Below are 144,179 nucleotides of genomic sequence, written 5' to 3' on the forward strand. Positions count from 1 at the left end.
AGGTAACCCGGGCAGGTTCCTCGAAAACACTATGAAACTCATGACAAAAACTCTGGACAGAAGCGGTGGCTGGATCAGCGCGGTCCCAGAGCGGTGTAGCCCAGGCCAGGGCCCTCCCAGAGAGCAGACTGAGGATGAAGGCTACCTTGGCTCGCTCAGACGGAAACTGGTCTGACAGTAGCTCAAGGTGAAGAGAGCACTGAGACAGGAACCCTCGGCATAGTCTAGGATCTCCATCGTATTTATCTGGTAGGGACAAATGGATTCTGGATCCAGTGGCAACTGCAAGTGGAGGAGATGCAGCAGGTGCAGACGGAGGTGCTGGCTGTTGCTGAGCAGGCAGGAGCTGTTGCATCATGGCGGTCAACTGGGCCAGCTGCTGACCTTGCTGGGCCACAATGGAGGTGAGGTCCACTAGACTTGGCAGGGGAACATCAGCGGGATCCATGGCCGGATCTTATTGTCACGTACCGGCAGGACAGGTAATGGATCCTCTGGACCGGAGAGGCGATAGAACGGGTTGTACTGGAGGACCGGTTCTAAGCAGTTACTGGTCTTCACCAGAGCCCACCGCAAAGCGGGATGGATTTGCTGCGGCGGTAACTACCAGGTCGTATCCCCCAGTAACAACTCGACCTCTCTGGCTAATAGCGTGGTACACAGGGAGCAGGCAAGAGCGTAGTCGGATGTAGCAGAGGTCAGGGCAGGCGGCAAGGGTTCACAGGCGAGTATACGGTAGCAACGGGTTCGGCAACGGGTAAGGCAACTATCACAGTAGGGAACGCTTTCTCTGAGGCACAAGGCACAAAGATCCGGCAAGGGCAGGAAGGGGCAGGTGCCTTTTGTTGGGAAGGACAGTGGGAGGTGAGGAACCAGCGCACCAATTACCGGTGCACTGGCCCTTTAAATTTACTGAAGTCGGCGTGCCCTAGAGAGCAGGGCCGCGCACGCCGAGATGCATAGGAGCCGAGAGCCGTGCGGAAAGAAAATAGGCCGAACAGGGGGGCTTCGCGTGAGCGGGGACCAGCCGCCACGCCAGCCGCATCTCTGCCACTGTGGGGCCCATGCTCCCGGTCAGTGCGTCTGACCGGGAGATGCTGGAACCCAGGAGCGGAGGGCAGAGGCAGCGGGCGCTCCGGTCCAGAGGTGAAGACCGGAGCACTCGCTGTGACAGTAGGTATGATAATCTTTTTTTATTTTCAACACTCCACCAACCATATGTAAAAATCTTAATGTCCCCAGACAATCTATTAATATGTAGCAGTAGGAACTCCATGTGCTATGATACAAACTTTACCCCCACAACTCTCAAATCAACCCTTAGTGAGGTATCCATTGGCAAACCTGACAATACTAAAGCAATGGAAAACAAATATAGTCAGATAGGTTGGAGTTACTGGATAGGAGATCAGGACAAATTGCAGGCAGACGGATGTGGTCAGGAACAAGTTGAATAAGTAACTGGGTAGACAGAAAGTAAAAGACTTTTGGATACACAGGATCCAAGGAATCTTATAAAAAGAAGGATCCTTAAAGGAGATCCTTAAAGGGATACTTAAAAAAAAACTCTACTTACCTTTTGTGTTCCCTTAGCCTCCATTATTGCAGCTTCACAATGATTCACTTCCTAATGCTGAGGTCAATATGTCACATTGCTGCTTAGCCAATCACTGGTCACAGCGGTTTCCCACCTTAGCCAGAATGACAATGTGACAAATTGGCCATAACCCCAGTCTCAGTTATTCTACACTTTTAAGTGTTGGGGGCCAATAAGCTACCTTAGTCAGTGATTGACTGAGCAGCAATGTGACGTATTAACCGCAGCACCAGGGAGTGGAGCATGGAGTGGAGAAATGGGGCTATAGTCAATTCATCTTTGTCACACAGCCAATCTCTGGCTGACATGGGACAACGCAGCGGCCAGTGATTGGCTATGCAGCAGAGGGACATTTTAACCCCAAGCACTAGGAAGTAGAAAGCGGCAGATAAAATGATAATGTGATAACTGAGGCTATGGGGGACTGAGGGAGGAAAGGTTAAAGTAGGTAGTGTTGCTCACGAATATTCGCAATTCGAATATTATTCGCGAATATCGCATATTCGCAATTACAAATATTTTTATTTTTTTATTTTTTTCACAGTACACATCACAGTGATCACCCCTCTCTGCTTCCAGCTTGTGTGGTGTAAAGAAGGCTGTAATACTACTGTGTGAGACTGGCGCGCGAAAATTCGCATATGCGAAAATTAGCATATGCTAATGTTCGCATATGCGAATTTTCGCATATGTTAATTTTGTATATGCTAATATTCTCATATGTTAATTTTCGCATGCGCGAAAATAAAACGAGAATATAACGAATATGCGAATATTCGCGAATATATGACGAATATTCGTCCATATATTCGCGAATATTCGCGAATTCGAATATGGCCTATGCCGCTCAACACTAAAAGTAGGCACCCTGGGCCTCAGACATGACATCACAGCACCGATCGGCCAATGACCGGCCACAGCAGTATCCCACCTCAGTGATGGTAAGCGGCACTGACAGTTACCCTGGCTGTAGATGCTACGATCTTTAGCTCCGGGGGTGTCACCGTCCAGAGACAGTGCACACTGATACTGGAAGCTAGGAGGCAGTGGAGTAAGGAAGTTAAGGGTTTTATTAGGCAGGCTGGGCATATAAGTAAAAAAATGTTTCACTGGAAAGCCCTATTAAAGAGAACCTCTCATGATCTTGTTACATTTTATAATCCTCCCAGTTCATTGCTCCCATCATGATAAACCACCTCCTGCCTTTATTTTTTTTATTATTTGTTAGTTTTCTACCTTGATATTGCTCTGTATTTTCTGCTCAGTCAGATTCACAGACTGGGAAGGGGCGTTCCCCAGCAGGCGTAACATCATCTAAAGCCATACAGGGGAGAACTTTCTCCCTCACTCCGCTACACACAGCCCAGAGAAGTTCAGTGTGAAATGAGCTATGATTGGCTAAGGCTGCACATACACCCCTGCACTCCAGACTGCATTTCCTGATTTTGGACTTCTGCCAGGCCAGCAGGAGTCCAAAGTGTGTGCAAGAGATAGGGGTGGAGGATGTGCTCTGGACAAGTAGGGAGACACCTAGTGGCAGCTTTTTTAAACACAAATAAAATATAGAAAACGTCATTTAAAAAAAAAAATAACTACATTAGAAAGATTGCTTTACTTACCATAAGGAGTGCAATAGCAAAAGTTAATTTTAATGACAGAGCCCATTTGAGAGGTTGGGAGCCAACATGCAGGCACTAGGTAGTACAGGAAGCACTGGAGCAGCACATTAATGTAGAGAAGAGCAGTTTTGCTGGAAAGAGATGCAGCGGATGCAGTGGAGGCACAGCAGTAAGCATGAACATAACCTTTGTATGCAAAACCTTCCAAACCAAAAAATGATGATGAAATACTACATACAGCTGCATGGAACAATGCCTAAAGTTAGTAATAAGTAGAATAAACAATACAGAGAATCACAGCTGAAAACCGGGAAGAGGAATGACATGGTGATATCCTCTTGATCCACACTGGATTTCCCTAAATGCTAACACACAACTTTGCCGAAGATAAAATGAATAGAATATAGTGGTCTCCAATAGTTGGCCCTCCAGATGTTTGCAACATCTGGAGGGCCAAAGTTTGGAGACCACTGTATTAGAGGTCTTATATATCAAAACAACAGCCCTCAATGCAATCTCAATGCAATGTCAAATGTGTAATCTTGTGCACTGGTTATTGTTGCGTTCTGTTGAACCCCTGATCAGGACAGAAGGAACCCCAAGGGTTTCTGGGAACCCTGGTTTGGAAACACCAAGTCTGGGAAGGGAACATCTGCAGAAGTTTAGCTAAAGAGTGAGAATGTGACCTCTCTCTGAAACTTTGCACGTGACCTTCTCTTTATGTATCGTCCCTCCAAAAGTCTTAATTCACATGACATAGATACACATTGTATTTTAAATAAAGGTAAAGCAACAGGCGTCATTGCCTGACATCATTGGCTGGCACATCATTCACCTCCCTGTGCTCCAGTGCATGACCTGCCTTTTCTTTCCAGGCCATGTTGTGTTTCTGTGAAAATCTGCCGAACCATATGACATCACCGGTTGGATCGGTGCCTGAGAAAACTGATGACCGGTGTGTTCAGTATTTAAGGAATTGTTGTCTGGCTGTGATGGTTTTCTGCCTTGAATACCAAGATTTGAAATTCTCGTTCTGTAAGGCTAGGTTCACATATATATATATATATATATATATATATATATATATATATATATATATATATATATAAAAAAAGACATGGTCGTGTGGTAGCCCTTGGAGGGTGTATGGTAGTGGTGGTATAGTATTGGTATATGAGGGGTTAATGTTAACCCTATAGTTCGTGATGCCAGGCTGAGGGCTGTTTTGCTGAGGTAATGCTCCAGCCTATCGCTGCCCTTCCCAGTAACGATAGGTGCATGAAATGACTGAAGGTCCACAAGGAGATTGAACTTGAACAACTTTGCTTAAGTGCTTGCGATACATCCAAGGCACAGTAACAGTCTCATACAAACAATCCTTATATTACTTAGTGACTGATAGTTGTTGCGGACCTTGCTATTTAGACAATGTCTGAATTTAGGGTAGATATTTGCAGATCCGTCCGGATTTAGGGGTTATATTAGGTCCGGTGATGCTGCAGAGTGTCTGGGAATTGATACACTCTATATTCTGGATTACTCAGCCGTTGCCGCAAAGGCTCGGGCCTAACTCACTGCGTTAGTTGCTGTATAGGTCTTTCCACGTCAGGAGTACAGGAGCAAGAGAGAGAAAAGATGGCCGCCGCTCCCTTATATGGGCAGAGGGCGGGGTGAATCCAATTGGTCCGAACATCTGTCATTCACCATTACAGATAGTAATGGGATTGCTTACATCACAGGGCCTCCAAAGGTCCTTAAGCTTAATACCATAGAGTTTACCTAGTCATGTGACCCGCAGGTCCTGCAACGCTATGGAACTGATAACTAACCGTCTATTTACATATATATTACTGTATTTACATTACCTTTACATAAATTACTGGTCTATGAGCTGGAATAGAGGCGACAAGGGGTAGACTACATCACAGGAATCACTACGTCCTAGGGACTCTGGCTATGGGGACCCACACATACATAGGTACCGTATAAGATGCGGTACCGGGACACCACAGTCGCATATCCACAACATGCACCTTGATCTAAGGCTTCTCAGCAACATATATTGAACTAACAGGTCATTAGTGTACTTTATGATCATGAAGTGCAAGCCCACCAGCCACGTCACGGCCACCTGTAAGTAGTGGGTCCCTAACATCCCTAACATGCACTGAGCAGCGACCATCACCATCCCAACACCAGTGCCCACAGGGGGAATGGACCACTGGCAGAGCAGCCCCAATGCCACTCAAACCAGTCCCTGGGCCACGCCTCCCCACAGAGTAGGCGCCAGGGCAGCAATGGATGACACACAGACTGGGAGGCTGCCAGAAAGGAATAGGGCCCTAATGCAGCTTCCTGCTGATTAATATAGGCAGGGAGCTGCATTAGGGCCCTATTCCTCCTGGCAACCTCCCAGTCTCATACTGGGAGCACAAGGTGAGTGAGATTTTTACATCTGTTCCCCTGGTGCAGTGCTTTGGCATCCGCTGCTGCCCCGGCCCTGTGTCTGTGGGGTGGTGCGGCCCAGGTCCTGGTTTGAGTGGCACTTGGGCTGCTCTGCCAGTTGGGTCGTTCCCCCTGTGTCACTGGTGTTGGGGCGGTGGTGGTCACCATTCACTGCTGCGCCATTTAATGTTAGGGATGCTAGGAACCCACTACTTACAGGTGGCGTGGCTAGTGGGCTTGCACTTCATGATCATAAAGTACACTAATGACCTGTTAGTTTAATAAATATTGCTGAGAAGCATTAGATTAAGGTGCATGTTGGGGATGTGCGACCATGTTTGTTTTTTCTCAAGTTTAGTTCACATATATCATGTTTGTTTATTCTCAAGTTGAGTTCACATATATATCATTTGAATGGGACAGTTCACAATCATCCAGCATCTCAATTTTGACACTGGATGGTTGGACAAACAATGGACATCGGATGCCATACAACTGATGACAACTTGTCATCAGTTGTGGCATCAGTTGCATCCAGATCTACCGGACCATGCCGGATGCCGGACATATGTGAACCCAACCTTACTCTTGGACTTCCTTGCAAAAATCTTTTATCTGTTCATAAAGCCTTTACACCTTCATTTTGCTACAGCATACGTTGATTTAAGTTGTCACATTATTATTTCTATTGCAACCATAGCTATGTTCCCGACCTTGTCCTCAGTAAGGGGGGTGGGATGTAAACAACAGATAGTGCAAGTGACACTGATGACCACGGTACTCACCTTGTCCCGTTCTGTGGTGGGGATATCCAGTAATTTTGGCCGATAACTCCAGCTCCGGGCACCCATCTTGGGGCACGGGCGGAGCTTGCTTACCTCACCGCGGCTGCTCCCTACTGGGTCCCGCTGCTAGAGAACAGCAGCGGGGACGTCACTAAGCTCACCATGACGTCACCGTGCCCCAACCAGAGCTGAAGCTTAATGGACAAGATTTCTGGAGATCCCAGCCACGGAACGGAAAAGGGGGAGAACCGTTGTCATCAATGTCATCTGGACTATCTTTCGGTACCGACAGGTTAGTGCAGGTAACACTGGTGACAGATTTCCTTTAAAGAAGGCCTGGAAGCCTGGCAGTTACAGTAATTGTAAGTCCAAACAAGTAGAGGATCAGGAGGCACTTTCAGATGAGTGCCTCCTGATCTTCTACTTGTTTGAATTCGGCTGGTTTAATATTTTCTACTAGGATTTGAGCACCCAAGTTGGGACACAGTGCTTTCTTCTACAAGTGAGTGAAGGGCTGTGCACCTGATGGCTGTGACTACGATCTATTTCTCTGTTATTTTTGTACAGTGATTGTATGTGGTTATGCACAACCTTATTAGATAAATACTCTGGGTGAGGCACATTCTCCTGCTCTCTTCAACTCCAGTTTACATGCAGTGTCCCACTATGTACCCTGCTGGGCCTGTTGGTTGTGGTCTAGATCTATGCCTTGTTTCAAATGTTTTTGTACTTTTGTATTGCCTTTATAATGTTTTTCACAATGTTAAGTTACAATTTCATTTATACTACTTTTGGATGAGAGTATTGGGAAAAGACCTTGTTCTGCCTGTCTGCAGGGAGAGGAAGCCCATAATCCAGGTTCACTGAGGCTACTTCATTGTGAGGAACCTGTATAAAATTATACAACATGTCTGTTGGGTGAAGTTTAACACATGCCCCACAGCTTACCTAAAAACTCTCCAGGGCTTTAGGCTTGACCTAGGAAGCGAGTGGCTGACCTTCTTCAGAGACCTGAACCCCACATTTTGGCGCAAAGTAAGTAAAGACTTCTTGGGATTCACTAGGAACCAATCAGTTGTATTGTACTCCTCATAAAGACTTGGGACTAGAGATACACTACAGGCTAGAGCATAGTCTAAAGCTGGTGGGACTATCTTTTTTCCAACTTTAGAAAGGGTAACCCCTGCTCTAGCCATATTGTTTGAATGTGCTCTGAAGAGACTGTGCCTGAATTTCTTTGGAAGAGGTATTTAACAGTGTTAAGACTGTTCTGTTCTTTACAATATCTCAATATTTGTTCCTGCACCACAACAAGTTGCATAACGTATACAATTAAGCCAGACAATCAAGGTGTGCCCCGGAGGGTAACCATTACCACCTGCACCACTTGCGCAGCTCCAACTTCACTGTGTCAGTCCACAGATCATGGGACAAGCCTGTGGGAGCCATTGTGCTATTGTGACCATAACTGGGACAGTGTAGAAACACAGGTCCTAGCCAGCCCGCAGATGTTCTACCCCTCAGCAATCTCTCAGTTTTTTCTAGGTTGCCACACACACTTGTTCTGGGTACTTTTAGGCCTTTGACCAGACCAGCAGAGAACTAGCCCTCAATTTACACGTCCACTGATGCCGGCGGCTATGGTTTCTATCCCTTAGCAACTCAGCTTTCTGGCACCCATACTCTATAGTCTTTGTTAGACTCTCTAAGACTCCCACCATGCACTTTCTTATTCTTGTTATTATTCCCTTGGATCTACAAGTCCCAATGATAACATTCACCAGGCCTTACCATGATTGCTTTTCTGGATCTCAACTGACTCAGCTTAGTTTTTCCGTCACTCCCACCGGCTCATTCTTTGGTGGCTGGCATTGGCCTAGACCATCATTCTCTCTCACAGCAGATATTCCTATCTGTCATGTGCCTCTCTAATCATAAGCATTCAGTTTACATATCATCCGCTCCACCTAGACAAGTTGTAGCACAATGTCTCAGCATCACAAACCTTAGTGTCAAATAACCACAGAGCCCTCAGTAAAAGCCATTGTTGAAGGACACCTCCTGAACAATGTCATCCAGAACCATGGTCTCTAGTATCAGAAACTTATACAGAATTTATAATCAATGCTAATAAAATGAGTCACCAGTGATTGCCCAACAATCAAGGCAGGTGCCTGGACTCTATGGGGTGCACTTACAGAGTACAATACCGCACAATACCATGATACCTGATGAATGTCACATTCTTACACATTACTGTCTTACACCTCCACTCTTAAATTACCTTGTCCTTGCGCATAACACTAATGGGAAACTATTTAAAGGGGCACTCCCGTGGAAAACTTTATGTGTTAAATCAACTGGTGCAGAAAGTTAAACAGATTTGTAAATTACTTCTATAAAAAAATTGTAATTCTTTCAGTACTTTTCAGGGGCTGTATACTACAGAGGAAATGCTTTTCTTTTTGGATTTCTCTGATGTCACGACTACAGTGCTCTCTGTTGACCTCTGCTGTCCATTTTAGGAACTGTCCAGAGCAGAGCACCAGTTGATTAAAAAAAAAAAAAAGTTTTCCACTAAAGTATCCCTTTGAGGACAGTTAGCTAGGAATACATACTTTCAAAAGTTAAAGGGGTACTCTGCCCCTAGACATCTTATACCCTATCAAAAGGATAGTGGATAAGATGTCTTATTGCAGGGGTCCCGCTGCTGGTGGTCTTGGCTGCGGCACCCCAGTCATCCGATGTAGATGACTGGCGATGCGGGGTGGGGGTTCGTGAGGTTATGGTCACACCCTGCTCATGACATCACGGCCACACCCCCTAAATGCAAGTCTGTGAGTGGTGGCGTGATGGCAGTCACGCCCCCCCCTCCCATAGACTTTCATTGAGGGGGTGTGGCCGTGACATCACGAGCAGCACATGGCTGGGACATCACCAGCCTCTGACGCTGCACACGACGCTCTAAATGAATGCCGGGTGCAGCAGGGAGATCGCGGGGGTCCCCAGCAGCAGGACCCCCGCGATCAGACATCTTATCCCCCATCCTTTGGATAAGGGATAAGATGTCTAGAGGCGGAGTACCTCTTTAAGGATGTGTGGGTTAAGCAGGAAATTCAGTAGACAATGTGGGTTGGTGTTACCTGATCGAATTTCCAAGGTTAGAGGATCCAATTGAATGAATGGCTGGAAAAGAGGTGACTTTTCTTTTCTCATTTTTCATCTCACTTTTTCAAGCACATGGTTGGATTTTTCTCGCACCGCAGGAGGTCTCCTCACCTGAAATAATGACATCTCCTGACAAAACTCTTCTGCCCAAGAGTATATCTTCAGGGGGGCATTGACTCTATCCTCATTTACTGTCTTCAACTTAAAATTGTTCCCTTTCAAAATGCTTGCCCATGTTCTTTATATCATTGCTGAATTGGTGACCATGAAAGGAGGAATAAAGCTTAAAAACCTAACCTATAAATTTTGAAGACCTCGGCCCTGGCCCTCTGTATACTTATTTTCTAATCTACAGATATAAACCTTCTGCTATCTCTTTATATCCAGTCTTTATAACCTCCTCACACTCTTGGATTAAGGAGTTCTCTATTTCCTTTCTCCAATCACGTTTCTCTCATCCCTATCTGTTGTTTCATTTAAAAGGGTATTATGAAGCTTTAGTTTTCTACTTAGCTGTGCTTAGGGTGGCATGAAAGAGAAATGAAACCTGTGCCCACCTGCCCCCGCACCCCCATGGTACTATACAGGCAGTGCCGGTCCCTATAACGGAGCATTTTATGCTTTGCTCTAAACACAGAAGAAATGCTCATCTTACTACTTGAATACATGTATAGAAAGGGAACAGAAAAAGGCGCTCTCTAAGTGTAGATGTTTCCCAAATAATAGTCAGATACTGTAGATAAAGTGGTTCGTGGTATCAGGTAAATGTTGAGATTTTCCACTCACCTTTCAGTGTTGTGCTGCAGACACAACACTGTAATGCGCATGTATGATTGTGGATACTCAGAAGGAATCCTTGTAGCAGTCTTGCGTCCTTGTCCCGGTCATCAAAAGATGGCGGTCTGGCAGATCAAGGTTTGGAGAGGTATGCGAGGGGCTGGTGAGGATCGCAGTCCAGCGCTGCAGGCTGATCAGCTGATCAGCTTGCTACTGGTCATACTGGTGACCGGCTCACACAGTGATTGGCTGAGCGGACATTTTCCCTGTTGTTGACGGTCATTTTCAAGGATCACCCGCACAGTGGAAGTTCATGTCCCGGTGGAGGAAGCTACAGGACCTTGACAGAACCCTAGCTACCAGGATCAATCTTCAAGTCTCTCAAGTCAGTATCAATTCATTGGTGAAAGCACCACAAGTCCCAGCAAGGCAACAGGGCTCCCAAGAGGTTACACTGCATCCTCTCACTCTGCACCATGCTATCTGTGTAATACCATCTGCACCAGCTCAGTAAAGACAGTTATCCGTAACTTGACATCGGTGTGTTCCTTTACTCCCCGTGTCTGGCCCAGGAGAAGCTGTCTCCAACCTCTGACCGTGTATAGGATAACGGTGCCCTGGTGTCACAAAGTGATCCAGTATTTTAGTTCACCACCCGTGGTTACACAAGTACATCTAAGTACAGAAAAACGTATCCACTATTCGCTGGATAGGGGATAAGTATTAGATTGCGGAGGGGCCGAGCGCTGTGGCCCCTGAGATCTCCTGTAAGGAGCCCCGGCTCTCCCACAGAGTGGCACGTCACAACCCACGCCTGACATGGGGGCTGCCATTCCCCCTCCATATATCTCTATGGGAGAGCTGTTTGGCTATCTTTGGCTTTCCCATAAATATATATGGAGGGGATGTGGCGGGAGAGCCAGGGCTCCATACAGGAAATTGCGGGGAGCCACAGTGCTCAGACCCCCCCGCAATCTAAAACTTATCCCCTATCCCTATACTTATCGGCATGGGACTTCTTTAAAGCCTCTGTAGCATAGTCATATAAAAAATAAAGATTTTTAATTGCATCGTATATCAGAATTTTTTTAATAGAAAGCAATAAAAAAAATTCTCATCAAAACAAAAATGGTACTGATAAAAATGACAGATTATGGCACAAATAATGAGCCCTCATACATCCCTGTATATGGAAAAATAAAAAAGTTATAGGGGTCAAAATAGGACAATTTGATGCATACCAATTTTGTTAAATAAAGTTTGCAATTTTTTTAAAGTAGTACAATAATAGAAAAATTATATAAGCTGGGTATCCTTTTGATCGCATTCACCTACAGAATAAAGATAATGGATTATGCTTACCATAAGGTGCACTGTGTAAAAACCAAACCCTGCAAAATTTGCAAACTTGTAGCTTTGCTTTTCCAGTACATTTTATGTTAAAATTAAAAAGGTATCATCACAAAATACAATTGGTCTCACAAAAAAAGCCCTGATATGGGTCTGTAGGTGGAAAAATAAAAAACGTTTTGGATTTTAAAAGGAGAGGAGGAAAAAACAAAAACACAAAAATGAAAATTTCCTTAAAGGGGTACTCTGGCGCTTAGACATCTTATCCCCTATCCAAAGGATAGGGGATAAGGTGCCTGATTGCGGGGGTCCCGCCGCTGGGGACCCCCGTGATCTTGCACACCGCACCCCGTTAAAATCAGTCCTCGGAGCGTGTACGCTCTGGGTCCGATTACTGTTGATCACGGGGCCGGAGCATTGTGACGTCAAAATGCTCCGGCCCCGTGATCGATAGTAATATGACCCAGAGCGAACGCGCTCCAGGGTCTGATTTTAATGGGGTGCGGCGTGCAAGATCACGGGGGTCCCCAGCGGCGGGACCCCCGCAATCAGGCATCTTATCCCCTATCCTTTGGATAGGGGATAAGATGTCTAAGCGCCGGAGTACCCCTTTAAGGGGTTAAGTACCCTTTAGCAATGCCTAAAGGTAGGATTCATTCATCGAAATATGTTTTTTCTCCAAGCTGCCACCGCTATGTCATAGATTAACATACACTGGCCACTTTATTAGTTACACCTGTTCAGTTGCTTGCTAACACAAATAGCTCATCAGCCAATCACATGGCAGAAACTCAATGCATTTAGGCAAGTAGATGTGGTCAAGACAATTTGCTCACATTCAAACTGCGCATCAGAATGGGGAACATTGAAAGCATGGATCCGTCCTGCCTTGTATCAGTGGTTCAGTCTGGTGGTGTAATGGTGGAGCAGGGGAATTTTTTTTTTTTTTGGACCCCTTAGTACCAATTGAGCATCATTTAAATGTGACAGCCTACTTGAGTATTGTTACTGACCATGTCCATCCCTTTATGACCACAGTGGACCCATCTTCTGATGATAATTCAAGCAGGATAATGCACCATGTCACATGACATCATCTCATACAAGACAATGAGGTCACTGGACTCCAATGGCCTCCGCAGTCACCAGATGTCATCCAATAGATCACCGCTGGGATTCTCATCATGGATGTCCAGCTACTGCGTGATATCATCATGTCAATATGGAGGAACTGTGTGATGTCATCATGCTCATATGGAGGAACTGTGTGATGTCATCATGTCCATATGGAGGAACTGTGTGATGTCATCATGTCCATATGGAGGAACTGTGTGATGTCATCATGTTCATATGGAGGAACTCTATGAGGTCATCATGTCCATATGGAGGAACTGTGCAATGTCATCATGTCCATATGGAGGAACTGTGTGATGTCATCATGTCCATATGGAGGAACTGTGTAATGTCATCATGTCCATATGGAGGAACTGTGTGATGTCATCATGTCAATTTGGAGGAACTGTGTGATGTCATCATGTTCATATGGAGGAACTGTGTGATGTCATCATGTTCATATGGAGGAACTGTATTATGTCATCATGTCGATATGGAGGAACTGTGTGATGTCATCATGTCCATATGGAGGACCTGTGTGATGTCATCATGTCCATATAGAGGAACTGTGTGATGTCATCATGTCCATATAGAGGAACTGTGTGATGTCATTATGTCCATATAGAGGAACTGTGTGATGTCATCATGTCCATATGGAGGAACTGTGTGTTGTCATCATGTCCATATGGAGAACCTGTGTGATGTCCTCATGTCTATATGGAGGAACTGTATTATGTCATCATGTCCATATGGAGGAACTGTGTGATGTCATCATGTCCATATGGAGGAACTGTGTGATGTCATCATGTCCTTATAGAGGAACAGTATTATGTCATCATGTGAATATGGAGGAACTGTGTGATGTCATCATGTCCATATGAAGAAACTGTGTGATGTCATCATGTCCATATGGAGGAACTCTGTGATGTCATCATGTCCATATGGAGGACCTGTGTGATGTCCTCATGTCAATTTGGAGGACCTGTGTGATGTCATCATGTCAATTTGTAGGAACTGTGTGATGACATCATGTTCATATGGAGGAACTGTGTAATGTCATCATGCCCATATGGAGGAACTGTGTGATGTCATCATGTCAATATGGAGGAACTGTGTGATGTCATCGTGTCCATATGAAGGAACTGTGTGATGTCATCATGTTCATATGGAGGAACTGTATTATGTCATCATGTCGATATGGAGGAACTGTGTGATGTTATCATGTTCATATGGAGGAATTGTGTGATGTCATCATGTCCATATGGAGGCACTGTGTGATGTCATCATGTCCATATGGAGGAACTCTGTGATGTCATCATGTCCATATGGAGGACCTGTGTGATGTCCTCATGTCTATATGGACGAACTGTGTGATGTCATCATGTCCATATGGAGGAACTGTATTATGTCATCATGTCCATATGGAGGAACTGTGTGATGTCATCATGTCCATATGGAGGAACTGTGTGATGTCATCATGTCCTTATAGAGGAACTGTATTATGTCATCATGTCCACATGTAGGAACTGTGTGATGTCATCATGTCCATATGGAGGAACTGTGTGATGTCATCATGTCCATATGGAGGAACTGTGTGATGTCATCATGTCCATATAGAGGAACTGTATGAGGTCATCATGTCCATATGGAGGAACCGTGTGATGTCATCATGTCCATATGGAGGAACTGTGTGATGTCATCATGTCCATATGGAGGAACTGTGTGATGTCATCATGTCCATATAAATAATCCGTGTGATGTCATCATGTCCTTATAGAGGAACTGTGTGATGTCATCATGTCCACATGGAGGAACTGTGTGATGTCATCATGTCCATATAGAGGAACTGTATGAGGTCATCATGTCCATATGGAGGAACTGTGTGATGTCATCATGTCCATATAGAGGAACTGTGTGATGTCATCATGTCCATATGGAGGAACTGTGTGATGTCATCATGTTCATATGGAGGAACTGTGTGATGTCATCATGTCCATATGGAGGAACCATGTGATGTCATCATGTCCATATAGAGGAACTGTGTGATGTCATCATGTCCATATGGAGGAACTGTGTGATATCATCATGTCCATATAGAGGAACTGTGTGATGTCATCATGTCCATATAGAGGAACCGTGTGATGTCATCATGTCCATATGGAGGAACTGTGTGATGTCATCATGTCCATATAAATAATCCGTGTGATGTCATCATGTCCATATTGAGGAACTGTGTGATGTCATCATGTCCATATAGAGGAACTGTGTGATGTCATCATGTCCATATGGAGGAACTGTGTGATGTCATCATGTCCATATGGTGGAAAAATTCTGAGGAATGTTTCCAGCACTTTGCAGAATATGGCACAAAGAATGAAGGAAAAAGGGGGTCCAACCTGGTACTAGCACGTTGTACCTAATAAAGTGGCCAATGGGTGTATAATTAATTTACATTCATATTTGTCCCAAACTTCTTCTTCTGCTGCCTCCAGTAGCGCTTACGACGGGAGATCCAATTCAGCCGCAGCTCGTGTTGCAGCAGCCAGGCACAGTGAATAGTGCGGGTCAGACCCTGCTCCAGTTTATAGGTCTTCAACCTGCGGACCTCCAGATGTTGCAAAACAACAACTCCCAGCATGCCCGGACAGCCAACGGCTGTCCGGGCATGCTGGGAGTTGTAGTTTTGCAAACATCCGGAGGTCCGCAGGTTGAAGACCACTGCCGTATGATATAGAAAACGTTACATGCATGCGCACAATCGATGTTACAAGTGTGATTATACAACGCCACATCCTATTACACTTCTCCCTTTATAATCAGTCAGATGGAAGGTCTTAGCGGGGACATGTCACTGTACTGTATACTGTTTTGATAAAACAAATCTCTCTTTCTGCTCGGAGTGCGGCAGCTGACAGTAATTCTACCTCGCTATTTATTAAAGTGCCCTTCAGTCACCTGCGACATCCACACGTAACCACTGTGACCGGCTTTAAGTCATGTAGCCGGTACGAGGAGAGCAGTGGGCAGCTGGAAGCCGGGGAGAATTGTCTCTTGTCAGAGATGAATCAATCATCTCGAAAGATGTCAGCATCTGCCCAAACCATTTTATATTAGAATAAGTGGCAGATGGCGGTGTTTTTATATTTAATCAGTTCCACCAAATGCAGTTTCATCTCTTATAAAACGAAACCATCTGTAGTGTGTAGGTGTATGGATCTTACAAAGTGCCCACTATAGAAGCCTCTCTATTTATTTAGAAAGGTAACGCTTACACATTATTTATACATTTGTTGACAACCGCCAGGGATATCGTGAAGGTTACTGCCATTCCGCTTCCTGATATCTCCTATTATTATTATTATACTAAATATTCCTGACGCTATTATAAAGTGTTTTATTTTTTTTTTTTTTTTTTAACATAGTGTTTATAGATATAAGTGTCACCCGGCTTTTGCTGTTGTCGTTGATGTTGTTATTATTTCCAAATTTTCTTATTTAATTTTTTTATGTCATTTTTTTAAATCAATTTGGTATTCTTTTTTTTTTTATTTAATTTAATTATTATAATTTTTGAGATGAGCGAATTTACAGTAAATTCGATTTGTCACGAACTTCTTGGCTCGGCAGTTGATGGCTATTCCTGCATAAATTAGTTCAGCTTTCAGGCGCTCCCGTTGGCTGGAAAAGGTGGATACAGTCCTAGGAGACTCTTTCCTAGGACTGTATCCACCTTTTCCAGCCCACCGGAGCACCTGAAAGCTGAACTAATTTATGCAGGATAAGGCATCAACTGCCGAGCCGAGAAGTTCGTGACGAATCGAATTTACTGTAAATTCGCTCATCTCTAATTATAATTTTATATATATATATAGATATATATATATATATATATATATATATATATAACTGTTTATTTATGATTTTATCATTTAACATTTTCATAAAGACAATAACCATATACATAATAAAAAATAGAAAGAGTACAGGCAACTATAGGATTCTCATTTTCATTTTTTTTTTACATAAGTCTTAAAGGAATGATAGTACTCCTGATACATATGGCATGATGTTTTTGTTGCGAGCACATGTTGTTTCCATATTATTTGTGGGTGTGATGGAACAGGAATAATGAAATTCATGCTTGTCCCGGATTCACCCTTGACTGCATAAATGTAGTGGTATAAAAGTATGTTATTGGGAATATGTAATGCAAAATAGGGTAGAAAATACAAAATATAGTTATTAGGATAAAATAATAAAAGTAGGATACAAGTAAGCAGCAAATGGTAGGTTGAGGGGGGGGAGGTAGATTCGGTAAAATACAGTAATAGAAAAAATAGATCTAAATTAAATCGGGTAATAGAAAAATAGATAAAAATAGATCTAACTTTTAGTAAAAAAAAAAAAAATAGTGCCACACCTGTCCTCAGGTTGTGTGTGGTATTACTACTTAGCTACATTTATTTATTTATTTATTTTAATGAAATTGAATTGTAAAACCACACCCAACCTGAAGAAAAATGTGGTGCAGTTGTTTGGAAGGAATCAGTTTATACAGCTATATTACTGCTGTATATACAGCTCTCCAGTACAGACCTAAAATGGGGCTGATTTACCTTTGCCCGGGGTATACAATGGCAGCCTGTCAAATAAGGAAGTTGCTAACATATACCATGGAATACTCCTGACAAGCTCATTGGGAGATTTATCAAAACCTGTGCAAAGGAAAAGTTGCCCAGTTGCCCATAGCAACCAATCAGATCGCTTCCTTCATTTTGCAGAGGCCTTGTTAAAAATGAAAGAAGCGATCTGATTGGTTGCTATGGGAAACTGGGCAACATTTCCTCTGAACAGGTTTTGATAAATCTCCCCTATTCACTTTAACCAGTTAAGGATGCAGGGCATACAGGTACGCCCCCGTTCCCAAATCCTTAAGGTCTCAGGGCGTACCTGTACGCCCTGATCCCGCTAACAGGGTTCAAACCGTTCTCACGAGCCACATTGCTACGGGCAACCAGGACCCAGGGCTAATGCCAGGCACCGCCGATTGGGCCGATGCCCAGCATTAACCCTTTAGACGCCGTGATCAAAGTTGATATCAGCATCTAAACTGAAAGTAAAACTATCCCAGCAGCTTAGCGGAGCTGATAGGGACTATCGCGACAGAATCGTCCTCACCTGCCTCTTTGTCGTCTGATCGGCGATCTACTGCTTCATGCCTGCACAGCAGGCTGGAGCAGCAGAGTGCCTATAACACTGATCAATGCTATGCTATGGCATAGCATTGAACAGTGTATGCAATCAAAAGATTGCATGGTATAGCCTCCTAAGGGGACAAAAAAAAAAGTAAATAGTGGTAAAAAAAAAAAAAGAGAATAAATGTGAAAAAGCTCCCACTAATAAAAATGTAAATCACCCCCCCCCCCTTTTCCTATTTTATAAATAAAATAATGTAATAAAAATAAATAATCATATGTGGTACCACCGCATGCGTAAATGTACCAACTATTAAAATATAAGGTTAGTTAAACCGCACGGTCGTTGGCGTACACATAAAAAAATATCAAAGTCCAAAATTGTGAATTTTTGTTGACTTCATATACCATAAAAATATTAATAAAAACCGATCACAAACTTCCATCAAAACAAAAATGGTACCGATAAAAACTACAGACCATATACCGTATTTATCGGCGTATAACACGCACATTTTAGGCTAAAATTTTTAGCCTAAAGTCTACCTGCATGTTATACGCCGATAAGCCGATGCAGTTCAATGATTTAAATCAATGAACTGCAGCGGCTTTGCAGGTGCAGAGACCGCCAGCGCTGCCGGCTTCTCTGCCCCTTGCCTGTCCTGGGGTCTAGAGCCCTGCTGCCGGCCCTTCTCTCCCCCTGGCTATCGGCGCCGCTGCCTGTTCTCTCCCCCTGCCTATCGGTGGCGGCGCCGATAGCCAGGGGGAGAGAAGCGGCGCCGGCAATGGGGCAGCAGCGCCGACAGACAGGGGGAGAGAAGGGGCAGCGGCACCCATGGCCGGCACTCGTCACTGCGCAGCGCCGTGCAGTGCATAGCAACAACGCATGGGACGCACACCGGAGTCCTGAAGCAGCGAGGACCCGACCCCGGCAACAGGTAATTATGCAACCGGGGATGGGGGAGGCAACAGGGCAGTGGCGCCGGCAATGGGTGCCGCTGCCCCTTCTCTCCCCCTGGCTATCGGCGCCGCTGCCCCATTGCCGGCGCCGCTTCTCTCCCCCTGGCTATCGGCACCGGCAATGGGGCGCCGGCACCGATAGTCAGGGGGAGAGAACGGGCAGCGGCGCCGATAGCCAACGGGAGAGAAGCGGCGGCAGCAGGGCTCTAGACCCCAGGAAAGGCAGGGGGAGAGAAGCGGGCAGCGACGTCCTCTCTCCCCCTGCCTTTCCTGGGGGTGTATCGGGGTATACGCATGCACACACACGCACCCTCATTTTACCAAGGATATTTGGGTAAAAAACTTTTTTTACCAAAATATCCTTGGTAAAATGAGGGTGCGTGTTAAAGGCCGGTGCGTGGTATACCTCGATAAATACGGTAGTCCCATATGCAGAAAAATAAAAAAGTTATAAGAGTCAGAAGATGCCAATTTTAAACATACAAATTTTCGTGCATGTAGTTATAATTTTTTTTAAAGTACTAAAATAAATAAAACCTACATAAATTGGGTATCCCTGTAACTGTATAGACCTACAGAATAAAGATAATGTGTAATTTTTACCGAAAAGTGCACTGCGTAGAAACGGAATCCCGAAAAATTAGCAAAATGGCATTTTTTTTTATTTCACTCCACAAAATTTTTTTGGGGGGTTTTGTCGCAGATTATGCTATTTAACAAGTAATGTTATTACAAAGTACAATTGGTGACGCAAAAAACAAGCCCTTATATGGGTCTGTAGGTGCAAAATTAAACGCGGTATGATTTTTAGAAGATGAGGAGGAAAAAACGAAAGTGCAAAAACAAAGATTGTTTTGAGTCCGTAAAGGGGTATTCCAGGAAAAAACTTTTTTTTTATATCAACTGGCTCCAGAAAGTTAAACAGATTTGTAAATTGCTTCTATTAAAACATTTTCAATAATTATCAGCTGCTGAAGTTGAGTTGTTCTTTTCTGTCTGGCAACAGTGCTCTCTGCTGACCTCTCTGCTTGTCTCGGGAACTGCACAGAGTAGAAGAGGTTTGCTATGGGGATTTGCTTCTAAACTGGGCGGTTCCCGAGACAGGTGTCATCAGAGAGCACTTAGACAGAAAAGAACAACTCAACTTCAGCAGCTCATAAGTACTTTTTATAAAAGTAATTTACAATAATAATTTACAAATTGGCAGTGCTATATCTATTTTGTTTATTTCTAGCCATTAGGGCCCAATGGCAGAGAATTGCAACATATAATTAGTATTGCTCTGGTCAGTATGTTTTATGTATATGGCTTTTTCTTTTAAATCTATAATTGTATTTTAATAAATATTTCTACATTTTTTCAAACACACTGTTTCCAATAATTTTTCATTGTGTACCCAGCAGGGCAGTATTCTTGAGGTGTGGTTAATTTTGCATATATTATTTATTATTTCTGATCGGTGGGGATTGATCTTTTAGCCACATTAACCCTCTGATACTTGGTTGTGAGCTGCACACACTCCTTTTCTTGTGTCTAATTTACAAATCTGTATAACTTTCTGGAGCCAGTTGATATATATAAAAAAAAAAAAAAAGTTTTTTCCTGGATAACCCCTTTAAGGTGAAAATGGGCTGAGTCCTTAAGGTGTTAATAGACTAGTGACTATGTTTGGTCCATATTCTGAACATGTTAATTTTGCATGAACAAACATTCAGGGGGAATTTATCATTGTCTGTCTATATGAAGTTCTTTTACCCCCCATCTACCTGGGTAAGTGTTTCCCTAGGTAAGAGATTGTGCCAATTTTGAGCATTTGTGCCAAAATTCTGTAACAATTAAAAAAGAAAACCACAGTTAAGGAATCATCAACCACTGCAAAAAGTTAACCCCGCCCTATTAGATTGAAATTGTATTTAGATTTAGTCTAAATGATTTGTGCAAAAAATTTGAGACTTCTTCACCCATTGCATAAAAATTTGCAACAATTTACCACCATGGTAAAACCAATGATAACCCCCCCCATTGGTCTATTATGCTTTTGAGTCCTATAAAATGAACTATATATTTTTGGGAAAATGGACTACAAATACTAGTCGTTTAAGTTAATCTATTTTGCAAATATGTGTCAATACCAGAATTGACTTGTTGTGTCCATCCTTTGTTTTTATTGTTTGCAGCTTGTTGCCTAGGTTACTGACCACTGCTTCACTATTGAAGCAGATGGCCAAAGCAGCTGACATCATGCCCTCTCTATAGCAGCAAAGGGCCAGGTGGTCCCACAACTATATTGTGGCTCCATACAACCTTTTCGTTAATACAGAGCAGTAACAACACATCCATAGTCCTCTGTGGGCACCCGCTGCACCTCTATAGGATTCTAATTCCATATGATCCATTGAATGCCATATTACAGAGTTATTCTCTACTAGAAGTACTACATGGTGGCACAGAGGCGGGCCTACAGCTTTTAAAGGGGTACTCCGGTGGAAAACTTTTATTTATTTATTTTTTACCAACTGATGCCAGAAAGTTAAACAGATTTGTAAATATCTTCTATTAAAAAATCTTAATCCTTCCAGTACTTATTAGCTGCTGAATACTACAGGAAATCATTTTCTTTTTTGGAACACAGAGCTCTCTGCTGACATGACCACAGTGCTCACTGCTGACATATCTGTCCGTTTTAAGAACTGTCCAGAGTAGAAGAAATCCCCATTGAAAACATATGCTACTCTGGACAGTTCCTAAAATGGACAGAAATGTCAGCAGAGAGCACTGTGGTCATGATGTCAGCAGAGAGCTCTGTGTTCCAAAAATAAAAGAATTTCCTCTGTAGTATTCAGCAGCTAATAAGTACTGGAAGGATTAAGATTTTTTAATAGAAGAAATATACAAATCTGTTTAACTTTCTGGCACCAGTTGATAATAATAAAAAAAAAAGAGTTTTCCACAGGAGTACCCCTTTAAGAATGGAGCCGCGGAGAGTCCATGTGTCTCTGTATGGCTTTGATGTGCAGTCCTCTACCATATACATAAGGCCTTAAAGGGGTTATCCAGGAATCCGAATCGGATAATTTCTTTCAAAGACCGTTCCTTGTCTGTCACCAAGTTGGGTGTGGTTCTGCAGCTCAGTTCCATTGAAGTGAATGGAGCCAAGTTGTAATAGCACACCCAAAGTGGAGATAGACAGGGAGCGGTCTGTGAGAAAAAAAATGTAGCCTGTTTTTCATTTCCTGGATAACCCCTTTAACAATAAGTAGACATTGCATATTAAAGGACTTATGTGGCATATGACAATTCACCCCCTATCCAAAATATAGGGGATAAGTGTCTGATCTCCTGCACGGAGCCCAAGCTCTCACCATTAATGGAGCTGTGTCAACCACAGCACGGAGCTGTGGCCAACATGCCCCTCCCCATGCATCTCTATGGGAGAGCCGGAGGTACAGTGTTCGTGTATCTCTGGCTCTCCCATAGAGATACATGGAGGGGGAGTGTTGATCACCATTTTGTGCGGGGATCAACAGTCGCCTTGCACAAAGCGTTGATCGCTCTGTGCACGTGGAGAGCTGGGTGCTGGGCAGGAGATCCAAAGGATAGAGGATACGTGTGTGATCGTGGGGGTCCGACTGTAGGCACCCCTTATAGCCCCCCCCCCCCCCTCCCCCAACATCAGACCCTTATGCCCTATTCTTTGGATAGGGGATGAACTGTCATACACCCCAGTACTCCTTTAATCTAGAATGTACATCATATCCTATGTAAAAAAGGTTTCTCTGCTTTAAACAGTCTCCATTTGTTGGATGCATCACCTGACAGTACCTTGATCATAGACTGTCCCGATGGTTGGTGCCGTTGGTACACCACAATGATCAGCTTTAATCAGCAGGGAAGCGTTCAGCTTCCCTGCAGCGCCACCTTTAGGGACGTGAAACCTTACACTGTTCCTACTGAACTAATTAAGCTATCCATGTGATGTGAGAGAGTGAGAGATACTCTTTGAATTTTGTTATGGGATATTTTAAATTTATTATTATTTCTTAGTTTAAATATTTATTTAATTATTACTTTTTTTATTTTATTTTATTTTTTTTACTTTTTCTTAACTGTTAGGTTAATAAAGTAGTATTGGTGCATTTGATGTTCCTCACGTTCCTCATTTTTCTTTAAATTCATTTCCAGGGCTTAGTTGGTGCCAAATTGCCATACTATGGATAACAGAGAGGATACAGTTAAGAACTGACACGATATAGCGAGTTAAAGGTCAACAGCTGGCGGCGGTAACATATGTTTACTGGATCTTATTGTATTAGCTTTATAATCTATGTTTTGCCTGAATGCGTCTTCCTAAGGCTCCTATTTGTAAGGAATCATATTTGTGTCCCCCCGCTTGCTTAAAAGATAAACTTAGGCGTTACTTAGATGAACGCTGGCTACATAAGTCATTTTATATCTCCGAATTACTGTGGATCTTCTGTGCCTTCTGTAGAAAGCCATAACATAACAAGAGCCAATGTGCAGATAGATAAGGCCAGATCAGGTGAAGTGACTCGAGCAAGGAGGCCGAGGTTACTGCACCCGATGGTGTACACCAGGCAAGGGACACCTCTAAAATGCTAAATGAAAATGACTAGATATTTTCCACAGTAAAGGGCCCAAAATGCTATTGGGCCAATGGAAAGAGGGAAATGGGTGTTGTTAGTCTCATTTACTTTCTACTAGGTGGCAAGAGCCTCCCTTCGCCAAGGAAAACTGTGTTGTTAGCAAGCAAATGGGTAAAAAAATTACCCAAAATATTAAGGAAAGAATTGGTGGACTTTATACAGTGTTATAGGTAGGTGATGTGTGTCACATCCGCATGAATGCCAGGGTTTCCCAGCAGAACATAGTCCAGAGCTTCACACTGGGGGAGATTTATCAAAACCTGTGCAAAGGAAAAGTCAACCAGTTGCCCATAGCAACCAATCAGATCGCTTCTTTCATTTTGCAAAGGACTTGTTAAAAATGAAAGAAGCAAGCTGATTGGTTGCTATGGGCAACTGGACAACTTTCCCTCTAGACAGGTTTTGATAAATGTCCCCCACTGTCTCTGTCACCTTCTTCCCATAGTGCATCTTGGTGCCGTCTCTTTCCAGGTAAATGACGCATATACACCAGGCCATCCACGTGATGTAGGGTTGCCACCTGGCCGGTATTTTACTGGCGCTGCCGGTATTTTGGTCACCCTGCAGGTATTTTTATATTAAAATAATATAAGCAATGCAATGACCGGTATTTATCCAACCAATCCTCCAACTCCTGGAATGCTGCACTATAACCTATACATGTGTTTCCCAACCAGAGTGCCTCCAGCTGTTGTAAAACTGTTGTAGTTTTGCAACAGCTGAAGGCACCCCTGGTTGGGAAACACTGACCTATACTACTATTTAGTCCAACATGCTGGGAGTTGTAGTTTTCCTTTGGGGCAGCTGCTGAACCACAGGCTGTATCAGGGCATGCTGGGAGTTGTAGTTTTAGCATGGCCGGTATTTTTTTTTTGCAAGAAAGGTGTCAATGATGTGAATGAAAGCACGATCCATCAGACCAGACCATCATCTTCTTTTGCTCCATGCTCCAGTTCTGATGCTCATGTGCCCATTGTAGATGCTTTCAGGGGTGAAAAGGGGTCAGAAAAGGCTTGTTTACTGGTCTGCATGAAAAAAATGTATGCAACAGATTTTTTATTTAGAAAGATCCTTCTCGTATCTGCTTTTAGAAATTAGAAGGCATTCACTCCGATTTCTGATACAGATGTTCACAGGGACGGAGCACGATGTTCACGGGGACGGAGCATAGTGACGTCACGGGGACGGAGCATAGTGACAGCACGGGGACGGAGCATAGTGACGTCACGGGGACGGAGCATAGTGACATCACGGGGACGGAGCATAGTGACGTCACGGGGACGGAGCATAGTGACAGCACGGGGACGGAGCATAGTGACGTCACGGGGACGGAGCATAGTGACATCACGGGGACGGAGCATAGTGACGTCACGGGGACTGAGCATAGTGACGTCACGGGGACGGAGCATAGTGACCTCACGGGGACGGAGCATAGTGACGTCACGGGGACGGAGCATAGTGACGTCACGGGGACGGAGCATAGTGACGTCACGGGGACGGAGCATAGTGACGTCACGGGGACGGAGCATAGTGACGTCACGGGGACGGAGCATAGTGATGTCTCGGCTCCGCCCCCGTGTGACGTCATGTTCCGCCCCCTCAATACAAGCCTATGGGAGGGGGTGTGACAGCTTACATTAAGGGGGCGGAGCGTGATGTCACACGGGGGCGGAGCCATGATGTCACTATGCTCCGTCCCCATGATCGCCAGTAATCCGACCCAGAGCAAGCACGCTCCAGGGGCTGATTCTAACGGGGTGCGGCGTGGAAGATCACGGGGGTCCCCAGCAGCGGGACCCCCGCGATCAGGCATCTTATCCCCTAAGACCACAAACTATATGTCACTCTTAGGTAAAACCATATGCATAGTTGTTCTATTACTTTATTTTAGCAATAATTTAAAGATGTAAAAAAAATAATCCCAAGATCTTCCATTTTTTACACTAGCCCTTGTGCTTCAAATTAGCATAATGGCACTTCTTATTTCGTAAAGATCACTTGTCAGCAGTTATCATCAGTTGTCGCCAGACAAACTAAGACCCTATGAGATGGGCTGAAGCGCTGTGTAGTGCTAATCTTGTAGGTAAGCACTTGTATACAGAGCCTATTATACGGCTAGACTATCCTGCAGAGAGGGCCTTATGAACAATCGCTGGATCTTTTGTACAGCCGTTTGCTTCATTTGTTCCTCCGCTCTACATGCCCTATTATACTGGGAAATTTTTTGCGGATAATGAATGACAATTAAGAGGGAAAAACTACAGTGGGGCAAAAAAGTATGTAGTCAGCCACCAATTGTGCAAGTTCCCCCCCTTAAAAAGATGAGAGAGGCCTGTAATTTTCATCATAGGTATACCTCAACTACGAGAGAAGTAATGAGAAAAAAAATCCATAACATCACAGTCTGATTTTTAACCCCTTAAGGACCAAGCCCATTTTGGCCTTAAGGACCAGACCAATTTTATTTTAGCATTTTTGTTTTTTCCTCCTCATCTTCTAAAAATCATAACTCTCTTATATTTCCATCCACAGACCCATATGAGGGCTTGTTTTTTGCTTCACTAATTGTACTTTGTAATGACATCACTTATTTTACCATAAAATGTACGGCGCAACCAAACAAATATTATTTATGCGGGAAAATTGAAAAGTAAAACGGCATTTTAGCAAATTTTGGAAGGTTTGTTTTCACGCTGTACACTTTCCGGTAAAAATTACATGTTTTATTTATTCTGTGGGTCAATATGATTAAAATGATACCCATGTTATATGCTTTTCTATAACTGCACTGCCTAAAAAAAATCTCAAACCATTTTAACAAAATTAGTATGTTTGAAATTGCCCTATTTTGACCACCTATAACTTTCTCATTTTTCTGTATATGGGGTGATATGAGGGCTCATTTTTTGCACCAAGATCTGTAGTTTTTATCAGTACCACTTTTGCTTAGGTTATACTTTTTATTCATTTTTTATTAATTTTTTTTTAATAAAATGTGACAAAAAAGCAGCAATTTTGGACTTTTTAAAAATGTTTTACGTTTACGCCGTTCACTGTACGGGATAATTAACAATATATTTTAATAGTACATACTTTTACGCATGCGGTGATACCAAATATGTGTATACATTTTTTTTTTACGCTTTTTTGGGGGTAAAATGGGGAAAAACAGACGTTTTACTTTTTATTGGGGAGTGGATTTTTCACATTGTTTTACTTTTTTATTTTAAATTTTTTTACTTTTTTTTAACACTTTTTATGTCCCCATAGGGGACTATTCATTGCAATCAGTTGATTGCTAATACTGTGCAGTGCTATGTATAGGTCACAGCACTGCTCAGTATTGTCAGTGATCTTCTGCTCTGGTCTGCTCGATCTCAGACCAGAGCAGAAGACCCCGGGAGACGGCCAGAGCCAGGTGAGGGGACCTCCGGCCGCCCTGCTGGATGATCGGATCCCCGCGGCAGCGCTGCGGGCGATCCGATCGTCCATTCAAACTACCGCAATGCCGCAGATGCCGTGATCTGTATTGATCACGGCATCGGAAGGGTTAATGGCGGACATCTGCGCAATTGCGGATGTCCGCCATTACCGGCGGGTGCTTGGCTGCTGATATCAGCCGGGGCCTGCCGGGCATGACGCAAGCACCGTCGGTGTGTAAATGTACATCATGGTGCGCTAAGTACCACATCACCATGACGTACATTTACGTCCATTGTCATTAAAGGGGTTAAAGAATTTATTTGAAAATTATGGTGGAGAATAAGTATTTGGTCACCTACAAACAAGCAAGATTTCTGGCTCTCACAGACCTGTAACTTCTTCTATAAGAGTCTCCTCTGTCCTCCACTCGTTCCCTGTATTAATGGCTCCTGTTTGAACTTGTTATCAGTATAAAAGACACCTGTCCGCAACCTCAAATAGTCACACTCAAAAAGATCAAAAAGCTGTTGAAGGACAATAGAAACAAAATTGTAGACCTGCACCAGGCTGGGAAGACTGAATTTGTAATAAGCAAGCAACTTGGTGTGAAGAAATCAACTGTGGGAGCAATTATTAGAAAATGGAAGACAAGACCACTGATAATCTCTCTCGATCTGGGGCTCCACTAAAGGTCACACCCCGTGGTGTCAAAATGATCACAAGAACGGTGATCAAAAATCCTGGAACCACACTGGGGACCTAGTGAATGACCTGCAGAGAGATGGAACCAAAGTAACAAAGGCTACCATCAGTAACACACTATCATGCAGGGACTCAAATCATGCACTGCCAGACGTGTCCCACTGCTTAAGCCAGTACATGTCCCAGCCCCTCTGAAGTTTGCTAGAGAGCATTTGGATGAACAGTATTGGGAGAATGTCATATGGTCAGATGAAACCAAAGTAGAACTTTTTGGTAAAAACTCAACACGTCATGTTTGGAGGAGAAAGAATGCTGAGTTGCATGCAAAGAACACCATACCTACTGTCAAGTGTGGGGGTGGAAACATCATGCTTTGGGGCTGTTTTTCTGCAAAGGGACCAGGAGGACTGATCCATGTAAAAGAAAGAATGAATGGGGCCATGTATCGTGAGATTTTGAGTGAAAGCCTTCCATCAGCAAGGGGATTGAAGATGAAACATGGCTGGGTCTTTCAGCATGACAATGATCCCAAACACACCGCCCGGGCAATGAAGGAGTGGCTTCGTAAGAAGCATTTCAAGGTCTTGGAGTGGCCTAGCCAGTCTCCAGATATCAACCTCATAGAAATAGAAAACCTTTGGAGGGAGTTGAAAGTCTGTGTTGCCCAGCAACAGCCCCAAAACATCACTGCTCTAGAAGAGATCTGCATGAAGGAATGGGCCAAAATACCAGCAACAGCAACAAACCTTGTGAAGACTTACAGAAAATGTTTGACCTCTATCATTGCCAACAAAGAGTATATAACAAAGTATTGAGATTAACTTTTGTTATTGACCAAATACTTATTTTCCACCATAATTTGCAAAGAAATTCTTTAAAAATCAGACAATGCGATTTTATGGATTTTTTTTCATTATGTCTCTCATAGTTGAGGTATACATATGATGAAAATTACAGGCCTCTCTCATCTTTTTAAGTGGGAGAACTTACACAATTGGTGGCTGACTAAATACTTTTTTGCCCCACTGTACATGATCAGCCTACGGAAGACAAAGACCAAATGGTCAACCTATGGGTGACCACCTACTCATTCGTCATCTGATCCCTGGCCCGATTACATGTGATATTGACCAATAATTGCTCTGTGTAATAGGGAACTTAATCCCAGTGTCCTTGCAATCTCCCTATGGAAACTATAAGAAAGTTCTCGAACCCAGAGAAACAAAGCTAAGCAAATCCAAAAACAGCTTGTAGTGATCACCGTGGTAAAAGGGCTTTCACTAGGTTATCCACCACTCCATGAGTTGGCTTTACGAAGACGGGCTGACCATTATTCCCCTGGGGCACACTCTATGCAGTTCCCGGATCAATGAATTAGCCCTTTTTGTTGCAGCTGATAAGTACGATGCAGAGGTAGGTGAAAAGCAACACATTTTTTTTTAGATGCACTGTACCCAAAGATACTGCCATATCGAGACAATGCACAGGGCGTGTTCGAAATCAGCCCCTGTTCTCAAAAATCCAGCAACACATGTCTTTACTAGAAAACTTTGAAAGTTCTTCTTGCATAGTAATGGAGACACAGAGTCACTTGTAATCAGGGCCACTGTCAGGGGGGCACAGCCAGTACTCCAGTAAGAGGCCCGGGCCCCCGCCGCACCCTCCTGCAGCACAGAAGCAGGGGGTCGCTGTTAACACAGCGGTCTCCTGCTTCCATGGCCGGTCCAGGACGCATTAAACTATAATCTTACAGAGGCACCTATAGTTCAGTGTGGGGCTCGACTAATTGACAGAGCAAAGAGCCTTTGGCTCCTCGCCCTGTCAATCACTCTTGTGGGCTGCCCACAATATGCAGGCGCCGACAAGAGGCCCGTGCATCCATCCTCTGCGCTCCGGCACATGAATGACAGCATCATCATGCGCCGGAGCACAAACCAGAGAAGAAGACAGAAGAGAAAAGGCCATGGACTGCACGGGAACCAGGTAAATATGTTTTTTTTTTTCTATTTTTACCTAAGGGGGCCACTCATTTCTACCTATTGGGGCTACTAATTACTACTTAAGGGGGCTACTGATAAGTACCTAAAGAGGCTACTGATAACTACCTAAGGGGCTACTGAGAACTACCTAAGGGGGCTACTGAGAACTTCCTAAGGGGGCTGCTGATTACTAACTAAGGGGAGTACTGATTCCTTTCTATTGGGGCTACTGATTCCTACCTAAGGAGGCTACTGATAACTACCTAAGGGGAGTACTGATTCCTACCTATTGGGACTACTGATTCCTACCTAAGGGGCTACTGATAACTACCTAAGGGGCTACTGAGAACTTCCTAAGGGGGCTGCTGATTGTTAACTAAGGGGAGTACTGATTCCTTTCTATTGGGGCTACTGATAACTACCTAAGGGGAGTACTGATTCCTACCTATTGGGACTACTGATTCCTACCTAAGGGGACTACTGATAACTACGTAAGGGAGCTACTGATTACTACCTAAGGGGCTACTACTATTAATACCTAAGGGGGCTGCTGGCTATTACTACCTAAGGGGGCTATTGCTATTACTGCCTAAATGGGCTACTGATTACTACCTAGCAGGGCTACTGCTATTACTACCTAAGGGGGTGCTGCTGGCTATTACTACCTAAGGGGGCTACTGATTACTACCCATGGGGGCTACTGATTACTACCTAAGGGGGCTGCTGGCTGTTACTAGCTAAGGGGGCTACTGATTACTACCTGAGGGGGCTACTGATTACTACCTAAGGGGGCTACTGCTATTACTACCTAAGGAGGCTGCTGGCTATTACTACATAAGGGGGTGCTGCTGGCTACTACTACCTAAGGGGGTGCTGCTGGCTATTACTACCTAAGGGAGCTGCTTCTATTACTACCTAAAAGGGGCTGCCACTACTATTACCTAAAGGGGACTGCTGCTAACACCTACATTAGTGGGGGCTGCTACAACTACCTAAAGGGGTGGCTTCTACTGTATATGTGGGCCTGCAACTATATACAGGGGTACCTACCTACAGGGATTAACCCCTACTTATAGGGGGCTGCTACTGCATACATGGAGTAACTATCTACAGGGGGGCAGCAATCTACACGGGGACCTACCTACAGGTGGAAACTCCATACTCTTGGCACCTGTGTAATGAGGGAAACTATGTAAAGGGACCTGTCTACTTTCTGGAGCGACCTGACTACCTAATGGGTGGGGGACGGACCTACCTACTCTTCCCCAACCCACTTATCTAGCCACTCTATTATTACTGTATGGAGCGTTATAGGTACAGGGAAACTGCATAGCCTAAGCTGTGTAAGGGGCCCCAAAATTTTTGATGGCAGCCCTGCTTGTAAAATAACAGATAGAACACTGGTTGGCATAGGGAAGTGCCCTGAAGTAAAGTGAGGTAGTATGCAGGGTTCCCAGAAACAGTTTATATGTCACTTTTGTCCCTTAAGTTAATTCATTATTCTACTGATTCTGATCTGAGGGGTGCACACAGGTTGGCTTATAGTGGCCATAAAGAAATAGTAGCACTAACTGATTTGCTTAGCATTGCTTTGGTGCAGGTGCTTTGATAATGCTGTAGCTTAGTAGCCACACAGTATCCAGGCTTAGCCTGAAACCATGAAAGGTCCTAGGAATGCTGTGTGGTCCCTGTGAATATAGTCAAAGAAAATTGTAGCCAGCTCACTGCTTGTGATGAATCAGTCTTAGGCACTCGTCACTTGTATCCGGAAGCCAGGAGGAAACCGAGCCGTTTCCAGCTCCCCGGAAAAATTGTAGAAAAAAGTTAAAATTCCAAGTTTATTTAATCCGTTTTAAAGCCAACTGAAAAAACACCCAGTGAGGATAAAAACCCCTGCGTCGACGCGTTTTGGACTAATCTGTCCTTAGTCAAACTATTCTCTCTGTATTTCCTTTTCTCTCTAAATCCCTTAGAATTGTCTAAGTATGATGCTCACATACCGTATTTTTCGCCCTATAGGACGCACCGGCATATAAGACGCACCCAGTTTTAAAGGTGCAAAATCTAGAAAAAAGATTCTGCACCCAACAGTGATCTTCAACCTGCGGACCTCCAGATGTTGCAAAACTACAACTCCAAGCATGCCCGGACAGCCGTTGGCTGTCCGGGCATGCTGGGAGTTGTAGCTTTGCAACATCTGGAGGTCCGCAGGTTGAAGACCACTGGATAGGAGGTAATACTCACGTGTCCCCGCCGCTCCGGACCCGTCACCACTGCCCTGGATGTCACTCCATCGCTGTCGCCGCGTTCCCCGGGGTGTCCCCGATGCTCCGGACTTCTTCTTCCCCGGGATCCACGCTCTCCATCGCCGTCATCACGTCACCGTCATCACGTCGCTACGTACGCCGCTCCTATTGGATGACGGGACGGTGTGCACGACGACATGATGACGTCGAAGGAGAGCGCCGCCATGCAGGGAATCCCGGCAGGGAGGCAGGTAAGGTCCCTCCCGGTGTCCTGTAAGCTGTTCGGGACGCCGCGGTCCCGAACAGCCCGACTGGGCCGGGTTAGTGTCACTTTCGCTTCAAACGCGGCAGTCAGCATTGATCGCCGCGTCTGAAGGGTTAATACAGAGCATCACCGCGATTGGTGATGTCCTGTATTAGCCGCGGGTCCCGGTCGTTGATGGGCGCAGGGACCGACCCGATAGGTGTGTATTCGCAGTATAAGACGCACCAACTTATCCCCCCCCCCCCCAGTTTTGGGTAAGAAAAGGTGCGTCTTATACGGTGAAAAATATGGTAAATAGAATCCTTCATTTGCAGAAGCTGATGTGCCGCAGAACTTACACTATAATCTGCACAGAGCATCACAAGCCAGCAATTTTTAAATAGATGATAACCATTGAAAACTCCACCTAAAAACAATCCTGGGTTGTCAATTAAGATAGCTGATCAAGAACAATGCATCATCTTTGAGATAGTGCCATGGCAACTGCCCCAAACTTACGAATCAGTCACATACCAGTCTGCCCACCTTGGTTATTGACTGGATTAGATAGATGGCAGAATCATTTATAGACACTACTTGCAGAATAAAATCTGGTCTCTTATCCTTTTTTTTTTTGCCTTTAATTTGATCTCCAATTGCCACACCGAGTTTCACAAAAAACAGTGTTTAAATGATACAAAGCCCCACAACAGCAGCAATGATGGCCTATACGTGAGTCCCAGAATCTCCTTCAACAAATAGGTACATACCTAAAAAAAACTCAGTATAATTCTGCAGCCCCCTCGGTGACCCTAACGTAGTCTACAACAGATTGTGGCAATAATTCAACCATAATGAGCATATGTGCAGAAGTGACAATAACTAAATTATAATTTCACATCTAACACTGCAGAGTCCGACAACACATACCCATCCGGCACAATGTGCACCTTTCCATAGTTTTTTAGAGTTGTGTGTAAACCTCTTGATACATCTTAAACCAGTTTATTATGTTACAAAAAATAGACAAATGACAAATGATGGGAGATTTGGGTTCTAGAAATATTTACTGGAACTTTAGTCCCTCTTGTTTCAATGGGGTTTATTACCAACATTAGACATGTGCATAACAGAAAAAATATGTTCAGTTCGTTTAGTTCTGTTAAGAATTTTTTTTTCGATCATTGGCGCTAGGACCGCCAGACCAGCACCAGCACCATCAATTGCAATGCTGTCTGCATGGAATTCCACCAACAGAAAAAACATTTTTTTTGATCATTGGCACTAGGACCGCCAGACCAGCACCAGCGCCATCAATGGCAATGCTGTCTGCATGGAATTCCACCAACAGAATAAACATTTTTTTTTTATCATTGGCGCTAGGACCGCCAGACCAGCACCAGCGCCATCAATGGCAATGCTGTCTGCATGGAATTCCACCAACAGAATAAACATTTTTTTTTGATCATTGGCGCTAGGACCGCCAGACCAGCGCCAGCACCATCAACGGCAATGCTGTCTGCATGGAATTCCACCAACATAATAAACATGTTTTTTCCTACAGCAGGTTTGTAGTCCTGAATTTTCACCTGAATTTTCCAGAAATTCCGCAATGTGAATGGGTCAACATAAACCAGAGATTCCGTAGTGTGAACTTGCCCTTAGGCATATAACACAAAATAAATCCTGATCATCAAAATGATCACTATACAGAATGTTCCCTGGCTATTTAGGTCCTACCAGTTGCCTGACCAAACAAAAAACATCAAAATGTGTTACTCACACACTGTTCAAGTGTCCCACAAGAGGCTAGTAGACCTCAGCCTTTCACTTTCCCAGCAAAGATCAAGTTCCTCATAGCCTCAGCCTGAAGATTGAGTTACAACCCTTTTGTAAGCCCAGTAAGAAGTGGCCTCCAGCATCTAAGCCACAGTGAGAACCTGAACTGGCCAGGAAGGGAATGAGAGGCCCCACTGCCAAACCTGCCTGTGTTTTTATAGAAAACCAGGTCTGTCAACAACATTCACTAAGCAGCTACAGTATGCTAGGAATTATAAACTTCCACCGGATTTCTCATATCTTACTCAGTTTTCCTTGGATGAGATATGTGCTTCCTGAAACCTGGTAGACGTATCTACCATGTACCTGGGAAAAGGTAGCGATCTCTGACCACCATTGCTGTTACCTTCTTGCAGTGGGTACACTAGTCTGTTAATGCTTTGCTCTCTATCCATGATTTATAAAGGAACCTGTAAGGATATTCATGCTACTTGAACCATAAGTTTGGGAAAAAAATGCTGCAAAAAATGGTGCGCATGGTCTCAAAATAAAAAGTTATGCCCACCTGCTCCAAACCCCCACAGCTTGCACACCAATGATCCCGGTCCCTGAACAGCAGAGCTTCATGTCTATGGCTCGACACACATCTCTATGGCTCGATACACAGGAAACCCTAACTCCAATCACTAGCCAAGGTGATTGGTACTGAATTAATTGGCCAGGATCTAGATTCACTTAGAATTTAGACTCATTTCTATTTCTACTATTCATATGATCCTATTAAAGGGGTTATTTACCATAAGGGGATTTTAGTACGTACCTGCCAGACACTAATGAACATGCTTAGGAAGGATCTGTGTCTTGGGGCTGTGTTGTAAGTCCAACATAATGCCGCTGCTTTCTTTTTGTGAAATGGCTATTTCCCGTTGGAGTTCCCTCCCTCCAACTAAAATCCCTAGGATTCCTTGTTTGTAAGTGTGAGGTCACTTTTTTCCCTCCTACACATCAGTCACTCCACCCATTGCAGCACAGCTAGACTCCCTTCCATGCTGTGCTGTGAATTACAATTCCCTGCATACCTGGGAAGAATGATCTCCCTCCTACCCAGTGGTCGGTCCACCCATGGAAGCACTGCCATGCCCCCTTTCAACATCTGACTAGTGATGTAATGTCTCGGGCCACACTGCAACCTAGGAAAAGCTGAGACAACACTTATTTTGTTTGCTGCTAAAAAATAAACATTGGAGAAAAGATCATCAAACACAGGGGCAGAGACTCTATGATATACTACACTAACTTCACAGCCCCTGTCAAACAAAAGAATCCTGGTACATACCTTTAAGCTCTACAGAAGTAGATTCACTAAGAATTTAGACTAATTTACATTTTGTTAAGCTCTACAAACATAGATTCACTTTACTGGAGGTGCATAGTGACCTTAGAAGCTTACACAGATGAAAAACTGAAGGGTTAATTATTTACAGGACACATGTTCATATAATATATGTTCAGAAAATTCAAGCCAAGCCTTATGAAACCCTGATTTGTACTTGGTACATCTAAAATATATAACACCCACCACAGCAGCAAAGCAAATGACAATGCAAATATTTATATAGTTCCACATGGAAAAGTACAGAGGCTCGTCCTATTATTCTTCTTATATAAAACATTGTGTAACTGTAAGTAATGCTCAAACATCCATTACATCTCTGCTTACTCCAATATTACCTCAAATATCAATATGCCTCCCCATGGTCCAGCACAGCGCTCCTTAAACCAATAGTAGCTTAGATTCCTTAATCCAATATTTATGTAGGAATAGAAATAATATATTTAATCATGTAAAATAACAGTGTATCTGTCATCCATGTAGAGGCAGTCATCGAGTAGAGCCAGCTGAAATATTACACATTGAAAATGTAGCTGTTAGACACATAAATTAGATAGACAGATAGATATGAGATAGATAGTTAGATATAGATAGATAGATAGATAGATAGATATGAGATAGATAGATAAATAGATAGATAGAGATATAGATAGAGATATAGATATGAAATAGATAGATATGAGATAGAGAGAGAGAGAGAGAGAGACTCTCAAAGGGGTACTCTGCCCCTAGCATCTTATCCCCTATCCAAAGGATAGGGGATAAGATGTCAGATCGCTGCTGTAGTGGACCCCCGGGATCTCCGTTGCGGCACCCTGCTATCAATACTGCGCAGAGCAAACTCGCTCTGTGTGTAATGACGGGCAATATAGGGGCCGGAGCATCATTACATCACGGCTCCGCCCCCTCGTGACATCATGGCCTGCCCTCTCAATACAAGACTATGGGAGGGTGCGTGGCAGCCATCACGCCCCCTCCCATAGATTTGCATTAAGGGGGCGGGCTGTGCCGTCACAAGGGGCAGAGCCGTGACGTCACGATGCTCCAGCCCCTGTATCGCCGGTCATTACGCACAGGGCAAGCGTGCTCTGTGCAGTAATGATAGCGGGGTGCCGCAGCGGAGATCCCGGGGGTCCCCAGCAGCGGGACCCCGGCAATCTGACATCTTATCCCCTATCCTTTGAATAGGCTATAAGATGCTAGGGGCGGAGTACTCCTTTAAGTGTTGAGGCTCTTCTCAACACTGGTTGTTCCACTGGATAATACCACCTTACTGTTACTGAATGACCACATAGTGGTGTATACAAGCCCTACACAGGTTCTGCAGACTGCATAAATCTGGTTACATCCAATGACTACTCATCAGAGTTGTTCACTTTTTTTTTCCCAGACCATTTTTTCTTTGTCCCAGACCTCCATGAAGAGTTCTCAATCTCCTGACTTGTTTCTGCAGAACCTGCCAGACAAACCGATCACTTTTTCAGCACCTTCTGCACCCTTTTCCCCTTCCATAGTGGCTCAAATAATAATAATGACCCCTTGGTGCCCTGCAAAATAAGAGTAAGTAAGTGGGTTGGCGGGTAGTGGGATGCGTGGGAGTGGTACCTCATTAGGTGGATATGTTCCTGCAGTGGGCATATCCACTTGAAGGAAGGAAGGTCCACCCATTGGGTTAGCAGGTGTCTTCTGTAGGTAGATAGGTAGAGACAGTTTCCCCAAGTAATTCTCTAGATAGGTCCCCTAGTAAGTAGGTACCCACAGTGGGAAGGCAGGTACCTCCATCTGATAGGTTGTTTCCCCTATTACATTAGGTTAGTGCCCCCAATATTAAGTACCGTAAGTAGGTAATTTTCCCCAGTATGTAGTTTATCCAATTAGATAGGTACTGTATGTCCCCCCTCACCAACATAAAAAATAAAGCAAACTCAACATCACCTCATTCTCACACTAAGCTGAAGTGTTGTGTGGGCTTGTGACAGGAAACAGAAATTTTGAGGAGTGGCGGTGCACATTGGGGGCAAGGACAAAAAGTGTGGTGTGGTGGGTTGGGGGGCAGTATATGGCTGTGGAATCTCTGGTGCAAATGAATGCCGATATCAGTGAAACTTCCCCGTTGAGTGCACGCCTGTGTGGATGGACACATGGATGGACACATACCACCTACATAAACATTGTTCAAACCAAGTACCTCTCTTCATGGCTGCATTATTTCATAATGGCCTCTTACTGCACGATAATGTCCAAGCCAAACGGCAAAAAAATTGAAGTTGTTCAGGAATGAATGGAGGAACATGACCAAAGAGGCCAACTTCTGCAAGCTTGGCATGTGCTGGAAAGATAAGTCTGATCCATGGAGGCCACACCTAACAACTTACAGGACCTGATGCTAACATCTTGGTGCAGATACCTTTACAGGACACCTTCAAAGGCCTAAAAGATACTAAACATTCATCCATCTATATAGTACATTGATGGCGTAAGTCACCCAAATTAGATCTTCTGCTCTGCGTCCGAGACGTGACATCAAGACCACACTCCCTTGGGACTTCACGCCACGACCCCTCTGTTCATGTCTATGGGAGGGGGCGTGACGGTAGTCGCGCCCCCTCCCATAGACATGAATAGAGGGGTCGTGGCGTGAAGTTACAAGGGAGCGTGGTCCCTGTGAGCGTGGTCCCAGCAGGACCCCTGTGATCAGACATCATATCCCCTATCTTATGGATCTCGGCTGCGGCACCCAAGTCATCCGGTGCACGGAGCGAACTTCGCTCTGTGCCGGATGACTGACGATGCGGGCTGGGAGGCTCGTGATGCAGGTCACAGTCACGCCCCCTCATGACATCATGGTCACACGCCCTCAATGCAGGTCATCACGCCCCCTCCCATAGGCTTCAATTGAGGGGCATGGCCGTGACTTCACGATTCTCTGACGCTGGAATACCCCTTCAAAGGAGTTCATGGCAGCTTACCCTCCCATGGGACAGAACAATCCCTCCCCATCTTTTGTTGGAAAGATAGATAATACGAACAAATCTATAAAAGACAGCAAAGGAAAGTGAAACACATGATTGCTTTCTATTCCATCCCTTAAAATAAAATGTTTTGCCACTTGCAAAAATTGTGCATGAAAAACTCTTTGCAAAACAAATTCTCCGTCCTAAATCTTGAAGATGGGTGGTCCGTTTCTTGCTGAATCTTGTTTCTTCTTCTTTTTTCTTCAGCAGTACTTTTTTTCCCAAGCCATTTCTATGATCAAGTGCATTGAAATGCTGCTATTGAAAACAAAGAGCGTGATTTATAACCAGTCCCTTGCCTCATAAATCACACCTGCAGTGCGGTGCCCAGGGCTGCCTATGTACTGCCAGCATTTACCTTTTATAAATGATTTGGGTTTACCACCCATTGTGATGCAGCTTAATACCAGTTTCTCTCTCTGGATATCCGTTGCTGCTGCTAATCATTTTTTTTAAGGTGCCGATAATAAGCAAATTTTTTATTATCTTGTATTATTATATTGTGTGGATGTATTATATATATTAAGAGGGCTGTAAAAAATATTTGCCCCCATTTTTGCTTTTTTGTTACATGAATTATTATTGATCTTCAACCAAAATGTAACATATTGCCAATCACCAGATCACACATAGTTGTCAACACTTGAAAATATTTTCCAGGGACACTTTGACTTTGCCAATGATGGGTGTGGCTTTTTATGGGTGTGGTTTATTGTGGGTGGGGTTCTTGGGGCGGGGGGGGGTGGCTTGTCACAGGATGTTTTTTTTTCTGAATTGTCTCTATATATTGTCCTCACTGTAAGGATTTCTCTGTAGGTAGTTTGCCATGTATGTAGAACCCCCTCCCCCACTGTATATATAGGAACCCCCTGTAGGTCCACCCCCCATATAGCACTTACTTAGTTACCTATGCACCCTTTTCTCTGTAAAAATGTAGCTCAGCTAATCCATTCTCCATCACCCATGTGCTGACTGGATGGCTTCCCCATCCATAACTTGGCGTGCTTTGGAGAAGCATGTGAAGGTCACGCTTCTTTCTCCATTGCTTTAAACAGTTCCCAAGCAGTGTAGGACGCAGAGTGACATGTAGGGTCACATGCTCCTCCATAGGATGCCATGTTATGGACGGGGAAGTTCTCCAGCCAGCACACAGGCATGGGTGAACTACATTTTTACTTAGAACGGTCGGCAGACAGTGTGCAGTTTATAAGTAAGTGCCATCACGCAACTGTCCCATTTTTGCCAGAACATTTTAGTTGCCTGGGACAGAGGCCCAAATCTGGGGACTGTCTCGGTAAAAACATTACAGTTGGCAACTTTGCACATACCACAACACATCAGTAAAGAACTTATTTTCCCTCTTTCCTACTTGATCACATGATCTGTACTTGTGATCACCTTGATACTTTGAAGATACTGCAAATACAGTAATTGCCTGTTTTTAAGCAATTTTACTGCATTCTTTCAAATGCTCCAAAAACACAATGGGGGGGTGGGCATTAATAAAACTGGCTGCACCAGAAAAAATCTGTTACAATTTGAAAACAAAATAAAAAAGAGTTTCTTACATGACTTGCAACACGCTTTTATACTCTTTTATACCTAAACAGAAAATGGGCGTGGTTTTGTTGAGAAGAGGGCAGTTTTAGATTAACCCAAATTGCACCACTTTAGTAAACATTTTTGGAGTAAAACTAAGCAATAGATGGTGAGAAATTGGGCTAGTCAGTCTGAAGATGTGCCAAATTTTAAAATAGCTTTGTGGGCAATGCTTGGATTCCCTTCTGCAACTCTTCCTCTTGCCGAGCAAAAAGGTTCTCCACCACACTACAGTGACCCCTCGACTTATGATGACCTCGACATATGATCATTTCAACATATGATGGCCTCTCAGAGCCCATCGTATGTTGAAGGCAGCCTCGACATATGATGCTGCTGTGTGTCGGGGCCATCGTACAAACAGCTATCTGATAGCGCTGACAACTTCAGCAACTGACAGATAGTTGTTTAATGTGCCCCGTGTGCCCCATTCTGCCTCCTGTTACTCACATGCTGTCCTGCTAACTCACACAGGCTTCCACTGTGAGCTCTGTGTAAGCCCTGCCCCCCCCCCCCACCCCCAAGTGCAGCTATAGCCAAAAGCCTGCAGCATCTTGCTGCAGGCATCCAATGAGCTGCTCCCCTTCCTTTCCTATAGAGCTGTAGTCGGCAGGATGGTAATGGAGGACATTCTGTCTCCCCTAAAGGTATTTAAAGAACTGTACAGTACAGGATGTCACACATCACATACAATACATATACACACTATACACCCCATATATCAATGTTTTCCTATCAGTGTGCCTCCAGCTGTTGCAAAACTATAACTCCCAGCATGCCCAGACAGTTAATGGCTGTACATGCATGCTGGGAGTTGTAGTTGTGCAACAGCTGGAGGCACCCTGGTTTGTTAAACACTCCCCATACACTCCACATACAATGGTCATCCCAGAACCAATTAGCAGTTTCCCATAGAGATATGTATTCAACATACAATGGTTCCGAGGCCCCAGAACCAATTACCATTTTTATTTAGACATATGTACTCGACATATGATGGTTTCAACATATGATGGTTCTCCTGGAACCAATTAATATCATATGTTGAGGGACCACTGTACTTTCCCTGAATATCTCTTGCTTGCACACTGAAACCCTCCGACCACTACTAGACACAGACACTTCTGGGTGTCCCGCTTATGCTTCTCTGACACTTTACAGTCTTTATTGACCCCAATCTCTTAAAGGGGTATTCCGGGCAAAAACATTTTATCCCCTTCCATTCATGTTGGATTGGGGATAAAATGTTCCTTTGGATAGGGAATAAAATGTTTTTGCCCGGAATACCCCTTTAACTCTCCTGCATGAATCTTTTCCCTCATCTCCTCTCTGTCAAACAGCCCAAAAGGATTCTTTAACACATTCAACTCTCTCCTAAGGCCTACATTGCAGACCTCTATGAACGACGTCTGTGCTGAAGATCTTACCTCCTATTTCAAAACTAAAATAAATGACATCCATCATGAAATCATCTCCCAGTCCCCCAACAGTTCTGATCCAAACCTTCTCCAGTCTTTCTGCCCCATTATCACCAGTCACTTAACTGCTAATGATCTAAAACTAACATCTTCTATAATCCGAACCTCTCCCTCCCATCTCCAAGACTCTGCTTGTGCTGCACCAGTTCTCTCGACTACAACACCCAGAACTCTTAGACTTATACCCAACATCCACAGTTTTAAATGTGCCCTAAAGACACATCTCTTCATGCAGGCACTGCTTTGCCCTCTTTTGAGACCACTGGGTCTTGGAGACTTTGAATGAGCCATTTTCAGCAACAGAGGCGGCTCTAGACTTTGTGAGGCCCTAGGCAAAACTCAATCATGAGGCCCCCCCAGCTTGTGAACTTAAGAGAATGGAGGTGCATACAGTGTATTAATTGCTGTTCACCAGGCGCGCATGCAGGATTTTCTAACAGATTGGCCTTTAAAAACATAAAATAATACCACCACACGGAACGACATATTACTCCTTCTGTTATTAAATAAAAACCACTATAGACAGCCCAATATCACCAATATGTAAGGGATAAATAATTGCCCAACACCATTGTTACGCCGAGCGCTCCGGGTCCCCGCTCCTCCCCGGAGCGCTCACTTCACTCTCTCCGCTGCAGCGCTCCGGTCACGTCCTCTGACCCGGGGCGCTGCGATCCCGCTGCCAGCCGGGATGCGATTCGCGATGCGGGTAGCGCCCGCTCGCGATGCGCACCCCGGCTCCCCTACCTGACTCGCTCCCCGTCTGTTCTGTCCCGGCGCGCGCGGCCCCGCTCCCTAGGGCGCGCGCGCGCCGGGTCTCTGCGATTTAAAGGGCCACTGCGCCGCTGATTGGCGCAGTGGTTCCAATTAGGGTAATCACCTGTGCACTTCCCTATATTACCTCACTTCCCTTGCACTCCCTTGCCGGATCTTGTTGCCTTAGTGCCAGTGAAAGCGTTCCTTGTGTGTTCCTTGCCTGTGTTTCCAGACCTTCTGCCGTTGCCCCTGACTACGATCCTTGCTGCCTGCCCCGACCTTCTGCTACGTCCGACCTTGCTTCTGCCTACTCCCTTGTACCGCGCCTATCTTCAGCAGCCAGAGAGGTGAGCCGTTGCTAGTGGATACGACCTGGTCACTACCGCCGCAGCAAGACCAACCCGCTTTGCGGCGGGCTCTGGTGAAAACCAGTAGTGGTTTAGAACCGGTCCACTAGCACGGTCCACGCCAATCCCTCTCTGGCACAGAGGATCCACTACCTGCCAGCCGGCATCGTGACAGTAGATCCGGCCATGGATCCCGCTGAAGTTCCTCTGCCAGTTGTCGCTGACCTCACCACGGTGGTCGCCCAGCAGTCACAACAGATAGCGCAACAAGGCCAACAGCTGTCTCAACTGACCGTTATGCTACAACAGTTACTACCACAGCTTCAGCAGTCATCTCCTCCGCCAGCTCCTGCACCTCCTCCGCAGCGAGTGGCCGCTCCTGGGATACGCTTATCCTTGCCGGATAAATTTGATGGGGACTCTAAGTTTTGCCGTGGCTTTCTTTCCCAATGTTCCCTGCATCTGGAGATGATGTCGGACCTGTTTCCCACTGAAAGGTCTAAGGTGGCTTTCGTAGTCAGTCTTCTGTCCGGAAAAGCCCTGTCATGGGCCACACCGCTCTGGGACCGCAATGACCCCGTCACTGCCTCTGTACACTCCTTCTTCTCGGAAATCCGAAGTGTCTTTGAGGAACCTGCCCGAGCCTCTTCTGCTGAGACTGCCCTGTTGAACCTGGTCCAGGGTAATTCTTCCGTTGGCGAGTATGCCGTACAGTTCCGTACACTTGCTTCAGAATTGTCCTGGAATAATGAGGCCCTCTGCGCGACCTTCAAAAAAGGCCTATCCAGCAACATTAAAGATGTTCTGGCCGCACGAGAAATTCCTGCTAATCTACATGAACTTATTCACCTAGCCACTCGCATTGACATGCGTTTTTCCGAAAGGCGTCAGGAACTCCGCCAAGATATGGACTCTGTTCGCACGAGGCGTTTCTCCTCCTCGGCTCCTCTCTCCTGTGGTCCCCTGCAATCTGTTCTTGTGCCTTCCGCCGTGGAGGCTATGCAGGTCGACCGGTCTCGCCTGACACCTCAAGAGAGGACACGACGCCGTATGGAGAACCTCTGCCTGTACTGTGCTAGTACCGAACACTTCCTGAGGGATTGTCCTATCCGTCCTCCCCGCCTGGAAAAACGTACGCTGACTCCGCACAAAGGTGAGACAGTCCTTGATGTCTACTCTGCTTCTCCACGTCTTACAGTGCCTGTGCGGATGTCTGCCTCTGCCTTCTCCTTCCCTGCTGTGGCCTTCTTGGACTCTGGATCTGCAGGAAATTTTATTTTGGCCTCTCTCGTCAACAGGTTCAACATCCCGGTGACCAGTCTCGCCAGACCCCTCTACATCAATTGTGTAAATAATGAAAGATTGGACTGTACCATACGTTTCCGCACGGAGCCCCTTCTTATGAGCATCGGATCTCATCATGAGAGGATTGAACTTTTGGTCCTCCCCAATTGCACCTCAGAAATTCTCCTTGGACTTCCCTGGCTTCAACTTCATTCCCCAACCCTGGATTGGTCCACTGGGGAGATCAAGAGTTGGGGGTCCTCTTGTTCCAAGAACTGTCTAAAACCGGTTCCCAGTAACCCTTGCCGTAACTCTGTGGTTCCTCCTGTAACCGGTCTCCCTAAGGCCTATATGGACTTCGCGGATGTTTTCTGCAAAAAACAAGCTGAGACTCTACCTCCTCACAGGCCTTATGATTGCCCTATCGACCTCCTCCCGGGCACTACTCCACCCCGGGGCAGAATTTATCCTCTCTCTGCCCCAGAGACTCTTGCCATGTCCGAATACGTCCAGGAGAATCTAAAAAAGGGCTTTATCCGTAAATCCTCCTCTCCTGCCGGAGCCGGATTTTTCTTTGTGTCCAAAAAAGATGGCTCCCTACGTCCTTGCATTGACTACCGCGGTCTTAATAAAATCACGGTTAAGAACCGCTACCCCTTACCCCTCATCTCTGAACTCTTTGATCGCCTCCAAGGTGCCCACATCTTCACTAAATTGGACTTAAGAGGCGCCTATAACCTCATCCGCATCAGAGAGGGGGACGAGTGGAAAACGGCATTTAACACCAGAGATGGACACTTTGAGTATCTGGTCATGCCCTTTGGACTGTGCAATGCCCCTGCCGTCTTCCAAGACTTTGTCAATGAAATTTTTCGTGATCTGTTATACTCCTGTGTTGTTGTATATCTGGACGATATCCTAATTTTTTCTGCCAATCTAGAAGAACACCGCCAGCATGTCCGTATGGTTCTTCAGAGACTTCGTGACAACCAACTCTATGCCAAAATTGAGAAATGTCTGTTTGAATGCCAATCTCTTCCTTTTCTAGGATATTTGGTCTCTGGCCAGGGACTACAGATGGATCCAGACAAACTCTCTGCCGTCTTAGATTGGCCACGCCCCTCCGGACTCCGTGCTATCCAACGCTTTTTGGGGTTCGCCAATTATTACAGGCAATTTATTCCACATTTTTCTACCATTGTGGCTCCTATCGTGGCTTTAACCAAAAAAAATGCTGATCCCAAGTCCTGGCCTCCTCAAGCAGAAGACGCCTTTAAACGACTCAAGTCTGCCTTTTCTTCGGCTCCCGTGCTCTCCAGACCTGACCCTTCCAAACCCTTCCTATTGGAGGTTGATGCCTCCTCAGTGGGAGCTGGAGCTGTTCTTCTACAAAAAAATTCTTCCGGGCATGCTGTCACTTGTGGTTTTTTCTCTAGGACCTTCTCTCCAGCGGAGAGGAACTACTCCATCGGGGATCGAGAGCTTCTAGCCATTAAGTTAGCACTTGAGGAATGGAGGCATCTGCTGGAGGGATCAAGATTTCCTGTTATTATCTACACCGACCACAAGAACCTCTCCTACCTCCAGTCTGCCCAACGGCTGAATCCTCGCCAGGCCCGGTGGTCTCTGTTCTTTGCCCGATTTAATTTTGAGATTCACTTTCGTCCTGCCGATAAGAACATTAGGGCCGATGCTCTCTCTCGTTCCTCGGATGCCTCAGAAGTTGATCTCCCTCCGCAACACATCATTCCACCTGACTGCCTGATCTCTACTTCTCCTGCCTCCATCAGGCAGACTCCTCCAGGAAAGACCTTTGTTTCTCCACGCCAACGCCTCGGAATCCTCAAATGGGGTCACTCCTCCCATCTCGCAGGTCATGCGGGCATCAAGAAATCTGTGCAACTCATCTCCCGCTTCTATTGGTGGCCGACTCTGGAGACGGATGTTGGGGACTTTGTGCGAGCCTGCACTATCTGTGCCCGGGATAAGACTCCTCGCCAGAAGCCCGCTGGTTTTCTTCATCCTCTGCCTGTCCCCGAACAGCCTTGGTCTCTGATTGGTATGGATTTTATTACTGATTTACCCCCTTCCCGTGGCAACACTGTTATTTGGGTGGTCGTTGATCGATTCTCCAAAATGGCACATTTCATCCCTCTTCCTGGTCTTCCTTCTGCGCCTCAGTTGGCTAAACAATTTTTTGTACACATTTTTCGTCTTCACGGGTTGCCTACGCAGATTGTCTCGGATAGAGGTGTCCAATTCGTGTCTAAATTCTGGAGGGCTCTCTGTAAACAACTCAAGATTAAATTAAATTTTTCCTCTGCATATCATCCCCAGTCCAATGGACAAGTAGAAAGAATTAACCAGATCTTGGGTGATTATTTGCGACATTTTGTTTCCTCCCGCCAGGATGACTGGGCAGATCTCCTTCCATGGGCCGAATTCTCGTATAACTTCAGGGTCTCTGAATCTTCCTCCAAATCCCCATTTTTCGTGGTGTACGGCCGTCACCCTCTTCCCCCCCTCCCTACCCCCTTGCCCTCTGGTCTGCCCGCTGTGGATGAAATTTCTCGTGACCTTTCCATTATATGGAGAGAGACCCAAAATTCTCTCTTACAGGCTTCTTCACGCATGAAGAGGTTCGCGGATAAGAAAAGAAGAGCTCCCCCCGTTTTTTCCCCTGGAGACAAGGTATGGCTCTCCGCTAAATATGTCCGCTTCCGTGTCCCTAGCTACAAGTTGAGACCACGCTATCTTGGTCCTTTCAAAATTTTGTGTCAAATTAATCCTGTCTCTTATAAACTTCTTCTTCCTCCTTCTCTTCGTATCCCTAATGCTTTTCACGTCTCTCTTCTCAAACCACTCATCCTCAACCGTTTTTCTCCCAAATCTGTTCCTCCCACTCCTGTTTCCGGCTCCTCGGACGTCTTCTCGGTCAAGGAAATTTTGGCTGCCAAAAAGGTCAGAGGGAAAAAATTTTTTTTAGTAGACTGGGAGGGTTGTGGTCCTGAAGAGAGATCCTGGGAACCTGAGGACAACATCCTTGACAAAAGTCTGCTCCTCAGGTTCTCAGGCTCCAAGAAGAGGGGGAGACCCAAGGGGGGGGGTACTGTTACGCCGAGCGCTCCGGGTCCCCGCTCCTCCCCGGAGCGCTCACTTCACTCTCTCCGCTGCAGCGCTCCGGTCACGTCCTCTGACCCGGGGCGCTGCGATCCCGCTGCCAGCCGGGATGCGATTCGCGATGCGGGTAGCGCCCGCTCGCGATGCGCACCCCGGCTCCCCTACCTGACTCGCTCCCCGTCTGTTCTGTCCCGGCGCGCGCGGCCCCGCTCCCTAGGGCGCGCGCGCGCCGGGTCTCTGCGATTTAAAGGGCCACTGCGCCGCTGATTGGCGCAGTGGTTCCAATTAGGGTAATCACCTGTGCACTTCCCTATATTACCTCACTTCCCTTGCACTCCCTTGCCGGATCTTGTTGCCTTAGTGCCAGTGAAAGCGTTCCTTGTGTGTTCCTTGCCTGTGTTTCCAGACCTTCTGCCGTTGCCCCTGACTACGATCCTTGCTGCCTGCCCCGACCTTCTGCTACGTCCGACCTTGCTTCTGCCTACTCCCTTGTACCGCGCCTATCTTCAGCAGCCAGAGAGGTGAGCCGTTGCTAGTGGATACGACCTGGTCACTACCGCCGCAGCAAGACCAACCCGCTTTGCGGCGGGCTCTGGTGAAAACCAGTAGTGGCTTAGAACCGGTCCACTAGCACGGTCCACGCCAATCCCTCTCTGGCACAGAGGATCCACTACCTGCCAGCCGGCATCGTGACAACCATGACCACTACCATTGCCGCCATATGGTGATGGGATAATACCACTATATTGATACTAAATACAAACCCTATACACAGAACAGTATCACCAACAACAACACTATACAAAAGACAAATAATTCCACCAGACCATGAGCACTACCATTACCACCATATAGTGATGGGATAATACTGCCATACTGATACTGAATAACACCACTATACACAGAGAAGTATCACCAATAACACCATTATACAAGGGTCAAATTATACTACCACACCAAGAATACACATTACCGCCATATAGTGAAAGGATAATACTACCATAATGATACTGAATAACACTGCTATACATAGACCAGTATCGCTAGCAATAACACTATAAAAGGAACAAATAATTGTACCACATCATGACTACACATTACCCCCTCATAGTAACAGTATAACTTAATAAACCTCCTCATATATTAATAAACCCCCATGTGCTCCCTCATATATTTATCCAGCCCCCCTGAACCCCCTCATATATTTATATTCCCCCTCTGTGCCGCCTTATATATTTAAACTGTCCCCCCTGCCCCTTAATATATTCATTCTGCCCTCTGCACCCCCACATATATTTATAATGCCTCCCCCACATATATTTATAATGCCCCCCCATATATTGATAATACCCTTGCATATATTGGGAAAAAAACATATATTTATAATGCCCCCACATTATTTATACTGCCCCAATAATTATTTTAATGTCCTTCCTGTGCCCCCCAAATGCTCATAGCTCTTCATGGCCAAAAAAAAAGAAAAAATTAAACCAATGCTTACTTAGTTCAGGTTCCCACGATGTACAGGGTCAAGAACCCCCAGGCCGGCGCGATGACGTCATAGCATTGCGCCGGCCTGTGGGAGTCAGATGTTGAGTGGCAGTGGCTCATAGGCTGCAGAACCGAAGTGTTGTAGTGGTGCAGGGAACTGGCAGCCTGCTCCGCCATTCACTGTACTGCATCTGCGCTGAGGTGGCAGATGCAGTGACAGGTAGCTGGAGTGACACCACTGTGGGATGATTACTTCCTGCTATGATGTCACCCCTCTGGAGAGCATCACCCACTGCGCTCCAACACTGGGCAGCCATAAGGGTGATTGACAGAGCGAGGAGCCAATAGCTCTTCGCTTTGTCAAAAAAGCTGAGCGCATTTCTCTATAGGCGCGTCTGTAAAACACGCTTATAGTTAAATTCATCCAGAACTGGCAGGCTCTGCAGAGTGGTGATGCGTACATTGTACGCATCCTCACTCACATAAGGGGGAGTTAGGCGGCTGCATGGCCCCCTCCAGTGCGAGGCCTTAGGCGGCCACCTAACTCTCCTAATGGGAGAGCTGCCTCTGTTCGGCAATCTCCTATCCTCTCTCTGCATTTTGGATGTTCATTAGCTAGTGACTGCCCCCCCCCCCCCCCCTATTAATAAAACATGGCTGGACCATTGTATCAATAAAGCACTTTCTGCCTTTTGTCTCAACCCTATTCCTCATAGTCTGTAAGCTCTCGCGAGCACAGTCCTCACTCCTCCTGTTTGCATATTAACTGTGTAATATTGTAATATCTGATACTTGTCCTTACTTGTACCCCCCGATATTGTAAAGTGCTGCAGAATCTGTTGGTGCTATTTAAATAAATATTAATATTTTATAAGTGCAGAGTAGCCCTAAAATCCTTTCACATTTGTGGCTGTTTGCCGCCACCACCACCACCACCATCTTGGTGTGCATCATATCAATGTTTCATGCCATACCTTTCAGACACCGTCTCCCTCCAGTGGCAATTTGACAGGAGGCAGTATTCTGTCCTCTCCAGATTGAGCCATTTTGGAACATCAACATAGGGGTCTTTGGGGAAATAAAGGGAGATGAGTTTTGTACAATTTGTAACACATCCTATGGATAGTCCACAATTTTTTTCCAGTCAGGACATGGCGGCATCCATTTAATACACTGAAGAACCCACCAAGTGTAATCTTTTCAAAAAACCCTTATTTGTCCTCTTTACCTTCCTTGCTCTGTTAACCCCTTTTCGACGCAGGACGTATATTTACATCCTGCGCCGGCTCCCGCGATATAACGTGCGTCATAGCGGGTCAGTCCCGGTGGTTGACAATAGCCGGGACCCGCAGCTAATACCGGACATCACCGATTGCAGTGATGCCCGGTATTAACCCTTCAGACGTGGCGAACAAAGATGATAGCCGCCTCTAAAGTAAAAAAAAAAAAAGAATTCCTGGCAGCTCAGTCGGGCTGATCGGGACCACCACGGTGAAACTGCGGTGTCCCGATCGCCTGTATGGACATCAGGAGGGTCTCTACCTGCCTCCTCGTTGTCCGATCGCCGAATGACTGCTCCATGCCTGAGATCCGGGAAGGAGCAGGCCAGCGCCAAAAACAGTGACCAATGATATGCTATGGCATAGCATTGATCAGTGCTGGCAATCAGTGTATTGCATGTTATAGTGTATTGCATGTTTTTTTTTTTTTTTCAATTTTGATGCACAATGATCTTTTTTTTTGTTTCGCCACAGATTTTTGGGTAAAATGACTGATGTCATTACAAAGTAGAATTGGTGGCACAAAAATAAGCAAAAACGGAAAAACCCTGAGTCCTTAATAAAGAATGGACTGTGCTCATAATCCAATCTTCATGCAACTCATGGGTCTAAGGGGGTAATGTTTCTCCTTGAGAAGAGCACCACAAGGCATGTGGAGGATATTCATGTTCCCCTTGGGAAAAAGTTATACAAAGTAGCTTTTTTATTGGAGGTAGAACCCTGGCAAATCAGTGCTGACAGCTGTCTACAACTTGCTGGGTTAGTAAGGTGTAGACATCTGTCAGCACTGATTTGCCAGGGTTCTACCTCCAATAAAAAAAAGCTACTTTTCATTCTCTAAGGCTCCCAAAGTGGTCCTGTGGCCAACTCAAAAATATAAGATTTGAGGGTTTGTAGTTTGTCTGACAATTCAGGGGATCAGTCAGATCGGCATGAATTTAGTTTTAATAATGGGAATGAGAAGTGGAATTATACAGTTAGGGGGTGTGAATTTTGTATATTGTGCATTGCTGACTATATAATCCTGTCCATTACCTGATGCGGCTGTGCAGCCCGAGACAACACATCAGGTCAGGTGCTGAAAGGGACCTTGGCTGCTTCATATGTTGTGTGTGAAGCCAGTACCCTGATGATGTTACTGACTTACATGTGCGTACATGCAACACCGCACAGATCCACAGCTTGTGTCTCAGGTGATGTCGGGCAAGTCACGTGATCAAAGGGAACATAACTGTGCTGCAATGGGTGGGGCGAGTCACCTCCCATCTTGAAACAAAGAATCCCATGAATGGTAGTTTGAGGGAGGCCACAGAAACAAAAAGAAAACAGCTCCCAAAAACAATCTAGCAATGTTATAGGAGACACAGGACACAACCATTTACCACCAACACAAGCACAGATCCTTGGTAAGCATGTTAATTACTGTATGGCACTTAATTACTAAAGTCACCTTATGTTGGATAACCCCTTTAAATCCATCATACTATCAGCTGCTGTATGCTCCAGAGGAAGTTGTATGGTTATTTTTTGTCTGACCATAGTGCTCTCTGCTGACATCTCTGTCCGTGTCAGGAACTGTCCAGAGCAGGAAAATAGACGCTATTCCCCATCCACAGGATAATCTGTAGTTTCTTTTTGTACCATTTTTGTTGAGCTGGGACTTTTTTTTTAACTCAAACAAGAAAGGCTGCAGTGATGATGATGGTTATGATATTTCCCTTGGGGCTCACCCTTTGTGATATTTCTGGTAACAGGGAAGTGTGGTGCCCTTGATGGTATCTATGCTGTGAGTTGACCAGCAACTGAAATGTTAACAAAGTAGTAGCCTCTTTACTCAATTAACTTAGTTAACAGTGTCCTCTTTACATAAGTGAAGCAATTGGAAAAGTTTAGTTTCAAAGGCAGTATGGGATCTTGCATTGCAGCTTCTATGATAAAACCTGCACTTTTTCAGCTGACTCTGTTTCTTATGCAAAATATGGGAACATAGGAATTAGAGGCTGTTAAAGACTTAATCAAATGGAAACATTCAAGAAAGTTTAACAAAAAAAAATTCCCATGTTATCTTCATACTCCATCGTCTCATCAATAATCACGTTCTTTACAGCTCATTCGCAGGAAGTATAACGTTAAATGTTGTACTCTTCAGGACCATGTAGACTCCCGGTGAAGTGCTTCCTCCGCAGCAATAATTACGGGTTCAACAAGAGACAGGTTGGAGCCTAAAGACGATTTCTGATAATCTTCTTCAGGAACAGAATCAAGTTCTTCCCAATCATTAGTAATACGTTTACTGCTCGAGTTAATTGCTGCTGGCAGAGAAGCCACAGAAGAGGGAATACGAGGCAGAAAAATCTCTTAAACTTTTCATTTCTCCCAAGGTATACATATAGTCTTCTGATGATTACTTCCATCATGATCTTCACCCCACCAGGGCTTTCTTCTCCGAATGGGAACATTGTGTGGATACTTGCACCTTTTTTATGAGTACCGTATATACTCGAGTATAAGCCGACCCGAATATAAGCCGAGGCCCCTAATTTCACCCCAAAAACCCAGGAAAAGTTATTGACTCGACTATAAGCCTAGTGTGGGAAATACATCATCCCCCCCATGTCATCATCCCTTCCTGTCATCATCCAGACCCCCATCATTAACAACCCCGTCATCATCCCCCCCTTCATCATCCCCCCTTCATCATCGCCCTGTCTTCATCATAACCCTGTCATCATCCCCCCCTTCATCATCACCGCCTGTCATCATCACCCTGTCACCCTCACCGCCTGTCATCATCACTGCCTGTCATCATCCCTGCCTGTCAATCCCTTCATCAGTGGAATTCAACCTGCGGACCTCCAGCTGTTGCAAAACTACAACTCCCAGCATGTCCGGACAGACAGCCATCGGCTGTCCGGGCATGCTGGGAGTTGTAGTTTTGAAACAGCTGGAGGTCCGCAGGTTGAAGACCACTGCAGCCTTTGTCATCATCCAGACGCCCCCCCCCCCCCCCCCTTTAATTTTCTACTCACCTCCCCTTGGTGGCAAGGAAGAGTGAGCTGTTCCGGGCCATCTATGCTGCAGGGTCCGATGGGGAGGGTTAGTCGTTCCAGGTTGTCCGGGAGGCCCTCTTCTCCGCTCCGGGCCGGCCCCGGACTAGTGATGTTGCCTTGACGATGACGCACAGGGACGTTCATGCGCAGGGACGGACGTCCCTGTGCGTCATCGTCAAGGCAACGTCACTAGTCCGGGGCCGGCCCGGAGCAGAGAAGAGGGCTTCCTGGTGAAGATGGACTGCCCGGAACGACAAAACCTCCCCACCGGACGGTCCTTGCAGCATAGATGGCCCCGACCAGCTCACCCTTCCTTCCCACTGAAGGGAGGTGAGTAGAAAACTAAAGTGGGGTCTGGATGATGACGAAGGCCGCAGTGGTCTTCAACCTGCGGACCTCCAGATGTTTCAAAACTACAACTCCCAGCATGCCCGAACAGCCGATTGCAACATCTGCAGGTCCACAGGTTGAAGACCACTGAGAAGGGATTGACAGGCGGAGAGTTCACTCGAGTATAAGCTGAGGGGGGCGTTTTCAGCATGAAAAATCGTGCTGAAAAACTCGGCTTATACTTGAGTATATACGGTAAATTGGAGAAAAACAGAATCGTATATTGACCAATAAAACCTAGTCATTTTTTTTTATATTTTACCAGCATCTCCTGTTGTGGGGAAAATTAGACATTCCCATTTAGTATAATAATAAAAATAAAGCTTTATTTTGTAAACAAATTGGTGCAGAGTATTTTTCGAGATCATAAAAACATTCCCAAAACAAGGAAATATGATAAAACAAAAAGGACTATTACTCACCGGATAAATATCCTTCAATTCTAGTGCCACCACCTGACCCCTGCAGCCAATCAGTGGTCTCAGCATTGTATGGTACAAGACCACTAAGCAGTCGAATAGGTATATGGCCAACTTATCACTGCAGCCAAATAAACAAAGATAGATCACTGAAGCTGCAGTTGTGGAACAGCTGGGGATTTATCAGGTGTGTAATGCTTATTTTCGTTATTTTATCACATTTCTTCCCTTTGGCCATTTGTTTTTACAATCTCGGAAAACCTCTATAATTATATTTATACTGTAAGTATCTTTTTTTTCACTTATGATGTTTTACATTAAATACTGTATGTATTGGAACATACCATATTGTGTTGTTAATGCACATCAGGTTAGAAAAGGTTACAAGACCATCTCCAAAGAGCTGGACTCCACCATTCCATAATCCCACAGATTGTATACAAAATGGAGGAAATTCAAGACTATCATTACCCTTCCCAGGAGGGTCGACCTGCAAAGATCACACCAAGAGCAAGGCATGATCTCAAAGGAGCCCAAAGTAACCTCTAAATAACTAAAGTTGTCTCTCACAGTAGGTAATGTTAATGGTTAGTGTCCTCCACCATCAGGAGGACACTGAAAAACAAGTAAAGTTTAGTATATTCACAACAGTATGATCTTTTTTTGTACATAACAATAGAGAAGAGAATCTCTCAAAATAGGATTATTTTGAAGATTTGACCAATTTTTGTCTGAGTTTTACAGTAGTGGCGCGATTACAGTCTTATGTTATAAAAGAGACTAGAGTAGTCTTCTCAAGTGGTACTTTTTCTCCTTCTGAATTGTTCTTTGATATTTCTTTTTCTGATATTCTATTTTTAACCTTCTCTAGTAATTCGTATCAATATGTATCTCTTCTATAGTCAGTAGAACCTGTACAGTTTCTACTGATTTAAATGGGTACTCCACCCCTAGACATCTCATCACCTATCCAAAGGATGGGGGATAAGATGTCCAATTGCGGGGGGTCCCCAGATGCGGGACCCCCACGATCAGACATCTTTTCCCCTGGCCTTTGGATTTCGGCTGTGGCACCCCAGTCATGAGGTGCACGGAGCGAACTTCGCTCTGTGCCGGATGATTGGCGATGCGGGGTGGGAGGCTTGTGATGCGGGTCAGAGTCACACCCCCTCACAACGTCATGGTCACACCCCCTCAATGCAGGTCTATAGGAGGGGGCGTGACGACAGTCACGCCCCCTCCCATAGACTTGAATTGAGGGGCATGGCCGTGACATCACAGTCCTCTGGCACTGCACTCGACGCTCTAAACGAACTCCGGGTGCAGCAAGGAGATCGCAGGGGTCCCCAGTGGCAGGACCCCTGCAATCAGACATCTTCTCCCCTATCTTTTGGATAGGGGATAAGATGTGTAGGGGCGGAGTACCCCTTTAAATGTAAAGTGCCTTTTTCTGTTTGTTATGTATTGAGGGGAACCTGTCATTCATTTCATGGTCTCATATGATACAAAGTCCAGCTCACCTCCCCTCTGTTCCGTACACGGATCCAGCACTCAGGCTCAGGTGCCACAATATAGCGAATAGACAAGAGATTATCCAGCAATTCAAAGGAACATACAGCTTTACTGGATATTTTCAAGTAAATTGTGCATCCACTTCACATCACGAATGCCATCTTGACGCGTTTCGAGCTCATGCGCTCAAAACGCGTCAAGATGGCATTCGTGATGTGAAGTGGATGCACATTTTACTTGAAGATATCCAATAAAGCCGTATGTTCCTTTGAATTGCTGGATCATTTCTTGTCTTTTCCCTATATTCATTTGTTGGTGCCGGCAAGAAAAAAAGATTTCCTCAGTGGTGGGACAAGGGGTAAGCAGGGTAGGCAACCTGGATCATGAGCTAGCGAGTGCTACTTTCAGCTGAAACTATGGCCTCAGGGCATGCATGCAGATGAAAGCTGATGAAACTAAGAGCCTCTGGCTTTTTGCCCTATCCCTTACTCTACAGGCCACAGGGTGCTATAGGCTTGCGACCTTCGCAGAGCATGTATGATTACATAATTCATTGTACATGTGCCTGGACCAGGATGTATGTATATATATATATATATATATATATATATATATATATATATATATATAGAGTTATATATGTGTGGTGAAACAGGGGGGCAATTAATTCTTATCACTTCATGATGCCAGGGCACCGTTAGCCTATACACGGTCTGAGGTGAGACAGCTTCTCCTGTGCCAGACACGGGGGGTAAGAAATACACCGATGTCAGGTTATGGATAACTGTCTTTTACTGAGCAGGTATAGATGGTACAACACACAGTATGGAGCAGAGTAGAATGTATGCAGTGTAACCCTTGGGAGCCCTGCTGCCTTGCTGAGATATAAGGTGCTTTTCACCCACTTGATTGCTATAGACTTTAGATTTGAGACTGGAAGATATCCCATGCTGTCTAGGGTTCTGACAAGGTCCAATTACTATCCCTGCCAGGGCTTGACTCACCACTGTACAGGGAACACTTGCAGAATGGCGGGGCTGACTTGAGAAGATAATTTTTGTAGGCTTCCCTTGAGATTCTCCACACTCGACTTCCACCTCCTCTCCACACTGTAACTCAGCACTAGTCTGGAAGTAAACTCCAACTCCAACTGGAACTAAATTGGGGCAACTCCTCCCATCCTACACGATATACAAGATAATTTAGGGGTTCCCATTGGGCAGACAGGGTCACCTGATTATCAGTGGATCTCTTATATAATAAAGTGCTTGAACATAATGAACACAGTAAACATTTTCACAGTGGGCCAACACAAGAGCAGCAGGCATGCCCGAGGAGACCCATAGGACAGCCTTTGGTGCTGGAACAAATTGTATGGGGAACCTCTCTACAATGGATGCAACTATGTACCTACTGGGGCACTTATCTCATCTGGGGGCACATATCTACCTATTGTAGCAAAAAAGTATTCTAAGAGCCAAAATTTTTGATCTATAGTGCTGCGGCAACCTTTTTTTTATGTTTTTATATCTACCTATTGGGTGCACCTACCTTCCTACTGGGGCACCTACTTTATATACCTACTAGTGGGCATATCCAATTGGTATAAGTCACAGCAAAAAGTATGCAGACTCCCAATTTCAAAAAAGGCTGTGGTCTTTATTTAGGTCATCAGCAGTGCAACATTTCGGCTATAGTGTAGCCTTTGTCAATGCTTGACAAAGGCTACACTATAGCCGAAACGTTGCACTGCTGATGACCTAAATAAAGACCACAGCCTTTTTTGAAATTGGGAGTCTGCATACTTTTTGCTGTGACCTATACCAATTGGATGTTCTGTATCTGGACTGGTTATCCGGATGGTCACGGGCATAAGAGCAGGGACTAGTGCTGTCTGCCCCCTTGGACGTACTAGTGGGCATATATCTACCTACTGAGGCAACTACCTACTTGAGGCACCTATTTACAAGCTAGACACTGGGGGAGATTTACCAAAACCTGTCCAGAAGAAAAGTTGCTGAGTTGCCCATAGCAACCAATCAGGTTGCTTCTTTCATTTTTGAAAGGGCCTATAAAAAGTGAAAGAAGCGCTCTGATTGGTTGCTGTTGGCAACTGAGCAACTTTTCCTCTGGAGAAGTTTTGATAAATCTCCCCCACAGTGTCTCTCTGCTCAGTGAACATATGCTAGGCTAAATGCGGAATGCCCAGCTCAATGTATGCATGCTGCATTGATGCTTATCTTTCTGCACCCGATAATTGCTCGGTTGAGGCATACTACAAATATATGCATATAAAGCAATAAAGGAACATGGACTCCTGACAGACGGGAAGCAAATCTGATTGGCCAAATCTAGAAGTTGGTATAAATTCAACTTATTACAAGCCAATTTGCTCATATGTACCCATAACCACATTGTCTTCAGTCAGAATAAATTCCCAATTATATGTAAAATTTTGGTTATGGAAACACTACTCCTCTGTATCATTACAAACTTATATTTCATTTTTATCCATCCCACAGGAAACCAGGTCTGTGTCCTATTCTGGAAGAATGCAGAACCTGGTAGTGACCCCTCGACTTACAATGGCCCCGACATACGATAATTTCAACATGCAATGGCCTCTCAGAGGCCATCACATGTTGAAGGCAGCATCAACATACAACGCTTTTTTATGTCGGGGCCATCGCATAAACGGCTATCCGGCAGCGCAGACTGTTTCAGCTACCACCGGATAGCCGTTTACGGTGCCCCGTGAGCTCCGGTGATGTCTCCTACCTGTCCTCGGTGCTCTGGCGCATCCTCTTCGGGATCCCCTGCATCGTCGGCGCTCTCCATCGACGTCATCACGTCGCTGCGCACGCCGTCCCCTCATCCAATAGGAGCTGCGTGCGTAACAATGTGATGGCGGCGACGGAACGCGCGGATGCCGGGGAAGCAGTGGCCTTGCCGAAGCGTCGGGGACACCCCGGGGACGCAGCGACAGCGATGGACGGCGACATCCCGGGCAGCGGTGACGAGCGGTGACGGTCCGGAGCGGCGGGGACAGGTGAGTACAACTTCCTCTAACAGTGGTCTTTAACCTGCGGACCTCCAGATGTTGCAAAACTACAACACCCAGCATGCCCGGACAGCCAACGGCTGTCCGGGCATGCTGGGTGTTGTAGTTTTGCAACATCTGGAGGTCCGCAGGTTGTAGACCACTGTCCTATACATTGCACGGATCCCTCAACATGCGATGGCTTCAACAAACGATGGTCCGTTTGGAACTGATTACCATCGTATGTTGAGGGACCACTGTGGTTATTTCCAGTATACGCTGGAATAAAGGAATGCTGGTGTTTATACTTCTCTTATAATGGAATTAAATCACCATAACTGCATATCTGATAACTTTCTGCTGATGAAAAAAAAAGTTGTAAGAGCAAGTACCTGTACAAAGCAGCTCCCTCCATCTGTTGATGCATTCCTAATTCCTACATTCAGCATTTTACATGACATCACTCTTTGGCTGTCTCCTCACCGAGAGATTGAATGAGAGTGCATTCTAGAAGCATCAGCAGTATTATACTACATTAATCTTTTGGACTTTGACAGTAGCAGGAGCTCGCCAGCCATTAGCTACCGCTAACAATAATGGAATTAATAACACCCGGTGTCAGGCCTCGCCAGTCAAAGTGCTTTGATACGGGAGAAAGTTTTATAAACAACAGGCAGCCACAAAATAGAATGGAAAAGATTAACTCTCAACAAGTTATTATACAGAAACATTTACTAGATACAGTAGGGTAATCGGATAGACAAAATAAATTAATAAAAAAGGGGTTACATTTAGAGGCAGTCTACTGTGTTGGAAAAAAAACAGTTGTGACTACCAGGGACATAGCTGTAGGAAGTACAGAGAAAATAGTCCTACCCATGTCCTGGTACTTGATGTTGCCCAAAAGCTTCCTATAATAGTGTCTTATGTTACCCCCAGGACAGAAGGTATGGTCTGTCTATTTCCCCATTATCTTCTTGACCCATTAGTCTATATTTCCCTACATTATTTTGCCGACAATGCAGTTCCTTCCAAGAAGGAGTATCATCTTAGCCAGAGGGGAACACAGCTGAACAAGGAACCCTCTGCATACGCTAATTTCTTCAGTGTCCTAGGGTCGGAGTTTGTGCTGTCTGGCTGAACAGGTCACAACATTTTCCTGGGTGCCCCTTATCATGCCACAATATCTATAAGTAAAAAGTACAAGTATTTGCACTTCCACAGTATGCCAACCTATGTAGGCCTTTCACAATAGAGTACTGTTTAGACTGTATTCTTTCTTTAACTGCATCTACATTAGTAATTTCACTTGTGTCAAGAGCACACCATGGACTTTCCATTTAGTATAACTGCTGTAAAAGCAACTCTTAAAGGGACTGTGACCAAATATGAATTCACTTACTCTATAGAGTATTTGGGTTTGCACAGAAGATTCAGTAAAGTGTTCAAGTTCTAATCCTAATGTTAGGAAGTCTGCAGTTTGAACTAAGGGAACATCTTATTTGACAAAAGGATTATTAGGCTCACGGGAACAAGCAGGTTAGCTACACCACTCTTCTACATGGCATGGTTTTATTTAGAGCACAAATTAAAGATTAACCCCTTAAGGACCAATCCCATTTTGGCCTTAACCCCTTAAAGGGGTAGTCAAGTGCTGAAAATCGTAGCCCCTCTCCAAAGGATAGGGGATAAGTTTCAGATCGCGGGGGGTCCGACCACTGGGGCGCCACCGCAATCTCCTATACGGGGCCTCGGCTCACTGGCCAGATAGCGGTTGTCGACCACCACACGAAGCAGCAGCCGACACGCTCCCTCAATACAGCGCTATGGCAGAGCCGGAGATGGTGGATACGTTTTTTAGCACTGGATATCTCTTTTATGGATGTGTGCCTCTTTTAGCGCACAGCTCCGTACATTTACAGTACGGCCTCCTGGGATCACCGCATCTCTGAATGCCCTTGTTGGCAATTATGGTTTTTCCGGGCCAATCGGGCCTCTGGTGACCCGATGGCCTGGAAAATAAGGGTGATTGGTGCTGAGACAGCACCAATCACCCTGAAGGATAGGAGTGTGGTGGCATGGGTGCTACCCCTTCTATCCCTGTGATTGGTCGGTCAGGAGCGACCGACCAATCGCAGGTGGGGGGCGTGGGGGGGGGTTAAAGTTAAGTTCCCCCGCTCTGCCCACCCAAGGTCGCATCTCTTGTGATGGAATAAACACCTTGTTTCTTCACCGTTCATTTGGAGTGCTGCAGCCTTCCTTGATATCTGGCTATCTGGTGCCTGGGACCAGGCAATTCTACTGCGTTCACTCACCACATTTGTTCCTTAGGAGTGCTGCCCCTTGTCTACTTTCCAGATTAATAGATAGATAGATATGAGACAGATAGATAAATAGATATGATATAGGTAGATAGATATGAGATGATATAAGATAAATAGATAGACAGATAGATATGAGATAGATAGATAGATAGACAGATATGAGATAGATAGATAGATAGATAGATAGATAGATAGGCAGATAGATATGAGATCTAGTAAGTAGGGGCCCTATAGGGGGAGAGAGAGATAGATAAATAGATATGAGAAAGACAGATGATAGATAGATAGATAAATACATACATAGATAGATATTAAAGTGTTTCCCAAATAGGGTGCCTCCAGCTGTTGCAAAACTACATCTTCCAGCATGCCCACACAGCCAAAGACATGCTGGGAGTTGTAGTTTTGCAACAGCTGAAGGCACTCTGGTTGAGAAACAATGAGATGGAGGTAAATAGTCTATATAATTGTTTTTCAACCAAAGTGCCTCCAGCTGTTGCATGAGATCTCATCACTGCACTTGATCTGAGCCTTAAAGGAGTACTCCACTGCTCAGCGTTTGGAACAAACTGTTCCGAACGCTGGAGCCGGTGTCGGGAACTCGTGACGTCATAGCCCCACCCCCTCATGACGTCATATACACCCCCTCAATGCAAGTCTATGGGAGGGCAGTCACGCCCCCTCCCACAGACTTGCATTGAGGGGGCGGGGCTGGGACTAAGTTCGGTAAGGGAGCGTGAGACTAGCACTCCTCTGTGCTCACTCCTGTCCTTTCAGATTGCAGCATGAAAACATAGAGGAGGGAGTTACAAAGCAGCCTGCCGTGATTTGATGAAGATACCCCGCACAGCACAGCAGACTCAGGGAGGAAGATGAGTCATGCAGCATGAGAACACACCCTCTAGAGCACAGAATGACAAACCAAGTGAGCAACAGATAGAAGGTATTTGGGAAAAAAAATAGGAGCTAGACACATAAATATGTGTACATGATCAGGATTAGGTACTGAGTAACATATTTTTTGTGAAATATGACAGGTACTATTTAACCAGTTAAGGATGCAGGGTATACAGGTACGCCCCTGAACCCGAGTCCTTAATGATTCAGGGCATACATGTACACCCTGAATTCCGTTACTGGGGTTTAAAGCGTTCTCACAAGCGGAGAACGCTTTAAACCCTGTAGGTCCCAACTGCTATCAGGACCCAGGGTTAATGCCAGGCACCGCCAATTGGGCCGTTGCCCGGCATTAACCCTTTAGACGATCATCGTAGATCACAGCGTCTAAAATGAAAGTGAAAGTATCCCGGCAGCTCAGCGGAGCTGATTGGGACTATCGCAGCAGAATCTCGATGTCCCAATCAGCCAAGAGGATGGAGGGAGGGTGCTTACCTGACTCCTCGCTGTCCGATTTGTCATCTGCTGCTCCAAGCCTGCCATGCAGGCTGGAGCAGCAGAGCACCGATAACACTGATCAATGTTATGGCATAGCATTGATCAGTATATATCCACGATCTTCATGCAGCTTCTTTATTCACAAAAGTGTCTTGCACATGAACAGACCCATTGTAAACAGTGGCATCCCCAAAGTGCAACGTGCAGAGCAGCAAACAGCAGGGACCTAGATGAGACATCCCTGCTTTTTGCTGCTCTGCACGTTGCACTTTGGGGATGCCGCCATGGATATTTTCTCATGGTCTGTATTGTCAGGCTAGGTTTCTACTAGTTTTTTTTTACACTTATAAAAACACTAGAAAAGCTGCCACAGCTTTTTCCTATGTTTTGGCAGGTTTTTTTTGAGTGGAAATTGCATTTTTGGCCCCTTTGGAGTATTTTTCAAAATTTGTTGGGTACCAAAAAAAAATTTAAAAAAAGGATGCAGTAGGGATGGGAAAAAGTTTATTTAACAACATTTTTATTATTTAGAATGACATTTTTATTAATTTTTAATAAAGTATGTGTGTGTTTCACTTTTTTTTCTCTATTTTTTCTTACATTTTTTACACAGACTGTTCCATGATGGGAGTAGTAGCACCTGTACTAATAGACAGATCGCCCCGGGAGTCACTCCTGACACCCAATGCGATCATCCTATATATTGCAGAGATGCGGAGTGGCTCTATACAGCGCCCGCATCTCTGCTCTGTACTTCGGCCGGCCAGTGATGTGAATAGAAATTCACATCACTCATTCATATTTTCCGCCCAGAGTGGTGATTGGCCGGATGGATGCAGCCAATCACAGCTCTCAGCGGGAAATATGAATCAGTGATGTGAATTCTATTCATATCACTGGCCCAGCACTGTACAGAGCCACTCTGCCTCTCTGCAATAGATAGTATGATCGTATCAGGTGTCAGGAGTGACACCCGCTGTGATCTGTCCTTAACTGCAGGTACTACTACTCCCAACATGGAGCACACTCTTCTCCATGCTGGGAGCTGTAGTACCTGCAATAATAGACAGATCGCAGCTAGTGTCATTTCTGACACCCGATGCGATCATCATGTGTAATGTATAGATGCAGTAGGTCGCTCTTCTATGGTCCCCTGCACTGACATATATATACACCTATTCATATTTGCCACAAAGAGTTGTGATTGGCTGGAACCATCTGGCCAATCACAGCTCTGCGGGAACTATGAATAGGTGTATATATACGGCAGTGCAGGGGACCATAGAAGAGCCGCATCTATAAATTATACGAAGGATCGCAACGGAGTCGGGGCGATCAGTCAATTAGTACAGGTACTACTACTCCCATAATGGAACAATGGGTTCCATGCTGGGAATATTAGTACTACCTAAAAATGTAGAAAAAAAAGTGAAAAACACGTACACACTACATTTTTATTATTGTCGGCTACATTTTTAGTGCCCTGCCCGCACACATAAAAATTTATAAAAATGTAATTATAAAAAAGATAAATTTTATTAGATATAATTTTTTCCATCACTACTGTATCTTTTTTTATTATAATTTTTTTAATGGTACCCTATGAAATTTTATTAAAGAAGGTATCTCCATCACTTTTTTGGATTGCTAAAGTCCAAAAAATAATCTAAAAACACCAGCAAATATGCCAAAGTTAAAACCCACATAGCATTTTCCTTGGCGTTCTTCACTCCCATAGACTTCTATGGGAGGAAAAAGCCAAGATTTACCTTTAAAAAAGCCAAAACGCCAATTGATTCACAAATACTATATGTCTTCTTTATGTTGGCATCATAAAGTTGACATTTTTTTTTACTTTTTGAAGAGATTAGAGGGCTTCTAAGTATAGCAGCAATTTTCAAAATTTTCACGAAAAATTCAAATTCGGATTTTTTCAGGGACAGTTAAGTTTGAAGTTGGTTTGAGGGGCCTTTCTGTGAGAAATACCCAATAAATGACCCCATTATAGAAACTGCACCCCTCAAAGTATTCAAAATGATATTCCGAAAGTTTGCTAACCCTTTAGGTGTTTCACAGGAATAGCAGCAAAGTGAAGTGGAAAATTCTAAATCTAAATTTTTTACACTCGCATGTTCTTGTAAAGCCATTTTGGAAATTCTTACAAGGGGTAAAAGGAGAGAAATCCCCCCCAAAATTTTTAACCAAATTTCTCTTGCGTAAGGAAATACCTCATATGTGAATGTAAAGTTTTCCTGGGTGCGCAGTAGAGGGCTCAGAAGGGAAGGAGCAACAATGGGATTTTGGAGAGTGAATTTAGCTGAAATGGTTTTTGAGGGGCATGTTGCATTTCGGAAGTCCCTATGGTGCCAGAACAGCAAAAATCCCCCACATGGCATACTATTTTGGAAACTACACCCCTCAAGGAATGTAACAAGGGGTACAGTGAGCCTTAACACCCCACAGGTGTTTGAAGACTTTTCATAAAATTCGGATGTGTAAAAAAATAAAAAATTTTCACTAAAATGCTGTTTTTTCCCCAAATTTTTCATTTTTACAAGGGGTAACAGAAGAAAATGCCCCCCAAAATTTGTAACACCATTTATTCTGAGTATGAAAATACCCCATATGTGGATGTAAAGTGCTCTGTGTGCGAACTACAATGCTCAGAAGAGAAGGAGAGACATTGAGCTTTTGGAGAGAGAATTTGTTTGGAATGGAAGTCGGGGGCCATGTGCGTTTAAAAAGCCCCCATGGTGCCAGAACAGTGGACCGCCCACTCGTGACCCCATTTTGGAAACTACACCCCTCACAGAATTTAATAAGGCGTGCAGTGAGCATTTACACCCCACTGGAATTTAGAGATCTTTGGAACAGTAGGCTGTGCAAATGAAAAATTTTATTTTTTAATTTTCAGGGACCACTGTTCCAAAAATCTGTCAGACACCTGTGGGGCATTAATGCTCACTGTAACCCTTATTAGATTATGTGAGGGGTGTAGTTTCCAAAATGTGGTCACATGTTGCGGGGATCCATTGTTCTGGAACCATGGAGGCTTTGTAAATACACGTGGCCTTCAATTCCGGACAAATTTTCTCTCCAAAAGCCCAATGGCGCTCCTTCTCTTCTGAGCATTGTAGTTTGCCTGCAGATCACTTTGCATCCACATATTGGGTATGTTCTTATGCTTTTTTCCTATTTTTCCCTTGTGAAAAAGAAAAATTTTGGGTAACACCAGCATTTTAGTGAAATTTTTTTTTTTACATTTTCCCACACAACTTTAACAAAAAGGGGGTCACATGTGGGTATAAATGTTTTTGCGTTTATGTCAGAACCGGTGTAAAATCAGCCACCCCTGTGAAAATCACCAATTTAGGCCTCAAATGGTGCGCTCTCACTCCTGAGCCTTGTTGTCCGCCCGCAGAGCCCTTTGCACCCACATATGGGGTATTTCCGTGCTCAGTAGAAATTGAGTCACAAAATTTTGGGGTCTTTTTTTCCTTTTACCTCTTGTGAAAATGAAAAGTATGGGCAACACCAGCATGTTAGTGTAAATTTTTTTGTTTTTTTACACTAACAGGCTGGTGTAGACCCCAACTTTTCCTTTTCATACGTGGTAAAAGGAGAAAAGCCCCCCAAAATGTGTAACACAATTGCTCCCAAGTACAGAAATACCCCATATCTGGCCCTAAACTGTTTGCTTGAAATATGACAGGGCTCCGAAGTGAGAGAGATCGCCATGCGCATTTAAGGCCTAAATTAGGGATTTGCATAGGGGCGGACCCGGATGCAAGCATTAGGCCCTATTCACACGGCAGAATGCCGTTAGACCCTATTCACATGGCAATGCTCGGAGTTATTGTTTTGCAACAGCTGGAGGCTCCGTTTTGGAAACAGTGCCGTACAAGACGTTTTTAATTTTTATTGGGGGGGGGGGGGAGACAGTGTACGTATGTGTATATGTAATGTTTTACCCATTATTTTGTGTTAGTGTAGTGTAGTGTAGTGCAGTATTTTTAGGGTAGAGTCACACGGGCGGGGGTTTATGGTGAGTTTCCCACTACGAGTTTGAGCTGCTGCCGTAGCTCAAACTTGAAGCAGAAAACTCACTGTAAACCCAACCGTTTGCTGTTCGTGCATGCTGGGAGTTGTAGTTTTGCAAGATTTTGAGGGCCACGGTTTATAGACCACTGTACAGTGATCTCCAAACTGTGGCCCTCCAGATGTTGCAAAACAACAAATTTCAGCATGCCCAGACAGCAAACTGCTTTATTGTCATGCTAGCAAGGGTTCACACTGGTCCGGTGGGAACAAATGGTGGATGTTTCACAGCGCTGTGAAACATCCCCCATTTGTTCCCACCGGACCAGTGTGAACCCTTGCTTCCTTGTCTTCCCACACTGCTGCCTGGACAGGATTAGCTGCAGTCTGCCATTTGGATTCACATTCCCTCCGCAAGAAGATTGTGTTCATGGGAGTTGTGCCTCTATCTGCCGCACAACCTCATCTGGTGAGTCTCTCCTAAGTCTAGGGGCTCCCTCCTCCCCATTATTCATCCTACACATTGGAGCTCTCTGTTTTCCCTTTTGTCTTATTGTCATGCTGGGAGCTTTAGTTTTGCAAGATCTAGACGACCACAGCTTAGAGACCTCTGCACAGTGATCTCCAAACTGTACCCCTCTAAATCTTGCAAAACTACAAATCCCAGCATGTCCAAACAGCAAACAGCTCTCCAAACTGTGGCTCTCCAGATGTTGCTAGGTAACATCGCCGCACCGGGGAGCCGCACCTCATCGCCGTCACACCAGGGACCTCCTACCTCTTATCGTCGCAGCTGGTAAGGGACCTACGCCACCGCCGCTTGCAGGACAGTTCCCCCGCTCTGTCCAGACAACTGTATTTGGGCAGAGCGGGGGAACTGAACTTTAACCCCCCCCCCCCCGCCCTTGATCTGTTATTGGTCGGTCGCTCCTGACCGACCAATAGCAGGGAAAGAAGGGGTGGCACCCCTGCCACCTCACTCCAATACCTTCAGGGGGATCAGGGCTGTCTTGGCAGCCCCAATCCTCCTTATTTTCTGGGTCACCGTAGACCCATATGACCCGGAATCGCTGCAGATCGCCGGTCTCAGGACCTCTCCAAGGCATTGGCACGGGATGCCTGCTTAACCCTATTCAGCATGCATCCCGGTCCCCGCCCGGCGAGTGGCCAGGACCGGAATTCCCATGGGCGTACAGGTATGCCCTGGGTCCTTAACCCCTTAAGGACCGGGGGGTTTTCCGTTTTTGCATTTTCGTTTTTTGCTCCTTGCCTTTAAAAAAATCATAACTCTTTCAATTTTGCACCTAAAAATCCATATTATGGCTTATTTTTTGCGCCACCAATTCTACTTTGTAATGACATCAGTCATTGTGCCCAAACATCTATGGTGAAACGGAAAAAAAAATCATTGTGAGACAAAATTGAAAAAACCCTGCTGTTTTGTAACTTTTGGGGGCTTCCGTTTCTACGTAGTACATTTTTCGGTAAAAATGACACCTGATATTTATTCTGTAGGTTTATACAATTAAAATGATACCCTACTTATATAGGTTTGATTTTGTCGTACTTCTGGAAAAAAATCATAACTTCATGCAGGAAAATTAATACGTTTAAAATTGTCACTTCTGACCCCTATAACTTTTTTATTTTTCCGTGTATGGGGCGGTATGAGGGCTCATTTTTTGGGCTGTGATCTGAAGTTTTTAACGGTACCATTTTTGCATTGATAGGACTTATTGATCGCTTTTTATTCATTTTTTCATGATATAAAAAGTGACCAAAAATGCACTATTTTGGACTTTAGAATTTTTTTGCGCGCACGCCATTGACCGTGCGGTTTAATTAATGATATATTTTTATAATTTGGACATTTCCGCACACGGCAATACCATATATGTTTATTTTAATTTACACTGTGGTTTTTTTTTATGGGAAAAGGGGGGTGATTCAAACTTTTAAAAGGGAAGGGGTTAAATTATATTTATTCACTTTTTTTTCACTTTTTTTGCAGTGTTATAGCTCCCATAGGGACCTACAACACTGCACACACTGATCTTTATCATTGATCACTGGTTTTGATGATCGATGATTCTGCCGCTTGACTGCTCATGCCTGGATCTCAGTCACTGAGCAGTCATTCGGCGATCGGACGACGAGGAGGCAGGTAGGGACCCCCCCGCTGTCCTGTAAGCTGTTCGGGATGCCGCGAATTCGCCGCGGCTATCCCGAACAGCCCACTGAGCTAACCGGCACACTTTCGCTTTCACTTTAGACGCGGCGTTCAACTTTGAACGCCGCGTCTAAAGGGTTAATAGTGTGCGGCACTGCGATTAATGCCGCGCGCTATTAGCCACGGGTCCCGGCCTCTATGACAAGGCCAGGCCCGACATGCCGTGGCCCCGCGTTATAGATCGGGAGTGGACACATGACGTTCCAGTACGTCGATGGCATACACGTAAAAAAATACCAAAGTCCAAAATATACCATAAAAATATTTATAAAAGCGATCAAAAAGTCCCATCAAAACAAAAAGGGTACAGATAAAAACTACAGACCACTGTGCAAAAAATCAGCCCTCATATAGCCCCGTATGTGGAAAAATAAAAAAGTAATAGGGGTCAGAAGATGATAATTTTAAACATACTAATGTTGGTGCATGTAGTTATAATTTTATTAAAGTAGTAAAATAACATAAAACCTACATAAATTGGGTATCATTGTAACCCTATGGACCTACAGAATAAACATCAGGTGTCATTTTATTCCGAAAAGTGCACTGCATTGAAACGGAAGCCCTAAAAAGTTTCAAAAAGGCATTTTTTTTATTTTATTTCACCCCACAAATCATTTTTTGTTTCACTGCAGATTATGTTATAAAATAAGTGATTTCATTACAAAGTACAATTGGTAACACAAAAAACAAGCCCTTATATGGGTCTGTAGGTACAAAATTGAATGAGTTATGATTTTTAGAAGGGAAGTAAGAAAAACAAAGGTGGAAAAATGAAAATTGTCCTTAAAGGAGTAGTGTTGAGAAGCATAGGCCATATTCGAATTCGCGATATTTCGCGAATATATGGACGAATATTTATCATATATTCGCTAAATTCGCATATTCGTTATATTCGCGTTATATTTTTGCATATACGAAAATTTGCATATGCGAAAATTTGCAGATGCCAAAATTAGCATAAACGAGAATTCGCATGTGCGAAAAGTAACATAGACGAAAATTTGCATATGCGAAAATTAGCATATGCAAATGTTCCCATATGCGAAAATTTGTACGCCAGTCTCACACAGTAGTATTAGACCACACAAGCTGGAAGCAGAGAGGGATGATCACTGTGTTGTGTACTGTGAAAAAAAAAAAACAAAAAAAAAACAATATTTGTAATTACGAATATATAGTGCTATATTCACGAATATTCGCAAATTCGCGAATATGCGATATTCGCGAATAAAATTTGCATTGCGAATATTCGCGAGCAACACTATAAAGGAGTAGTCCAGTGCTGAAAAACCTATCCCCTATCCTAAGGATAGGGGATAAGTTTCAGATCGCGGGGGGTCCGACCGCTGGGGACAGATAGCGGGTGTCGACCACGCCCCCTCAATACATCGCTATGGCAGAGCCGGAGATTACCGAAGGCAGCGCTCCGGCTCTGCCATAGAGTTGTATTGAGGGGGTGTGTCAGTCGCCGCTTCGTTCGGTGGTCAACATGCCCCCTTCCCGCGGGCTGCTGGGGCCCCGTACAGGGGATCTGAAACTTATCCCCTATCCTTAGGATAAGGGATAAGTTTTTCAGCACTGGACTACCCCATTAAGGTGTTAAACAATAGGCCAGTTTCTGATGACATGGTAATGATCAATGTTCCCTGTAAGTTTGGTTGGTGATCCTCTTTACGCAATAAACAATGCTTTTAAAATGTATTTGTAATAAAAATAAAAATAAAAAAAATATTTCCAATGATACAATTTGAAAAGATGTTGGTGGATTATAACTGCCAGTATTAGATGTATCTTATACCAGTATATGGATTAATTCCCATATTTTTTTTTCCTAAGGTGCCAATGTACAGTAAGTTACACAACCTTCCCGGGGCAATTACGCTACATTTTAACATGTTGCGTGCGATCGTAATCGTTCGTACAGATCAGCCTTGAACTGTTTTCTCGAAGTTTTGGGCACACACAGGTGGTGTTGCGCATACAGTGTATAAAGTAAAGGCGTAGAAATAAAATCATCGTCTTGATGAGCTGCCAACGTCTTCAGGGGAGCATTAATGAGAAGATGTCGACAATAGGATTAACACAGCATCGGAAGCTCCATTATTCCGATCCATCCTACAAAAATGTTGGACTCGGTTGTTAAGCTGTTTTCTCTTCCGAATTGAAATTACTCCTGTGCCAGGGCAAAGGTCAATTTAATTTTTGCTAATACGGCATATTCTCATCCTGACAAGTATTTAATGGGATTCTTTCTTTAGTGAAATGATAATGAGAAATTGTTGGACTGATTGGCCGTGATTATCAGTTGGCAAAAATAAAATATATAACCAAACCGTGATCGGAGAGAAGGGGGGGGGGGGGGGGGCGGGATTATAGCTGGAAAGTTTGGGGAAAAATTAGAAGCATTGTTAGCTGAAATTTTAGTTTGATTAATTCCCGGGGCTTATTTATAGCTTGTATGAGTATTTTATATAATTAGAAAACTAGCAAGGAATAATTTTTCTTTTGAGAAAGGTTAATAGCGATGTGCTTGTCTGATTTTTTCTTTTTCTTTTTTATAATTGGAAGTAACAGTCTTAGTTTTTACTATGCGGAAAAGCAGAGGGGGAAAAAAAGAAGAAAAAGTAACTGTCCACCACAACAAATGTGACAACAATTATGAACATTTTCTGTTATTTTAAAGGGGTCTTCTGGAGCATTCATAGATGTACTTAGTGTGTAGTGAAGCTTTATTGAAAATTAAAGGAGAAATGCGGTGGAAAACTTTTAACATCCCCCGTGCCCGAGCTACAAAAAATAAATAAAAACTTTAACTCACCTTCCTACGTTCCCCCCTTGTGTAAGGAGCCCGGGCAGCAGGGAGAAGGCGGGGCCCGAGCTTCTAACATGACAGTGCGCTTCAGGTGTTGAAAGGAAGCCTGTCTGTGCTTCAAATGGTGGATCGACCACTGGGAGATCATTCTTTACTGGGCTGCAGGGAATTGCAGTAGCACGCATGGAAGGGAGCTTAGGCTGGATTCACATATATCAGTCGTCTGGCACAGTTTCTTTCCAGTGTGCACCGGAGGGAAACTGATGCTAGAATTGATCCCATTCATTTGAATGGGACAGTTCACAATCATCCAGCGGCTCAATTTTGACGCCGGATCGTTGGACATGCCGGAGGGCACCGGACAGCAAGCTGCGTTCCCCTGTCCATTGCCCAGAAAACATGGACGCCGCATGCCATACAACTGATGACCAGTTGTCATCAGTTGTGAAATGAGTTGCGTCGATATTTAGGCTGAGTTCACCTATGCCGGATGCCGGACATAGGTGAACCCAGCCTTAGCTGTGCTGCAATTAGTGGGGTGACCGAAGTGTGGGTGGGAGAGAAGAGAACTCACAATTACAAACAAGGGATCCTGGGACTTGTAGGTGGAGGGAGTTAACTCCAATTGGAAATTCATTTAATAAAAAGAAAGCCGCAGCATTGTGGTTGATTGGACTCACAACACAGCCATTTAGCCCCAAGACAAGCACGGATTCTACCTAAGTATGTCCATTACTGTCTGGCAGGTTAGTACTAAAATAACCTTATGGTGGATAACTCCTTAAGGGTGCATTCCCACGTGGCGTATTTTGCTGCGTATTTGCTGCGTATTTTCCTACCCATTGACTTCAACAGGGAAAATAAAATACGCAGCAGCAAATACGCCGCAAATACGCTGTGTGGGAACGTACCCTTAATAGCATATTAGTGTTAGAAACAAAGATCAGATGTAAAAGTTTTAGATGTAATCTTTAGGTTGGCGGTCTCCAGACTGTGGACTTCCAGTTGTTGCAAAACTACAATTCCCAGCATGCCCGGACAGCCAACGGTTGTCTGGGCATGCTGGGAGTTGTAGTTTTGCTACATCTGGAAGTCCACAGTTTGAAGACCACTACTGTACACATGGAGGACGTGGGGCTCCATAGTGTGGAGTTTTTGGGCTCTTATACATTTGGACAGTCATTCTTCCTCTATTGCAGTCCAATTACTGTTTTGCGCCAAAGAAAGCAGACAAATAGCGGTGTGAACATTGTTCGCAGTGTGTTTCCTCCAGGCTGAGGGGATTAAATAAGTAGTGCTTGTGTGGCAATCGCTATAGTACCAGCATGTAATTAAATGGAATATGTCAAGCTCTCAGAATAGACAAAAGATCTGGAGAATTTTCCTCTGTGAATACAGAACAAAGAACAGGCCTTGCAGATATCCTCGGAAATGGATGTTTATTTCAAGAAAAGGCATTGAAGACCACGCAAAAAAAAAGAAAAGAAAAAAACACCGAACAAATGCGCGGATGATGGAGCGACGATTACGCAACGCTTGCGCTACTTCATCATTGTTCCATTATAGGTCGTCAGGAATGAAGTGAATGAACTAAGAGGTTTATTAAAGAAATGGTTGAGAATTGAATAAAAGATTAGAAAAAATTAAATAAAATACGCCGATGTTAATTGAAAAGTCTATTCGGGAAACACAGCGCTGATATTTGCTAGTAGGATACGTCAATGTGGTTTATTCATCGACTGGAATAATACAGATGGAGCTCAGGCAAGTAAGGCAGCTTCGTGCTTGGATACAGGTATAGCAGTGCTCAGTGTTTTATTTGCTATCATCCAGTTACAATTAGTGTTGAGCACGAATATTCAAAATGCTAATTTTTACCGCGAATATCGGCACTTATAATAAATATTTATAATATGGTGATAAATATTCGTAATGATGAATATTGTTTTTTTTTAATGCAAATTTATATGCAATTTTTATGCAAATATTTATGCGAATATCGGCACTTCCAGACTGGACACTGATCCCTCCCTTCTTTTAGGTGAGATATAATTGCGCATGTGCACTATGCGAATTTCATTACGAATTTTCGCATGAAAAAAAAAAAGAACGGACATAGCGAATATATAGACGAATATTCGATGTAGGTCAAAAATTCGTCTATATATTTGTGAAATATTGCGAATTTGAATATGGCCCCTGCCGCTCATCACTAGTTATCATAATGCTATGTTCCTATAGAGCTGTGTTTCCCAAACAGGGTGCCTCCAGCTATTGCAAAACTACAACTCCCAACATGCCCAGACAGCCTTTTTTATTCCTTTTTTATAGTGAATTTTAATTCCCTTTTCCACCAGATGCATGAATGTGGTCCCACATGTCTTTAAATGGGCACTGTCAGAAACAGAAACTTTTTATATGTTGTACATGGAAAACATGAACCTTTCTAATATACTTCATAAAAAAAATTGTTATGGCTTATGAAAAAAAAGACCACTAGGGGTCCCCATACCATTCAAAATATAAACCTGTCCGGCTGCGGCATCATCTTTGTCCCAGCTGAAGCACAGGCTGGAACAAAGTCCAGGAAGTGAGGGCGGGACTAGCACTTCTCTGTGCTCACTCCTGTCCTGTCTATTAGACTGTAGAATAAAAACAGAGAGGGAGGGGTTATAGAGCAGCCTGCAGTGATTGGATGAAGAGACCCAGCACAGCAGACTCAGGGAGGAAGTGAATGCATGGAGAGTGGGGGGGCGGGCTCAGAGCTCAGAGCAGTGGCTTCCAGAATGAGTGAGCAACAGAAGGATTTGTGAGCCAAATACAGAAGCTAGATACATAAAGATCTGTAAAGCATCTGCATGACCGAGGGCTTGAATTTAATTTGAATTCTGTCTTCTGAGAACACATAATTTCTGTACAAATTCTGGCGAAATTCTGCAATTCCGTTCAGCAAAGCAGAATTGCAGAAATTCCTCCATGTGAACATACTCAAATACTGACCAAAATATAATGTGCGCACCCATGCTAAGGGAGACTTGAAATGTTGCCTGTTCATTTTGGCCCTCATTTACTATCTTCCTATCCTTTATTCCCTTTTCATAGTTAATTTTTATTCCTTTTTCCCTCATGCGGATGGTGGTAGCTATACAGTACATGTTTTGAGACTTTGGCAATTTTTATATATTTAACAATCTTTTTAAGGGAAAAATCTTTGCCTCAAAAGGATGCCAAAAACAGAGAGTGAATGAATTCCTTAAAGGGGTACTCTGCTGCTGGACATGTTGTCCCCTATCCAAAGGATAGGGGATAAGATGTCTGAACACAGGGGTCCCGCTGTGGGGCCCCCGCAATCTCCCGCAGCACCCAGCGTTCTAAACCAAAGCCGGGTTCCTCATGACATCACAACTCACCCCCCTCCATTCATGTCTATGGGAGGGGGCATGGCGTGGCATGACGCCACGAGGGAGCGTGGCCATGACATTATAAATGCGGCCTCCAGCTTTGAGTATTCTGAACAAAATGTTTGGAGCATTGGAGGACCCCTTTAATTTATTTTCGGAAGATTAGCTTAAAATGATGGACAGAGAACATGTTTAGCCTACAATTGTAATAAATAAAGTGAAATGCATTTCCCTATAGTTTTTCACCTAAATTTACCCGGAACTTCAATAGTACATAAGGCCCAGTGTGTGAATATATTTCCCAGATTTTTTCATTATTGGGGAGCTGCCATTTTATTTTTAGATTCTGACATTTCAGTGACTTTATTCACACCTTGTAGCTTGTCCACGGACTAAAGTAGGATCTCACAGTGCTACCCCTTTTATTGCATTGAGGATAAGGCTATGTTCACACATCGGAATTTCCGTGCTGGATTCCACATTGCAATTCTGCACAAAGATTTCGGAGCAGTAGAGTCCTGTTGAAGTCAATGGGATTCTGCTGCGCTGTGCACACAACAAAATTTTCGCGCCAGATGTTTCCGGCATAAAAATTCTGAATTCCGTGTCCACAGAAAGCAGGAACCTGCTCATTGTTTCTGCGGACTCTGCACGAAGCGAATAGCCATCGATGAGACGGCGCATTCCTGTGCGGTTCTAACACCGGCGTCTGCAGTTTTCGGAATGTCCACACGGAGATTCTCCGTGCAGACATTACAGAGTGTGACCATACAGTGGGGATCAAGTCTTCCAGATCTTGCGTTAACTTCCACTGTTCCTGATGACTGCCATTTCTTAATTACATTCCAAACAGAGGATATTGACATCTGAAAATGTTTTGCTATCTTCTTAGAGCCTTCTCCAGCTTTGTGAGCGTCAACTATTTTCAGTTTCAGATTTCTAGACAACTGCTTAGAAGAACCCATGGTGCTGATTGTTGGGGCAAGGTCAGATGAGTCTGGGCATTTAAAACCTTTGAGATTGACATCACCTGGTCTTCCCAGATGATTGACAACAATCCATGACACTGGCAGGTCTCAGCTTTGCAAAGGGGGCAGTGCATGCTATAAATTCTGCAGGGTGCCCAAACTTTTGCAGACGCCATTTTTTTCTGTTATTTTGAAAGTGTAAATTATGGAAATAAAATCTAACTTTTGTTGACATATAAGAATGTCTAATCTGTAATTTGATGCCTTTTGGAGATTTTTCCATCTTTCCTTGGCTTCTTTATGCACATTAATACAAATTTTTACCTGGGGTGCCCAAACTTTTGATCCCCACTGTAGCCTAATACTACATCATAAAGCCCACATAATACCATATAGCGCGCAGACAACATGCACAGAGTACTTACTAAGGTTATGGTCATACAAGGGAATTTCGGGGGACATTCCGCAGACAGCAGGCACCTACAGAACGTGCCAGCCACTTGGAAATCCATAGACAGTAATGCATTTGCAAGAGGATTCAGCAGAATGAATTGACATGTCAATTCTTCGATTTTACGGCGACAAGAATCAAAATTTTTCACGGCAGATGTTTCCACTGAGGAAATTCTACCATGTGAACATATTGTGGTAGCCCAGTACGGGAGTTGTTACCCCGTACCCTTGCTGCCCTGTCAGGCAGCCTCCCTGAAGTGTCCCCTGGGCCCCCCTTACACCTGTCCCCTCATGTACATATGTTTTGCTGAACATATTTATTATGCTGTAAAATGTGTAAAGAAGTGTTATAACTTTAAGAAATTTTCCCATGTGATCTTCAGTTTTCATGTGACTTATCATGTGATTGTGTGGTAGCAGGGTGTGATGAGGGCAGATATTGTTACCCTAGGGGCAGATGGCATTAACCTATTGTATTTGTGATGCCAGGGCGTGGTTTAGCCTAAAAACAACCCGAAGGTATACCACTGGATCCTGGGCTAGGCACCGGAGGCAATGAAGACTCCGACACCAAGTTAAGGACAACGGTAGCTTTACTGAGGGTAGACAGTTAGTAAAGTCTATACAGTTCAGTCAGGGCCCAAGGAGGTGACCAGTGACGCAGAAAGCCTTAAGGGCTTGCTGGAACTTGTAGTAGGACTGGACAGTTAAATGCAGACCACGCTGACTTGACAGATGACCGGGAATGACTTGACTTGACTCATAAAGCTGTGACTTTAGCTTACTTGACTTGATGGTGGCTGCAGCACTTGACTCTGAGGTCTCCAACACTCTGGACACACACACTAGGCACGACTGCACTGGACCTCGGCAGGAAGCAAGAGCTAAGAGAGAAGAGAGAGAAGCTAGCTCCACCCAGGGCTTTTATGGGGGAGACTAGCAGGGACCCCATAGGTCACTCTTGGGATCACCTGGTCACTGGTACCTTCTGGGTAACAATCACATGACATAACTCTTAAAGATAAAACAAATTTTATAATACAATACACTGCAGAACATATATACAGTGGGAAAACAGGTACAAGGGGCCCTGGGGACACTGAAGGAGGCTGCTTGACTGGGCAGCAAGGATACAGGGAAACATCTCCCATACTGGGCCACCACAAACTCCCCCTCTTAAATACAGTCATCCTCAACGCCCAGTCCTGAAGGGCGGAGGACTGAAATGGCCACTGGGGCCTAGTGACAGTTCCAGGGGCATTATGCAAAATGTCCTTCACAGGTCTGGTTATAGAACAAGGTAGAAACGAGTCCATGAAGCACTGTAAATGTCCATACATGCTCTTTGGTTTGGTAAACATGTGGGATTAACAAGCTTTGTAACTGCTCTAGGAACACATTTAAGACCATAATACACACAAGATTGGGCTGCCGGAGGCTATCTACCCAATGCTTTAACTGCTTGGGCCCCTTCGGTTCTTAACACTTCTCCCCAGAACTCAACAAGTAGTGTGGTACTATATAACCATTTTACCTCTGCACAATGTATTCTTCCTCTACACATGTCTTACTTTTAGTTTCAGGGGAACCCTCTGGCCAGTAGAGTACCCTGTGCACGAGGACAGAAAAATGTTAGACAGATATATATACATTGTAATGTTACAATCCTCGCTTAAGTGTTTACATATGAACTGACTATGTGTGATACATAACCTTATACACTATATTGTGAGCTAATTTTTGTACCTTGCAGGAATTTGTGCTTCTGTTGATCTTTGGGACCTATGCAATACTACTTCTGGAGAGTCTGGAACGCCTTTGTCTTAGGGTGCTCTTGGAACGTCTGGAATGGCGAACTTGGGAGCTGGTATTAGTCCAGGATTAGTTGGATTCGGAGTCGCTGGCAGCAGTGGTGGAGAGACTGGTGACAGGGTCGTCACTCTAGAGATGGAGGTATAAGCTGGAGCCAACGGTGACAAGACTGGGACTGGTGTGGAGATTAGTGTCGGTTGGACCGGCCCCGGGGTTGGTAAGACACAGAAGATTGCAGGCTGACTCGGAGAAAACATGGGAAAATCCATAGATGGATGGATTTCTTCGCCTGGGACGTACTCTCTCGCAGGTCTGACGGCTGGAGATGATGGTGCTGGGAGCACTGTCAGATCTTCTTTTCGACACAACTTGATCCGTTTTCGGTGAACAACTTGTGGCTCATACCCATGCTTTTGTACTTCGTAAACATCAGAATCTGGATCGAGTATGACCATCACCATGTATGGTTCCATCTTCCAGATAAAGTCCAACTTATGGGCTCTTGGAAACTTCCGCAGCCACACTTTGTCACCTAATTGAAGTGCTTTGGCACGGGCATGACAATTATAGTCCTGTTGTTGTCTTTGCAGAGCCTCGCCCATCTTCTTGCCAACAATTTCTTTGGCTTCTTGGATTCTTCTCTGGTGGTCAGAGACCTACTCCAGTGAGGCTTGCAGAGAGTTGTTGAATGGGGCCATCAAGTAGAATGGGGTGTAACCCGTAGAACAATGCACTGTGTTATTATAGATCTCCAATATTTCGGGCAGCAACCAGGGCCACTCTTTATGTCTTGAGACAGAGGCTGCTCGCAACATGTGGATAAAGAATTGATTGATGCACTCACAGAGCCCGTTCCCCTGGGTAAGCAGTAGTTCAGAGTTTCTTACAGGCATGAAATTGACACAGCTCTTGGAAGAGTTGGGCCTCAAAGGCCGCTCCACAGCCCATCAGGACAGACTCCGGACACCCAAGGAATTCCACTCAATTGGAATATAACATCTGAGCCGCTGTCTTGGCTGTGAAGTCCTTAACGGGTACAACGACAACCCACTTGGAGTAGTGATCCACCATTGTGAAAGCATAAGTGTACCAGGACCGGGTAGGAGACAACTTGACATGGTCTAGCACGACCAACTGGTTAGGCCTTTCACTCTGGATGGAATGGAGGGGTGCTTTTGCATCCTTGCGCACATTCTTAGTGATGTTATAGACTGCACATTCACTGCACCATTTCTCAATGTAGCTCTGCATTCAGATCCAATAGAATCTTCGCCTAACAGTAGCTTCGGTCTTGTGGACTCCAAAGTGTCCCGACTGGTCATGGTATGCGTTGAGGACCATCACCCCGTCTCTTCAGGAAAGCAGAATCTAATGAAGTCGATCACCTGAGACTGGATCCAAAGAATTATCAGTACAACAGTCCTTTGTGCACAAACAGTTGCTTCCTCTGTCTTCACAGATGTTTCAGCTCGTAGTCACATTGAGCCTGGTGTAGTCCAACAGATTGCCAATGACTCGACTTTTGTCTTGAAGAGTCTTCCAGGTTTATAGGTCTTCTTTAACCTTTTCGGACCTGGGTTCACCGTTCATGAGGGCAGTCACTACATTCTGGTTCATGAACCGTTGGTAAAAGGGGGGCATCTCCACGTCTTCCCAGACGTCTTCAAAAGGGGGGTTTTCACAGGGGGTCACCCTAGACAGTACGTCGGCATTGACATTTGACATATGTCGCTTCTGTACTTGATGGTGAAACTGTAATTGGCTAATCTTGAAGCCCAATGCTGTTCGATGGAACCCAATTTGGCAGTGTTTAGGTGGGCCCAAAGGGTTATTATCCATGTAGACAGTAAAGGGCGTGGCAGCCAAATAGTCTTTAAACTTTTCGGTCATGACCCATACCAGGGCGAGAAGTTCCAAATTGAAAGAGCTGTAATTTGCATCATTCTTCTCTGCCCCTCATAGGTTACGACTGGCATAAGCAATCACTCTCTCTTGCCCTTTTTGGACTTGGGACAGGACAGCTCCCATAGGCGGTATTCTCCCGATATTCCACAGCCATGGGCACTTGCTGGTATCCACTGTTTAAGTCTAGGATGGAGAAGTAATCAGCCGGCCCGAGGGCGGTGAGTGACTCCTGGATCCTTGGCAATGGATAAGCGTCCTTGTGTGTGACATTGTTCAATTTCCTGTAGTCGACACAGAAGCGTATGTTTCTGTCCTTTTTCTTGACTAGGACAAGTGGCGCCGCCCAGGGGCTCTGACTCTCTTGGATCACGTCTGCCTCTTTCATGTCGGCCGATCATTGAAGTCTACCCGAAGTCTGTGGGGTGCTTGCTGAAAGCCTCATGGTACCTCTTGGCAACATTAATGATTCCGCTGACTTGGTCACTTGGGGTAGTATCATCCCCAACTTGGAGTTGTGCCCACCAGGGCTCGGGAGGAAGGTAGTCCAACAGATCCCCCATGACTCGACTTTCGCCTTGAAGAATCCTCCAGGTGTATAGGTCTTCTTTAACCTTTTCAGACCTGGATTCACTGTCCATGAGGGCCGTCACAACATTCTGGTTCACGAATGGTTGGGCATCTCCACATCTTCCCACACGTCTTCATCTACTTTGCCAGTTACTGCACCCTCAGAATTACAGAGTGTTAGGCAGGATATTGGACAACTGACCAAGGCTGTAAAGGATCTGGCCACCCGGCCTGCTCCTCCTGATCGTGAACCACCCCTGCCTAGAAAACCTGCCCCTGCTCCTTCCTCCCGCAATCCCAACTACCGCAATCCTCCACCAAATAGACCCTCGGGGACTCAAAGACCCTTTTTCACTTACTGTAATAAGTCAGGACATTGGAAAATGCAGTGCTGGGATTTAAACAGATTTCCCCTGAGGTCGAGTACCGACCTTCAGGAAAACAGTCACCAGGTCCAACCCACGAACGACCTTAGTCAGGACTCTCACTTTATGTCGCTTCCTGCCCCTATGTAAAAGTTATTGTAGAAGGTGTACCGTTGGAGGCATTGATAGACACAGGGTCACAACTACTATATCTAAAAGTGTTTTCTATCAGCATTAGGATGCTAGTTTGTGTGAGCCTGAGGATGTTAACTTCCTAGTAGTTGCGGGTAATGGGCAATCAGTTCCCAGACATGAATACTGGGAGCCAACCATTCAGTTGGGAAAGCATGTACTTACCGGGCAGGGAGTGATTGTAACTAATGTGACAGATAAGGGGTCTGCTGTGTTTATATTGGGGATGAACATTATGAAGAATTGTTTCACTGAAGTGTTAGAAGTCTTGCATGCCTCTCTTCCCCATATGTCCCCTTCAGGCCAGTGGGCTGCGCAGCACCACTTGAAAGTTCTATGGGCGGAGCAGAAGTTTGCCAACAAGCAAGGTTAAATCTGCAGAGTACGAGTTCAAGAAATCAGGTTGGTGACCTTACAAACCAACACGGAAACCATGATGCACGTCCTGGAGTCAAGAATTGGGAATTTCAAGCCCTGCTGGAACCTATGCAATTGGAAGATCATCCTCTTGTTTGAAGCCTTGTCACTGTCAGCAACGGGAGTGTCCCAGTGCGGGTAGTAAACCTGTCTGATTCTACTACTGTCTTGCCCAAATACACTCCTCTAGCCCACCTGTACCCCCTAGAGTCGAAGGACATTGTTACAGAACGTCTGGCGGCCCGACAGCGTGCAGCTCAAGTGGCCGAAGGATCCAATGTGAGTCCTTTCGAGCCTGGTGGGTGCCACTCCAGGTTGGAGATGACACTACCCCAAGGGACCAAGTCAATGGAATCATCAATGTCACCAAGAGGTACCATGAGGCTTTCAGCAGGAACCCCAAAGACTTTGGGCAGACTTCAATGATCCAGCACCGAATCCTCACTGGTGACAGTCCACCTATGAAGGAAAGACACCATCCGGTCGCGCCAGGCATATACGAGATTGTCAAGAATATGCTGATCCAAGAAAGTCAGAGCCCCTGGGCGGCACAACTTGTTCTGATCAAGAAGAAAGAAGGAACCATCCGCTTCTGTGTTGACTACAGGAAACTGAATAATGTAACACACCAGGACGCCTACCCGCTGCCAAGGATCGAGGAGTCACTCACGGCCCTCGGGTCAGCTGCTTATTTCTCCAGCCTGGACTTAACCATCCAGTGCCCATGGCCGTGGAGGATCGGGAGAAGACCGCCTCCGTGACACCTATGGGGTTTTTCGAGTTCAAAGGTATGCCATTTGTGCTGTGCAATACCCCTGATACATTCCAGCATCTAATGGAAAGGTGCCTGGGCCATCTGAATTTTCAATGTTCCCTATTGTACCCGGATGATGTCATCGTGTATTCCAAGTCTTACCAGGAACACCACAGCTACCTGTCGGACATCCTTCAAGTCCTAATTAAACATGGATTGAAGATTAAACCATCAAAGTGTCATTTGCTCAAACCTCCATTACTTGGGTCATGTTGTCGCAGAGGGAGTCCGGACCAATCCTGAAAAGTTAGAAGTTGTAAAGAACTGGCCAACCCCGTGCACGGTGAAAGATGTCAGGAGCTTCCTGGGATTTGCCGGCTACTACCGCCGCTTCATATTACACTTTACCAAGATTGCAGAACCCCTCAGCTCTCTTATGGGGTACGGCGAAGGAGAATTATAACGTAAGACTACTGATTGAATAGGCTGAAGAGCAGGAGGCAGCATTCCTAGCTCTCAAGCATCTGTTTACTGACCCACCCATCCTATACCAACTACAGTCAGCCATTTTGGCTATATACTGATGCCAGTTTTGAGGGTCTGGAAGCTGTCCTATCCCAAGTCCAGGAAGGACAAATGCGAGTAATTGCCTATGCCTGTCGTAACCTGCGAGGAGCAGAGAAGAAAGATGCTAATTACAGCCCATTCAATTTGGAACTTCTCGCCCTGGTATGGGCCTTGACCAAAAAGTTCAAAGACTATTTGGCTGCCACACCATTCACTGTCTACACGGATAATAACCCGTTGGCTCACCTGAACACTGCCAAGTTGAGTGCCATCGAACAGCGCTGGGCTTCAAGAATAGCCAATTACAGTTTCACCATCAAGTACAGAAGCGGCAAGTCAAATTTCAATGCTGATGTACTGTCTCGGATGACCCCTGGCAAAGAATCACCTGTCGAAGACGTGTGGGAAGACGTGGAGATGCCCCCATTTTATCAACGGTTCGTGAACAAGAATGTTGTGAACCCAGGTCCGAAAAGGTTAAAGAAGACCTATACACCTGGAAGACTCTTCAAGACGAAAGTCGAGTCATGGGGGAACTGTTGGACTACCTTTTGGCAAAGAAGGTACCGACCTGTCTATGCCGGGCCCAGTGTGATTATGAGCTGAAATTTCTGTGGCGACAGAGGAAGCGACTATTTGTGCACAAAGGACTGTTGTACCGAAATTCTTTAGATCCAGTGTCTAGTGATTGACTTCATCAGATTCTGGTTCCCCGAAGAGACGCGGCGATGGCCCTCAACACATACCATGACCAGTCGGGACACTTTGGAGTTCACAAGACCGAAGCTACTGTCAGGCGAAGATTCTATTGGATTGGAATGCGGAGTGACATTGGGAAATGGGCAGTGAACGTGCAGTCTGCAACATCACCAAGAATGTGTACAAGGACGCAAGAGCACCCTTCCATTCCCTCCAGAGTGAAAGGCCCAACCAGTTGGTCGCGCTAGACCATGTCAAATTGTCAAATATTAATAAATAGCACTGTACCTAAAAGGTTCTGTGTACAAAAACCATAAACATGTAAAAAATATATAAAAATATGTATAAAGTATTGTATTTCAATTATAAAGAACCTGGTACTAAAGGGGCTTCATATACAGTGGGGATCAAAAGTTTGGGCACCCCAGGTAAAAACTTGTATTAATGTGCATAAAGAAGCCAAGGAAATATGGAAAAAATCTCCAAAAGGCATCAAATTACAGATTAGACATTCTTATAATATGTCTACAAAAGTTAGATTTTATGTCCATCATTTACACTTTCAAAATAACAGAAAACAAAAAAATGGCGTCTGCAAAAGTTTGGGCACCCTGCAGAGTTAATATCTTGTACTGTCCCCTTTGGCAAGTATCACAGCTTGTAAACACTTTTTGTAGCCAGCCAAGAGTCTTTCAATTCCTGTTTGAGGTATCTTTGCCCATTCTCCCTTACAAAAGTCTTCCAGTTCTTTGAGATTTCTGGGCTGTCTGTCACGCACTGCTCTTTTAAGGTCTATCCATAGATTATCAATTATGTTGAGGTCAGGAGATTGTGAAGGCCATGGCAAAACCTTCATTTTATGCCTCTTGATGTAATCCCCCGTGGATTTCGAGGTGTGTTTAGGATCATTATCCATTTGTAGAAGTCATCCTCTCTTTATCTTCAGCTTTTTCACAGATGGCATCAAGTTAGCATCCAAAATTTGCTGACATTTTACTGAATCCATTTTCCTTCTACTCGTGAGATGTTCCCTGTGCCACTGGCTGCAATACAACCCCAAAGCATGATTGGACAGTTGGACAGAGGTTCTTTACATTAAATTCTGTTCCCCTTCTGCTCCAAACATACCTTTGCTTTTTCCGGCCAAAAAGTTCAATTTTAACCTAATCGGTCCACAGAACTTGTTTCCAAAATGCATCAGGCTTGTCTATATGTTCATTTGCAAAGTTCAAACACAGATTTTTGTGGTGAGGACGTAGAAGAGGTTTTCTTCTGATGACTCTTCCATGAAGACCATATTTGTATAAGTATATCTTCATAGTGGAATAGTGTACCACAACTCCAGTGTCTGCCAGATCTTTCTGGAGGGATTGTGCAGTCAAACGTGGGTTTTGAATTGTTTTTCTCACAATCCTGCGAGCTGTTCTGACTGATATTTTTCTTGGTCTTCCACTGTTCCTGATGACTGCCATTTCTTAATTACATTCCGAACAGAGGATATTGACATCTAAAAATGTTTTGCTATTTTCTTATAGCCTTCTCCAGCTTTGTGAGAGTCAACTATTTTCAGTTTCAGATTTCTAGACAACTGCTTAGAAGAACCCATGGTGCTGATTGTTGGGGCAAGGTCAGATGAGTCTGGGCATTTAAAACCTTTGGCATTGACATCACGTGGTCTTCCCAGATGATGATTGAGAACAATCCATGACACTGGCAGGTCTCAGCTTTGAAAAGGGGACAGTGCATGCTATAAATTCTGCAGGGTGCCCAAACTTTTGCAGATGCCATTTTTTTGTTTTCTGTTATTTTGAAAGTGTAAATGATGGAAATAAAATCTAACTTTTGTTGACATATTATAAAAATGTCTAATCTGTAATTTGATGTCTTTTGGAGATTTTTCCATCTTTCCTTGACTTCTTTATGCACAATAACACAAAATTTTACCTGGGGTGCCCAAACTTTTGATCCCCGCTGTATGAACTCGGAAAATTTAGAATCAAATCAATAGAAAAATTTAGTCATTTCAATTTTAGGTTTAAAAAAAATATATTTTTATTAGATCATGTTAAAAGCAGAAAAAAGGGTAAAAGGCTAACACGGGGAATAGGACAAACAATGGCGTCACTACTGCCTGCCCTTTTAAACATTATAAGTGGTACAACAAAGAGGCAACAGGTAAACTGTACATATTAATACAAGGACATTAGTCTCAAAGTGTATAAGATACAGTACCAACCTCAAAACAAAATCAAAAAGGACAGGAGTGCAGCAGGAGTGAACCCCAACGTACGTTTCGGCGATATCCTTTGTCCTGGGTGAAATCCTTTGTCCTTAAATTACAAGGGTAATGAATCCCACATGTTTACAAATTCATTCCCAAAGGAGCATGTATGGACATTTTTTCTAAAAAAAATTACATGGACTTGTCCCCTGTTGTTGTTAACTATTCAGACCTGTGAAGGATATTTGATAATAATGCCAAGGTACTGTCAGTATAGGCTCCAGTGGCCACTTTCAGTCGTCCTCCTTCCAGGACTGGGTGCCGAGGACGGCTGTGCTTAAGAGTGGGAGTTTACGGTGGCCCAGTATGGGAGTTATTACCCCGTACCCTTGCTGTCCTGTCATGCAGCCTCCCTGCAGTGTCCTCGGGGACCCCCTTACGCCTGTTTTTATCTATTTGTTATGCTGTAAAGTGTGTAAAGAAGTTTTATAACTTTAAGAAATGTTCCCATGTGATCTTCAGTTGTCATGTGACTTATCATTTAATTGTTACCCAGGAGGTATCAGTGACTAGGTGACTTAAGGGTGACCAATGGGACTCCACCAGAGTTTCCCCCATAAAAGCTCTGGGACATGTCTTTTCTCTCTCTTTCTGCTAAGCTGAGGTCCAGTGCAGTCGAGTCTAGGAGTGTCTCTGGAGTCATAGGAGGCCTCAAGTCAGTCTGCAGCCACAAGCTACAAGTCTACAAGTAAGCTAAAGTCACAGCTTAGTCTGTCTCCAGTCAAGTCAAGTCAGTCACTGTCATCTAATGTCAAGTCAACGTGGCCTGCACTAAATTGTCCAAAACCACTGCAAGTCCCAGCAAGTCCTTAAAGAGGCACTGTCATTGTTAAAAACGTTTCATATATTGCAGGACTCATTATAATATGACATTTCACAATATACACCTGTTAAAAAATTTTTACATTTTCACCTGAAATTCAATCTCAAAATCGCCGCCACTAGGGGGTCACCTGTCTTTTAGCCAGACAGACTAGTCTAGATATTACAGCATACTGGATACCGGCCGTGAAGCATACCGGTATCCGGTATAGGAGATTTCTATTGAGTGTATGCAAAACTACAGATAAAAGATGTGTGGACATGCTGGGAGCTGTAGTTTTACAACAGCTGGAGGCAACACTGCTCTAACACAGTTATTTACAAACATTCCAGCTTCAGTTGTTACTAAACTACAACTCCCAGCATGCTGAAATAGTCAAAGCTTTCTCGGACTCCTGAATGACAAAGAAGTTGATCAGACATTCAGGAGTCTGTGAAAGATGAATGACACACATAGTGACAGCTATGCTGATTAGCATCCAGCTTTACTAGGATAAGATAAAACAGATAGAACATGTATTCATAAAAATGCTGTACTTTTATTTAAAAAATCCTTGCACTAATTTTATAAAGATCTATTCTTATATTTATACATTTTATCCTGTTATGAATTCACCATAATGTCTTCTGATTACTGCAGGCAAGCTCCAAGCATCTTCCTCTGTGTAACATGACATAGCATGAAACCAGAGAGGAAAGGGTCACAGAGTAGAGAGTACTGATTGGCTGACTGCCCAGGCTTGCTCCTGTGAGGGAGACAGACTGACACGCCCCCTCCGGCCTGCACAATGAAAAAGTAACTCACCAGCAGATAAATGCTTATATCTCTGGATATATAGGTCCGAGACACATAAAAATGATATGCACATGATCAGGATTGGGTCCTGAGTAACATATCACTTTTTTTCATTTTTTTTCAGTATGACAGGTACGCTTTAAGATCTCTGAAGTCACTGGTCACCTCCGTGGGCCTGGCTACACTGTATAGACTGTACCATCAGTTACTCAGTAAAGCTACCGTTGTCCGTAACTTGGAGTCGGAATCATTATTGCCCCCGTGCCTAGCCCAGGATCCAGTGGTATACCTTCTGGTGGTATTGAGGATAAACCACGCCCTTGCATTAAGAATACAAGTGGTTAATATCATCTGCGCCTAGGGTAATTCCATCTGCCCTGCATCTCACACCCCATACCACAATGGCCTCAGGTTGCGTTCAGGTTTATAATTGCAATTCTTGAATACATAGCCAGAAATGGATCACAAATAGGGTTGCCACCTGGCCGGTATTTTACCGGCACATCCAATATTTTGGCCACCTTGACGGTATTTTTATGTTACAAAAACTGTCAATGCAATGGCCGGTATTTATCCAACCAATCCTCCAACTCCCAGAATGTTGCACCATAACCTATACCAGTGTTTCCCAACCACAGAGCCTCCAGTTGTTGCAAAACTACAAATCCCAGCATGCCAGGACTGCCGTTGGCTGTCTGGGCATGCTGGGAGGTGTAGTTTTTAAACAGCTGGAGGCACTCCTGGTTGGGAAACACTTACCTATGCTATATACTACTATATAGTCCAACATTTCCTTTGGGGCAGCTGCTGAGCCAAACGCTTTATCAGGGCATGCTGGGAGTTGTAGTTTTGCATGAGCTGGAGGCACCCCTGGTTGGAAAACACTGACCTATACTATTAACTGCTATATATCCCAACATTTCCTTTTGGGCAGCTGCTGAGCCAAAGGCTTTATCAGGGCATGCTGGGAGTTGTAGTTAGTAACTAACTGCAACTCCCGAATTTGCTGAAAAAAAAAAAAAGCGATCAAAAAGTCACATAAAAAATGATACTGTTAAAAACTACAGATTGGGGCACAAAAAATGAGCCCTCATATAGGCCTGTATAAGAAAAAATAAAAAAGTTATAGGGATCAGAATAGGACAAAATTTCCCCCCGCATATACGTATCATATATAATTAATTATGCAAATTAGCATGGCCGGTATTTTTATTTTTTTTGCAAGGAAGGTTCTAACCCTAATCACAAATGAAGGACATATGGAGGAAAGACTGGCAACTTCTCTCTTCAAATCCATTCCTGGCTTTGTATTCAATAATTATAAACATAAACCTGACCGTGTGAACACACACTTGAACATTCCACATATTACCACCATATACTGTAAACTCTAAATAATACAATACAGTTTCTGAATAACACCACCACTCACAGTTTTTTTCCTTTGCTTTTGGGGTTCTGGTCCTCAGGCCCAATTTGCCACCTCCTAAATCCAACCCTGACTTACAGCAATTGTGAAGGAGTCATAAATCCATGCATACCACTAAATCGCAGACACAACATGCAGCTGTAGCCCTGGCCACCTCTATCATTCGCCCCGCTATCGGGATGCTGTGAAGCCATTTGTAATGCCATCTTTGCTACTATGGCTTGTCTTCCTCTTAAAGCTTAATGTACCTATATGATTAGAGTAATCTCTTTACCATGTTATTTTTTTTACAATAGTGAAAGCTGTTAAATAGGCGCACACTTCTGTGGAGATAACAGCCGCGCTGGCAGCCTGTAATTACGGAGCACCTGAAGTAATTTGACAAATTAAATGGTTATTCTGCGGTCAATGCCCGTTGTGCTACTCCCACTTGTCTTGTCACAACACTGCTCTTTTGTGTGCTTCCCCAGCCCACCGCCATCAAAACATTCCAAGCTAGCAGGATGTAACTTGTAGTTCCCCCAAGAAACCGGGTTGGGAAACATTGTGCCCTGGGCTCAGTATTGAAGTTGCAGAACAGAACTATTTCTAATGAATTACAAACTAAAATAAATATGTTATTAAGCCTAAATAAGAAGACCATGAAGCTGGTTCACCTACAAGACAAAAATGAATTCAATAAAATAAAAAAAAAACACCTTCATGAATTTTGACAACTGACAAGCTTAGTCCTTCTCCATCTATCTTTACAATAATAATAATAATGCATTTTCAAAATAAGGTAGCACTGTCATGTAATGTTATAGGTGACAATTGGGTATACAATGCGCTCTCTCTCCCCCCCTTGGATTTTTCTATGTTTTGTCATCATCACAGATACAAATTAATTTTATTGCTGTTTTATGGAAAAGACCAAGACAAAATAGTCAATCATTTGGAAGTGGGAGGAAATATTACATAGAATTTGACATTATTTACAAATATTCACATACCTTTACTTTGCACCCCCTAACAAATATTTGGTTTGTCCAATTGTTTTCACATGTCACATATTTAGTATATAGGTTCCATCTGTATTAATTTAATCTCAGTACAAATACACCTGTTATGTGAAGACCTCAATGTTTATTAAAGAGCACTACTGAACAAACAGCAGCATGAAGACCAAGGAGCTCACCAAACAGGTCAGGGCTAACGGTATGGAGAAGTTCAAAGAAGGTTAAGTCATAAAGAAATATTCCAAGCTTTGAACATCTCATGGAGCACCATAAAATCCATCGTCAGAAAATGAAAAGAATATGACATAACAGCAAACCTACCTAGACAAGGTTGTCCATCCAAACTGAGAAGCCAGAGAGGTAGAACAATAATGACTGAATCAGGCAAAAGGTTCATGGTAACTCTGAAGGAGCTAAAAAGATCAATAGCTGAGGTGGGAGAATCTGTCCACATGACAACTATTAGTTGTGTTCTTCACAATTGTGGATTTTATGGAGGCGGCAAGAAGAAAGCCATTGTTTAAAGTGAGCCACAAGAAATCCTATTTGGAGTTTGGCACAAGCCAAGTGGGAGACACAGCAGACATGAGGAAGAAGGTGCTCTGGTCAGAAAAATTGACTTTTTTGGCCTCAGTGCAAAACGCTATATGTCAAAAACCCAATACTGTCCACCACCCTGAGCAAGCCATCCCCACAGTGACACATGGTGGCATCATGCGGTGGGAAGGCTTCTCTTCAGCAGGTACAGGGAAACTGGTCAGAATAGATGGAAATATAGATAAAGCCAAATACAGGGCAATCCTTGAAGAAAATCTGATGCAAAAGACTTAGACCTAGGTTCATGTTTCAGCAAGACAATGACCCTAAACATACAGCCGGAGCTACAATGTAATTGTTTAGATCAAAGCATGTTATTGTCCTAAAATGGCCCAGTCACAGCCCAGACCTGGATCTAATCTTGAATTTATTTCAAGACTTGAAAATTTCTGTTCACAGATATCTCCATTCATTCTTTCTGGGCTTCAACATTTTTGCTAGTAAGAATGGCCAAACATTTCCATCTCTAGATTTGTCTTTGTTGACTACATTTTTTGGGATAAAAACATCCCAAAGTAATATCCTAAAAATGTCAATTTTACAACCAAAATGAACCACAATACTGTGAGAGAACCTAGCATTTAACATCGATAAAGATCATATTTCAATTATCTAACAAAATTCCAGCAACCTGAACAGATCCTGCCTGCCAGGCTTACATAAAGCGGGATACTTGACAGTTTGGCTCGGATCCTCATTTTTAAAGACGAGTGATTAAGACAACACTTATGACTACTGAACAGCCTCTTCTCATAGACTGTATTACTCCGAATACTCCTGGAGGCCTCTTTACACAAATTGTACACAGGTTGTAAGGGGATTCAGGTTCTTGCTGAAAAATTTGTTGCAAACATATGACATTGGATTATTGGGGAAGACATAATCTTTTAATGTCCATTGCTGTGGACAAATGGAGAAATATACTGTGAAGTAGCTAAGATTTCCTTCACCCAAGATTATGATTTATTTTAGTGCCCAAGAAGTGTATCCTACCCAAAGAATGGTGCCTTGTTGGTCTCTTATCAGCCTCCCCTGCCTACATGTATGTTATGTTATGCTCTCCGGCCGCACACTCTGGCCGTGAGTGCACGGTCACGTTACTTGCTGCTGCCGGCGGGGCTGGGATTTGCATCGTGGGACACCCCCGTATGCGAATCCCAGCCTGTCACTCACCTCATGCTTCTACTCTGCCTTTCTGCACGTGTCCCCATCCCCTAGGGTGCACGCGCTGGAGCTTTAAGATTTAAAGGGCCAGTGCATCCATTAGTGAAGTAACACCTGTGGCTCAATGATAAATTCCTCCACCTCCCACACTTCCCTGCCAGATCTTTGTTGCTTTAGAGCCTTAGAGAAAGTATTCCTGTGTAATGCCTTGCCGTCTATCATACACTTTCTCCATGCCCTGACCTTGCTCCTTTGCCGCCTGCCTACTGACTATTTGCTACGTTCCTGACTACGCTACTGTGCCCCTTCCCTGACCTCCTGCTATCCAGACCACGAGTTGCCTTATCCCACCTGTGCTTCGAATCTCCTCAGCCGCCTGTGTGGTTGAGTCGTGCCAGGGGTATCGACCTGGGTGCTGCCTGTCGCAGCAAGTCCATCCCGCTTTGCGGTGGGCTCTGGTGAAAACCAACGGCACCTTAGACTCCAATCTCTGGTACGGTCCAAGTCATCTACCACACAGCTCCAGCGGATCCACTATCATCAGTGTTCCAGTCTACTGAAACTTGAGTGTTACAATATAACTATGGCTACCACATTGATCACTTGTTGGCATATGAAAATAATTATTTAAAATGTATCTGCCCTTAACAAAAACTTTTGATATAATGTAGATAATACCATTATATGTATATTTATAATATACATTTATTTAACCCCTTCCCACAAATGGACGTACATTCACGTCCACTGCGGGCTCCCGTGGTATGACGCGCTCTCACCTGCTAAGCGTGTTTACCCGGTGGGTCCCAGTTGCTATTAGCAACCAGCACCGATTGGGCTGATGTCCATTATTAACCCTTTAGACGTCAAAGTTGATTGAAGCATCTAAAACAGGAGATTGCCGTTACCGGTTGGCTCAGTGGGCTGTTCAGGACCGTCGCGGCGTCCGGAACCGCTGAGAGGACAGCGGGAGGATACTTACCTTCCTTCCTGTTGTCCGATCATCGCTTGATTGCTTGAGAAATCGAACACAGATAACACTGATCAATGCCATGCCATGGCATTGTATTGTTCAGTGTATGCAATCAAAGTATTGCATGTAATAGTCCCCTATGGGGACAAAAAAAAGTGTAAAAAAAAAGTAAAAAAATAAAAATAAACATGAGTTATCGCTGCATGCGTAAATGTCCGAACTATAAAAATATAAAGTTTATTAAACCGCACGGTCAATGGTGTACAAAATTGCGTATTTTTGGTCACTTTGTATACCCTAAAAAAATTATAAAAAGCAATCAAAAAATTTGCCCTCATACTACCCCATACACTGAAAAAAAAAGGTTATAGGAGTCAGAAGATGACAATTTTCAACATAATAATTTTGGTGCATGTAGTTATAATTTTTTTTAAAGTAGTAAAATAAAATAAAACCTATATAAATTAGGTATCATTGTAACCATTTGGACCTACATAAATAAAGATAAGGTGTCTTTTGTACTGAAAAGTGCACTGCATAGAATTGTAAGTCCCCAAAATTAACAAAATGCCGTGTTTTTTTTTTCTTTTCAATTTTGCCCCACAATTGTTTTTTTACTGTTTTCATCGTAGATTTTGTGGTGAAATTATTAATGGTATTACAAAGTACAATTGGTGGCGCAAAAAAACAAGCCCTAATATGAGTCTGTAGGTGGAAAATTTAAAGTGTTATGCTTTTTAGAAGGTGAAGAGCAAAAAACTGAAGTGCAAAAATTAAAAATGGCCCGAGAGGGAAGGGGCTAAAAAATTGTATATTTTTGGGCGGAAAAAATGCTGTCCCTGCAGCTATTGTCTGTGTGTCTCAATGTGGGGTCCAAATACAGGAAGTGAGGGCACAGCAAGCAGGGCTCTGTGCAGACTCATGGCTTGTCAATCATCCTGATGTGTGAACCGGGAGTGTCACAGTGCCTCACTACAGAGCCCTGCTTGTCCTCAGTGTACAGAGCCCTGCTTGTCCTCAGTCTATAAAGCCTTGCTTATCCTCCATGCATAGAGCCCTGCTTGTCCTCAGTGTACGGAGCCCTGCTTGACCTCCGTGCACAGAGATTTGCTCATCCTCGGTGCACAGAGCCCTGCTTGTCCTTACTACATAGAGCGCTGCTTATCCTCAGTAAACAGAACCCTGCTTGTCCTCAGTGTACAGAGCCCTGCTTGTCTTCAGTGCACAGAGCCCTGCTTGTCCTCAGAGCACAGAGCCCTGCTTGTCCTTAGTGTGCAGCGCCCTGCTTGTCCTCAGTGCACAGAAACCTGCTTGTCCTCAGTGTACAGAGCCCTGCTTGTCTTCAGTGCACAGAGCCCTGCTTGTCCTCAGTGTACAGAGCTCTGCCTGTCCTCAGTGCACAGAGCCCTGCTTGTCCTTAGTGCACAGCGCCCTGCTTGTCCTCAGTGCACAGCGCCCTGCTTATTCTCAGTGTACAGAGCCCTGCTTGTCCTCGGTGTACAGAGCCCTGCTTGTCCTCAGATACAGAGCCCCGCTTGTCCTCAGTGTACAGAGCCCTGCTTGTCCTCAGTGCACAGAGCCCTGCTTGTCCTCAGTGTGCAGATCCCTGCTTGTCCTCAGTGTACAGAGCCCTGCTTGTCATCAGTGCACAGAGCCCTGCTTGTCCTCAGTGTACAGAGCCCTCCTTGTCCTCAGTGTACAAAGCCCTGCTTGTCCTCAGTGTACAGAGCCCTGCTTGTCCTCAGTGTACAGATCTTCTTGTCCACCCACGTATCCTGTATTTGGACTCCTCACAGAGACACACAGACAATAGCTGCAAAAACAAATATATACACATTTTTTAACCAATGTATATTACAATTATACTGTACATATAATGGTATTATCTAAATTATATAAAAAGTTTTTGTTAACGACAGGTACACTTTAATGTTAATATTTATTGCAGAACATTTAAAATTCCATGGATTGTTGGTTGAGAAACAACATGGGTTTACTTAAGGGAGATCATGTCACTAATCTTATTGATTTGTTTGATGAAGGAGGTGCAGTAGACAATGCTTATCTAGATTTTAGTAAGGCTTTTTACACTCATAGAAGAATTATAAAAAAAACTACAGTCATTGAACTTGGATGACCATATTGTTGAATGAATTAGGCAGTGGCTGAGGGACAGACAACAGGGGGTTCCTCAGGGATCTGAACTTGGACCCATTTTGTTTAATATCTTTATATATGATATTGCAGGTCTTCATGGTAAGTTATTGGTCTTTTTGCTGATGAAACAAAAATTTGTAACAGGTTGGATGTTCCAGAAGGAGTACAGCAAATGGAAAAGGATCATAAATTAGCATCATAAAGTTGACAAGTTTTTACTTTTGGAAGACATCAGAGGGCTTCAAAGATCAGCAGCAATTTTCCAATTTTTCACAAGGTTCAGAAGTGAAGGAGCAACAATGGGATTTTGGAGAGTGAGTTTTTCTAAATTGGTTTTTGGGGGCATGTTACATTGAGGAAGCCCCTATGGTGCCAGAACAGTAAAAAAAAAAACAAAAAAAACATGGCATACTATTTTGGAATCTACACCCCTCAATGAACGTAACAAGGGGTACAGTGAGCCTTAACACCCAACAGGTGTTTGAAGACTTTTCGTTAAAGTTGGGTGTGTAAATTAATTTACAAGGGGAAACTTTTTACAAGTGGTAATAGGAGAAAATGTGCCCCAAAATGTGTAACCCCATCTCTTCTGAGTATGGAAATACCCCATTTGTGGATGTCAAGTGCACTGCGGGCGCAGTACAATGCTCAGAAGAGAAGTCACATTTGGCTTTTGGAAAGCAAATTTTGCTGAAATGGCTTTTGGGGGCATGTCGCATTAAGGAAGCCCCTATGGTGCAAGAACAGCAAAAAAAAAAAAAATCGTATATTATTTTGGAAACGAAACCGCTCAAGGAATGTATCAAGGGGTACAGTGAGCCCTAACACCCAACAGGTGTTTGACAAATTGCCACAAAATTTGGACGTGAAAATTAAAAATTTGATGTTTTTTCACTAAAGTGCTCGTGTTACCCCAAATTTTAAATTTTTGCAAGGGGTAATAGGAGAAAAAACCTCCCAAAATTTGTAACCCCATTTCTTCTGAGTATAGAAATACCCCCTATGTGGATGTAAAGTGCTCTGCGGGCGAACTTCAATGCTCAGAAGGGAAGGAGCGCCATTGAGCTTTTGGAGAGAGAATTTGGTTGGAATAGAAGTTAGGGGCCATGTGAGTTTACAAAGCCCCCTGTGGTGCCAGTAGAAGAGTGGACCCCCCCACATGTGACCCCATTTTGGAAACTACAGCCCTCACAGTATTTAATAAGGGGTGCAGTGAGCATTTACACCCCACTGGCGTATGACAGATCTTTGGAACAGTGGGCTGTGCAAATGAAAAATTTAAGTTTTCATTTTCACGGACCACTGTTCCAAAAATCTGTGGGGCGTAAATGCTCACTGCACCCCTTATTACATTATGTAAGGGGTGTAGTTTCCAAAATGGGGTCACATGTCAGGGGGGTCCACTGTTCTGGCACTATGGGGGCTTTGTAAATGCACATGGTCTTCAATTTCGGACACATTTCGGACACATTTTCCTCTGCAGCATACAGCTGCTAAAAAGTACTAAAAGGATTAAGATTTTTTAATAGAAGTAATTTACAAATCTAATAATATAAAGTAGAAAAAGATAGTGGCAATGGCACCTAACGGTCTATTAAAAGAATGCAATAAATGTAAATACTAGAGGTCCCACAAATATCCCAAAAAAATAGTGGTAGTCCATATACATAAAGAATGTCCTGCGTAACAGTGGTGCCTGGACAGAATCAGTGCAATTCAATAAATACCAGTAACAAAGAAAAGGGGTCCGGCAACTCACAGTAAGACGCTAGCTGCTAGTCGACACGAGGTCCGTCCATAGGGCAGGAGAGAGTGAGGGAAGCTCAGGAGGCGATTAACCGGTTGATTTCGTGCACATGCACTTCATCCGGCCTGATGAAGTGCATGTGCACGAAATCAACCGGTTAATCGCCTCCTGAGCTTCCCTCACTCTCTCCTGCCCCATGGATGGACCTCGTGTTGACTAGCAGCTAGCGTCTTACTGTGAGTTGCTGGACCCCTTTTCTTTGTTACTGTAATTTACAAATCTGTTTACCTTTCTGGCACCAGTTCATTTAAAAAAAAGTTTTCCACCGGAGGACCCCTTTAACACGGTAAAGGAGGAGAGGAGATTTAAAAGAAGAAAAACTACCACAAGAGGATATAGTTTTATATTAGAGAGGAAAGGTTTCTGCAGTAATATCAGGAAGTATTACTTTACTGAGAGAGTAGTGGACACATGGAATAGCCTTCCTGCAGAAGTGGTCGCTGCAAATACAGTGAAGGAGTTTAAGCATGTATGGGATACGTATAAAGCTATCCTTCATATAAGATAGGGACAAGGACTATTCATGGTATTCAGAATATTGGGTAGACTAGATGGGCCGTATGGCTGAATCTGCTGATTCAATCTATGTTTCTATATTATTGTTATTATTTATTATTAATGTTGGCTGGTCTCTAAAATGGTTGTTTGGGGGGTCATCGGTCCACTTTGAGGGCACAGAAAAGTTGCAACAAAATGTCATCTATAAAAGTGTCTAAATATCGTTAACTGCAGTCCTCAAACATCCATGCTAATCCTTCTTAAGAGAATGGGAGCTGTGATGAAACTTCTATATATTAACAAGTCTTTGACATGTCAGAAGTTCAAAGGCTATCTGAATATAACCAAATTCCTACAGAGCAGAGAGGATTAAAAAGTGAATGATGAGGCTAATATGTGAAATTAAACCTAGCGAACGCTCTTGTTGGAAATGGATTAACATTCTGATATCCCAATTAAATACTGAGCCGCTCCATCATGTCTGGGGTGAAGGGGATTAATCAACCAAGACACAGCTGCCAGTCCTCTAAGGGACAATTCTGATCTCATCTATGTCAGACGTTCATGTTTCCCAGGCTACTACTAATCATTACTCGCAGAACTGCTCAATGTCAACTCTCATCAAATATGATTGTTGGTTACATTCCTCTACACCTTATTCCCTGTATATAAAAACTAACTCTAGTTTAAACCTCATGTTTAAGGAAGAACCATGACTTTAATTTGTGATGGCTAACTGGGGTGATGTGTCTGCAATAAGGTTTGTGACACCAGGGTAGTGTTAACCTTCCCGCTCCAAGGGTAGTAGCTTCCTGGGCCAAGCACTAGGATAATAATGACCACAGATAAAGAGTTTCAGAAAAACTAACATTTTACTCAAAATTTACAGGAACAGTTCAACAGTTAGTTCAAAGTTTGCTCCAGGGATCACAGTTGCTTCAGGGCACTATGAGACTTGTAGTCTTTGCTGACTGACTAGCTTCTTGCTTGCTGAATTATGTTTAAACGGATCTGGATTTGACTATGTGTTGACTTAGGAGCTGACTAACACTGACTCTACTCTCCATTTAAGAGTCCGGGACAAGGGTTTACTGCCAGGTTTAGACTGTAGATTGATGGACCGGAGTTGCCCGAGGCTTTCTATCTCCTGTTATCCTGTTCTTTGCTAATGCAGTCTGTGGGATCTCTTGGCTCTTCTCCCCATTGCAGACTTGCTTTTGACAACTTGGTCCATTTAATTGGTTGAAGTTTTGCAACATCTGAAGGGCCACAGTTTGAGACCACTGTTCTAGACACTCCCACCCCATAAACTTACAGAATTCTACATGCCATAAATACCCAACAACGTATAGCCACTTTGTAGTCTGTATTGTGCCCAATCGTCTTTTCTCAATCTGACTGCCAAACATCATACATGTGCCGTTAACTCTCATAGATTCAATGTCCAAAAGCATGAGGGGTATGCTCAGAGCTGATCCACAAGCATCAATTCCTGACTTCATCAGCCAATCCCAAGCTGTGAGAAACTCAATGAAAACAAGGACTGTTCATAAATGAATGTTTATTCAGGTCCAGAATAAGAGCTGCTTTAGTCAATAAACAAATATTCAAATGGAGGGGGCCATGTAGTAGCTCAGAATACTTCTAAACCAAACATATTTATAGTAGTCATGAGAAATTAAATAGATTACCACACCATAGACATACTAGTCATTAAGAACGTTGGGGTAATACTCACGTCCTACACACAGGCACTACCATTAATCTCTAGATTTTCAGAGGATTTAAGAGTTGAATCCTCATTTTATTATTGTTTTCACTTATTCAAGCCAATCTCTTGACATGTATGAAATGTTGTTTCCATCAATCTATCCCTCCGTGTTTGTTTTCAATTGCATTTCAAGAGTCCTCTAAGATGGATTACTTTCTCCTTCATGTTGTATTGGTTTTTGAATGTCAGCTCACAAGAGGCTCTTTAAGTTGTTACTTACCTAATTGTTCTCTTTAAAGATAAAGTGAAGGAAAAAATAAAAAGAAATCAAACCCAAAGGACTTCATTCATAGCCTAAAGCAAAACAAAAGTTGTAATAACATTAGGTAGCCTATCATCCAAAGCTGCTCTGCCACCTGTTCTGCACAGACTTGTGCAGAGAGACACAGCTCATGCTGGGAGTTGCAGTAGCCATGGCAACCATACAACATCCAGCATGACAGCTGTCACACCCCCTCCCATAGGCTTGCATTGAGGGGCGGAGCGTGACGTCACATAGGGGCGGAGGCGTGACGTCACACGCCGCCGACCCCGTGGTCGCCGGTAATCAGACCCGGAGCGAACATGTTCCTGGGACTGATTTTAACTGGGGTGCTGTGTGCAAGATCACGGGGGTCCCCAGCAGCGGTACCCCAGCGATCAGGCATCTTATCCCCTATCCTTTGGATAGGGGATAAGATGTCTAAGCGCCGGAGTACCCCTTTAAACCAACAGACCACACACAAAGGGAGAAACTTCTTAACTGGTGTGCACCTGCAAAATTGTGTGCTCAGTGTGATTTTATTTTGCAAGCTTACTTGCACCGAAATTGTCTGTGCTGGTTTTGTCTTTTTCTTGTTGAGCGGTTCCAGGGGGCATGGTTATCGTATTCAATGGTTGGTGCGCATATGTACTCCAGTATCCAGCTGGCATAAGAATGTCTGTGAGCTTTTTATCATTTCTTGCACTTTTCTTGCACATCTACAGTATATGCATCCTGTCATTTGAGCACATTTATGAAGTGACGTGCATAACTGGGAGTAGGCAAAACCACATACTAGCGGAGCAGGTTTCGCATTGTACAACAATCTGTGCTAATAATAAAGTCTCCCCCATAAAGATTATGTGCTGTATCAGCAAGATGGGAGGGGGGAAAAGTGGTTTCCTCTATTGTACAAGTGCCTTTGGTTCAAGCAGTTCCATCCTGTGCACATTTTACAATGGTTTTACACAAATAGTGATGGTCTAGTGAAGGTTATAAATAATTGCTACCTTAGGACGCGAATCGCATCCCAAGCCACTTACCTGTGCCGGTCCCCGGCTGTCCTGTTCTGGCCCAATCAGTCTAATTAGCTTCCACCTGCTCCCTGTGTATACAACCTCACTTCCCCTGCACTTCCTTGCCGGATCTTGTTGCCTTGTGCCAGAGAAAGCGTTTAGTGTTGTCCAAAGCCTGTGTTTCCAGACCTTCTGCTATTGCTCTTGACTACGAACCTTGCCGCCTGCCCCGACCTTCTGCTACATCTGACCTTGCCTCTGTCTAGTCCTTCTGTCCCACGCCTTCTCAGCAGTCAGCGAGGTTGAGCCGTTGCCGGTGGATATGACCTGGTTGCTACCGCCGCAGCAAGACCATCCCACTTTGCGGAGGGCTCTGGGGAAAACCAGTAGCAATCCTAGAACCGATCCACCGACACGGTCCACGCCAATCCCTCGCTGACACAGAGGATTCACATCCAGCTAGCCGAATCATAACAGTAGATCCGGCCATGGATCCTGCTGAGGTGCCACTGCCAAGTCTCGCTGACCTTTCCACGGTGGTCGCCCAGCAATCACAGCAAATTGCCCAACAAGGACAGCAGCTGTCGCAGTTGACCGTCACGTTACAGCAACTTCTGCCACTGCTACAGCAGCAACCATCTCCTCCGCCAGCTCCTGCTCCTCCTCCGCATCGAGTGGCCGCTCTTAGCCTCCGCTTGTCCCTGCCAGACAAATTTGATGGGGACTCTAGACTCTGCCGTGGCTTCTTGTCTCAATGTTCCCTACATATGGAGATGTTGTCGGACCAATTTCCTAGAGAACGGTCTAAGGTGGCGTTCGTAGTGAGTCTTCTGTCTGGAAGGGCCTTGTCTTGGGCCACACCGCTCTGGGAACGCAATGATCCTGCCACAGCCACAGTCCAGTCCTTCTTCGCTGAAGTCCGTAGTGTCTTCGAGGAACCAGCCCGAGCTTCTTCTGCCGAGACTGCCCTGCTGAACCTGGTCCAGGGTAATTCTTCAGTAGGCGAGTACGCCATCCAATTTCGTACTCTCGCCTCCGAGTTATCTTGGAATAACGAGGCTCTCTGCGCGACCTTTAAAAAAGGCCTATCCAGTAACATCAAGGATGTGCTGGCCGCACGAGAGATTTCTGCCAACCTGCAAGAACTTATCCATTTGGCCACCCACATTGACATGCGTTTTTCTGAAAGACACCAGGAGCTCCACCAGGAAAAAGACCTTGATCTCTGGGCACCTCTCTCACGGTATCCTTTGCAATCTACCCCTGTGCCTCCCGCCGAGGAGGCTATGCAAGTGAATCGGTCTCGCCTGACCCATGAAGAGAGGACTCGCCGTAGGGATAAAAATGTATGTCTGTACTGCGCTAGTACCGAACATTTCTTGGTGGATTGCCCTATTCGTCCTACACATCTGGGAAACGCACGCACGCACCCAGCTCACGTGGGTGTGACGGCTCTTGGTACGAAGTCTGCTTCTCCACGTCTCACTGTGCCCGTGCGGATTTCTCCTTCTGCCATCTCCTCCTTCTCAGCCGTGGCCTTCTTGGACTCAGGTTCTTCTGGAAATTTTATTCTGGCCTCTTTGGTGAATTGCTTCTGCATCCCGGTGACCCATCTTGTCAAGCCGCTCTACATTTCTTCGGTCAATGGAGTTAAGTTGGACTGCACTGTGCGTTACCGCACAAAGCCCTTGCTTATGAGCATTGGACTGCATCACAAGAAAATTGAATTTTTCGTCCTGCCCAACTGCACCTCTGAAGTCCTCCTCGGTCTGCCATGGCTCCAGCATCATTCTCCCACCCTTGACTGGACCACCGGGGAGATCAAGAATTGGGGTCCTGCTTGCCGCAAGAAATGCCTCACGTCTGCTCCCAGTCCTGTCTGTCGGGCCTCAGTGTCTCCTCCTGTGCCTGGTCTCCCCAAGGCCTATCAGGACTGTGCAGTGCCTCCTCATAAGCCCCGTCCTGGTGACACTCTGCCCTGTGACAAGCTTCACCCTCTGCCCCCCCTCCCCATTCCCACTTCTTCCAGATTACCAGCCGCTGATGTAGCTACCCAGGACTGTTTTTTGTTCATGAAGGAAACTCAAGAGGTGCCCCCTATGTTCTCTTCTCAGTTAAAGGGACAAGGAGACAAAGAGAGGGAGAGACCTAAGGGGGGGGGGGGTACTGTTACGCTGAGTGCTCCGGGTCCCTGCTCCTCCCCGGAGCGCTCGTGGCATTCTCCTTTCTGCAGCGCCCCGGTCAGACCCGCTGACCGGGAGCGCTGCACTGACATTCGCGATGGGGATGCGATTCGCATAGCGGGACGCGCCCGCTCGCGAATCGCATCCCAAGCCACTTACCTGTCCCGGTCCCCGGCTGTCATGTTCTGTCGCGCGCGGCTCCGCTCTCTAGGGCGCGCGCGCCAGCTCTCTAAGATTTAAAGGGCCAGTGCACCAGTGATTGGTGCCTGGCCCAATCAGTCTAATTAGCTTCCACCTGCTCCCTGTGTATATCACCTCACTTCCCCTGCACTTCCTTGCCGGATCTTGTTGCCTTGTGCCAGAGAAAGCGTTTAGTGTTGTCCAAAGCCTGTGTTTCCAGACCTTCTGCTATTGCTCTTGACTATGAACCTTGCCGCCTGCCCCGACCTTCTGCTACGTCTGACCTTGCCTCTGTCTAGTCCTTCTGTCCCACGCCTTCTCAGCAGTCAGCGAGATTGAGCCGTTGCCGGTGGATACGACCTGGTTGCTACCGCCGCAGCAAGACCATCCCGCTTCGCGGCGGGCTCTGGTGAAAACCAGTAGCAACCCTAGAACCGGTCCACCGACACGGTCCACGCCAATCCCTCGCTGACACAGTGGATCCACATCCAGTTAGCCGAATCATAACAGTGGATTGGTCGTCGTGGGCAAGTTTAATGGCCCCCAAGGTCTTCCGATCTGACCCCCTTAGACTTTTATCTTTGGGGTCATCTGAAGGCAATTGTCTATGCTGTGAAGATACAAGATGTACAGCACCTGAAACTACGGATTCTGGAAGCCTGTGTTAGCATTTCTCCTGCGGTGTTGCTATCAGTGTGTGAAGAGTGGGAGAAGAGGGTTGCATTGACAATCCAACACAATGGGCAGCACATTGAACACATTTTATAAGTGGTCAGAGACTTGTAAATAACTCATGAAAGAATAAAGTTACATTAAAACCAAGCACATCATTGTTTTTCTTGTGAAATTCCCAATAAGTTTGATGTGTCATTTGACCCTCTTCCTATTGAAAAAACTAAAGTTGGATTCAAAATGGCCGACTTCAAAATGTCTGCCATGGCCACCACCCATGTTGAAAAGTTTCCTCCATCACATATACTAATGTGCCACAAAAAGGAAGTTAATATCACCAACCATTCCCATTTAATTAAGGTGTATCCAAATAAATGGCCCACCCTGTAGTATAGAGCTTGTCTTTTCCAACCAGGGTCCTTGGAATCCAGTCTGAAAGTTTCATGTGAAATAAAAGAAATAGAGTAGATAACACATTCACTAAAGAGACTGTCTCGGGACTCTGCCCATCCCTCTGCAAACAAAGTCTTAATGGTTTAAGTTCTGCTACCTCCAGAAAAGTAAAGAGACAATTATCTATAACCTGGCATCCTTGTATTTATTGTCCAGCGTCTGGCCCAGGAGAAGCTATCATATCCTCGGACCGTGTAGTTTAATGGTGCCCCGGCATCACAAAGTGACACATCTAACCACCCTGAGTTACAAACAGGACAATTTCCAACTGTGAGCCATCACCACAAAAGGATTTGCACACCCTGCACCCCAATCAGTCGCACTAGTGTGCCACCACACATTCATTTGAATACTTCCTCAAGGCATATCCCCAACTCCTAAAGTTTATCCCTACACACCGCTTAGGAGACAACAAGCTATAGGGTGGAGGTATGTCCACTGGAACACCCGAAGATCATGGAAACGGAAGAGAATTGCCCCCAAATGATTGGAGTTAACCACGTGTATTTGCAGCTATTTCTCTATTTATTCTTTGTGGAACTTCCAAATATGGCTGAGCTTAGGAGGGCAGTCAATTGGACCCCATGATCAGCTAGTTATCCTCTCTCCAGCAATAGGGGATAACTTTGACCGTTGGAAAAACCCCTTTAAGTATATCTAAATGGCTACATTGCCTGGCATTTGCTGGTATATAAGAAGGAACCAGCACCCACTGCGTAAATTGTGAAATAGCTACAACCTGAGGACCAGGGGTCTTTTTTGACAGAGCAATCTATAGCTACGGCCCTAATGGAAAATCCAGCTTTCATAGTAATGGAAACACGATGACCGAAATCAAGTCATATACATAATGTGAGAAAACTTGAAAAAATATCTGCAAACTAAGCCAATTGTGAAGTTACAGGCCATGGTTTACATTCATCTCCTACTGTATGGTATTATCTCAGATGTGAGCCACATGTGGCAATATCTTGACAGTGTTAAATAAATGTTGAGTAAGCAATGACTTCCAGCACCAGTACCATCTGTGGTCATTCATTCTTCTTATCGAAGAAAGTCCCTGCATGGCACTTAGCCAGGATGAATCATTATGGCGGCCCATGTGAACAAAAGCTGACAATGTAAAACTGATGGAAATGAATACAATTCCCTACAATTTGCACTTTTTAATGTAACTTTATTTTAAAGATGTTTCCTATCACAATATAGACAGAACATAAAACTTCTGCTTTTGGAATGAATGTAAGAGAAGTGAAAATGTATGCAAAAATCCCATAAATACAATATATAGTATATTTATTATGTGACCATATGGGATCCAAAAAGATGAACAGTGGGACTCGCAACAATACCTCAAATGACTATCCCAGACCCTTCCTTATAGTGTTTGTGCTGGGCATTTCACAGAGACGTAATATGTTGCTGCCCATTGTTAGATGTCAATGGGACGTGACAATGAGCCATTTGTCTCTCTTGTTCATATAACTGCTGTTCCTATGTATTCTTATTCACTATAGCTTCTTTCTTCAGGCATGTTTGGCATTTCTATGGAAGGTAACTGAGTTGCAAACAGAAATAGTGAAAGTGAAGATGTAATTCACAGTATATTGGTTACAATTTGCATATAAAAGCTAAAGCATTCCTCCAGCAATTCAGCTTCCCAATGTGAAATTTATAAAATAAAAAATGTATGCTGTTTATTAGTTTCGTTCTTTTGCAGGCTTCACTCAACATTCATTTTAATTTAATTTAGGAGTTACATGTATTACTAAAGTCCTTTACTTCCACGCTGCTGGTAAAAGATGAAATAGGAGACAAAAAAATAACCTGAATATCTTAGCTAAACAGCCAAATGGAGAGAGAAAAACAAAGGGAGGATCTTGGTGCTGCTGCGTTTTGAAATGGAACTGGATGTGGATCCTCTACCTGTGTGGCTGATGTCTAGGGGAGTGGAGTCTAAGGTGCCGCTGGTCTTCACCAGAGCCCGCCGTAAGGCAGGATGGGCTTGCTGTGGCAGGCAACACCCAGGTTGCTACCCCCGACACGGCTCAACCACACGGCTCAACCACACAGGTAACTGGGCAAGGTACCGAAGGAGGAGGCTGTAGCGTAGTCAACGTAGCAGAAGGTCAAGGCAGGCGGCAAAGGTTCGTAGTCAAAAAACGTAGCAGGAAGGTCTGGATACATGGGTATGGCAAAACAGGCAATAAGGAATGCTTTCTCTCAGGCAATAGGCACTGAAGATCCGGCAGGGGGATGTGGGAGGTGCAACAACTTATAATGTGCTGTCAGGTGATTTTACTAATTGTGGGCATACTTGCCCTTTACATTTCAAAGCTCCGGCACACGTGCACCCTAAGTGACGGGGACAGGCACGCCGGAACTGAGAGAGTGAGAGAGCTGCAGGAGTGGGAAGAGGTGAGTGACGGGCTGGGATTCGCATGCGGGCACATCCCGCGATGCGAATCCCGGCCTGCCGGCAGTCAGGGACACTGTGCTCACGGCCGGTGCTTGTGCCTGGAGCGCAGTGTGTAACAGTACCCTCCCTTTGGTCTCCCCTCTTTTTATGGCTCAAGTACCTTTTGAGAAGATCCTGATCTAGCATGTTATCCTGTGGTTCCCAAGACCTCTCCTCTGGTCCGAACCCCTCCCAATCTACAAGAAAGAGACGTTTTCCTCTGATGAGTTTGGAGTCCAGAATTTCTTTGACCGAATATACATCCGAGGTACCCGAGAGGGGAGTAGGAGAAACGTCCTTTTTAGAGAAGTGGTTATAGATGACGGGTTTCAAGAGGGAGACATGAAAAGAATTTGGGATCCGAAGGGAGGAAGAGAGATGAAGAGAATAAGCCACTGGATTTAGGCGTTTCTTGACTTTTAAGGACCTAAATAGCGTAGAGCCAGTTTGTAACAGGGTACTTTGAAGCGGATGTATTTAGATGATAACCACACTTTGTCCCCGGGTGAGTATTCAGGAGGAGGATGACTTTTCTCATCCGCTTGAAATTTCATACGGGGCATGGCATGAAGAAAGGAGAAACGAGTCTTCTTCCAGATGGAGGACAAGTTCCATACAAGTTCATCAGCCATAGGGACACCGGGGGGAGAAGACAAGGGACAAAGGTAGACGAGGATAAAGTCCATAGACTACAAAGAAGGGTGAAGTTCCTGTGGATTCGGTATCCTTATGGTTGCATAAAAACTCTGCACAGGGTAGTAGATCGGCCCAGTCATCTTGGCAGGCAGAAACAAAGTGGAGAAGATAATCTCCCAAGACCTGATTCACCCTCTCAACTTGATCATTAGATTGGGGATGATAGGTAAAGGAGAAATCCAGATTAACTTGAAGATGTGAGCAGAGTGTCCTCCAGAATTTAGAAACGAACTGGACTCCCCGGTCAGAAACAATATGTATTGGTAACCCATGGAGACGGAAGATATGGGAAAGGAACTGTTTAGCGTGTTGAGGTGCAGATGGTAAATTAGGCAAGGGCACAAAGTGAGCCATCTTAGAAAATTGGTCCACAACTACCCAGATGCCGTATTGCTGCAAGAAGGAGGAAGGTCTGTAACAAAGTCCATTGCAATGATAGTCCAGGGCAGGTCAGGAACAGGTAAAGGATGTAGAAGACCGGCTGGCTTGGCACATGGTGTTTTGTCCCGGGCACAGACTGAGCAGGAACGAACAAAGTCTATGACATCCTGTTTCAGAGTGAGCCACCAAAATTGTCAGGATATTAGTTGCAAGGATTTACGGATACCGGCATGACCATCCAACAGAGAGGAATGACCCCATTTCTAGATTCGGAATCTCAGACGAGGAGATATATAAATCTTCCCAGGGGGCAGATGCTGATTACTTGCTGGTGCTGCGGAAATAAGACGATCAGGAGGAACAATATGTTGAAGGTGTGATTCCAGGTCTAGTACTTCAGAAGACTTTGATAGATTCTTCTCTGCTGGACGGAAATGAATAAAAAAAAGTTAAACCTGGAGAAGAATAGGGACCAGCGAGCCTGTCGAGGGTTGAGACGATGAGCAGACTGAAGATATAGTAAATTCTTGTGATCCGTGTAGATGGTTATTGGATGCACTGAGCCCTCTAAGAGATGTCACCATTCTTCCAAGGCCAACTTGATAGCCAGAAGGTCACAATCTCCTATAGTATAATATCTCTCCGCTGGAGAGAAAGTCTTAGAGAAAAATCCGCAAGTCACAGTCCTGCCCTTGGAAGATCTTTGGGTCAAAACTGCTCCTGCACCAATTGAAGATGCATCCACCTCCAAAGTAAACGGCTTGTCTGGGTCCAGTCTTGACAACACCAGAGCAGAAGCGAAGGCAGACTTTAAGTGCTTGAAGGCTTTCTAGGCCTCTGGAGTCCAGACCTTCAGATTGGAAGTTTTCTTGATAAGAGACACGATGGGGGCAACCAAGGTGGAATAGTGGGGAATAAACTGCCGGTAATAATTGGCAAAGCCAAGGAAGCGCTGAATCGGTTTCAGACCAGAAGTTTGAGGCCACTCCAGTACAGCGGATAATTTGTTAGGATCCATTTGAAGTCCTTGACTAGTAACAATATACCCCTGAAAAGATAGACTGGTCTTTTCAAAAGTACACTTTTCAAGTTTTGCATAGAGTTGGTTGTCTCAGAGACGCTGTAAAACTTGACGGAAATGGAGATGATGAGTGTGGAGATTGGGCGAATAGTTTAGAATGTCATCCAAATAGACAACGACACAGGAGTAGAGAAGGTCCCGAAAAATGCCATTGACAAACTCCTGGAAGACTGCTGGAGCATTACATAATACTGAATGGCATTACAAGGTACTCAGAATGTCCGTCTCGAGTATTAAACGCAGTCTTCCACTCGTTCCCTTCTCTTATACAAATCAAATTATAGGCCCACGAAGATCCAGTTTGGAGAAAATCCTGGCACCTTGCAGCCGATCAAACAACTCCGAGATTAAAGGAAGGGGATAATGATTTTTTACTGTAATTTTATTCAGTCCTCGGTAGTCGATGCAAGGACGCAATGATCCATCTTTTTTTTCCACAAAGAAGAACCCGGCTCCAGCAGGAGAAGAGGATTTCCTGATGAACCCCTTCTGAAGATTCCCCTGGATGTAAGTTTACATGGCCTGGGTTTCAGGAACTGACAAGGGGTAGATTCGGCTCCTGGGAGGTATGGTGCCAGGCAGTAAATCAATGGGACAATCGTAAGGACGATGTGGAGGCAAGACTTTAGCTTGCTTTTGACTGAAAACATCAGCAAAGTCCTGGAGGAATGAAGGTAAACCTGGCAGAGGACTAGACGAAGATTTCAACTTGGTCACACATATATGTATACAGTGGTGGTTGCAGTACGGGCCCCAGCAAAGAACTTCTCCAGTTTTCCAATCAAACTGCGGAGCATGGAGTTGCAACCACGGCAGGCCAAGCAATAGAGGAGAAGTACAATGTGGGAGAATGTAGAAAGACAAGTTCTCCCTATGGGAGACTCCGACTTGCGTAGATAATGGTTCTGTGCGATATAGCATGGTACAGTACAGTGGTTTTAAGAGGCGGGACACCGGCAGATGATAACTATGGACTAGGGGAGGCATCAATAAAGTTTTCCGCTGAGCCAGAGTCAAGGAAAGACAGAACGGAGACTGAGCAAAGCCGTCTCAGCGGAGGAAGCTCGGGCAGGTTCTTCAAAGACAGTGCGAAATTCCATCAGGAATGCCTGGAGATTGGTAGCGATAGCATCACTGCGATCCCACAGTGGAATTGCCCAGGCCAAGGCCCAACCAGATAGGACGAAGGCTACCTTTGCTTGTTCCGAGGAGAACTGGTCCGCCATGAGTTCAATGTGCATGGAGCACTGCGTCACGAAACCATGACAGGACTTGGGATCCCCCTCAAACTTCTCTGGAAGTGACAAACAGAGTTTGGTTCTGGAGAAGAATGCAGCAGAGGGAGGCCGTACTGGAGCTGGGGGAGGATGTGGCTGTGGCGGTCGCTGCTGAGCAGATAGCAACTGCTGCATCATTGCGGATAGCTGGTTAAGCTGCTGTGCTTGCTGGGCCAACTGCTGTGACTGAAGCGCCACGATAGAAGCATGATCCGTGTTGTCAGGCAGAGGAACCCCAGTGGGATCCATGGCCGGATCTTACTGAAACAGAACTGGATGTGGATCCTCTACCTGTGTGGCTGATGACTCGGACCGTATCGGGGAGCGGAGTCAAAGGTGCCGCTGGTCTTCACCAGAGCCTGCCGCAAGGCAGGATGGGCTTGCTACGGCAGGCTACACCTAGGACGCTACCCCCGACACGGCTCAACCACACAGGTAACTGGGCAAGGCGAGGTACTGAAGGAGGAGGCTGTAGTGTAGTCAACGTAGCAGAAGGTCAAGGCAGGCGGCAAAGGTTCGTAGTCAAAAAACGTGGCAGAAAGGTCTGGATACACGGGTATGGCAAAACAGGCAATAGGGAACGCTTTCTCTCTTGCCTGTTTTGCCATTCAGGGGGGTGTGGGAGCAGGGACGTGCACACATAGGGGTAAAAGGGGGCTGGAGCCCCTGCCCTTTTCCTCACATGCCCCGAAAAGTGCCCTCACAAAAGGAGCTTAGGGACTCAGGGTGACAGGTGCAGTAAAAAGGATCCGTTGCTGGGGAGTTGTATGGGGTTTAATGGAGGGTGCTGTGCCCTCCCTGCAGGAAGGGGGCGCCACTCACCCTGTCATCATCAGCTTTTTCTCTGCTCCTCTCCACACAGAGGAGACAGGAGCAGAGGAGGCAGAGAGAAGCCCCGCCCACAGCATGTCCCAGCCAGAAACTTTAGTCTATGCAGAGGGGTTGGTTACTGTAAGTAACTGTAAATATATGTGAGTGATTGTATGTCAGTATGTGTGTGTGTGTGTATCTCTATGTATGTGCCTGTGCAGAGAGGGATGGCTGGGGCCTTAGTGTAAGTGACTGTGCATATATGTGAGAGATTGTATGTCAGTGTGTCTGTATGATGTGTTTATATATATGTGTGTGTCTGTGTGTGTGTGTGTGTGTATCTCTATGTATGTGCCTGTGCAGAGCGGAATGGCTGGGCCCTTAGTATAAGTGACTGTGTATATAAGTGAGTGATTGTATGTCAGTGTGTGTGTATGTATATATGTGTGTGTATCTCTGGCTAGGGCCTTAGTATAAGTGACTGTGCATATATGTGAGTGATTGTATGTCAGTGTGTGTGTGTGTATGTATATATGTATATATGTGCCTATATATGTGAGCAAATGAATCTATGTATATGTGTGTGTATATATGTGAGCAAGTGAATCTATGTATGTGTGTGTGTATATATATAAATCATAAAATGCTGCAGTATTTTGCAGTATCTTGTAATACCTTTTTTATTGGACTAACAGCATCTTGTAGAGACAAGCTTTCGGGATTCCTCCCTTTATCAAGTCCAAAGCAAATTTGCTTTGGACTTGATAAATGGAGGAATCCCGAAAGCTTGTCTCTACAAAATGCTGTAAGTCCAATAAAAAAGGTATTACAAGATACTGCAACATTTTATGATTTGCATCACTGGACTAATACAGCTACTCAAATTTACCATATATATATATATATATATATATATATATATATATATATATACACTGTATATACACACACACACATAGATTCACTTGCTCACATATATACACACACATATACATAGATTCAAACATATATATATATATATATTTATATATATATATATATATATATATATATATATATATATATATATAATGTGAGCAAGTTAATCTATGTATGTGTGTATATATGTGAGCTAGTGAATCTATGTGTGTGTGTGTATATATATATATATATATATATATATATATATATATATATATATATATATATCTGTGAGTGAATGTATGTGTGAACCTGTATGTATGATGTGGCTGTTGGCTATATCTTTTAGTATATATTCCATGTTGTTTGTATGTGTCAAAGTGTCTCTATGTATGTGTGTATATTTCTTATGTACTGTATGCGTCTTAATGTTATGTGCTTGTATGTAATGTATGAAGCACATTATTAGGGAATTAATAGAGGAATGTAAGCACATTATATAGAGAATTTATGGAAGCACATAATATATTTTATTTATATTGGAACATTATATTTTTATGTATTCTGGCACTGTGTATAGATCCTTAATGGTGACACAGTATAGTTAAATAACAGTGGCACAGTATATAGTTAATTAATGGAAGCATAGTATATAGGGAATTAATAGATGAATGGTGGCACAGTATATAGGGAATTAATAGATGAATTTGAAGGGTGGCACAGTTTATAGATAAATAAGGGGGTAAGGTATATAATTAAAGAGAAACTGACAGGCTGTTTACTCGCACTAAACCCAATACACTAGGTTACAGTGCAAGAGAACAGGAGAAAGATAATGTTATACTTACTAAATGTGGACCAGCCGTTTTCTAGGTATTGCTCCACATTGCTAGTATGCAAAGTCAGTCTTGTGTGCAATGGAGGTGGAGCCTCCATCCTGTATGTTGTGCTATGCCTGGCCGTCTTTGTATGTTTATAATTCTTTTTTCTCCAACTCTTGCATATTGTAGCATGTAAGTATATATTAGTGTGGTGTCCATCTCTTCAGTGTAAGAACCAGAGCTGTGTGGAGATTCTTGCATAAGGTGGGTGCTGGGTGATGGGTGATTGGGGTTGGGTGATTGGGGATGGGTGATTGGTGATGGGTGCTGGGTGATTGGGGATGGGTGCTGGGTGATTGGGGATGGGTGCTGGGTGATTGGGGATGGGTGATGGGTGATTGGGGATGGGTGATTGGGGATGGGGGCTAGGTGATTGGGGATGGGTGCTGGGTGAGGCCGGGTACAGTGTACATTTAGAGGTCAGACCAGGGCATATAGGAGGAGATTTATTGAAACCTTTGCAGAGGAAAAGCCCTCTGCAAAATGAAAGAAACCATCTGAATGGTTGCTATGGGCGACTGCACCGCTCTTTCTCTGCACAGGTTTTGATGAATCTCCTCTATAATACAGTATATTATAGTGCAGCTGTCACATGTTTTCTGTAAATAAGACTGGTAGCACAGCCAAAGTGTATACACACATGGCAGACCTTCATAGAAACTGTTCTTGACTTTATTTTACAAAAACATCAACTTTTATGGGGGCTAGGAATGTTGAGGAGGCCTGGCGGGAGTCCACTGTATCCCTGGGCCGCAGCACATATGCCCATTAAGTCTGGCAGACGTTTTTTAAATTATGAGAAGTGCCCTCTTTTTTACTTGAGCCCCTGCCCTCCAAAATGTCTGTGCACGTTCCTGTGTGGGAGGTGCAACAATTTATAATGTGCTGTCAGGTGCTTTTACTAATTATGGGCATACTGGGACGGGGATGCACACGCCGGAGCTGAGAGAGTGAGAGAGCTGCAGGAGCGGGACGAGGTGAGTGACAGGCCGGGGATTCGCATGCGGCCGTGTGTAACACGTATCTATGACAAAACCACTATATCATCCACCATAGAGTTGTGCCTATTCATGGGACAACTCTAGAAGGTTGGTATACACCTTAGGTGCGGTGGTCTGGTTCCAAGAGAACGCCCTTGTTTTTATTTAGCATGAAGCACATTTTAGTCATACTTTTTGCATCGCCATTGTCACGAACCGGCTGGACTGGTAGTGGATCCTCTGGACCTGAGAGGCGATGACGCGGGTTGTACCAGAGGACCGGTTCTAAGTGGTTACTGGTTTTCACCAGAGCCCGCCGCAAGGTGGGATGGTCTTGCTGCGGCGGTAACCACCAGGTCGTATCCTCCAGTAGCAACTCGACCTCTCAGGCAGCTGATATGGTGTGGTACACAGGGAGCAGGCAAGAGCGTAGTCGGACGTAGCAGAGGTCAGGGCAGGTGGCAAGGGTTCACAGGCGAGTAGGCGGTAGCAACAGGTTCGGCAACAGGCAAGGCAATACACACTATAGAAACGCTTTCTCAGAGGCACTAGGGCACAAAGATCTGGCAAGAGCAGGAAGGGGCAGGTGCCTTTTATAGGGAAGGCAGGAGAAGTGAGGAATCAGCGCACCAATTACCGGTGCGCTGGCCCTTTAAATTTACTGAAGGCGGCGCGCGCGCCCTAGAGAGCGGGGCCGTGCGCCGGGAGGCAGAGAAGGACGGCGCAAGGAGCGGGGAGCCAGGTGAGTAGAGCTGGGACGCGGCACGTGAACGGGGGCCAGCCGTCACGGCAGCCGCGTCCCCGACACAAGGGAACCCGAGCTCCCGGTCAGTGTGACTGACCGGGAGACGCCGGGATCCCGGGGCAAAAGGCCGAGGGGGCAGGCGCTCCGGTCTGGGGACGGGGACCGGAGCGCACGCTTTAACAGTGCCCCCCCCCCCCTTAGGTCTCCCCCTCTTCTTAGTGCCCAGAAAAGAGAGAATGAGACTGCGGTCCAAGATATTCTCATAAGGCTCCCAAGACCTCTCCTCAGGGCCGCAACCCTCCCAATCCACCAGAAAAAATATTTTTCCCCGAGAGATCTTGGTCGCCAAGATCTCCTTAACAGAAAAAATATCGGAGGTACCAGCAACAGGGGTGGGAGAAAAAAGCTTGGGAGAGAAACGGTTGAAGACAGCAGGTTTAAGAAGGGAGACATAGAAAGAGTTATGGATTCGGAGGGAGGGAGGAAGATGGAGCTGGTAGGAGACCTGATTAATCCGACTTGTAGCTAGGAACCTTGAATCGGATATATTTCGAGGAGAGACAAACCTTCTGGAGGGGCTCTGCATCTCTTGTCGGCTTGGACCGAGAAGATGCCCTGAGGAGAGCCGTTTGGGTATCATGCCAGATGGTGGAAAAGTCCTGCACTAGATTGTCAAAAGCAGGTACAGAAGAAGGAGAGGAAGACTGCGGCAGAGGTGGAAGAGGATGTTGGCCAAAAACTTCAAAAAAAGGAGATTTGTTAGTAGCAGAGGATTGTTTGTAATTGTAAGAAAATTCCGCTCAGGGAAGGAGATCCACCTAATTGTCATGGCGGGAGGATACAAAGTGGCGCAGATAGTTGCCCAAAATTTGATTCACCCGTTCTACTTGACCGTCGGACTGAGGGTGGTAGGAAGAAGAGAAGTCCAATTTGATCCCAAATTGCCCACAAACGGCCCTCAGAACTTGGAGACAAATTGTACCCCACGATCCGAGACAATATGTTCGGGGAGGCCATGGAAACGGAAGATGTGTTGGAAGAATAGTTTGGCTAACATGGGGCAGAAGGTAGACTAGAGAGAGGTACAAAGTGAGCCATTTTGGAGAAGCGATCAACCACAACCCAGATCACAGCCATGCCATGGGAGGAGGGAAGGTCTGTAACAAAGTCCATGGCAATGTGAGACCAGGGCCTTGCGGGAACGGGCAGAGGCAAGAGAAGGCCCGCTGGTTTCTGGCGGGGCGATTTATCCCGGGCGCAAATCACACAGGCGTGGACAAAGTCTGAGACATCCTTCTCCAGAGATGGCCACCAGTATCTTTGGGAGATCAGCTGAAGGGATTTTTGTATCCCTGGATGCACGGCAAAAAGAGAAGAGTGGCCCCACTTGAGTACATGCAACTGCTGACGTGGTGGTACATAAGATTTGCCGGAAGGAAGAAGACTCAGGTCCACGGGAGCTACAGCAATCAGCCGTTCAGGTGGGATAATATGTTGAGGTGTTAGTTCATTGCCCTCTACATCTGAAGAGCGAGACAGAGCATCTGCTCTAATGTTCTTGCATGCAGGACAGAAATGGATTTTGAAATTAAAGCGGGCGAAGAACAAGGACCATCGAGCTTGGCGGGAATTTAGTCGCTGGGCGGACTGGAGATAAGCCAAGTTCTTGTGATCAGTGAAGAAGTTCACAGGGTGTGAGGCGCCCTCGAGTAAATGCCTCCATTCCTCCAGTGCCAATTTAATGGCCAGCAGTTCTCTGTTTCCAATAGAATATTTTCTCTCTGCGGGGCAGAATGTTTTAGAAAATAAGCCACAAGTTACTGTTTTGCCCCCGGGAGACTTCTGGGTAAGAACAGCTTCAGCGCCCACCGAGGAGGCATCCACTTCGAGAGAGAAAGGCTTGGTGGAATCTGGCCTAGAGAGAACCGGTGAAGAGGCAAAGGCAGCTTTCAGTGACTGGAAGGCTTCTTCGGGTTGAGAAGGCCAGGATTTGGGGTTGGCTCCTTTCTTAGTTAAAGCCACGATAGGAGCCACGAGAGTGGAATGCTGCGGAATAAACTGTCTGTAGTAATTAGCAGAGCCCAGAAATCTTTGTATGGATCGGAGTCCAGAGGGGCGTGGCCAATCCAATACCGCAGAGAGCTTGTCTGGATCCATTTGAAGTCCTTGGGCTGAGATAATGTATCCCAGGAAAGGTAGGGAGGACCGTTCAAAAAGGCATTTCTCAAGTTTGGCGTATAGGTGATTGCTCCTAAGGCGGGTGAGAACTTGACGCACATGGACCCAATGTTGAATCAAATTTGGGGAGAAGATTAGGATGTCATCCAAGTATACGACCACACAGGTATAGAGTAGGTCTCTGAAGATGTCGTTGACAAATTCTTGGAAGACGGCAGGTGCATTACAAAGGCCGAAGGGCATCACCAGATACTCAAAGTGCCAGTCCCTTGTGTTGAAGGCGGTCTTCAACTAGTCCCCCTCTCGGATGCGGATCAAATTATAGGCCCCTCGTTAGTCCAATTTGGTGAAGATCTTTGCCCCTCGGAGGCGATCAAACAGTTCCGAGATCAGGGGATGAGGATAACGGTTCTTGACGGTGATCTTATTAAGTCCTCTGTAGTCAATGCAGGGACAGAGAGAACTGTCCTTCTTAGTCACAAAGAAAAACCCGGCTCCAGCAGGGGAGGAAGACTTTCTAATAAATCCTCTCTCTAGATTCTCACGAATATAGTCAGACATGGCAAGAGTCTCAGGAGGAGAGAGAGGATAGATCCTACCCTGAGGTGGGGTCAAACCGGGCACCAGGTCAATAGGACAGTCATAAGGTCTGTGAGGAGGAAGGACCTCAGCTTGCTTCTTGCAAAAGACATCCGAAAAAGAATGGTACGGCTTGGGCAGACCAGGAGGCGGAGCGACTTGCAGGACCAGTTTGACAGGGGAAGGCTTGAGACAACAGCCAGAACAAGAGGAGCCCCAACGCAGGATTTCACCGGAGGTCCAATTCAGGAGGGGACAATGCAGCCACGGCAGACCGAGGAGGAGTTCGGAGGAGCAGAATTGGAGGACAAAGAACTCTAAGGTTTTGGTTTGAAATATTGCAATGTCCATCTGCAGAGGCTGGGTACGGAACTGCACCGTGGTAGAGAGTCTCTCACCGTTAACTGTAGAAATGAGGAACGGCTTAGGAAGACGGGTTAATGGAATATGGTACTTGTCAACCAAGGAAGCATGAATGAAATTGCCAGCTGAACCGGAATCCAAGAAGGCGGAAGCGGAGAAAGAGAACTTGGAAGAGATGAACAACTGCACGGGTATGATAAGTCGTGGAGAGGAGGAATCCACACCTAGCAACGCCTCTCCCACGTTTACTAGGTGCGAGCGTTTCCCGAAAGCGGTGGACGGAGAGGACAGTCTCGTAGGAAGTGCTCAGTACTGGCGCAGTACAGACATAGGTTCTCGTCTATGCAACGGCTTCGTTCCTGCGGAGTCAGGCGTGACCGATCCACCTGCATGGCTTCCACAGCGGGAGGCCCGGAAAGGGGTTGAGGTGGACGCTGGAAAACAGGAGCCAGACGAGGGTAGCGTCTAGGTTGAGCTTTTCCTTTTTCTAGAAGAAGTTCCTCACGTCTCTCGGCAAAACGCTTGTCGATTCTAGTGGCCAGCAAGATGAGGTCACTAAGGGTGGAAGGTAGTTGACGTGCAGCCAGAACGTCCTTTACTTCACAATTAAGTCCCTTCTTGAACGTGGCACAAAGGGCATCATTGTTCCAGTTCTGAGGCTAGGGTGCGAAACTGAATGGCATAGTTACCCACGGTAGAGTTTCCCTGGGACAAGTTTAGTAAGGCAGTCTCCGGAACTCTTGGCAGAAGCTCTGGACGGAGGAGGTGGCTGGATCAGCGCGGTCCCACAGCGGTGTAGCCCAGGCCAGGGCCTTCCCGGAGAGCAGACTGAGGATAAAGGCTACCTTGGCTCGCTCGGAAGGAAACTGATCAGACATTAGCTCGAGGTGGAGAGAGCACTGTGAGAGGAACCCTCGGCACTGCTTAGGATCTCCGTCATACTTGTCCGGCAGGGATAGACTGACTCGGGAACCGGAGATAACTGCAGGCGGTGGAGATACAGCAGATGCAGGAGGAGGAGCTGGTTGTTGTTGAAACGGCAGGAGCTGCTGCATCATGGCGGTTAGCTGGGCCAGCTGCTGACCTTGCTGGGCCACAATGGAGGTGAGGTCCGCTAGGCTTGGCAAAGGAACATCAGCGGGATCCATGGCCAGATCTTACTGTCACGAACCGGCTGGACTGGTAGTGGATCCTCTGGACCTGAGAGGCGATGACACGGGTTGTACCAGAGGACCGGTTCTAAGTGGTTACTGGTTTTCACCAGAGCCCGCCGCAAGGCGGGATGGTCTTGCTGCGGCGGTAACCACCAGGTCGTATCCTCCAGTAGCAACTCGACCTCTCAGGCAGCTGATATGGCGTGGTACACAGGGAGCAGGCAGGAGCGTAGTCGGACGTAGCAAAGGTCAGGGCAGGCGGCAAGGGTTCACAGGCGAGTAGGCGGTAGCAACGGGTTCGGCAACAGGCAAGGCAATACACACTATAGGAATGCTTTCTCAGAGGCACTAGGGCACAAAGATCCGGCAAGAGCAGGAAGGGGCAGGTGCCTTTTATAGGGAAGGCAGGAGAAGTGAGGAACCAGCGCACCAATTAAACTTTACTGAAGGCGGCACGCCCTAGAGAGCGGGGCTGCGTGCGCCGGGAGGCAGAGAAGGACGGAGCAAGGAGCGGGGGGCCGGGTGAGTGGAGCTGGGACACGGCGCGTGAACGGGGGCCAGCCGTCACGGCAGCCGCATCCCCGACACAAGGGAACAGTGTGATCGGGAGCCCGGGGCAAAAGGCCGAAGGGGCGGGCGCTCCGGTCCGGGGACGGGGACCGGAGCGCACGCAATAACAGCCATACTTTGACCCCATTAAAATTATTTATTTTTCTGTCTACTGAGCGGGGAGAGCACTTGTTTTTTTTTCACAATGATCTGTATTTTTATTAATATCATTATTTGGGTAGATGGAACTTTTTGATCAGTTAAAATTTTATGTATGTATTCACCACATGTATGTATTCACCACATGTTATGTATAATGTTATATTTTAATAGTTCAGATATTTTTGTAGGGGTCTCCTTCAAAAGAAAGGGACTACTTTTGTTGACAGCTAATTTGCATACCTTTTCCCAGGGAGCACCTCCTGTAACACTTTTTACACCAGCAGGCAATCTCCAAAGATCTTCAAGGAGAAGCAATAATCCCTAAAAGAGGTATTACTAAATTAATTTTGAACCTGTTTTTAAAGAATTAGCATACACATGAGATACTTTCCCAACAGATAATCACTTCTCGCCTTTTGGCTAAGATCAAGCGTAGTATCTGTTCTTATCTTAGCCACTGGTGGAGATAGATTTCTGCATGGAGGGGGCAGGTGTACCAGGGTGTTCTGGGGCTGGTTCCACATAGCCAACTCAATGGCTGCTCTGATTAGAAGTGTTCCCTCTGGGTATGGTCATTGGGCCTGTGGAAGGGGGGGGGGGGGAGCCGAGGTACTTTGTGTCTTGAGGAGTGGTGACCCTGAGGTTCCTGATCTCACTGGGTGTTGGTCCCACTGAGTGTTGGCATGGGCCCTACCTAGTTCACACCTTTTTAGCACTCACCTTCTAGTCCCCTGCCTTTTGGCTGGGGTCAGAGAAATGTTTATAGATACGTCCAGATGTCCAAACAGTAATTGCATGGCAACATCTATTTAGTATTTTTTTTTTTACTGTGCCATATTTGTGTTCTTTATATTCACTATGATTGATCAGGGTGCGGTGCTCTTTGGGGTATCCCTCCTGTTGGGCTAGGGTAGGTGTGTGTGGCCAATAGGTTTTTGACATCCCCGCAAACTTGACACTTTGGAGGATAGGAGGATGTAAGGAGCAAGGGACCTTGTAGGTGCCTTTTGGCTCAGAGACAAAGGTTAGGTTTGTTGGGGAGCCTCTCTACTTTCGGAGAAGGACTTGTGATAGACACGTTTGTACTTTATCTTGCACTTGGGTCATTGAGCACATTCCTTGACTCTTAAAAATAAAGATGATCTGTTCATTTTTTTGCTACCTAAATAAAATATAACCTAAAACACCTTTGCTTCCTGTAGACTGTATCAGTGGTGGTGAACCCCTTATTTTCCAGAGGCAGAATTTTAACAGTAAACCTCCATTGTTGAATAAATCAACAAAGAGTCATTTAAATTGCCTCTCTGTCTACTGTATACAGGTTTAAATGTAAGATGAAATATCAAGAACATTTGTTGTTTTCTAATTCTCATTTAATATGTCACTATGTTGCTTATACTCCAGGGGGGAGTGAATAACAGAAATGAGAGAAATCTGCGCCTGTATGTTTAATTAAGCATACTGTTCTCTGGCATCATAGCGGGTACCATAGTTTATCAATGTACTTCCTGAGATTTAATTAAAATGTACTGTGCCCTGAGAACACAATAGAATGGCGCAGTTGATACAGATCAGCAGGTGACACCATGCTCCGTTTTTCAGAAAGAATAGAAAATTACAAGCTGTATCTTGGTGCTATATCAAACCCATCCCATAAGGTCACAGCCGCTCTCCCATCTAATCATACTCGCTGGGTCAATAAACTAATTCTCATTCATGTGACTGAGCAGTGAGAAAACAGAAAACACGGAGCTTTGCTAGTATGTATCTAGAACGCCGCGAATGTCTGCAAATATTTGAAAGCATTACTAGAGATGTTGTGGAGTTAAGCTATAGTATCTGTTTATCTGGCTTGATCCCAATTTATCCCAAAAGTCAATTGTCAATTATTTTAAAAGAACCTGCCCTGAAGTGTTGTCATAGTATAAGAATATGATCTCATAGACTATAATCTCTTACGAGAAGGCCTTCACTCTTGTTTGAATATTTAGGGCGAGATCTATCAAAAATTGTCCAGAGGAAAAGTTGCTGGCGGCCATCAAGCCCCCTCCCATAGACTTGCATTGAGGGGGCGTGGTCGTGACATCACGAGCCTCCAGCGCTGCCCCTGACACTCTAAACGAACTCCGGGTGCAGCGGGAGATCGCGGAGGTCCCCAGCGGCAGGACCCTTTGAAATCAGACATCCTATCCCTTATCCTTTGGATAGGGGAAAATATGTCTAGGGGCAGTGTCCTTAAAGTATAGCCTATTATTTAAAAAAAAAAACAATTGGTATGGCGTAGAGACCTATCAAGAGTTTTGATCAATCGGGGGCCTGAATGATCAAAAAAATGAGTCATGAAGATTCTGGAACAAGCGCATTCTCTCCCAATTCTGTGTCAGGTGACCAGAACATACTTACGATGTAAGTCTATAGGGACTCCCAGGTCTCATAGACACAGAGCGGGAAGAGAAGCGTTTGGCCTGCTCGTTCTTCTCATCGGTCAGTGTCTCTACATTCAGAGCCTGATTGTTAAAAACTTATTTTAAAGAAAATCCAACAATTGAAGTAGAATTGTATTGACAATAGGTGAATGAATTTGAGGAAATGTCATAATTATACAGCTTGTTCGCCAGATTTTAACCCCTTAACCCCTTAAGGACCGAGGGTTTTTCCGTTTTTGCATTTTCGTTTTTTCCTCCTTGCCTTTAAAAATCATAACTCTTTCAATTTTGCACCTAAAAATCCATATGATGGCTTATTTTTTGCGCCACCAAATCTACTTTGTAATGGCATCAGTCATTTTGCCCAAAAATCTACGGCGAAAAAGAAAAAAAAATCATTGTGAGACAAAATTGAAAAAAAAAAACGCTGTTCGGTAACTTTTGGGGGCTTTCGTTTCTACGTAGTACATTTTTCGGTAAAAATGTCACATTATCTTTATTCTGTAGGTTCATAAGATTAAAATGATACCCTACTTATATAGGTTTGGTTTTGTCATACTTCTGGAAAAAATCATAACTACATGCAGGAAAATTAATACCTTTAAAATTGTCATCTTCTGACCCCTATAACTTTGTTATTTTTGCGCATATGGTGCGGTATGAGGGTGCATTTTTTGCGCCGTGATCTGAAGATTTTAGCGGTACTATTTTTGCATTGATAGGACTTATTGATTGCTTTTTATTCATTTTTTCATGATATAAAAAGTTACCAAAAATGCACTATTTTGGAATTTGGAATTTTTTTGCACATACGCCATTGACCGTGCGGATTAATTAACGATATATTTTTATAAATCGGACATTTCCGCACGTGGCGATACCATATATGTTTATTTTTATTTTTATTTACACTGTGTTTTTTTTTATGGGAAAAGGGGGGTGATTCAAACTTTTAATAGGGAAGGGGTTAAATGATCTTTATTCACTTTTTTTGCAGTATTTTTTGCAGTGTTTTTTGCAGTGTTTTTGCACACACTGATCTATTACATTGATCACTGGTTTCTCATAGGAAACCAGTGATCGATGATTCTGCCGCTTGACTGCTCATGCCTGGATCTCTGCCACTGAGCAGTCATTCGGCGATCGGACAGCGAGGAGGCAGGTAGAGACCCTCCTGCTGTCCTGTAAGCTGTTCGGGATGCCGCGATTTTGCCGCGGCTATCCCGAACAGCCCACTGAGCTAACCGGCATACTTTCACTTTAGAAAAGGGTTAATAAAGGCTTAATAGCGCGCGGCACCGCGATCAATGCCGCACGTTATTAGCCACGGGTCCCTGCCATTGTTAGAGGCCGGGCCCGACCCGCTATGACGTGGGGCCACGCCGTGGCCCCGCGTTATAGATCGGGAGCGGACACATGATGTTACAGTACGCCATGTGTCCTTCAAGAGTTAAGGACCAAGTGTTCTTCTGTTTTTGCACTTTCGTTTTTTCCTCTTTACATTTAAAAAATCATAACCCTTTCAATTTTGCACCTAAAAATCCATATGATGGCTTATTTTTTGTATCACCAATTCTACTTTGTAACGACATCAGTCATTTTACCCAAAAATCTACGGCAAAACGGGAAAAAAAAACATTGTGTGACAAAATTTAAGCAAAAACATAATTATGTACATTTTGGGGGCTTCCGTTTCTACGCAGTAAATTTTTCGGTAAAAATGACACCTTATCTTTATTCTGTAGGACCATATGATTAAAATGACTACTTATATAGGTTAGATTTTGTCATACTTTTGGAAAAAATCATAACTCCATGCACGGAAATGTATACATTTAACCTCTTCAGTACATAGGGCGTATGGATACGCCCTGCATTCCGAGTCCTTAAGGACACAGGGCGTATCCATACGCCCGTAGGAAATCCGGTCCCCACCGCTAGCCGGTTGGGGACCAGAGCCAGATGCCTGCTGACATCGTTGAGCAGGCATCTCGGCATATCGCCCAGGGGGGTCATTATGTCCCCCCATGTCGGCGATGGCCGCAGATCGCTGGACAATTCAGTCCAGCGATCTGCGGCAGATTCCGGGTCAATCGGGTCTCCAGTGACCCGGTGACCCGGAATTACAGGCTGTTCAGGGACGTCTCTGACGGCCCCGAACAGCCATAGCCAGCAGGGGTGAGGTGGCACTGGTGCCACCTCACGATCGCCCTGATTCGTCGGCCGGTTCACCGGCCGACCAATCAGGCCACCTGCTGCGGGTGTCACTCCCGCAACCCGCTCCGCCCCTCTTCCGGAGGACGTGAGCGGGTGCGGGACGTGGACCCCGGCAGCTGGGGAACCCGATCCCCGGCGTCAATGTTGGGATCGGGGCCCCAGGAGCGGCGGCGGCGAGGGACTGACCTGCATGCGGCGGCTTGCAGCAGTAGGAGGTGAGTGAGAGCCTCCTGCTGTTGCTTAGCAACATCTCCTAGCATGCAAAAAGGGCATGCTGGGAGCTGTAGTTATGCAACAGCAGGAGGCAGACCACCACAACTCCCAGCATTCCCTTATGGGCATGCTGGGACTTATAGTTTTGCAACAGCTGGAGGCACATTTTTTCTATGGAAAAGTGTACCTTCAGCTGTTGTATAACTACAACTCCCAGCTTGCACAAACAGCTAAAGTGCATGCTGGGAGTTGTAGTGGTGCATCTGCTGGTTGCATAACTACAACTCCCAGCATGCCCGTTGGCTGTCGGTGACTGCTGTGAGTTGTAGTTTTGCAACAGCTGAAGGCACACTGGTTGTGAAACTCAGAGTTTTTTTTTTACCTAACTCAGTGTTTCACGACTGGAGTGCCTCCAGCTGTTGCAAACTACAACTCCCAGCATGCACTGTACATGCTGGGAGTTGTAGTTTTGCAAAAGCTGGAGGCACACTGGTTGTGAAACACTGAGTTAGGTCACAAACTCAGTGATACACAACCAGTGTGCCTACAGCATTTGCAAACCTAAAACTCTCAGCATGTACAGTCTGTCAGCGCATGCTGGGAGTTGTAGTTTTGCAACAGTTGGATGTCCCCCCCCAATGTGAACGTACAGGGTACACTCACATGGGCGGAGGTTTACAGTAAGTATCCGGCTGCAAGTTTGAGCTGCGGCAAATTTTCTGCCGCAGCTCAAACTGCCAGCGAGAAACTACTGTGAACCCCCGCCCGTGTGACTGTACCCTAAAAACACTATACTAACACACAATAAAATAAAAAGTAAAAAACACTACATATACACATACCCCTACACAGCCCCCCTCCCCTCCCCAATAAAAATGAAAAACGTCTGGTACGCCACGGTTTCCAAAACGGAGCCTCCAGCTGTTGCAAAACAACTACTCCCAGTATTACCAGACAGCCACTGACTGTGCAGGCATGCTGGGAGTTTTACAACAGCTGGAGGCACCCTGTTTGGGAATCACTGGCGTAGAATACCCCTATGTCCACCCCTATGCAATCCCTAATTTAGGCCTCAAATGGGCATGGCGCTCTCTCATATTTCAAGGCAACAGTTTAGGGTCACATATGGGATATCGCCATACTCGGAAGAAATTTTGTTACAAATTTTGGGGGGTATTTTCTGCTTTTACCCTTTTTAAAAATGTAAAATTTTTGGGAAAACAAGCATTTTTTTTTTACATATGCAAAAGTCGTGAAACACCTGTAGGGTATAAAGGTTCACTTAACCCCTTGTTACATTCCCCAAGGGGTCTAGTTTCCAAAATAGTATTCCATGTGTTTTTTTTTTTTGCTGTCCTGGCACCATAGGGGCTTCCTAAATGCGGCATGCCCCCAGAGCAAAATTTGCTTCCAAAAAGTCAAATGTGACTACTCCTCTTCCGAGACCTGTAGTGCGCCAGCAGAGCACTTTTCACCCCCATATGGGTGTTTTCTGAATCGGGAGAAATTGGGCTTCAAATTTTGGGGGGTATTTTCTGCTATTACCCTTTTTAAAAATGTAACATTTTGGGGAAAACAAGCATTTTAGGTCAGATTATTATGTTTTTTTTCATTTGCAAAAGTCATGAAACACCTGTGGAGTATTAAGGCTCACTTTATCCCATGTTACATTCCCCGAGGGGTCTAGTTTCCAAAATAGTATGCCATGTTGTTTTTTTTGCTGTTTTGACACAAAATTTTACCACTATGTTAAAGTAGAATATGTCACGAAAAAACAATCTTGGAATCAGAATGATAGCTAAAAGAATTCCAGAGTTATTAATGTTTAAAGTGACAGCGGTCAGATGTTCAAAAAACGCTCTGGTCCTTAAGGCCAAAATGGGCTTGGTCCTTAAGGGGTTGAAATTGTCCTCTTGTGACCCATATAACTTTTTTATTTTTCTGCCTACAGGGCCATATGAGGGCTCATATTTTGCGCCGTGATCTGAATTTTTAATTAGTACCATTTTTGTTTTAATCAGATTTTTTGATCGCTTTTTATTCATTTTTTTAATGGTATAAAAAGTGACCAAAAATACCCTATTTTGGACTTTGGAATTTTTTTGCACGTACGCCATTGACATGCGGTTTAATTTACAATATATTTTTATATTTCGGACATTTACGCACGTGGCGATACCACATATGTTTATTTGTATAATGTTTTTATATTTTTTATATGGAATTTTGCAAAAGGGGGGTGTTTAAAACTTTTATTAACCTCTTGAGCGGTAATCCCGAGCGTGACTCGGGGTTAATTTTACCTGCCAGGATCCGTAACCCCGAGTCACGCTCGGGGTAGAATTGCAGAGTTCCCGGCCGGGCTGCACGATATATCACAAAAGCAATGCGATATAGTGATGCGGCCCCCCGGGAAAATATGCGATTATCTGCTCTGGTCGGCTCCCGTTGCGGGGGCCGGCCAGAGCAGGTAAAGAAAAATACTAAAAGTCAGTGTTTCCCTACCAGGGGGCCTCCAGCTGTTGCAAAACTACAACTCTCAGCATGCCCGAACAGCCAAAGGCTGTCCGGGCATGCTGGGAGTAGTAGTTTCACAACAGCTGGAGGCCCCCTGGTAGAAAAACACTGAGCTAAGTGTAAAAGGAAGAAGTAGTAAAATAAAAAAACCTTTTGCTCACCTAGTCCCGGTCCCTGCAGATGCCGTTCCCCTCCGTGCGGTCCGGGGTGTCCTCTCTTCACTATTCATCTTCTAGGACCTTTCCCTTTTCAGCCAATCACAGGCCGCAGTGGTGTAAAGCCTGTGATTGGCTGAAGGGGAAAGGGCTTGTTCTGCAGCAAATACACTAGGTTTGAAATCTGCCCGGGAAACCTAGTGTATCCTGCTGCAGGACAAGAAGGTGACAGAGGGGGGAATGTGACAGGGGGGGGAATGTGACAAGGGGGGGAATGTGACAAGGGGGGAATGTGACAAGGGGGGAATGTGACAAAGGGGAATGTGACAGGGGGGGAATGTGACATGGCGGGAATGTGTCAAGGGGAGGAATATGTCACAGGGGGGGAATGTGACAGGGGGGATGTGACAGGGGGGGAGGGGAATGTGACATGAAGGGGGGATGTGACAAGGGGGGGGATGTGACAGGGGGAGGGGAATGTAACATGAAGGGGGAGAATGTGACAAGGGGGGGAATGTGACAAGGGGGGAAGAATGTGACAAGGAGGGGGGAGAATGTGACAAGGAGGGGGGAGAATGTGACAAGGAGGGGGAGAATGTGACAAGGAGGGGGGAGAATGTGACGAGGGATGTGACAAGGGAGAGGGGAATGTGACGGGGGAGATGTGAAATGGGCGGAGGGAGATGTGAAATTCAGTTAAAAAAAATTGTACCACTTTTGGTACACATTTCCAGACAGAATCATACCGCCAGGGAGGTTAAGGAAGAAGTTAATGTTTTTTTTTTTTACTTTTATTAAACTTTTTTTTTTACACTTTATTATTCCCCTTAGGGGACTTTTAGGAGGAATCATTAGATTCCTCGTACAGATCAATGTGTTTCCATAGAATCACTTTGATCTGTGTGATCTGCACTCGATTGATAAAGCCTGGTCCTGCCAGGCTTTATCAATGTGAGACCTGGGACCTGCACGATAGGAGAGGTAAGCCCTTCGGCTACCTCTACAGTGGATCGCCCCCCCCCCCGCGCGATTGCGCTGTGGGGGGGCGATCCACCCCACTGGACCACCAGGGAGCACTTACAGGGCCCTTTAGACGCTGCTGTCAACTTTGACAGCGGCGATCTAAAGGGTTAATAGCCGGCCGCAGCGATGTCGGCTCTTAACGCTGTCCCCCAGCTACAAGATTCAGCTGAGGGCCGGTATGACGCGGGCTCGAGTCGGGAACCCGGTTAACGGCCTTTGGACGAGTATACACGTCCATGGTCGTTAACCAGTTAAAATGCACCTGTCAGTTAAAGGAAAACGGTCACCCGTTCACTCATACTAAACCCAATACACTGGATTAAAGTGTGGGTGAACAGGAGACCAATGCTGGGTCCCTGACACAAAAATGTACCTGCAGTCTGGTGCCCGGTACCTCTGAAGATCCTCTTCTTTCTCCTGTTAATTGCTTGCTGGAGGCGGGCCTGTCTCAAGCGCGCAGTTCACAGAAGAAAGAAGCCAATCTTCAGAGGGACCGGGCACCAGACTGTTGGTACGTACAGTATATGAGTCAGGGACCCAACATCGGTCTCCTCTTCACCCGCACTATAACTCGCTGTATTGGGTTCGGTGTGACTGAACGGGTGACCATTTTCCTTTAATTGACAGGTACACTTTAAAATCTGGTGGACAAGCTGTAGGATTATGACTAGAGATGAGCGAACTTTTCAAAAATTCGATTCGGCCGATACGCCGAATTTTACGAAAAAGTTTGTTTCGATCCGACTTTTTTCGCAGCTAATCTATATTAAAAAAAGGCTATTTCTAGCCTACATACAGCCTCTACAGGGGTATAGAACACTTTGCTGTGTCCTAAAACGCATATGGAGTGTGCTATGGTAGTGAAATAATATTGTTATTCAGAATAACATGCAGATTACCGGCATCGCTTTTAGAATCACTGCCGCACAGCAGCACAATTACAGAGCCTGGTGGTGGCATCAGTGTCAGGAGACCATATAGTGAGTGAATGACAGCGTGGAGGTGTTGGCAGCATGAGGAGACCATTTAGTGGCTGAATGGCACAGCATGAAGGTGTTGGCAGCATGAGGACACCATATAGTGGCTGAATGACACAGCTTGGATGAAGCTGAAGCATGAGGACACCATATAGTGGCTGAATGACACAGCGTGGAGGTGTTGGCAGCATGAGGAGACCATATAGTGGCTGAATGGCACAGCGTGGAGCTGTTGGCAGCATGAGGACACCATATAGTGGCTGAATGACACAGCTTGGATGAGGCTGAAGCATGAGGACACCATATAGTGGCTGAATGACACAGAATGGAGATGTTGGCAGCATGAGGACACCATATAGTGGCTGAATGACACAGCTTGGATGAAGCTGGAGCATGAGGACACCATATAGTGGCTGAATGACACAGCGTGGAGGTGTTAGCAGCATGAGGAGACCATATAGTGGCTGAATGACACAGCATGGACATGTTGTCAGCATGAGGAGACCATATAGTGGCTGAATGACACAGCATGGAGGTGTTGGCAGGATGAGGAGACCATATAGTGGATGAATGGCACAGCCCGGAGTTGCCAGCAGCATGAGTAGGCACTAGGCCTTCACAATCCCGAAGATTAAAAGATGAATTAAGAAATTTAAACCGAAGATTTTGGATAGCGGGTGCTGCCTATGAGAAAATTTGAAATTCCCAGACCCAGGCCCAACAGCGGCATCAGTAACCCATATATTGCCTGAATGACACAGCCTGGAGTTGGCTAATGCACGAGTACACACCAAGGCTTCACAATCCCCCCCCAAAAAACACCACAATTTTAGAAATTTTTGGAAAAGATTTTGGATAGCGGGTGCTACCTATGAGAAAATGTGAAATTACCAGACCCAGGCCCCACAGCGGCATCAGTAACCCATATATTGCCTGTATGACACAGCCTGGAGTTGGCTGATGCACGAGTACACACCAGGGCTTCACAATCCCCCACAAAAAACACCACAATTTTAGAAAGTTTTGAAAAAGATTTTGGATAGCGGGTGCTACCTATGAGAAAATCTGAAATTACCAGACCCAGGCCCCACAGCAGCATCAGTAACCCATATATTGCCTGAATGACACAGCCTGGAGTTGGCTGATGCACGAGTACACACCAGGGCTTCACAATCCCTCCCAAAAAACACCACAATTTTCGAAATTTTTGAAAAAGATTTTGTATAGCGGGTGCTACCTATGAGAAAATTTGAAATTACCAGACCCAGGCCCAGCAGCGCCATCATTTTTTTTTTTTTTGAAAATGAAAACAAATTTTGAGTGTCCCGGACACCATCGTGTGGGTACGAAAGACCAAATCCAACAAACCCTTACAGCAACATCAGTAAAGCATATATTGCCTAAATGACACAGCCTGGAGTTGGCTGATTCACGAGTACACAACAGAGGTACTGTCACGATTCGGCTGGCTGGAGGTGGATCCTCTGTGCCAGAGAGGGATTGGCGTAGACCGTGTTGGCGGACCGGTTCTAAGTTGCTACTGGTATTCACCAGAGCCCGCCGCAAAGCGGGATGGTCTTGCAGCGGCGGTAGCAACCAGGTCGTATCCACCAGCAACGGCTCAACCTCTCTGACTGCTGAAGATAAGCGCGGTACAAGGGAGTAGACAAGAGCAAGATCGGACGTAGCAGAAGGTCAGGGCAGGCAGCAAGGATCGTAGTCAGGGGCAACGGCAGGAGGTCTGGAACACAGGCTAGGAACACACAAGGGAACGCTTTCACTGGCACAATGGCAACAAGATCCGGCGAGGGAGTGCAGGGGAAGTGAGGTATAAGTAGGGAGTGCACAGGTGATTACACTGATTAGGCCTGCTGCGCCAATCAGTGGCGCAGTGGCCCTTTAAATTGCAGAGACCCGGCGCGTGCGAGCCCTAAGGAGCGGGGCCGCGCGCGCCGGGACAAGACAGACTGGGAACAGGTCAGGTACGGGAGCCGGGATGCGCATCGCTAGCGGGCGCCTCCTGCGTCGCGAATCGCATCCCGGCTGGGAGTGATATTGCAGCGCACCCGGTCAGCAGGTCTGCCCGGGGCGCTGCGAATGAGAGGATGCTGCGAGCGCTCCGGGGAGGAGCGGGGACCCGGAGCGCTCGGCGTAACAGTACCCCCCCCCCCCTTGGGTCTCCCCCTCTTCTTGGAGCCTGAGAACCTGAGGATAAGACTTTTGTCTAGGATGTTGTCCTCAGGTTCCCAAGATCTCTCCTCTGGGCCACAGTTCTCCCAATCCACCAAAAAAAATCTTTTACCTCTGACAATCTTGGAGGCCAGAATCTCCTTCACAGAGAAGACGTCAGACGAACCGGAAACAGGAGTGGGAGAAACAACTTTGGGAGAGAAGCGGTTAAGGATGAGTGGTTTAAGGAGAGAGACATGGAAGGCATTGGGAATACGGAGAGAAGGAGGAAGAAGGAGTTTGTAAGAGACAGGGTTAATCTGGCACAAGATTTTGAAAGGACCAAGATAGCGTGTCCCAGTTTGTAACTGGGGACACGAAAGCGGACATACTTAGCGGAGAGCCATACCTTGTCTCCGGGAGCAAAAATGGGGGGAGTTCTTCTTTTTTTTATCAGCAAATTTTTTCATCCGGGATGAAGCCTGTAAAAGAGAATTTTGGGTTTCTTTCCATATGGTGGAAAGATCACGAGTCACTTCATCCACAGCGGGCAAACCAGAGGGCAAGGGAGTAGGGAGGGGAGGAAGAGGGTGACGGCTGTACACCACGAAAAATGGGGATTTAGCAGAAGATTCGGAGACTCTGAAGTTGTATGAGAATTCGGCCCATGGTAGAAGATCTGCCCAGTCATCCTGGCGGGAGGAAACAAAATGCTGTAAATAGTCACCCAGGACCTGATTAATTCTTTCTACTTGCCCATTGGATTGGGGATGATAAGAAGAAGAGAAGTTTAATTTGATCTTGAGCTGTTTACAGAGGGCCCTCCAGAATTTAGACACGAATTGGACGCCTCTATCCGAGACGATTTGCGTGGGCAAACCGTGAAGGCAAAAAATGTGTATAAAAAAATTGCTTTGCCAACTGAGGCGCTGAAGGAAGACCAGGAAGAGGAATAAAATGTGCCATCTTGGAAAATCGATCAACGACCACCCAAACAACTGTGTTGCCACGGGATGAGGGCAAGTCCGTAATAAAGTCCATACCAATCTGTGACCAAGGCTGTTCAGGAACAGGCAGAGGATGAAGGAGACCAGCAGGCTTCTGGCGAGGAGTCTTATCCCGGGCACAGACAGTACAGGCCCGCACGAAATCAACAACATCAGTCTCCAGAGTCGGCCACCAATAAAATCGAGAGATGAGTTGAAAGTATTTTTTAATGCCCGCATGGCCTGCGAGGTGGGAGGAGTGTCCCCATTTGAGAATCCCGAGACGCTGGCGTGGAGAAACGAAGGTCTTCCCTGGAGGAGTTTGCCTGGTGGAAGCTGGAGAAGTGGAGATCAGACAGTCCGGAGGAATGATGTGTTGCGGAGAGGCCTCTACTTCAGAGGCATCAGAAGAACGAGAGAGAGGGCATCGGCCCTAATGTTCTTGTCAGCAGGGCGAAAATGGATTTCAAAGTTAAAACGGGCAAAGAACAACGACCACCTAGCCTGGCGAGGGTTCAGTCGTTGGGCAGACTGGAGATAGGAGAGATTCTTGTGATCAGTGTATATAATAACTGGATATTTTGATCCCTCCAGCAGGTGCCTCCATTCCTCAAGCGCCAATTTAATGGCCAGTAGTTCTCGATCACCAATGGAGTAGTTTTTCTCCGCCGGAGAGAAGGTCCTAGAAAAAAAACCACAAGTAACAGCATGCCCGGAAGAATTTTTTTGTAGAAGAACTGCTCCAGCTCCCACTGAGGAGGCATCTACCTCCAATAGAAAGGGTTTAGATGGGTCAGGTCTGGAGAGCACGGGAGCAGAAGAAAAGGCAGACTTGAGATGTTTAAATGCGTCTTCCGCTTGGGGAGACCAGGACTTAGGATTGGCATTTTTCTTGGTTAAAGCCACGATAGGGGCCACAATAGTGGAGAAGTGTGGAATGAATTGTCTGTAATAATTGGCGAACCCCAAAAAACGTTGGATAGCACGGAGTCCGGAGGGGCGTGGCCAATCTAACACAGCAGATAGTTTATCTGGGTCCATTTGTAGTCCCTGGCCAGAGACCAAGTATCCTAGGAAAGGAAGAGATTGACATTGAAAGAGAAATTTTTCCATTTTGGCATAAAGTTGATTGTCCCGAAGTCTCTGAAGAACCATGCGGACATGCTGGCGGTGTTCTTCTAAGTTGGCAGAAAAAATCAGAATATCGTCCAGGTAAACCACAACACAGGTATTTAGGAGATTACGAAAAATGTCATTAACAAAGTCTTGGAAGACGGCAGGGGCGTTGCACAGGCCAAAGGGCATGACCAGATACTCAAAGTGTCCATCTCTGGTGTTAAATGCAGTCTTCCATTCGTCCCCCTCCCTGATGCGGATGAGATTATAAGCACCTCTTAAGTCCAGTTTGGTAAAGATGTGGGCGCCTTGTAGGCGATCAAAGAGTTCTGAGATGAGAGGTAAGGGGTAGCGTTTTTTTACCGTGATTTTATTAAGTCCGCGGTAATCAATGCAAGGGCGTAGGGAGCCATCTTTTTTGGACACAAAAAAAATCCAGCTCCGGCAGGAGAGGAGGACTTGCGGATAAACCCCTTTTTTAAATTCTCCTGGATGTACTCCGACATGGCTTGGGTTTCTGGAGCAGACAGAGGATAGATTCTGCCCCGGGGTGGAGTAGTACCCGGGAGGAGGTCAATAGGACAGTCATAAGGCCTGTGAGGAGGCAAAGTCTCTGCTTGCTTTTTGCAAAAAACATCAGCATAGTCCAGATAGGCCTTAGGAAGACCAGATACCGGGGGAACCACAGGGTCACGACTGTGAGTACTGGGGACCGGTTTAAGACAGTCCTTGTGACAAGAAGTACCCCAGTTCTTGATTTCTCCTGTGGACCAATCAAGGGTTGGGGAATGGCGTTGAAGCCACGGTAATCCAAGAAGAATTTCTGAAGTGCAGTTAGAGAGGACCAAAAATTCTATTTTTTCGTGATGGGGTCCACATTAGGAGAGGTTCCGTGCGGTAACGTACGGTACAGTCCAATCTTTCATTGTTAACACAATTGATGTAGAGGGGTCTGGCGAGACTGGTCACCGGGATGTTGAACCTGTTGATTAGAGAAGCCAAAATAAAATTTCCTGCAGATCCGGAATCCAAGAAGGCCATAGCAGAGAAGTAGAAGGTAGAAGAAGATATCCGCACAGGCACAGTAAGGCGTGGAGAAGCAGAGTTCACATCAAGAGCTGTCTCACCCTTGTGCGGAGTCAGCGTACGTCTTTCCAGGCAGGGAGGACGGATAGGACAATCCTTCAAGAAATGTTTGGTACCGGCACAGTACAGGCAAAGATTCTCCATGCGGCGTCGTGTCCTCTCTTGAGGTGTCAAGCGAGACCGGTCAACTTGCATAGCCTCCACGGCTGGAGGCACAGGAACGGATTGCAGAGGACCAGAGGAGAGAGGAGCCGGGGAGAGAAACCGCCTCGTGCGAACAAAGTCCATATCCTGGCGGAGCTCCTGACGCCTTTCGGAAAAACGCATGTCAATGCGGGTGGCAAGATGAATAAGTTCATGCAGGTTAGCAGGAATTTCTCGTGCGGCCAGCACATCTTTAATGTTACTGGATAGGCCTTTTTTAAAGGTCGCGCAGAGGGCCTCGTTATTCCAGGATAATTCGGAGGCAAGAGTACGGAATTGGATGGCGTACTCGCCAACAGAAGAATTACCCTGGACCAGGTTCAGCAGGGCAGTCTCAGCAGAAGAGGTTCGGGCAGGTTCTTCAAAGACACTTCGAATCTCCGTGAAGAAGGAGTGTACAGAGGCAGTGACAGGGTCATTGCGGTCCCAGAGCGGTGTGGCCCATGACAGAGCTTTCCCAGACAGAAGGCTGACCTTTCAGTAGGAAACTGGTCCGACATCATCTCCAAGTGCAGGGAACATTGCGAAAGAAAGCCACGGCAAAACTTAGAGTCCCCATCAAATTTATCCGGCAAGGATAATCGCTGGAAGCGGCCACTCGGAGGAGGTGGCCGGATCTACTGTCACGATTCGGCTGGCTGGAGGTGGATCCTCTGTGCCAGAGAGGGATTGGCGTGGACCGTGTTGGTGGACCGGTTCTAAGTTGCTACTGGTATTCACCAGAGCCCGCCGCAAAGCGGGATGGTCTTGCAGCGGCGGTAGCAACCAGGTCGTATCCACCAGCAATGGCTCAACCTCTCTGACTCCTGAAGATAAGCGCGGTACAAGGGAGTAGACAAGAGCAAGGTCGGACGTAGCAGAAGGTCAGGGCAGGCAGCAAGGATCGTAGTCAGGGGCAACAGCAGGAGGTCTGGAACACAGGCTAGGAACACACAAGGGAACGTTTTCACTGGCACAATGGCAACAAAATCCGGCGAGGGAGTGCAGGGGAAGTGAGGTATAAGTAGGGAGTGCAAAGGTGATTACACTGATTAGGCCTGCTGCGCCAATCAGTGGCGCAGTGGCCCTTTAAATTGCAGAGACCCGGCGCGCGCGCGCCCTAAGGAGCGGGGCCGCGCGCGCCGGGACAAGACAGACGGGGAACGGGTCAGGTACGGGAGCCGGGATGCGCATCGCGAGCGGGCGCCTCCTGAGTCGCGAATCGCATCCCGGCTGGGAGTGATATTGCAGCGCACCCGGTCAGCAGGTCTGCCCGGGGCGCTGCGAATGAGAGGATGCTGCGAGCGCTCCGGGGAGGAGCGGGGACCCGGAGCGCTCGGCGTAACAGCTACACAATTCCCCCCCAAAAACACCACAATTTTAGAAATTTTTAAAAAAGATTTTGGATAGCGGGCGCTACCCATGAGAAAATTTGCAATTCCCAGACCCAGGCCCAGTAGCGCCATCATTTTTTTATTTGAAATTTAAAACAACCTTTGCGTGTCCCGGACCCCAGCGTGGGGTACGAAGGACCAAATCCAACAAGCCCCCACAGGGCTCATGTGGCCGTGAGATTTAGGCAAAACGTCTCCATTGCCCTGACCGGCCATTGTTTCCAAGACTTCTCGCCAAGGCAAACCATGTGAAGAACAGCGTGACACCGCCGTGACCTGCACACATGGTATGCTGAAGGGCCACTGAGACTTGTCCGGGCAGTGGAGGCTTAAGACACAAAGGAGGTTGTGGAGGAGGAGTAGCACACTGTCGCAGGACCAACGGGTTGACAGAGTGTAGCAGGATGCAGCATTGAGTACACACCAGGGCTTCAGACTCCCAAAGAAAAAACAACCTTTTTTAAAATAATTTTAAGAATATTTAGGACAGCGGGTGCTACCTATATGTTGCCTGAATGACACAGCCTGGAGTTGGCTGATGCATGAGTACACACTAGGGCTTTACAATCCCTCCAAAAAAACACAACAATTGTAGAAATTTATGAAGAAGACTTATGGATAGCGAGTGCTACCTATGAGAAAATTTGAAATTCCCAGACCCAGGCCCAGCAGCGCCATCAGCAAACCATATATTGCCTGAATGACACAGGCTGGAGTTGGTTGATGCATGAGTACGCACCAAAGCTTCACAATCCCTAATAAAAAAGACAAACATTTTTTACCAAAAATTTTAACAAAAATTTAGGACAGCGAGTGCTCTCTAAAATATATTACCAGAATGACGCAGCCTGGAGTTGGCTGCAGCATGAGGAGACCATTGAAATGTGTGATTTTTTTATTTGAAATTTAAATCAAAATTTGTGTCCTGGACCCCGCCGTGTGGGTACAAAGGACCTAATCTCACAAGCACCCACAGGGCTCATGTAGCCGTAAGATGTAGGCACAACGTCTCCATAGCCCTGACCGGCCATTTTTGGTTTTTGTACCTTTGTTTAAGAACAAGCGCATATCCAAGAGTCCAGAAGACTCTATAATGCAGGACGGTGGACCACCAAAAGACATTCTTCTATTATTTTTGAAAATGTTACTTAAAAAATCACACGCAACAATCGTTCAATGGTGTAATGGTTATTATTGTGGAAAATTCAAGTTTATTACTGTGATAATTATCAGACAATTTGAAAAAAACACTACCCAAGAGTGTTTAATAACCCCATACATTGCACCAAAAATTTTGAAATTTAAATTAAGCATGTATGTATGTATTTCAAAAATCCTAAAATTAAAGGCCCAAGCCCAGAAGCATCATGAAGTCAAGCAGTTCCTGAAAGACAGGAGCAGTCAAGAGTAGGCATCAGCAGTACCCAAGAGGCTTTAATAACCCTTACATTGCACGATCACTCGCGAGATCGAGCAATGACAGGTGTGTTATGCCCTCAGATGTCCGGGGCTGCACGCGCGCTACACTGAACGGACCAGCGTGTGTCTATCTTTCACCGACAGGTGCGGGTAACCCGCTGAACCCCGTTCGTGATAGGGATCAGTGATTGCAATTATTTGCCAGGAAAGAAGAATCACAACTAAGCGCCGGTCATAAGCTCGGGTTCATTAAGTCCCTGCCCTTTGTGCACACCGCATGTCTCTACTACCGATTGGATGGTTTAGTGAGGTCCTCGGATCGGCCCCGGCGGGGTAGGAGAAGGCCCTAGCAGAGCGCCGAGAATTTAAAGATCATTGTTGAAATTTGCATTAAGCATGTATTAGCTACTGCTAAACTTCCAAAAATGTAAGGCCCAAGGCCTGAGGCATCAGGGAGGCAATTATTTCCTGAAAGACACAGAATGAGTCAGAAGCAGTCAGGAGCAGTACCCAAGAGGGTTTCATAACCAACCCCTTACATTTAAAGATCAAAGTTGAAATTTGCATTAAGCATGTATTTAGCTACTGCAAAACATCCAAAAAATTGAAGGCCCAAGGCCTGAGACATCTGGGAGGCAAGTAGTTCCCGAAAGATACAGAATGAGTCAGGAGCAGTCAATCGCAATACCCAAGAGGGTTTCATAACCATCCCCTTACATTTAAAGATCAATGTTGAAATTTGCATTAAGCATTTATTTAACTACTGCTAAACATCCAAAATTTGAAGGCCCAAGGCCTGAGGGCAGGGAAGCAAGTAGTTCCTGAAAGACACAGAATGAGTATGGAGCAGGCATTCGCAGTACCCAAGAGGGTTTCATAACCCCTTACATTTAAAGATCAATGTTGACATTTGCATTAAGCATATATTTAGCTACTGCTAAACATCCAAAAATTAAAGGCCCAAGGCCAGAAGCATCAGTGAGGCAAGTAGTTCCTGAAAGACACAGGATGAGCCAGGAGCAGGCAATCACAGTACCCAAGAGGGTTTCATAACCAATCCCTTACATTTAAAGATGAATGTTGAAATTTGCATTAAGCCTGTATTTAGCTACTGCTTAACATCCCAAAAATTTAAGGCCCAAGGCCTGAGGGCAGGGAGGCAAGTAGTTCCTCAAAGACACAGAATGAGTATGGAGCAGGCATTTACAGTAACCAAAAGGGTTTCATAACCCCTTACATTTAAAGATCAATGTTGACATTTGCATTAAGCATATATTTAGCTACTGCTAAACATCCAAAAATTAAAGGCCCAAGGCCAGAAGCATCAGTGAGGCAAGTAGTTCCTGAAAGACACAGGATGAGCCAGGAGCAGGCAATCGCAGTACCAAAGAGGGTTTCATAACCCTAATTGATAACTCAAGAGGGTTTCATAACCAACCATAATTGGCATCTGGCATTGGAGGCTGGAAATCCTGGCTGATCCATCCTTGATTCATCTTGAAAAACGTCAGTCTCTCCACATTTTTGGTGGACAGTCGAGTTCGCCTTGGGGTGACTATGGCCCCGGCCGCACTAAACACCCGCTCTGATGGCACACTGCTGGCCGGGCAGGACAGCTTTTCCAGGGCAAACTCTGCTAGTTGTAGCCATAAATCAAGTTTGGCTGCCCAGAAGTCCAGCGGATCTTCAATGGTTGTTGGCATGGTCATGTCAAGGTATGCCACCACCTGCTGGTTCAGGTCCTGCTCCATGTCTACCTGCTGCTGATGAGTTGCTTCACTATGCGGGTGAAGAAAGCTACTCATCAGCGACTGTAGACACAGGCTGCTGCTGATTGAGCTTGTACTGCTTTCCCACCCCTCCCCAGCAGCCATGGCAGTGGAAGGTGAGCGCAGAGGGCCCCCCGAGTCAGACCTGCGAGTGGATGGACCATGTGGCCGAAAGGCATCAGCCAACTGACTACGTAGAATCTCTCTGTAGTAGGTCAGTTTGTCCTCCCTCTCAGTGGGTGTAAAAAAGGCCCCCATTTTGGGACAGTAGCGAGGGTCTAATAAGGTGGGGATCCAGAAGTCATCTAGCTGACGAATTTTGACAATTCGGGGGTCACTACGCAAGCAACTGAGCATGCATCATGCCATTTGCGCCAGTGACTCGGAGGGACTACCTGCCTCCATCTCCACTGCATACTGCCACGGTGTGTCTGGGTCCTCTGTCTCAACTTCCTCATAACCCTCCAGCTCCTCTGGCTGCTCCTGCTCCTCCTCTCCTGTCCGAAGACTAGAAACACCGGCCATCTCATCCAACCTAAACTGTGCTCCGCTCTGCCCCTCATCATCCTCCTCCTCCAGTTCAGCCCCCACAGGGCTCATGTAGCCTTGAGATGTAGGCGCTATGTCTCCATTGTCGTTACCAGCCATGGTTTCAATCATTTGTTGTAGGAAATTTAGGAGTGGAATTACGTCGTTCATGGCGTAATCCAAGCGAATCACAAATAATGTGGCTTCCTCAAAGGGCCTCAGCAAACGGCAGGTGTCACATATGAGCTGCCACTGGTTCACATTGAAGTTACACAGGGGAGTACTCCTATCTCCTTGGATCATCAAGAAATTGGTGATGGCTTTTCTTTGTTCGTATAGTCTGTCCAACATATGGAGGGTGGAATTCCAACGTGTGGCAACGTCACAAATAAGACTATGTTGTGGGATACCGTTCTGACGCTGCAGCTCAAGGAAGGTGTGTTTGGTGGTGTACGAGTGGCTGAAGTGCATGCACAGTTTCCTTGTCATTTTCAGGATGTTTTGCAAATGGGGTGAAGACTTGAGGAAGTGCTTGACAACCAGATTCGACACGTGTGCCATGCAGGGCGCATGTTTCACACTTCCTTGTCGCAGCGCGGACACGATGTTCTTCCCGTTGTCGGTCACCATGGTTCCCATTTCCAGATTTCGTGGAATAAGCCATACTCGGATTTCTTTACGAATGAACTTTAACAGTTCCTCCCCTGTGTGACTCCATTCGTCAAGGCAAACCATGTGAAGAACAGCTTGACACCGCCGTGCCCTACACACAACGTACGATGAAGGGCCACCGAGATTTGGACGTGCAGTGGAGGCCGAGGACACGGTGGAGGATGAGGAGGTGGCGTCGCACACTGTAACAGGACCAACTGCCTGGGAGCGAGAGCGTGGAGGAGGAAGCGGTGTGACCTGTCCAAGTTGCTGTTGTGGCTGTGCAGGAACCACATTTACCCAGTGAGCCGTAAAAGACAAGTATTGTCCCTGCCCGTAGTTACACACCGACAGGCTCAAGGACTGGCCCACCTTCTCTTGTACAAACTTATGCAGGGCTGGTACTGCCTTCTTCGCAAAGAAATGACGGCTTGGGACTCCCAACCTCGGCTCGGCACAAGCCATCAATTCTCTGAAAGGTGCAGAGTCCACCACTTGAAAAGGGATGGACTGCAACACCAGCAACTTGGACAGGAGCACATTCAACTTAACCCCTTAAGGACCCGGGCTTTTTCCATTTTTTCATTTTCAATTTTTCCTCCTTAACTTTAAAAAATCATAACTCTTTAAAATTTTCACCTAAAATTTTATATGATGGCTTATTTTTTGCGTCACTAATTCTACTTTGTAATGACATTAGTCATTTTACCCAAAAATCTACGGTGAAACGGGAAAAATAAATCAATGTGTGACAAAATTGATGAAAAAACACTATTTTGTAAGATTTGGGGGGCTTCCGTTTTTACGCAGTACATTTTTTTCGGCAAAAATGATACCATATCTTTATTCTGTAGGTCCATACGGTTAAAATGATACCCTACTTGTATAGGTTTGATTTTGTATCACTTCAGAAAAAAATCATGAATACATGCAGGAAAATTTATATGTTTAAAATGGTCATCTTCTGACCCCTATAACTTTTTTATTTTTCTGTGTTTTGGGCGCAATAAGGGCTCATTTTTTGCGCCGTGATCTGAAGTTTTTAGCGGTACCATTTTTGTTCTGATCAGACTTTTTGATCACTTTTTATTCACTTTTTTGTGGTATAAAAAGTGATCAAAAATGCGCTATTTTGGACTTTGGAATTTTTTTGCGCGTACGCCATTAAACGTGCGGTTTAAAAAGTGGTATATTTTTTATAATTTGGACATTTCCACACGTGGCGATACCACATATGTTTATTTTTATTTACACTGTGTTTTTTTTATTCTTGGAAATGCCGGGTGATTCAAACTTTTCTTAGGGGAAGGGATAATTGAAAGGGTTAATGATTTTTTTACACTTCTTTAATGCAATATTATAGCTCCTATAGGGGGCTATAACATTGCATTAACTGATCTTTAACACTGATTGATTCATCTCCATAGGAATGGATGAATCAGTGTTTTCGGCGATTGAATGCTCTAGCCTGGATCTCAGGCTTGAAGCATTCAATCGGCGATCGGACTGCAGGAAGGAAGGTAAGAGACCTTCCTCCTGTGCTACAGCTGTTCGGGATGCCGCGATTATACCGCGGCGATCCCGAACAGCTCCCTGAGCTAACCGGCACTTTTTACTTTCACTTTTAGCCGCGTGGCTCAGCTTTGAGCGAGCGGCTAAAGAGTTAATAGCGCGCGGCACCGCGATCAGTGCCGCGTGCTATTAGAGGCGGGTCCCGGCATCACTATGACGCCGGGCCTGCCGCAATATGATGCGGGGTCACCGTGTGACCCCGCGTTATTTTGCAGGAATGGGACCCAGGACGTACTCATACGTCCTGGGTCCTCAAGAGGTTAAAGCGGGAGAAGCAGGAGCGACAGAAGGAGGGTTTGACACACAGCTCACTTTGGCTGAGGTGGTGGAGTCTTGGCTGGATGAAAGAGGGAGCGGATGGCCACTGGGTGATGCAGCAGGCTGGACCACTACATTGGAGCCATGGTTCTCCCAGGCCGCTTTATGGTGGCGTAACATGTGTTGACGCAGGGCCGTGGTGCCGACATTGGGACCCTGGCCACGCTTCACCTTCTGCCGACAGATCTTGCATGTGGCTATGTGAACCTCCTCTGGATGCCTTATGAACAACTTCCACACCACCGAGTAGCTGATTTTCCCACCCGCAGTCGGCACTAATTGACTGCTACTGGCGCCGTCTCCAGGAACCCCTGTTCCACTACCTCCCGGAAAGGTAGGCTGCCGCGAAGCAGGTGGTCTCCCCCGGGCACGTTTGGCTCCTGAATTTTCACTACTGCCACCACGCTGACTGCCAACCGTGCTACCGCCTTGCTGCCTCAAGGGCAACCTGCAACTCTCTTGTCCTGATGATGATGAAGCCCCTTCGGCACCCGGCTCCCAATTGTGATCGGCTTCATCATCATCAACAGTTGTGTGCACGTCACTGATGTCCTCCTCAGGTTCCCCAACAGTGTCTGCTTCAGGACCGTAAACACTTGCAACACCGGCTGCCACGTCACTCTCCGCATCACTACTTGGCCGCCTAGCGGAGCAAGCGGCGCATGTCTCCCCCCCCCCCCCCTTCTTGGCTGTCCAGTAGCTGCTGACTGTCCTCTATTAGATGGTCCTCAGTAAATAGTGGAGCTGAACCCACAGCATAAGATACTTCTTTAGGAGAGGAAACAGCATAGGACAAAGGCAATGGGAAGACAGGGACTGCTCCTGGGCCATGCCAACTGAGGGTTGTGTCTGAGGAACCCACCGACTGTTGACTGGGGGTGTCAGATGTCACTTGTGATGATGTGGATAAGCGTGTTAACCAATCGACGATGGCAGATGGGTTGCTGGTGGAGACACGGCCGCTGGCTGATAACGGGAGCTCAGGCCTCTCGCTGCGACTCCTGCTGCCACTCGCCCCAAGTCTGCTGCCAACTCTGCGTGAAGTATTTAGGCCTCTGCCACTCCTCTGTGCATGTCCTGGCACTTCTCTGCCTGACATACTTAGTGTGTTTATGAGGGTATTACAATACGCTACACTACTCTTTAAACAGTATTTGTCTAGAACAGCAGCAGGTGATTACTTACGGCTGTCCTTTCACAGTATGTAGGCCCTTGACAGATTAACAGGTACTAGATGGTACAATACTTGGATGTACCTATGCGCTATGCACTGATGAGGGCAGTAATATGCCTAACTTTTAGCAGAAAGAACTCTGTATTTTTGTAAAACACCAGCCGGTGGATACTATTGTTTAGACTTTGACGGTATGGAGCACCTTGACAACTTAACAGGTACTAAATGGTACAATACTTGAATGTACCTATGTGGTCTGCACTGATGAGGGCAGTAATATGCGTAACTATACGCAGAAAAAACTCTGTATTTTTGTAAAACACCAGCCGGTGGATACTATTGTTTGGACTTTGACGGTATGGAGCACCTTGACAGCTTAACAGGTGCTAAATGGTACAATACTTGGATGTACATATGCGCTATGGACTGATAAGGGCAGTAATATGCCTAACTATTAGCAGAAAAAACTCTGTATTTTTGTAAAACACCAGCGGTGGATACTATTGTTTAGACTTTGACGGTATGGAGCACCTTGACAACTTAACACGTACTAAATGGTACAATACTTGGATGTACCTATGTGGTCTGCACTGATGAGGGCAGTAATATGCGTAACTATACGCAGAAAAAAAACTCTATTTTTGTAAAACACCAGCCGGTGGATACTATTGTTTGGACTTTCACGGTATGGAGCACCTTGACAGCTTAACAGGTACTAAATGGCACAATACTTGGATGTACCTATGCGGTATGCACTGATGAGGGCAGTAATATGCCTAACAATTAGCAGAAAAAACTCTGTATTTTTGTAAAACACCAGCCGGTGGATACTATTGTTTGGACTTTGACGGTATGGAGCACCTTGACAGCTTAACAGGTACTAAATGGTACAATACTTGGATGTACATATGCAGTATGCACTGATGAGGGCAGTAATATGCCTAACTATTAGCAGAAAAAACTCTGTATTTTTGTAAAACACCAGCCGGTGGATACCATTGTTTGACTTTGACGGTATGGAGCACCTTGGCAGCTTAACAGGTACTAAATGGTAAAATATTTGCATGTACCTATGCGGTATGCACTGATGAGGGCAGTTATATATGCGTAACTATACGCAGAAAAAACGATAAAAAAAAAAAAAACAGCCGGTGAATAGTATTGTTTGGACTTGCACAGTATGTAGCCAGCCCCTTGACAGATTAACAGGTACAAAATGGTACAAATGCACTACAGCCACTGAACAATCACGTATTTCTGAACAGCAGCAGGACCCAACAGTGCAGCACCACAAAAAGAAATCCAGGGATTAAACCCTAAATTGCAATTCTGAGCAGCAGAAGTTTTGTGGAGCAAATAAAAATAAACTCAATTGGGCTGAACAATGAGGAGATAAGATGCTTCAGAAAGTTCAGGCAGCTTGGAGATCTGTATGAGGCAGCTGACAGCTATCTGCCCCTCTCTGCTGCAATGCTCAATAACGTGAATAGGAGGTTTAGCAATCAATGATTCTTCTCAGAGTAACAGCACAGCACTCTGCACTCCTGCCTTTCCCTAATGCTGATGTGACTAGCAGTTGCAGTGTAACGCTGTGGTATGAGCTATTCACACACACGCAGTCCCGTCCTCTCCATCTGAGTGCATAGATGAAATGAAGAGAGGCAAGATGGCCGCCGATTATATAAGGCCTGTGACATCACAGGGGTCAGTGAACACTGATAGGCTGCATCTCACATGTGATTCAGGGTCAGCCCGCCTACCTTCATTCCCGCCGCTGTTTCCCGCCCTCCCATAATCCCCTGCCCCATGTACTCACATGTGGATCCACCATCTTAGGTCTCCAATAGCCTGGAACACTGTAAAATGGAGTTTAATGAAGCGATTTGCGCGATAGAATTGCGGCGATATTCGTATTCGTTGCGAATTGAATTTT

At 45.3% G+C, this 144,179-nt stretch overlaps 1 pseudogene; it reads left to right on the forward strand.

Moving 5' to 3' along the window:
• The first annotated feature begins 118,754 nt into the window (after positions 1 to 118,754).
• On the forward strand, positions 118,755 to 118,902 carry LOC130363299 (U2 spliceosomal RNA; annotated as a pseudogene).
• The last annotated feature ends 25,277 nt before the right edge of the window (positions 118,903 to 144,179 follow it).

The sequence above is a fragment of the Hyla sarda genome, chromosome 3, assembly GCF_029499605.1.
Source record: "Hyla sarda isolate aHylSar1 chromosome 3, aHylSar1.hap1, whole genome shotgun sequence".
Taxonomy (NCBI): domain Eukaryota; kingdom Metazoa; phylum Chordata; class Amphibia; order Anura; family Hylidae; genus Hyla; species Hyla sarda.